At 46.9% G+C, this 118,244-nt stretch overlaps 1 protein-coding gene across 9 annotated transcripts; it reads right to left on the reverse strand.

The window, feature by feature from the left end:
* Positions 1–10,408: 10,408 nt before the first annotated feature.
* MAP3K9 (mitogen-activated protein kinase kinase kinase 9) lies at positions 10,409–101,405 on the reverse strand. Of its 9 annotated transcripts, none has more exons than XR_010381026.1 (14): positions 100,648–101,405; positions 93,780–94,193; positions 56,930–57,110; positions 48,151–48,299; positions 47,025–47,200; positions 42,415–42,655; positions 40,589–40,711; positions 39,127–39,307; positions 36,829–36,897; positions 35,303–35,415; positions 33,537–34,340; positions 27,368–32,419; positions 21,313–21,398; positions 10,409–10,536 (listed from the first exon to the last, which is right to left on the reverse strand). XR_010381026.1 is itself a non-coding variant. In XM_031453958.2 (12 exons), the coding sequence occupies exons 1-12, from the start codon at positions 101,045–101,047 to the stop codon at positions 31,935–31,937; spliced, it is 3,309 nt and encodes a 1,102-aa protein (XP_031309818.1). In that variant the 5' UTR covers positions 101,048–101,405; the 3' UTR covers positions 24,143–31,934. The 9 variants fall into 9 exon arrangements, 5 of the variants coding, with proteins under 5 accessions (XP_031309818.1, XP_064342142.1, XP_064342145.1 ...); XR_010381027.1 differs by lacking the exon at positions 10,409–10,536 and adding an exon at positions 13,477–14,080; XR_010381024.1 differs by lacking the exons at positions 10,409–10,536; positions 21,313–21,398 and having other exon boundaries at positions 24,143–27,456; positions 30,367–32,419.
* Between the last annotated feature and the right edge of the window lie 16,839 nt (positions 101,406–118,244).

Genomic DNA, 118,244 nt, shown 5'->3' on the forward strand with positions numbered 1-118,244 from the left:
AACTCTGCTAGGGCTAGAGATGCCCCACAATGTCTGGTCAATGCATACTCATGGAAAATGTTTAACAAATCCTAGTTAATACTACTATGAGGTGCTGTGGGGACATAGAGTTGCCCAGGAGAGACCCCAGCCCTCCATAGTAAGAATGGGAATGTGAAGAGTGGCCACCTGCCGGTGCTGGGTTAAGTAGTACACAGAGATGTACCCAGCCGGCACTGAACGTTATCCACCAAGAGAGGCAGTTGTCGGCAATGACTGAGAGTAAGGATTCCAATCCTGTAATAGCCTATTATGGAAAAGAGTCTGAAAAAGAACATATAATATATAACATATATATATGTAACTGAATCACTTTGCTATACACCTGAAACTAACACAATATAAATCAACTGTACTACAATTTTAAAAGTTTTTAAATAAAGAGGAAGGATTCTATAGTCAAAGTTTTTATTCTGGCTCATCTACTTTCTGGCTTAAACCTTATCTTAGATTCTCCTTCTGCAAACTCACTAAATAGGGTTGTAATAAAGGATTTAAATTAGTAAATAAGATAATACAGAACAGGTGCTTGGTGCACAGCCGAGCACAGACTGAGCATTCTGCAAATACTGGCTATTATTATTACCTCCCGCAGTGCAACTACCTGACACGAAGCACTATTCTCTGGGCTTTCCCAGCAAGAAAACTGAAGGTTGGAGACACTAATTAACTTGCCCAAAGTCCTACCCAACAGTGGAACCAGGGTCCAAGCCTAAGTTTGATGTCAAAATCTCATTTGCTTTATGATTATAAGCTAGAAAGGAAGAAGACACGCGTAAATAACTGTCCAACAAGCTAAACAAGCAAATGAGACTGTAAAGCACCGAATATTTTCATGATACACAATAGATTCTCAACAAACAATGCCAAGTGATGAGATGATGATACAATTATCAGGGCCATAGTAAAGTTCTAGGAGGAAGTGTGTCAAGGTCAGAGGAAAGAGATCCTTTCCGAACAGGGGTGTAGTTGGAGAGTTTTGTGGAGAAGGTGTCATTTGAGAAGGCCTTAGCAGTTGGGTATAAGTTGGACTCAAGGACAAAAGCGAAAATGGTCCCCATGGAGAGGAAGTTGCTCGAGCAAAGGCAAGAAGATAGGGAAGTTTAGGATGTGTTTGGAAAAAAAAATAGCAAGAAGTTCCATTTATTATTATTATTTTTAATTAATTAATTAATTCATTAATTATATTACTGAATTATTTTATTGTGGTGGGGGGTAGGTTATTAGGTTTATTTATTTTTAGAGGAGGTGCTGGGGATTGAACCTAGGACCTCATGCATGCTAAGCATGCACTCTACCACTTGAGCTATACCCTCCCCCCAAGAAGTTCCATTTAGATACTATGGGATATATGAAAGGAAATAGCTGGGAATCAGCTAGAAAGAAAACAGAAAACACATCGGTGTTCAATAAATGAGGTCTTGACCAAAAAACTGGCCAAAGCAGCGAGATTCTCACACTCCAAGAGTCTCCTGGAACTCGCACTGGGAAAGGAACTACAGTAAGGATTTAGGGATGATGAATGTGATTTCTTTAATATACAGGCAAGAGTAGTTTTCAGAACTCCTGCACAACAAGGCTCAAGTTTGGTGGGGGCTGGGCAGGGCTGACATTCAGCCAACACATGTGTGTAAACACAGGGTATTAAAATATTCATGCACTTTGAAACTTGAGGACATCATGCTAAGTCATAAAAGGACAAATACTGTCCAGATCCACTCTTACGAAGTATCGAACGTTATCAAAATCAAGTATGTAGAGAAGTAACAAGGTGGCTGCCAAGGGCGGGGGCTGGGGAAGAGGGAGAATTTGTGTTTAGTGGGTATAGAGTTTCAGTTTCACAAGATGAAAATGACCTAGAGATCTGCTGCACAATATAAATATACTTAACACTGCTGAACTATAATTTTTAAATGGTTAAGATGGTAAACTTAATATTATGTGTTTTTTACAATAAAGAACAAAAAGCATGACTATCCCCATCAAAATACATTAAAGTGCTCTTCTTGCAGGTGGTAACTGGCACTGCCCCAAGCCACCCAAAGCCCCTTCCCCGGAAGCCGTGGACCTCCCTGACTTCCGGCTGTAAAAGGATTCATGTCTGGCGCTATTTTGAAAATCACCCCTGGGGCTAGAGGACTTGGCTTAAAGATGCTTTTGCACTGCATTTTTCTTAAGATGGGAAAACACAACAATTATGTCAACGAATGGGGGAGGAGGGAAGGGTCATGGCTGAACAGTGTGTGAAAAGCTAACAGACCCAACCACTACACTCTGGCCTCAGATATTCCCCAGGCGAGATCCCTGCAAAAGAGAGGACACATTCATTGCCTGGAACTCTCTTCCGGCTGAGTCACTGGGGTGGCAGCCCTGTCCAGCCATGTGCTGTGTTGTTTGGGGGTCTGAGGTACAGACTCTGAGAAGGTTCCTTCCTGAGCCCAGGATGACCACAAGGGACCATATCAGGGCAGCAGGCACTGCCACCCCGCTGGGCACACACCTGACTGTTCACCTTTGGGTGCCTGGCTTTCCTGTTGCTCTCAGAATCAGATATCCAGGATCCCTCCATCAGCTTGGTGATGAAGGTGCCAGAAAAAACAATCCTAAAGAGCTGGTTCTGGCAGCTTTGGCTCTGTCATTTCTCTTCCTAAAGAACCAGTGGAGAGCAGGATCTGTTGGCTGGCCATTGCTCCTTGCCTAGCTGCTGGTGCATCCTCTACAAGGCAGACAGGAGGAGAGGCGAGGGGAGGTGGACGCTTGAGGCCTGCTTTCCCCTCTGCTGCAACTTCCCTCCTCCTGCCCCAAGCAACAGCCTCTCCCCATCCTGCGTTTCAGTCTGATTCCTCCTCCTTCCCACAGTCTCCTCCCACCAAGCCCAGCCCTTCACAAAAGAGAACCAAGATCTGGGAGGAAGGGATCCCGAGACAGAGTCCCTGGCCAGGCCAGGGGCCAGGGGCAAGTCCAGAGGCCAGATGTGAGTGGTGCTCCAGGATGAATGCACCCCCACGCCCTGAATTCCCGAGGCCCTGCCTGCCACGTGCTGCCCCTCACTTGGGAAGACAGTCCCGCCCCTGAGCCAGGGAGTGTCAGGAAGGAGCCTAGCCCTCCAATATCTGCCCTCTTGCTGGGTGAAAATATTGTTTCTTTAATAAAAGTCAGAGCCTTCCATCCCTCCCATAGAGAAAACTTAGAAGACCTTATATTCACCCTCAGTTATGGCTGCTGCCAGGGGCTTTTCTAAGGGGTCTCCCTTGGTGGGGGGGAGGAGAGCCCATGAATGGCATCGAGGACCTGAATAAGGGAGAAGGGGAGCAGGAAATGGAGGGGAGAGGGGTTGCAACAATTAAAATGGTCTTTGTTGGCACATTGGCCCTCAGCATGCAGTGCCTCCCGCCTGCCCATCCCCACAGGTTCCTAGGGAAATGTGTGAGTTTTCCACATTGGCCATCTCTCCCCCTCCCGCAGTGGCGCGTGGTCTCTGCTCCCTTCCCCACTGCCGGCCTGATGCTCCGTGAGTGCTGGAATGATGTCACCTCTGCCCTGTGAAACCCACTTTCCTTTCCCTGCCTCAGTTCTTCTTCTCATCTGCGGATCCCACGTCTCCAGCCAACTGTGCTGATTTGGGGATTTGGCTCAGCCTTCCCTGGGCATCACCGAGGTTGGCCTGGCCACTCCAATGGCAGGAGTCACTGATCTGGCCACCCTCATAGCCTGGTCACCCCGTCACGGTCCTTGATTCATCTTGCCGTGGCTGGGAGGCGGCCTCTCCCACATGCAAATGATCTCTTAGTGAGCTATAGCACATCGATTCATATTCATATAGATAACACCCAATTTTTATAAAACTTCCCAGATGCCAGACACTGTATTTACATGCATTACTCATTCAAGCATCACAACTCCATGAGTGCTAGACTATCAATGCCCCCAGTTTATGGACTGAGAAAACTGGAGCATCAAACTTTGCTAACACACCCAAAGCTGCAGGTGAGGAACAGAGCCTGGATCCCACCCCAAGATATTCAACTCCAGGTTGCAGGAATTTTCCTAAACATCAAGCCATGAGGCCACTGAAGGTACGGAGGACTGGCACCCAATTCTTTCCTCAAAATGGTGGTGCTGTGGTGGATGGAGAAGCGTATGAGGAGGCAGATACCTGAAAGAGGGAGGGGAAAGAACGCAGGGAGGGGCCTGGAGCCAAAGAGGAACTGGGACCTGCTCTTCTGTTCCCCAAGACCTGGCCCCATGGCGGATGGTATGGAGAGGGATGGGAGTGAGAAGAGGAGGAAGGAACTGGAAAGAGAGTAAGTGAGCAGAGGGGCCCTCGAGGCGAGGAAGGCGGGCGGGCGGGCTGAGACCCGTGGTGGGATGGATACAGCACATCCCAGAAGCAGGGTGGGAGGAGGAGCTGGGGAACCAGTGTTCCCCCTCCATTGGCCCCTGGATCGCTGATTCAGGGCCCAGCCAGGCAGTCGCAGACTTTAGCCATAAAGCATGGAAGCAGTCAGTCCATCATGGTAGCCTTCTTATTAACCACATTTTTCCAAAGGCATAAGAAACACCAGTGACCTTTCAACAGGGCTGCCCAGGTCTTGGGGAAGAGAGGACCAGGGGAGCAGAGATGGAGACTGAACACTAATCCTTCTGCCAGCAGGGCTCGGGCCATGCCCCGCGGTGCCAGTTCCCTGGCCCTGAAGCAGGCTGCAGGCTGCCAGGCCAGGCAAAGCCGGTGCCAAGGAAAGGAGGACGGCTGCCCCCAAGGCCCTTGGGATACCTTGTCGCCAGGCTAGCATCCCTTGGAAAACACTGCAGAGAAAACAGCAAAAATGAGACAGAGGATTTCCTTCCTCCTCTGGCATGTCAGAAATTCCCTCAGCATCTTTCCAGGAACCATGGGTCTGTCTGTATAACAATCCTAGATGCCGGTCAAAGTTTTTCAGCCACCCCACAAACAGGAAAGGGGAAGGAAGCAAGATGGAAAGGAAGCGTCTGGGTCTGTCGCTGTGGCTGGGTCTTGTCACAGGGGATAGAGCAGAGGAAACCCAGATACTTCCTAGTTGATGGGGGTGGAAGCTGAGCGCCCCAGCCTAGAACTGGGGGCCAGGTGACAACAGAGCAGACCTTTAGAGAAAGGAGTTAGTAGGAAAGAAGATAGAGCAGCAGAACAGATGGGGGCGCGGGCTGGAGGGAAAAGGATGGGTGGGAAAGGAGAGATGGGGAAGAAGGAGAGCAAGGAGGATGTGGGGACGGAGGGGGAAGAGGAGGGGAATGAAGGGGGAGGAGTGGGAGGAGAGTTGGAATCTGCGTTAACTAGCCGGTCTTCAATTCTCTTGTCTCATCGTCAATATGCTCTCCGTCAGCGAGTTCTTGCCACTGACACTTCTCTTCATTGGCCCCACCGCCCACCCCTCCAGATCCTTCCTGCCTCTTACCTGGACCTTAGCTCCGTTAGTCTCTGTACTTCTCCCATCTCCACCATGTGTCTGCACTTCTTTCTTTTCTCCACTCTAGGATTAACCTTCCTAAACGAACGTTTTCAAGACTTTTTTATCCTACTACATCATTTTTTTCATAACCCCCTTTTCAACTCCCACCATCCAATTTGGTGTCATGGAAAGAGCATGGGCTTTCTGTAGACTAGACCTCAGGGTTTGTCAGTCTCAGCACTGTTGACTTTTGGGGCCAGACATTTCTTTACTGTGGAGGGGCTATCTTGTGCATTTCTGCATGTTTAGCAGCATTCCTATTATCCAGTGGCACATTCTCACCCCCCCACCCCCAACTTGCGACAAACAAAAGTTTCTTCAGGCTTGCCAAGTGTCTCCCTGGGAGCGGGGAGAGGAGGACAAAATTGCCTCCAGTTAAGACCCAGTGACCTAGATTCAAATCCTGACTCTGTCACCTACTAACTGGCTTCCCTTGGTGATGTGATGTTTGGAGAAGCATATGAAGAGACATAACTTATCTGAACCTTTAGTTTCCTTGATATTAACACAGGGTTTATAATATTTACCTTACAGAGCCATTGTGAGAATTAAATAATAATGCTAACACGTAACACGTATCTAAACCTAAGACCTAGTGCACGGTAAGCACTCAGCAAATATTTGTTTCTTTTCCCAATCTCCATCCTCTCATCCAAGAGACTTTAGTAGTTACCACTGTATACAGTACAGTGCCATTCTGCCCCGTCCTGTGTTAGTTAGCTATCCATTTGTCTGTTACTATAAGAGACAAAATAATGGATTAAACAACATAGGCATTTCTCTCTCAAATAACAGCCCAAGTAAGAGCAGTCCAGGCCTGATACAGTGGCCACGTGTCATCAGCATCCAGGCTCTGTCTATCTTGTTACTCCTGCCACTCTCAGCACAAGGCTTCCATCTTGTGGTTTTAGATGGCTGTTCCAACTCCCACCACCACGTGTCTGCACATCCAGCCAGGGATAAGGAAAGAAGGGTGAAAGGGGAGGATACATTTCTTTCCTTATTTTAGACAATTATACAATTGGGAGGTTGGCCACTTCACTTCCACTCACATTCTACAGCCAGAACCTAGTCACATGGTGACACTTAAAGGCAAAGGAAGTGTCTGGCCAGGCAGCCATGTGCTCGGCTAAACCTTCTATTAGCGTGGATGAAAGAACAGATCTTAGGAGGACCTATTGCCATGCTAGTCTCTGTCTAGAGCCCCATCCTCCACAATTCTACTAGAAAAGTTGCCCCTTCAGCCAGCCTGAACTACTCACTATCTCCCTCCCACTTCCTCCTCTCCACCCATTTGTGAGCTCCATCCTCCCACAGGGGCTTCCCTTCCCCTTTTTCCTGCCAACCTCAGTCCTGCACGCACTTCAAGGCTGAGCTCAATCCCACCTCCTCCTTAAAACCACCCCAGATTTCCCTGCCCAGAGCAAGTGCTGGCTTCTCTAAACTCCAACAGGTTTGATTCACAACCTGATTACCCACACCTGAGTCATACTGGCTGGAAGGGCCAGTTACCAGTCCATGTGCTTCTTCTCTTCCTCAGAGAGTTGTAAGTTCTTTGAGAGCCCTAGTCCATGCTGTTTCCTTTTTCTAACCCCTACATAAAACATCACATTAATTTTCTAGGGCTGCCATAACCAAGGACCACAGACTGGATGCCTTCAACAACAGAAATCGGTTTTCTTATAGTTCTGGAGGTTAGATATTGGCCAGGAAGGCATAGGCATGGTTGGTTTCTTCTGGAGGCCTTGGCCATCTTCTCATCCTCACATGGTCTTCTCTCTGTGCCTGTCTGTGTCTTAATCTCCTCTTCTTGTAAGGACATCAGTCCTATTGAATTAGGGCCCACCCATATGATCTCATTCTACCTGAATTACCTCTTAAAAGGCCCTATCTCCAAACACAGTCCTGTTCTCAGGTACTAGGGGTTAGGGCCCTAACATATCTTTGGGGAGGGACACAATTCAGCCATAACGACTATACCGTAGATGCTCAGGAAATATTTCTTATCTATCTGATTGAAAGACATTGGTGGAGAAAGCACAACCATACTGTTAACTATCTCCTGTGCCCAGGACCTCTCAGTGATGGTCGACATACTTACTTCTCCACTTGCCTCCTCTTAGAACTCAATATTCTCTTTGACTTCCATGATCCCACTCTCCCCTAGTTCTCCTTCTTCATCTCCTTTGTGAGTTCCTCCACCTCTATTACCCTCTGTTCATTGGTGTTTTTTCCTCCTAACGCTAAGCTCTGTCCATGGTGATCTCATGAACTCCACTGCTGCAATCATCCTTTGCATCCTGAAGTTCCTCAGATCCATAGCTTCCACCAAGATCTCTTCTGAACAACTCATTCAAAGCTCCAAGTTCTATTTGGCCATCCTACTGGTGCCATCACCTCGAATGCCCCAAACTGTATTATTACCTCGAATGCCCCAAACTGTATTATTTATCAATCCCTCCATCTTCTCCACCATGATATACTATCTTCCCCAACACACACACACAAACACACACACACACACATGTCCTTCCTTCTCTAAAGATCTTTATCTGGGTGAACTATATCACCATCTCCCCAGGACTAAACTCTCCCCCTCTTACATACAATCCACAAATCCCACCAAGTTTTACCTTTTTTTTAGTTGTTTATTTGTCAGGGAGGGAGGTAACTGGGTTTGTTTAATTAATTGGAGGTACTGGGGATTGAACCCAGCACTTCGTGCATGCTAAGCATGCACTCTACCACTGAGCTATACCCTCCCCCCCTAAGTTTTACCTTCTTAATACTTCTTATCTCATCTTCTACTTTGGGCCACAGTCATCTCTCACTTAAATTACAAAAACAACCTTCTTTCCAATCTCTCTGCCTTTAATCCACTCTCTCCTCTTCAACCAAAGCAATTTTCTAAAACATAAATATAATGTATCACTCCCCTGATTAAGAACTGTTAGGGACTTAACACTGGCCTTAGACAAAATCCCAAATTCCTTAGTCTGGCAAAAGAATCTTCATGCTCTGGGCACTTCTCTATTCAGCTTCATCACTCAACCATCCCCCTGGATACTCTGTTACATGACTTTATCACATTACATTATCATATTACATTACTTACAGTTTCCCAAAGAGCACTTCACTCTCCTTCTGCCTCCAGCTTTTATGCATATTTTTCATGCTGCCTGGACTCCTTTTCTTTCTCTCCTTCTCCTGGCTAATTCTTATTCATATTTCAGGTCTCCGTTCAGACCTTACTTCCTCCAAGAAGCTTGCTCATCACTTGAGAAGCAACTCCTCTGCATCCCCTTTCCAGGAACCAGCCTCCTCCTACAACCTTCACACACATTAACACCCTCCCTGGCGGATTTCATTTCCTAACCCTGGGCTCCTCTTGTCCTTTGTTCATGTCTTTACTAAAGCATTTATCACACTGTAAATTACTTTGGCACTTCTGTTTCCTCTTCTCATATGCAAGCTCCTTGAGGACAGAGGCTGTGTCTGATTTCTGTGCAGGGTGTCTTTTTGCTTTCAAATCCCCACTCTGCTCTTCTCTGCCCTGCTGGGAGCCCCAAGAGGCTGACTCATCCCAACTCCATCAACAGGGATCAGCCAACAGACGGAAGTGAGGGAGGTCAAGGTTTTCATTGCACCAGCTAGATGAGTCCTTCAACCGAAGGTCACAGATAGCTCCTGCCAGGGAGCCCTCTCCACGTGGCTCCCTCCTTCTGGGAATTTTCTCTCCTTTTATGCCTTCAGCCTAGGGTTGATAATATCTTCCTGATGGTACTAGCTCCAGGGTACTACACCATCCTTTGTTTTCCTACACTCTGTCCTCTTTTGAAAAGTCTCTTTACTTAGCTGTCCTCAAATTACCAGTTGCCAAACTGAAGTTTGCCAGGGCCTGACTAATTTCCTCTTTGAACCCCTAAATATTGAATGAATGAATGAATTAATGAATGAATGAGTGGATGAAGTGAGGAAAGCATCCCAAGCCACTGGCTAGCTCAGCTTTATCAACCTCCGTCTCACCTCCATTTCACAAGGAGAGGAAAGAAATCCCAGTTTAGAACCTGGAACTAAAGTGAGACATTTTAGGGCTGGCAGAGACAGGGATCCTGGGGCTTCTTTTGGCAGGAGGTGCGGTGGGAAACCAGAAAGGAGTTGTTGGGTGGATGCAGTCTTGCGTGAGCAGTCTGCAGGCCCTTCTGCGGGGCCTGCAGGGGGCTGGGCATATCCCGCCATCAGCCCCCAGAGGGAAGGCCATGTCCCGCAGTGACTCGGTCCCAGGCAGTGACTGTGGGTGGGACAGGCTTTCAAACCTTCCTTTTCTTTCCCTTGGTCTCACCCACAGAGAAGTGCTTAGAAAATCACTGGATATGTCACGTCCTCCTTCCTCCCACTCAAATCCAGGAGCCAGAAATTCAAGCTCAAGAGGTGTGAGGGGGAAAGGCCAGCAGTTGTCAAAACAGGACAGACCATATTGTTGAAGAGAATGGGGTGAAGGCCACGCCTGCGGGCAGGATCCTCCGTGAAGAGTCACACACCACACACCCTGTGATGTCCTCCCATGCTCCTGAGGGCTGTTAGAGCTTAGAGAGACCTCATCAAACCAGTAGAATCCAGGGACTTGGGAGGGGATGCGATTGCCCAAGGTCACACAGGAAGTTAGTGGCAAAGGAGGGGCCAGAACCAAGGTCTCCCAATGAACAAACCTACCATCTCATGGCTACATACACTCTGCTGCCTCCCAAGGACAGGGGAGGCTTCCGAGATGCCGGGTCCCGGTGGGAGGGACGGGCTCCCAACAGAAGTGGGGCAGGCAGGCCACAAGGGTCACACGCTGGGTGACTCGTGATCGGAGAAGGAGATTAGCACCGGCTGAGCCACGGCCACATACCTGTGCAGGATGTTGTCATGGTGAAGAGTGCTGGTGCTGAGTCCAAACAAATATGGACTTGAATTGTGCGTGACCCTGGAGAGGTGACTCAGCTTCTCTAAGCCTCAGGTTCTTCTTCTGTAAGATGAAGATAAAAAGAATATCCCATAGGATTTGGGGGAGGAGCAAACTAAACAATCCACATTGGGCACTTAGCACATTTGAAAATGGGCACTGAGTAAGCAAGCACACGAAGCGACAGTTGCCTGAATTCTCACTCCATCCTTTAAGAGAGGGTGTCAGAGGCTAATATAACCAGTTATATTGGTTAAATTCCTACTGAGAGCCAGACACTGTTCTAGACCCCGGGGATCTAGCTGTAAGCAATGCTGATGAAAATCCCTGCCCTGGTGGAGCTCACACTGTAATGGGGGATGACAGACAATAAACAAAAAATGTAAGTGAATTGTAGGATGTGATGGGGGTGATGAGTCCTATGGAGAAACAAAGCAAGGAAGGAGATAGAGCCAGGGCGTGGGGGGGGGGTGGGGTTGCAGTTTGAGAGAGTGCCCACGAAAGGCCGCCACCTGATCACACTGAACAAAGGCTTGAAGAAGGCAGGAGTGTGGGCATGTGGTTCTCTGGGGGAAGAGCATTCCAGAGAAAGCGAAGCACAAGTGCAAAGGCCCTGAGGCAGGCACCAAAGATCAGAGGGACAACTTGGAGGCTGATGCTCTGAAACAGAGGAGTGCAGAGAGGAGAAGTAGGAGATGAACCTAGAAAATGTTGGAAATGATGATGCTGAAAGCTGGGGTTTGAACCCAGAACTGATTTCCAAACCCAGACTCATACTCCTCACTCCTCCACTCCACTCAGTCCCATCACAGGCTCCCTTGACGATTAGCTGGTGTGATTGGGGGCCATTGGTTCTGTTCTTTGTGTGGTTCAAAGTCAGATACCAGGAAGAGGGTGAAGAAATCCATTTTCATGTAAGAATAACGTCTCTGTCCTCAGAACCAAAAATGAGAATATCCATTTTGGTACTTACATGAACTCATCAAGAGGCTAGGACAGAATACATGAAATCAGGCCATCCAAGACCTCCAGGACATGGTCACTTTTAATGAGTACAAATGCTTTTCAATCCCCAAAAGCCTTAGCTGTTTCTCCTTTATTCACCTGCAACAAGGAGCACACACAAAACTCCTCCCCTGGCCAGGCCCCAGAAGGGGAAACTGGGACTCTTTCAAATCCTCTCTCTGCTGCACTAGCAGCAAGGTCCCAGTAGGTAGCATGCAGGAGGGGTGGCCTGGAGGTCCGGAGGCCCGGTCCTGACTTCTGGTCACTCTCAGGACCCTCTGTGTGCCTTCCTTTTCATCCCTCTGGAAGAGGACCTCTGTCTGTCCCCACCCTCCGCACATCTGAGGGTATTGCTAGGAAGGATCAAAGAAGATCTCATGAAAGGCCTGGCTCCCACTCCAGGTAATTGCCAGGTAAACACACAGTGTCTTTATGATGTAATGGGCCTGTGCCGGCAGAGCTGAAGGGAGGAAATTGCTCACTTTGGGGAGGGGCAGGCACTCTTCCAGGCCATTATGGTCCACTAGGTAAGTCGCCTTTGCCAAGGTGAAATGGTTCCCTTGTGACTTGAAAAGTGAACTATCTCCTACTATTTCACAAAGCATTTCAGAACCTGGGCTATGAACTTCCTCTTCTCTCTCCATGAAGCATCCGTGGCAGGGCCGCCATACTTCAGGCAGAAAGGCTTGAGAGAATAACGGCGTTTCAAGAGGGTGGGAATTCACACTGGAGAAGGTTGGGGCAGGCACAGGGTTTGGGGAAGAAGAGACAGCTAAGAACTACAGGAGGGGGGTCAGGGTTGCGCCAGAGAGGACCCTGGGGCCAGGTTTTCAGTCCTGGGCATTTCCTGAGACCACCCATCAGCTGAGCCATCTTGAGGATGTCCTTGCACGACCTTGGCCCTCAGATTTCTCATATACAAAATGAGAAGACCATTGCCAAGTTCGCATTCAGCTCGAAAACTCTGTGATGTTAAGCAGCAGAAGAAATTGCACGGGGGCATTTTTAATGGCTGGGATGGCCCATGATTGGGCTAAAATGATCCATCTTTGTGTCTGATCCAGAAACCCCTTCATTATTTGCCGCAGGACAGACTGAGACCTAGATGGGGTCTTCACCCAGGTGCTTAAACAGAACACATGAGGTGGGACTGGTCATTTTCACGTGGAGCTTGGAGGCCCAGGGGAAAAGCATACAAGCATACTATACAAGGAGGGGAGGGACACACACACACTCAGCCCCTGCGTTTTAGTATCAGAAGATCATAAGCGGCATCAACAACTTGGCATTCCCGCTGGTGCCAACCAAGCCCTCTCGCTTAATTACATACCTAAAGCACGGCAATTTGAAATCCTGGCAACCATGTTCCATGCAATTAAAAACAAACTAACAAACAGGCCTTCGTTGCCCCCTAGTATTTTGTTAGAATTTGGTCCTGCTATTCCCCCACTACCTTGGTAACACTTAAGGCTTTTCGCACAAACAGCCTCAGTGCCCTGTTGCCCTAATGCCTGTCCGTCACTCTCCGACTTCAGACAAGAGGCCCACAGTCAGGTGCCGTTCAAACAACAGCCTTGCTGACTCCCAGCCTGAGCTCCCAGGTCACTGTGCTTCCATTTTTCCCAATTAAGGAAAACAAGATTCCTGGACTGAGTTGGGGATGCTGACTGCATCATCACTGGCTTTGGGAGTTGAAAGTGAGACTTGAGCATCCAGCCTCAATGAGCCTCCATGCATTAATCAGCTCTGCTTTTTCTGACTTTCCAGGTTTAGGAGTGGAAATCAGTGCCTAAGAGACGCTCACCATTAGCCAGAATCACAGGGGACAGAGAACCCTGAACCTGGCACACTCACCTCCAGACATCGTCCCAACCAAATGTTAGCCCCAAATACATATTCTCACGAGAGCTCCTAACCAGCAGTGACTTGGTCAGGCTTGAAGTTTAACACACCCCCACCCTCCCACCCCACTCCTGCCCCAGTAAATGCTGCCACTTCACCAGGGAGCAAAGGAGGCCCCATGGGGTACACTTGGGGATGGCATCTCTGCATCAAATCCATCAGCAAGACCTGGGGGTTCTAATTCAAAAATGGCAGCCATTCCTGTCCTTTCCTTCACCTCCAGGGCCGGCTGCCATCACTGCCTGGGCAATGGCCTCTGTTGACAGCTGTGACTTTGTTTCTCCAACTGATTCACCCTCTGCTCCACAGCCTGAAGGGTCTTTGACAAATTCATAGATGTTGGCAACCATGATTGAAAGCATTGATTTCGTTCTACTTAGACTACAGTCCAAATTCCTTTCTGCAGCCTAGAAGACCCCCAGTGCAATCCTCTCTTGATGGGCTCCTCATCTTTCTCAGCTTAAAATCAGTGGTTCTCAGTCCGGAGTAATTTTGGTCCCAAGGGACACTTGACATTGTCTGGAGTCATTCTTTGGTTGTCACAAATGGGGGCAGAGGGTGCTACTGGCATCTAGCGGGCAGAGACCAGGGACGCTGCCAAACATTCCACAACGTGCAGGACAGTCACCATCATTAAGAAGTGTCTGAGCAAGTTTATTCTGCATAGCACAGGGAACTATATTCAATATTCTGTAGTAACCTATAATAAAAAGAATATGAAAACAAACATACAAATGTATACGTATGACCGAAACATCATGCTATACATCCGAAATTGATACAACATTGTAAACTGACTATAGTTCAATTTAAAAAATTTAAAAACAAAAACAAAAACAAAAACAAAAAACAAAGATATGTCTGGCCTAAAATATCAATGACGCCGAGGTTGAGACATCTTGGCTTAAATCCATTTCCTCAGAGAGGCCTTCCCTGACCATCTGTATCTAAAGTTGGTTCCCACCCCCATTGTCCTTCACATCACTGACCACAGTCTGTCAATATGTTTTTGTTTTTGTTTTCATATGTGTATGCGCCACCAGGTTAGAGACCAAGAATGTCCTGTTCAGCTTTGTTGCCTCAGCACCTATCACTTAGAAGATGCTCAATAAATATCTGTGGAAAGAAGGACAGAAAGGGAGGGAGGAAGGGGGGGAGGAAGGGCAGTCATGACCACACAGCCTCCTACTGTTTCTGAGCCCCCTGCAGTATCCTGCCCACCCGCATCTTCATGTGGAAAATCTTCCATTCAACTCGGCCAGTTGTACTGATGATTTTACTAGAGAATAAGCTTAGTGGATATGAAATATTTTTAAAAGCCTGTGGTGGATGGTAGCATGAAGATGTCCAGATTTCTTCAGTATTAACTTTTTGTTTTTCAAACAAGTCCCGGAGGGTAGGAGCCATGTCCATTTCAGGCTCGACTGTAGCCCCAGCACCCTGCACAGGGCCTAGTGCATGGATGGTAGGTCCCTAATGATGTTTCTGAACAAGTGAATGAATGAATAAATATCAGAGGAGGCCTCCCAGAAACCCCCAGCCTAGAGGGGAGGGAGGGGTGATACACATTACACCCACTTCTCTGGCAACTCATAAACCCGTTCAGAGAGCCAGCCCCCAGTTCACACTCTAGTTCCTTTCATTGGTGACCTTTAAAAGAACATTGCCGATAAGCATTTAACCTCTGGAAGAGAATTCTGTCCTTTGTCAGCTATCTGAGGCTGCTCTTGAAGGAAAAATAAATTTGGCTTCAAATTTTCCAAACGCCCATTTACAGTTCCTCACACAAAGCCCAGACATTTGTACTATGTTGTCATCCAGAGGCCAGCTAACTCTCTCAAAGGTGACCTTCTCTCCATTACCCCCCCCACCCCGCTCCCAGTAACTCCCAACCTAATTACCTCCTCCCCCACTCAGGGCTTCCTGTGGGAAGGAGCTGCAGGCTGTGAGGACTACAATGCAATCCTTACTGGAATGGATCTGCCTAAATTTCACTCCTAAACCCCAGAGATTAATGTTATTTTATTAGCAACACAAAATGGAAAAGACTGAGCTCTTTCAGTTTAATCTGCTTAGTTTCCGAGGCTGCAGGGAGCTTCTCCAAGGAATGTGCTTGGCTTTTGTTAGAGGAAGTTAAAAAAAAAAAGTCCAACATATTACTTGGCATAAATCTGCCTAACTAATTTAGATTGTGAAAACCCACTGATTAAGTCCTGGGTCTGTCACTTTCTTCCTATGGAGTCCACAAATACACTGCTATTAGGAAATCTCATACCATAAAACGCACTGTTGCAAATCCCACTTTGATTTTCTGACAAAATTTGCTTTTTATTCTCACCAGCGCCATCTGGTGGTCACTCAAATTCTCTAGTACTTTTAGAAATTATTGAAGCCTCCAGAGTGCCTGTGTACATATGTGCATTCTATCTATAGTTTTGGGGGAAAAAAAAACTCAAAAATTTCAATTTATTAACTCCTTTAAAAATAACAATAATAAACTTTAAAATTTAAACATAAATAATATATTTTAATGAAAAATAACCATATTTTCAAAAAATTCTATGAAAAGGGAGTCATTATTTTACATTTCTGCACGTCTCTTTAACGTCTGGCTTAATAAAAGGCAACCAAGTTCTCACATCTGCTTCTGTGTTCAGTCTGTTTCAGCATCTTGTTTTGGTTGAAAAATACAAAGAAAATCTGGCCTCACACAGATATGTTGTTGGAAGAGAGAGGCTTATTTTAATAGGTTTTCAGATAATTGTGGGTATTCTTCTTTGATACTATACCGAAACTCAACAAGTTATAGTTCCTTAAAGGTTAGTTGGAATGTGGAATCTGAAACCACATCCATGAACTTTATATACTAGGCTGTATTAGAATCCATTGTCTACATCTAGGCTGTATAGAATTCATTGGTCTATCTTGGGCTTGGAGTGGATTTTTAAATGCTTGATTTTTTGGAACAGAATAGAGAGCCCAGAAATGAACCCACAAACTTTTGGTCAACTCATCTTTGACAAAGGAGGCAAGAATATACATTGGAATAAAGACAGTCTCTTCAGCAAATGGTGTTGGGAAAACTGGACAGCAGCATGTAAAACAATGAAGCTAGAACACTCCCTTACACCATATACAAAAATCAACTCAAAATGGATTAAAGACTTAAACATAAGACAAGATACAATAAACCTCCTAGAGGAAAACATAGGCAAAACATTATCTGACATACATCTCAAAAATTTTCTCCTAGAAGAAATAAAAGCAAGAATAAACAAATGGGACCTAATGAAACTTACAAGCTTCTGCACAGCAAAGGAAACCAGAAATAAAACAAGAAGAAAACCTACGGAATGGGAGAAAATTTTTGCAAGTGAAACCGACAAAGGCTTGATCTCCAGAATATAAAAGCAGCTCATATGACTCAATAAGAAAAAAATAAACAACCCAATTCAAAAATGGGCAGAAGACCTAAATAAGCAATTCTCCAAGGAAGAAATACAAATGATCAAAAAGCACATGAAAAAATGCTCAATATCACTAATTATCAGAGAAATGCAAATCAAAACTACAATGAGGTATCACCTCACACCAGTCAGAATGGCCGTCATTCAAAAATCCACAAATGACAAATGCTGGAGAGGCTGTGGAGAAAGGGGAACCCTCCTACACTGCTGGTGGGAATGTAGTTTGGTGCAGCCACTATGGAAAACAGTGTGGAGATTCCTCAAAAGACTAGGAATAGACTTAACATATGACCCAGGAATCCCACTCCTGGGCTTGTATCCAGAAGGAAATCTACTTCAGGATGACACCTGCACCCCAATGTTCATAGCAGCACTATTTACAATAGCCAAAACATGGAAACAGCCTAAATGTCCATCAACAGGTGACTGGATAAAGAAGATGTGGTCTATTTATACAGTGGAATACTACTCAGCCATAAAAACCGACAACATAATGCCATTTGCAGGAACATGGATGCTCCTGGAGAATGTCATTCTAAGTGAAGTAAGCCAGAAAGAGAAAGAAAAATACCATATGAGATCGCTCATATGTGGAATCTAAAAAACAAAAACAAAAACAAACAAACAAAAACAAAGCGTAAATAAAGGACAGAAATAGACTCACAGACAGAGAATACAGACTTGTGGTTACCAGGGGGGTGGAGGGTGGGAAGGGATAGACTGGGATTTCAAAATTGTAGAATAGACTACACTGTATAGCACAGGGAAATATACACAAAATGTTATGATAACTCACAGAGAAAAAAATGTGACAATGAGTGTGTATATGTCCATGAATAACAGAAAAATTGTGCTGAACACTGGAATTTGACACAACATTGTAAAATGATTATAAATCAATAAATGCTTGATTTTTGTTACTTCATTCATTGTTATATGGAAAATATTAGTCCACTGAATTATGCAGAACTTCTAAATGTTGACACATTTCACTATAGGATATAAAATAGTCACACTCAATATTCCTACCAAATTCATCAGAAAAATCTTTTAAGTATTGGCAGACTGTCAAGCTCATGACAGACTCAAGTTTTCCAAAGCCCTACTTTCTCCTTCAAAGTTTGAATTTTATCATTCAGAACAAATACCGTCAGTTGTTTTCCTTGAACTAACAGTCTCACTTTTATTTTCGAGAATGTATCTGCCAAATACTCAAGGCCAAATAGCCATAGTTTGCTGGACAAAGATTCTCTTGAGTAAAAATGGTGTCCTATAAAAACAAAAAGCAGCTGGTGGTGGGGGGATACCTCAGTGGTAGAGCACATAGTTCAATCCCCAGTACCTCCGTTAAGGTGTGTGGGGTGGGGGTTGATGGGGGAGAAGATAAAAAAAAAAAAAAAAAAAAAAACAACGCAGCTAGTTTGCTAGGAACACAATTACATATGTGCTTTCCCTCCAGACAACCCTTGTACTTCCGTGGGCATCAGATGTGATTTATGTGAACTTCGCATTTCACCATGCAGAATGTAAAAAGGTGACCTCATGGGTCAAAATGTCATTAAGTTAGTAATGTTTACCATTTTATGAAGGATGTTCTTAGGTGAAACTGGCCCCTCTGTTACTGTAAGTGCATGGTGGTGAAGAATACAGAGAGTTCAGTCCAGTTTGGGATCGCTACCATGGCATGTGCTAAAGTGCCAGGAATTTTACCCGTTATTGTTTTGAGCCCCTGGTGCAGATAGCAACACAGCAAAAAGGCAAACAACAGTTTAATATTATTGGAAAAATAGTTTTGATCTCACAGACCCTCAGGGACCTATGGACCACACCATTACCCTATGGGCTGCAGGAGGAAGGAGAGAGGGGCCGTTATAATTGGTCATTAATACCATTTGCTCAGAAATATGGTCAAGAAAAAGACCTCCATGCCCAGAGCCCATCTCCTTAACCCCTCACCCCATATGTTATTCCCATTGCCTGCACCCTTTTCGGATTCCTCATAGAGAGTCTCCTTAGAGACAGACTCTTTCCCCACCCTGGGGTGGGGTGGGGGGGGCACAGACTGAAGAGCCAGGTGGGAACCCAGCTGGAAGCACCCACTCCACCTCCCCCTAGTCTAAAATGTGTCTTTTCTTTTTCTCTCCCAGTTATCACCTAACCTTAACACTATGATAAAGAAAGATACAAGAACAAAGTACCCCTGAGACGAGGAATGCAAGATAAGCAACCTGGCAGAGGACAAGAATCCCCTTTATCTCTTACCTTCACCATCCAAATCACTATTTCAGCCGTACTCATCTTTCAGGTCTCAATTTAGACATCAGTTCCCATCTCTCATTCTCTCTCCCTGCCTCCCTCTCCCTCCCTGCGACCCCATTTCTCCCTCTCCCTCTCCATATATATATAGAGAGAGAAACAGTATACATATTCCCATAGTGCCTCGACTGTCTGTTGCCTCACCTGATTTTCCCACTAGATGGTAAACTCCAAAAACGGGAGCAGCCACTCTGTCTCATGCACTCTCAGGGGTTTAAAACAGAGGGGACGTGTTAACATTTACATGTTTTTTTTTTTTTTAATGGATGCCTTTAGATGGGCAGCAGCTCTCATTTGTCAGAGCCCCTCCTCTACTGCATCTTTTTGTCATAAAAATGCATCACTCATTGACCTGCCTGGCTCCAAACAGAACTGGAATTTGCCAGTTCTCCTGCATCCCAGACCAGAGTAGGTCCTCAGTATGTATTTATCACAGGGACGATTATTCTCTTTTCAGGTTGGGTACAGCACAGAACAAGGTGGGAGTCAGCATTTCTTTAACTGGCCTCCCCTCGCTTGCCATGGTCCTCAGGACAGACTGCCTTTGTCTGTAGGAGTCACTTTGTAAGCCCCATCAGTGTATCCTGGCATATTTGGTCTCACCAAGGAGACTGTGACCATCTGGGGGCAGAATCTGGTCTATATTCCTTTCTCCTCTTTCCCTCTTTCTCTCGCCCAATTCTCCCTTGCCTTCCTCCGACCCCCAACCCAAATTTGACCAATTAATTTGTCAACTGCTTAATTAGGTGACAGCTTCGACACCTGGGTACGAAGCAGAGCGTCTGCTCATGACAAAGATAATTGTCTTCAAGCAGGAGGGCTCTGTTCCTGGAAGATCAAGCCTTACAGGAAACAGGGAGGGGTACAGTCTTAGGTGTGGGGAAGGGCTGGGGGAGAAGGGTAGGAAACAAACTAACTCCCTGATGTTAAAACTGTTTCTGATTCATTCTGACTAAGACATCCTGCAACTAGCTCTTTTCCTCCCTTGTTTTCTGTGCTAAACAGCCCCCAAACTTTCCCCCTTTACCCTCTCCCTTCCCTATACATTCTTATATACCAAGAATAGCTTTAACCCAGAGGCTATGCTCCAGGAAGGAGGTCGTGGGCTGAAAAATCTCAGAAGAATGGACAGACCTATCCGGAGTTCCTCCGGGATGCCAGGAAGATTCATTGAGGTTAAGAGGAACGCAGCACCCTGTAAAACCCTGATTGTATCACCTTCTCTGTTCCATCCAGTTTTTCTATAACCTCAAGATCCCAACCCCAAGACGGATTCAAAGTCTCTAAGGCACTAGCCTGCTGTGACTCCCCTTTGCCTGGCAAAGGAATAAAGTGATTCCTTTCTGATTCTCCCAAAACTCTGCCTCCGAGTCTCAATCTGGCTTTTGTGGATACAGAGGCTGGTTTTGCAGCAACAGGGGCAGGGAAATTGTGGTAAGAGATTGGGAAGATAGATTAGGGACCAATCATGAAGGGCCCTTAAGGCCATGTTAAGGAATGTGGATCTTTTCCTGCAGACGTTGGGGTGTAACATGATCAGACCTGTGTTCCACAAGCATATTTTCCAGGGCTGATCTTCCTTCCCAACCTTTCCCTTTCCCCCCTTATCACAAAGAGGTCTCCAGTGTCCACCACTGAGATGGCACAGGAGGCCCTCCTGATTGAGTGGCTGCAGTGTGACCAGCATCTGAGAGGAGGGGCAGGGCCCAGCAGCAGACACCCACCCTCTCTGCCAAAACAGTTCTCCAACTGGAGCTGGTCGGACCAGATCGGGTGGGGACGGGAGGGCTCAGAGGATTAGCACATCCATCCCAGCCTCAAATGAAGCACATTCCATAGTCAAGTGAACAGGGTGTGGTGAACCTAGGCCCAGCCCAGCCTCTTACAGGGAGGGGTGTTTGCATGTGTTGTAGTGCATTGCATGCCTGCCCAGGACCTGACATTCCCAACCAGCTCTGCCCTCTAGGAGCCCTCCATGTACCTCTTCTCTTAGAATTTTCTACGTACATGTATCCTCACCAGGTTCTGCGTGCATCATACAGGGGGCTCACCATTCCAACAGCATCTCTCAATGCAAGGAAGAGATGAGGAAAGGGGTAAGGAAGAGATTCCAGTAGGACCAGGAAGCTGGCTCTGGCCCCCAACCTACCTTCCAAGAGCAGGGCTTCTGGAGTCCCCTTGCTGTATTGCTTGGGACAAAGGGGGCAGCCTTGAAGCAAGTGGCCTCTGGAACATCTGCAGAGAGACCTGGTATGAGAAAGGACCCCCAAACTACTGTATTCACCATTGTTTGGCTGACTGTAAAAGTAACACATATTCATTGTTTAAAAAAAAAAGTCTTAAAAGAGTAAAGAACATTTTTAGATCACCCATAATACCTATCCATAAAGAAATCAGTAACTGTCTTTCCATCTTTTTTATGCCTATCAGGTGTGTAATTCTTAAAAAGATGGAAAGGAAAGGAAATATATTTTCTGTATATAATTGGAATCAAGTTATTCTTGAAATTTTTTGTATCCCACCTTTTAACTTTTGAATAGTTTCCTATTTCCTTACTTATTCTTGAACGATCTAATTTTAATGGCTACATAGCATCACATATGGTTGTATCATAAAACCAGAGAGAGGAAGCAACAGTGAAGCATCACCAGGGGTCACTTTCACACAAGGAAGAGACAGACATGTGCTGCTTGGTGTGAGAGGAAGTCATCTCATGTCTTTGAGCCTTTGTGCTCCTCCGTCCCCTAGGACTCAACTCACATGTTGAGTCATGAAGTCTCTGAAGCCCCAGCTCAGGCTAACATCAATCCACCATCACAGCACTGACCACATTAAACAGAGTTCTATATATCTCAATCTCTCCCAGCAGACCATAAACTCTTGGAGAATAGGGCTCTCCCTGAACAAGCTGTAAATCTCGTGTCCAGCTGGCACCTGGCACATAGAAGAAATTTGATAAATGTGTGTGGGGTGGTGGGTGGTAATAGCTCAGAGGTAGAGTACATGTTTAACACGCATGAGGTCCTGGGTTCAATCCCCAGTACCTCCATTAGAAAAAAAGGTGGGGTGCTAAATAAATAGACAAATGCCTTGCAAAGAAAGATGCAAAGTTTAAGTAACTCCCTGTTGCCAAGCATTTAGACTGTTTCTAATCTGTAAAGAGAGGCTTCATGCTCTCATGTTGACTGAGGAGGGTAGAGGTTGTCGACTGAAATAAATGCACAACCTACAAGTTGAGAGTTATGTTTTATTTGGTGGACAATTCTGAGGAGTCAGCCCAGGATGACAGCCTCTAAGAGATCCCTCTGAGGGACTGCTCTGAAGAGGTAGGGGAGGAGCTAGGATATATAGGAGCTTTACAATAAAGATCAGGTAGTTGGAACATTAAAAGATTACTTGTTAACTAAAGAAAACCAGATATCTCAAGTTGAAGAATTTAGTGCTTTTCTGTGCATGGGAAGAAGCAAACATTTGGGCTCGTTGAATTCATTCCTTTGACAAGCACCTAGCTATCTAGTATCCTGTCCTTTTCTTATTCTGAGTCCCCTCAGAGTGCACCATTGTGAGTGGCTGCAGAGGCTGGGCTGCAGGCTTGTCTTCACTGGGGTTGGGGGCTGATGGCAGCCATTGATGACTTGATGGCTTCAGCATTCTTTGTTTACTGATATGGTTTGCAGTATTTTTCGTTCACAGGTAGACCTCCTAAAATCTTGTTTGTAGTCAAGAGAACCCTCCTGCAAATAGTGTCGGGGTGAATGGTAAACAAGTCTTTGCATCTGACTCATTCTTAGGATGTGAGTGCAGATGCTGGAATCGGAGAAGTCCCAGCTGCACTTTGATAGTTCTGTGGCCTTGCTCCTGCTAGTTGACTCTGATCTTCACTCTTCTCGGTGTAAAATGGAGAGAATGGGCTCTACTCTTAAGGATGTTGAGATGTTGTCAATGAGATAATGCAGGTCAAGTCTCAGAGAGAGGCTTGGCACGTTACAGCCAGTTATTACTGGATGAACTTTCCGGGCCCTTGTTACAAAATTAATGCCATATGGCCAAACTGCTTTGCAGAAACACGGAGCAGTTTATATATATACATATATGCCTCTCATGGCATCTTCTCCAGTCAGCCTTACAAAGGTTAGGTGGCCCTGGTCAGTGCTACTCTGAAGTTCAGTACAAGGTCATCTCTCTCCTCACTGTCTAAGCATTCAGCCACCCCCCCCCCCTTCTCCCTGGTTTGCAGAGGAAGAGGCTAAGGGGAATGGAGGGAGTGAAAGGTCACGGCATTAAAGCTTGAGGGGGTCAATACAGAAGTTGCAGAAGCCACTTTTCCACATGCAGCTGACTGATGACATAGTGGACGAAAGTAATAAAGAATGGCGCCAAACAAGATTCCTCTGTCCGCTTTCACCGTCATCCCTATCCAACACACTCATGGAAAGTGAGAGCACAAAGGCTGCTTTGTGATCAGCTCGCTCCAGAAGAGACCCAGAGAGATTAAGTGGCTGGCCCACGGTCACACAGCTGGCAAGCGCCATTTAGAGTATCAAGACCACGAGGAACCCAGGGCTCACGGCTGGCAAATCTTGTCCACAAGTGTACAACTCCATGTGCCTTTGTCCTCTTAGCGGCATTCACAGCTTCACCAGGAATGTCATGGTGGATATGGACAGGGAGTGAGAGACAGCACACACCTGCTGGGCGCTCTGAAAGCCAGAATCCATGACCTGAGGGAAAGTCAGTTGTGAGAAGAGACTGACCCTCCTGCCGGTCAGAGCTATGCTTCACAAAGGCCCCTGTGGTCCAGGCTCTAGGACCTTCAGGGAGGCGCCCCACCACCTTTTCTTTCCTGCATCATATCCAACCCTCTCTCCAGTTATCTTATCCCTACATATGGAAACTCCCTAGAAACCGTTACTTGACATCTTGTATAATTACAAAGAGGGGAAAGGACAAGTCTACAAAGCACCGCAGCAAACCAGAAATCATTGTTATAACAGTTTTATTCAAGTCTGTATGTGCTCTGGTGGTGAGACCAGGCTGAGATCAGCATTACACTGTAATACGATAAGAGGTTTAGCCATTGAACCAAGCCTGCTTGGCGTCCCTAGTGAACAATTTACAGTACCTTGAAAAAAAAAAAAAAAAGCCAAAGACCCTGATAAGTTTCCTTCAGGACTTTCCTATTTTTAAATATTGTTGACAAATTACAATAACTTAAATCCCAAAGCAAAATGGGAATTCAAGGACATGAGGTCAGCACACGTGGACAAGACACGGGAGCAGGGAAGGCCTAGGGAGGGAAACTCGTGGCTAATTACTGAGGAACAAAACCAGCATGTGTGTGAACTTCACTTTACCTAGACTCAAAGGCTCTAAAGGGGAGGAAAATCCCAAAGAAATCTTTTCTGCGAATTAAGTAAAACCCACCTCCGGCTCCTTTCCTTAACCTTCTAGAAGATACTGATACAGTCTCAGACTAAATCTGTGTGAGTGTGTGTGCATGCGTCTGTGAGTATAAGCATGAGTGCGCGTGTGCATGCACGTGTGTGTGTTTAGGGTGGGTAGTGAGAAAGATTAGAGGAGAAAGTTGACAAGATCATCACCTCCCTTCTTTGCTACAACTGGATACCAAGGGCATATGGCTCGATACAATAAAAAGACAAAAGCCCAATTTCAAGTTCCCACAGAGAAGCTACAACCGAGGCTTCCTAACTCGAGACTGGGAGGGACATGGGTTGAAGCTGTGGCAAAGAGCAGTAATGGGGCAGCTGTGGGCTGGAAACAGAGTGGAGAGACCCACAGGTCTTCGGTGGTCCTGGGAGAAGAGCTACAGAATTGACATGTTCAGCTCTCACGTGGGACAGGTCCCTGAACAATCATGGGGGAAATGGTGGCACAGGAAGCAGCCAGGCAGAGAGGCAGCTGGCTGAGCCCTGGGGCAGCTGCCAGTCCCGCTGGGAGCCTCCAGTCACAAAGGCAGATGATGGGTTAGCCGTAGGACAACTCATCCTTGGACAAAGAGCCACCTCAAAGCCTCAGTGGACCAAAGCTAGGCTGATTTTATCCCAAAGCTTCTAAACAGTGGCCTAAAATACACTCAGAGGAAAACGAGAGGCAGCTCTGGAGCTCAGCAGATCAGCAACGCCACCTCCTAGCCGCATCACCTTGGGCGTGTCACGTAACCATCTGAGACCGTTTCCACATCCTCAGATGAAGGTAATACCCCTCACCCCCACCCCACCCCCTAGGATGACGGAGAGTCTAAAAAAAGATGAGAAAAGAATGTAAATGTCTAGGATGGCACCTCCCCCGTAGGAGAAATGGAACGCTTTCATATAATTTATTGTCAGCCCCCATTCCCAGGGCAGGATAAACCCACACCCCATTCTGAGAGTGATGAAGAAAAGAACCCTAGCCAGTGAAGCTTCTGGGACTGGAGGTAAAGAGAAAAGATGAAAGTAAAATAAAGACGACAGAGCATCATAATGATAGCGAAAAGGATACAAAGGGTACTGATGGAGGTGATGTGACCGGTATTATGAAGGTCACTGAGGGCCAGGCACAGCGCTAGCGAAGCTGCCCTGGGCATGCAAGGGAGTCAGAATGCTTCCGTCCTCTTCAGTCCTTCCTGAAACTGGGAGGCAGAATGATTGGAGGCAGAATGATTTATTTGCTTCTCTGGAAATTCAGAGATGTCCCAAGGAGGTTTCAGATGAGACTCTAAAGCATCCTCTCCACTGTAATCACTTCCCTTTCCCTTACAGCACATACACCCCTCCAAGTGGTTACAGGGTTTCAGAGGCAGAAAGAAAGCTAGAGGACACCAAGAAAAAGTCACCCCAGTCACAGGTCCAAGGCCAAAAACTGTCCTAGGTGTCCCACTACTGTCGGGTCAACACATTCCTATTTAAATGCAAACACTTCCAGAGAGCTACCTACCACCTGACTCAGGACCTATGGGAAGGGCAACCAGAAAAAAACCCCTAAATCCACCTCACAACTCTGCCTGCACTTGCTCACAGATCAGGGTGGGGGGCAGGCCGGGCTGAGGCGAGGATAAAGTGAGTGAGGCACTCACCTTCCATATAAAATTCAAGGCAGGGGCGAGGGGCACCCAAAAAACTCAGTTATCAAGATAAATCACATTTCAATACAATATATTTAAAAATTTAAATTAATGAAAAATCCATGATGAATACAATATCCAAACTTTAAATAAAGTCAGGATCTGTCAAAGCAGATGCAAAGGGGTGAAGGATTTTAGGAACGTGGGCAACATACTCCTTCTGAAACTTGGTCTTGGACTTCAGGAAGTGTACAGCAAGACTGCCATACCCACAGGGGCCAGCATCTGCCAGGACTGCTGTGGTTAAACCAGTCTGACCTCTGGGTTCAGATTTCCTGGATGTCCACCCCACTCATCCCAACAGCAAAGGCTTGTCTCTGAACCTCAGGAACTGTACTCCACGTGTCGTCCTGATACATTTATCCAGTTGTCAGATCCATGCCTGCCAATCAGTGTAGTAAGACTGGGCTGTGGGTGTTTGTAGGGAGGGTGGGTCAGACCCATCAGGAGGGAGACTGGGTCAGGGGAAAGGCAAGTCTGTTTCCAAGAGAAACAAAGAGAGGCGTGGAAAAGCTCTCGGCTCTGGAAACCATCTGGGCCCCGAGGCTCTTCTCTATTTCTAGCTGCAGTTAGGAACAAAAGACCCAAAACAAGGCCAAAGGCAGGGGATGCAGGGAATCACAGCCAGAAAGAATCAGGAAGGACCAGTCTTACTGGCTCCAGACCAAGGAGCAGCCTAACCTTCGGAAGAACAAATCAGGCGGGGCTCGCCCAGCAGCCTAGGGAGGCCAGGTGCTTCCAGACCCAAGACCAGAAATGGACGAAGCAGGGGGTGGGGCCTGTCAATAGCACATCAGGACAAATGGAAAATACTCAGTCTGAGAAGTGGGTGAGAGGCTCACGTTGCCTGCACAGCCAAGCAGAAGCCCAGGGCTGGGTCAGCCTAAGTAGGCCCCCAAGCCTCGTTAATTGCCTTAATCAGCCAGGACTCCAGTTTCCACCGCCTGCCTTCAAAGCCAATGCCTAAGGTGGTGAGCACCCAGGCGGCTGGGCCGGGGAAAAGCCCAGGACTGAGGACTCCCCGGAAGTAGCAGTGGGTTTCCCCTTCCCATGTGGATTTTTACTAATCTGAATTCCTTACCTAAGATAACAACCACCTGTTCAACAGGAGAGATGTGGGACTGTGCTCCTCACAGTAACTGCAGCTTGACGTCATCTCAGGCCTGAACCCTAGGAGAGAGGCAGGGGATCCAGCAGGTCAAACCATATGAAACCACCAACATTCGACTGTTTCTGACCCCCAACCACACGCACACATTTATCCACAGACAGAAGCAATCTAGCAAAGGGAGGCTTATCAGTGCGGGACCTGGGGCCCCAGGACCACACGTTTCAAGCTAGAAAGTCTTCATGTTTCCAGTGGGGAAAGTTGCATCATCCTCAGTTCACGGTTGTTGGGCTCAGAGGTCCAGACAGGGGGAGCGATGCCTGCAACCTCACACAGCTAGTAGGTGGGCAGCTCAGATCACCAGATTCCAGCCACTCAGGCTGCCACGGTCACGTACAAGGTGCTGTGGGCTGCTCTCTCCTTGACCCTGTTCCAGTGTCTGGCACAGCCCTCAGGAAAAGCCTGGCACTACAGAAGTGGCAGCACCTGCTTCTCCCCCCAAATCCTTCAAGAGGCAATGGTGCGTCTGACCTGCCCAATGGGGCCCTCACACACCTGAGTCAAAGGCACAGGCTTCATGAAACACATGCGGGAAAGTCAAGGTTCTGTATTCAGGAGGAGCCTGTGGATGGATCTTTCAACCCTGAAGTGTACCATTCACAGCCACCCAATCTTCAGGATCAGTTGCCCTGTGATTTGAAGAGTTAGGAGTATGTCTCCCTCCTCATGGGGGAGGGTGGGGGGAAGGAGCCTCTAATGGGGGGGGGAGGGCTGTGGACAAGAGTGTTAACACAAAGTCAGGCCTAGGTGCTCTTGGGGTATTTGTTGTGTCCCTGAGCAACTGCAGTCTGAGGGAAAGGGGGCCTTGTGAGGAACCCCACACCATGACATGTCTCAAGGGCCAGCAGACCCCCTTCCAAAGACTCTTCCAGGCACTGGTGTGATTCCAGTCTCTAAACAAATCAGACTCTGGGAATGACTCCAAGAAATGACAGACCCCCAGACTGTCACTGTGATGCTGCTTCCAGCTCCCCACCTCCCATTCCCTCCTTTGTAAGACATTAACGGTAGGGATGTTCAGCCTGACTAGTTAAGTGGGGGAGTTAGGAAGGATGCTTGTAAACACCAGGTGCTACATAAATGCAGCAGAAGAGCATGTGCCTGCCCGTAGCCCCCATTAGTCATGCTAAGCCAACTGCACAGCACCCCTCTTCCACAAGCCTAAGGAAGAAATAGTAGGCAAACCGCCCAGAGGCAAAGGTGGTGAGAACCACACTGTTAACTTCAGCAGTTCATCCTAGTCGCTGGCAGGGAGCCACAGGCTTCACAGACCTGCTCTGATACACACTCTCTTGCCCTTGTGAGGGAAGCAGGTGATGGTCGCTTTTACAAGGAGGAAATCTGAGAGGGGCTAAGAGACTAGCCTGAGGTCAAACACCAAAAGCAGAGTGGAGAATAGAGCCAATCTGTTCAGCTCTCAGAGCCTGGTACCAACTCAGCAATCAGTCCAGGCAGCTTTTCCATTTCTCTTCACTCGAATCTTCAACTTTAAGCATATCCCTTGTCTACCAGCAAGTATATCAAATGCAGGAGGAAGACGATGTAATTTTGTAAAGGTCAGGAGGAGAGGTGAGCACTATTCTGAGCCATCCAAATGTGAGGTACCACCACCACCACCACCATCATCATCATCAGACTTTCGGGATACTGAAGGATATGATGCTAAGAGCATCCGTCAAAACCTCCTAGATGTAACATACGAAGATAACTGGGACATCTACTCAGCCCCTGGCAGTGTCCTGGATCCCCAAGGACAGAGGATCGCCCTATGTAGAATCAGTGGGAGGAGCTGAGGGAGCCAAGGAGAAGGGGCAGAGGGCAGTCTCTGTTTCCTACCACCATCTTCCATGTAGGGAGCACCGGCCAAGGGCGGTGGGAAAGCGTCTGAGGAAAGGGGAGGGAATACCAGCTCACATCGCTGCAGAGGCTGGACCCTCGCTCCAAGGTCTGACCCTGCCCACGATCCTGGAGGTGAGGGAAGATGAATGTATGGAAAGCAACCCAAACCTGTCACTATGTAGGATCCTCACCCCACCCTAGCCTTGCCCGACAGGGAGAGAGTGTGGCAGGCAGGGGCCCCTTGGAGACTTGGTCTGAAGGAGCTGAGAGATGGTAACTCCTCCATCTTCATGGAAGCCCACAGAAGAATCTTCAGAATAACTCTGCTTCTGCCTCTTGCAGGTAAATTCCATCCTTAGCAGAGTCCCAGCATTTCCATCTCTTCCGCAAATATGGATGAGGAAGAACTGGGTGTGACCTCTCACTCAACAGCAAGTAGCCATTACTCAGGTTACACCACATCAGCGACACTACCACTTCCAAGACAGCTGGCTGCAATCTAACAAAATGACCAAAAGGAGAAAGTGAGCAGAGGAAGAACCCTTGCCTCACACCACAGAGCACAGAGCCAGTGTGGTCTGGATCACACTGTAGGCTGCGTCCACCAGAGGGCCGTTCAGTGGGGCCCAGGGTCTACAGACACGTCGGTGGCTTAGGCCCTGGGGCTAAGGAGAGTCCCAGGGAAGGGCACAGAACAGATCATGTCCCTCTCCCCTTCAGAAATGAAGAAGCCCCTTGATTGGCCAGGACTGCTGACTGGATTCAGACTTCCTATCCTTCCAGCCGAAGAATGGGGGATGGGGGGAAACACCTCTTACCTACTGTCTTTGCTGAACAGCGAGACAGAGAGAGATGAGATTCAATAACAAAACCCTGGGCAACAAAACCAACAGTGCCTCCCTTCCCGAGACGAGGTGGGGCCCTCGAGCCAAAGTGCCTGCCAGTGGGCTCGTAAAACCAGGAACAACTTGAAAACCACGGTCACTCCTTGGGTCATCCTCAGGGCAGGGCATCTATCAGAGTCACAGAGAGAAGAGGGACCAAATCCACCCCACCCCCCACACCAGTGTCACCTCTCCTGTCCTGGCATCCAGGCAGCAAACGCAAGGAACCTGAAGGGGGGCCTCCAGCGCCTCCAGAGAAATATTCCAGGATGAAGGACAGTGCAGCGACAGGGCGAGCGGCTTTGGGAGAGGGGCTCGACTCCCAGGCAAGTTGTTACTCCCACATGAAGACAACTGGTCACACTCGACACAGGCGGCTCCAGGTAAGAGGAACAGCAAAGACACACGTGAGAATGCTCCAGAAGAAGCTTAACCTTCTAGTTAAGGAAACAAATTTCAGAAAAGTCGGGGTGGGTCTCTGTTGTCCTTTCTACCCCAGCTCATGGTCCAGAGCCCAGCACAGGGGGCTGTCCGTGCACAGAGACAAGAGGCCTTGGTCGGTCTCCAGTGCTTGGGACTTGAAGGTCACTGCACATCGGGCTCACTGGGCCTCTTACACACATCATCACCTCACCATGCCCATTTACGGAAGGTTCTACTGATGGCTCCATTTTACTTCAAAGGCATCACAGAATGGATGACTGGATGAGGATTTGCCACAGGCCCAGCTCCCAGTGCCCAGGACCCACGCCCACATGCTGTCCTGGTGCAGTACAGAGATGTCTCCCAACCACACACACAACCCCGCGTCCACTCATTCCAGGGACAGAAGGAAAGCTCAAGGGAAAGGAAAAACACACACAGATTAGACGACAAAAGGGACAAACAAAGGAACTATCTCGGGCTTCAGAACTGGCACCAGAGTCTCCCTAGGAACTCTTCCTGGGATGAGCGTGTGTTTGTATCAGAACCTGGTCTGACCATGTCCGGGGCCCAGGTAGAAGGGTGCTGTCAACATGTGCTGGTTTCTGCCCTTATTTGAATGTTTACAAAAGGAATGAGGACAGACAGACTCTGTTACCCTCTTTACTGCAACTCGACTGTATTTCCTAACTCCCTCCCTTCCCCCAGCTCTCACGGAGGCAGGTCCATGACCCCTGACCACTGAACGTAGGCTCAAATAATTAAGTGGGGCTCCTGGAAGTGCAGGCAGGTGGTCCCACCTCCATCAATTCCTGTGCCCGACACTGGGCAGCTTGCCTTCAGTCCCCAGCTGGCACCAAAGGGCTCAGGACGTGGAGGAGCGCGCATCTCACGCCAACGAGATTCTGAGTCGTGAGTGTCAGGGAGGAATGCGGAAGAGGAGCAAAGTCAACCACAGAGCATCCAACACTGGTGTTTGGGAAGGCTGAACTCAGGGCTAACAGAGGGACCCCGGGGGGCAGAGGAGGAGCAGCAGACAGATTCGGCTGAGTGACTCTGCAGGGTCACCCTGAAGGCAAGGAAGACTGAGGAGGGGTGGGGGGACATGCACGCACCCCTCCCTCCCCTACACAGCCAGAGCTGACGGCCACAGCCCCTCTGGTGGACACGGGAAGAAGGGCCCTGCTTCCACCCCTTCCATCTTCAAAGTGCATTCTCAGTGCAAGAAGTAGGGCTGGAGCTCAGGGGGTCCCATTCTGAGGGAGGGCTGTGCCAGCCAGCTCCCCCTTCTCCTCCTGTTTCCCCCACTCCACCCACCCCCAAACCTTTTCATGCTAAGACCAGAACTCTTGCTGGATCTCATAAGGGGCCGGCCTGTGTGTGTTCAGTTCTGCCCTGCACAGCGGCACGGTGCTGTCCTGGCTCTGGCCCTCTGCATCCAGGTCCAGGAGCGTCCGCTCGGCGGGGGGCAGCGGCCCCGCCTGGAATGGGACCAGGGCTGGCAGCCCAGGTCGTTCCTCCACGGTGCTGCTGCTGCTGGCAAAGCAAGAGTCCAGGTTGCTGGGCGTCTCCGTGCTGGAGCTGTTGGCCGGGGAGGCGCTACGGGCATGGCTGGGGGACACAAACCACCATGGGTCCAGCCGTTGCCGGTTGGCAGAAGGGCGTGGCCGAGGCAGAAACTCCAGGGTCTTGGGTCTCTCCAAGGTAGAGTCCTGCTGTGTGTTCCAGCGCCTTGGGGTTGGTGGGAAGACCACGTTGGGGTCAGGGAGGCGGGGAAATTCACCTGGGTCTCGGCTGGGGCTGGGGGTTTTCAACATTCCTGATCAAAGAGACAAAGGGAGAGGCATCAGGTGATGGCCCACATTTCTGGGCCAGATATACACTGCATTCTTCCCGCCTTGCCACAGCCCTATTCACTTGGGGTAACATGGACAACCACCATTCAAGGAGCACCCACTATGTGCATGCAGTGTGTTGGGAAGCACTAGGGCTAAAATGGTCAACAAGGCCACGATCCCTGATTCTGGTAATAATGGGACACATGGGGGTCGTATTGGTGATGAAACAATGAAGGAAATGTCTGTTCACTCACAGTTCATCCATTTAATAAATGCATGACAAGAGCAAAGCTAGGTATCAGGAATCTAAAGACCAGTACTCTAGGGGTCTCTTTTTCCCAAAGAGGTCACCTACCTGGTTGCAACCAAAAGTCTACAGAGTGGAGGGGTGAGCTGACTGGTAAAATACAACTGTCATACGCACTCAACTCTCTCTGAAAGGCTACTGCCATGCTCTCTCCTACCGGAATTGAGGCGGTTTCTAAGTCAGACTGAGGTCTTCTAGGGGACAAGGGAAGGTGGTGGGGAAGACCCAGGATGCGCTTATGCCAGTGACTCCGACGGCGGACGGAGAAGGCACGCATGCGCAGAGGCGCACAGGCGCTGGTTGTCTGGACACATCTCCAGGTCTGAGTCACGAGGGAGTAAGGGATGAGTGATGGAGGGCGTGCTGCCCGGGCGGAAGCTTGCTTGTGAGTGTGTCTGCACTCAAGCTGTAATGAGAGGTGAGAGCCGGGCTACGTGGCAGGAAATACCCTCCCATGTGCAGGTAACTGTGGTCCCCTCTTCAGGGAACAAACGGCGGCACTCCTGCCCTTGCTGCAACCTGAAAACACTGCTCCATGCACTCCCTGACCCAGGGCCTGGGATCCCACCAGAGTTCTGGTGTGGATTCTTCCCAGAACCTGCCTGTCTTCTTTCCCTCCTCCTGGAAGAACCCCTGGGCAGGGGGCCCCGACGCAGAGGAGTTGGCCACCTCCCACAGGCCAGAGCAGTCTGCCTTGATTGGCTGAGTCGGAGGAGAAGTGGAGTTTACTTCCCACTCCCGGGGAAGGCTCGAAGCAGAGAAAGAGGGAGGAGGTGGAGGACAGGTCTCACCTGCTCCGGGACTGGGGCTCAGCCCATTGCTGGAGGGGCTCCTGCTGGCTGGAGGGGCCGCGGGCTTGAGGGCCCCATCGGAAGGAGTCCGCCGGTGAGCGCTGGGCTGTGCGGGGGCCGTGAGGGTGAAGTGGGTGGGGGTCAGGGACTGGTTAGGGTCTCGCTTGAAGCGCTCCACTCGCACGTTGACCAGAGGGTTGCGGGTGCAGGGGCTCGGGGGCAGGGCCTCCAGCGGGCTGACGGGCATCTCGTACACCACAATCTCATCGCTGTCGGATCGCAGCAGGGAGCGGGTCGAGTTGCACTCGGAGATGGAGGAGAGAGAGAGCAGCGTGAGGGAGGCAGAGGGGTCTCCTAGCAACAGCATGGGCTCTTCCTTCTTGAAGAGCTTCCGGGATGGGGGGCTGGTGCTCCGACGAGGACGGCTGGCTCTCTGGAATAGACCCTCGCGCCTCTTCTTCTCCTCCCGGGCCGGAGGCTCCGTCTCCTCCGGCGGCAGCAGCTGGCACTTGCCAGCTTCCAGCAGGTCAAAGCCGAGGCCTGTGGCTGCGAGGACTGCCCCACAGCCAAGCAGAGCCACCTCACAGCGGCGGTGATGGGGGCTGCCCCTCTTGAGGCTGTTGGTTGGCGTCAGCTGAGGGGTACTGGAGGCTGAGTTGACTGGGGTGGGCTCCTCGTGGACGCCATCGCTGGAGGGGCCATCCCCATCCTCCCCGCGAGGGAATGGGATACAGAGGTAGGACTGGTTGGGTGACTGCTGCAGACGACTCTCCCCACACCGTGGGCCTTCACTGTCCTCGTCCTCTGTGAGGGTAAGAGGAGTGGAGGGGAAACAGGAAGTGGGAATGATGAGTAAGAGTAAGAATCTGGCTGTTCTCCCCAACCCTAGGCCCCCTGGCTTAGGGTCAGGGATGCAGAGGTTGAATGGTCTAAGGCACAAGAAAAGGAACAGGGCATTGAACCAACAGGACTTCACTCTTCCATACTCGACCGTGACCAACATGGGAAAATCACACTCCATCCCAGAGCCCGTTCTCCTAACTGCAGAAAAGGGGATCTGCTAATTTGCTACTTGTCACAGGGACCCTCAACTGGAGAGGTATGGTATGAGTGTCCTAGAACAGAAAGATCCCTAATTATTTTACAACTTGAATTTGGAAGGGACCTTGGATTTCTAGAGTGATGGCCTACAGACTTGTCTTAAGGCTGGTCTCCTGCAAAGGATTAGAATCCCCTGCATGGGTGAAGGCCAATCTCCTCTACGGACTGACCGATTATGACCTTGGAATTCTAAAGAGAAGAGTACTATACGAGGGGGAGGAGCCTGGAGAAAGCCTGCCCCATTTAGTAATCACCGGGCAACCCTGGAAAAGCTTCCCTGAAGGAAGACTGAGTGATGTGACGTTGTCTTCTATCACCATCTCCAATTTTGCAGATTCCCTACATTAAAATACTTGGAAAACAGACCCAGGAAAGGGAAGTGCCTGTTTCCAGGCCTCCCTTTTCTGCACTGCCCTAAGGAGGCTACATCCAGCCCCTTGGGACAGGAGGCCAAGGACAGCTTCCGTGGCAGGAGTTGTGATCTGGGAAGACTTAATGGAATGTGAGTAGAGTAAACTGAGAGGGAACAGGGTGGGGGACCAGGGCTCGAGGGAAAGAGGAAACAACCTCCCTGAAGTAGTACTAGGGGTCCTTAAAGAGTCCTAGAAGCTTAGTCAAGAATTTCTAGGGAACAGGGAGAGAGTCAAGACAAAGGCAATGCTTACCCATCTCCATAAGGCTGGTGAACCCTGGTAGGGCTGGACTACTCCTAGGGCCCTTCCCCAGGTTGGGGGCACTGGACGACCACTGTTTGTATCCATCTACCAGGGACTTGAGGCTGAATGAGAGGAAATGAGGAAACTGTCAGAACTGGTTACTACCTCGACTCCACCCTCAGCTCCATGGACCCCTGGATATGCCTCTCCCTGACTGCTTAATTACGCCAAAGCCCAAGAACCCTGGGGTACAGGCAACAAGCCTCACCCAGGCTACCTGCGTCATTAAAAAAAAGTGCACATGCTCTAGGGAGAGAAAAGCGATGACATGACCCACCCTTCACATGCTGCTACGGAGCTGTGGACAGACCTGCTGGGAGGCTGGCAAGAGGACTGCCAGCACCGGCCAGGGTCTTGCCTAAGCCCAACTCAAGGGACAAGCAATCAATCCACAGACGCTGAATACAACACACTGGTGACATCAGAAACACTACAATGCTGAGATCTGCAATGCAGGGCAAGCACCGGGCAATGAGCTAGCGGAGAGGGGCTGGGCACGCTGCTCACACCACTTCTCAATTTCTCCTTCCCAGCTTACGGCATGCTTAGGCCACTTTCAAAGCCATCAGCTTTTCAAAAACAAACAAAAAAAATCAACCAACAAAGCTGCACCAACCCAGTGCACTCTGGGACAGACCTATGTGGGCAGTACACAATGCTGGACTTGGACCCTCGGTCTGTCTGGGAATGGAGAGGAAAAGGACAGGAGCTCGCTTTCAGATCCCTGTAATCAGCTCACAACAGCAAGCCAAGGACACAGACTGGGCACCCTACCAACTCTCTTATAGGAGAGGGGAATCAGAGGCCCAGAAGCACTGGTCTTTTCCCTGAAGAACAATAAAGAGGGAGGAATGAGGAATCTGTGGGCTTTGACTGCCTTGGAGACACCAGGATTAGAACCGGCGGTGGCACTCATTTTAGGGCTAGAGAGAGCCATCCAACGAAAGCCCATTCACTCTCCACAGCCCATCTTAAGGGAGGGAGAAGGACCAACTTTCTCCCTGACTTCAGATCTGTTTCAAGTGCCATCAGAAATACCAACAAATTAAAGTGCATTCCAGCCACCAGTGTTTTCAACCAAAATACACAGCCAGAGATAAGCGTGCTGCCAAACCCCACTGCCTGAGACTTCAGACTGAAAATCTTATAACATCATGTCCAGCTCTGGGTTTGAGGAATCCAGATTAACAAAGTCAAAGCCAGTGCTGAAGACCAAAGGATAATTGTCTCCCTAAAACTAAGGGCACCGCGAGAACCCCGACAATAGGAGTGGTCAGGGAAGCAAAGAAATGGAAAGTCAGATCAACACAGGAATTTTCCCAAGGTGCACAATGGTACTGCTCCAAAAAAAACAAATCAGCATGGCCCTGGCAATAATGAGGCTTGGCTCTACAGGATGTGCTGTGAAAAAGAGGAAATGAAAGGAGGACTATCACCAGTACACGTGACAAAGGGGTGAAGATGATTAGACTCACCCCAAGTGGAAATGTGGCGATTCTGATGGGGTACTTAAACCATTAGCTTTCTCACGTCTCTGAGGGGATCTTCAATGAATAAAAAGAATCAGTAGCAGGCAACAGTGGGTACATGCAACTCAGCCTCTCCCACGCGAGAATCCTTGAGGCTGGGCTCCAACTACGTCGCCAGCCACCCCTCCCCTCCGCCTTGGTCCCCTTGGCAAAGCCCACACCATGAAGGAATCTTAACAAGATGGCCCTGCTACGGGCCCAGGACCTCCCAACCTGTGGGACAAACATCCCTGGGCAGCCACAGCTTAATTACAGGGGATCCAAGCTGTCTACAGACAGTGCATGTGTTTCCTACGGATATGTACTATTTTTTAAAAGGATGGAGATGCAAATTCACTTAACATTCCTGAATTTAATATAGCTTTTTGTCGTTACATAGTTTCTTCAGTCAACAGGGACTAAAATTAGAAATATGATCATAGAGAGGTTCTCAAAAATTTCCAACATTCAAGAAGTCTTTTCTGAAGACTGGGTGGATTTTCCTTATTTCTTCAATAGGAGTTAAGAATCATGAAAAATTAAGTCACACATTTTGAACTGCTTCAAAAGTTTTGAGGACAAATCTACATAAGGAGGAAGAAAACTCCAAAGTTAATGTTTTGTTTAATACAAAATAAAGTTGATTTACTAGCAAGACAAAAAGAAACATTTAAAAAGACATTTAAATGAAGCAAAGCCATAGAAACTACTGGGATCCAGAGCCAACCTGGTAAAACCCATCTGGAATCACCCTAATGTCAGAAATACCAAAGGACTCAGGCTGACTGAGGTCCTCGGCCTCAGCTCAACCCTACTCCAGTCTAAGGCTCAAAGGACAAACTGAGGAGAGCCTGCTCCCACTGAACTTAGTACAGCAGAGCAATCGGCCGTCCCTGAGGATTCAGTCACTGAATCCTTGCAGAGCTTAGGCAGTTTGCCCTACATATCTAAATCATCTATTCCAAGATAGCTAGTGATTTCCAAAGCCCGGCTTCAAAGAGTCCATCCTTCATGAACCGAACTGTTATTTTCACCTTCAGGTCAGATCTGACAAGGGCAAACAGATTTTGGACATGAGATCTTAGTATTTGGAGAAATACCAAGGCCAGTTACAGGTTCAGGGCACTTCTAAGTCTAATGGTCAACCTTAGAAGCTCTTTAGAAAGCCACTGAAAAGGATGAAGGGGGCTGCTGCTCACCCTCACACTTGGAAAAGTCAAGAAACATAGTTCTAGATTCTGACCCCAAGAATAAGAACTACCAACCCCTTACGTGCATTCCTGGGGTCTGAACTAGAATGTATGAGAGGCACGGAAGTCATAGCGAGTATTTACACATGCTTACTACGAGCCAGCCCATCTTCTACGGACTTCCCAAAGACCACCTTAACACCCATATCAACTTCACGAGGTGGGTACAGAGATAATCCCCATTTTATAGATGAGAAAACAAGGTCGACAGCTAGGCACAGTGGAGCCAGGATGCACCCACGCTCTCCACCACTACACTACAAGGAACTGGTCTGTGAAGGATCGAGACCCCCAGGCCACAAGCCCACGGCGAGGACACAAGCCACATCCCAGGCACCAAGGTGCGCTGTATGCTTTGCCCAGAGGAGGAACTCACGTTCGTAAGCTTGGTTAAGGGGTGGGGTCAGGGCCGCCTGCACCGCCAGGGCTGGGTTATTCTGCCTGCCTCTGCTTCAGAGTCAGCCTCTAGTCAAGAAGCCTGCCATCTCTGCTCTTCCTTCTCTTTCCCCGGGCAGATATTTTAAGGGGAAGAGCCAGGTACACGTAGGACGCTCAAGCAGAACTGCTCACATCTGGCGAATGCTTGGGCTACTTGCTACTGTGCATAGGACGCCTCCAGGGGTCGGCCAACTCTAAAACTCAGGGGCTAAACCCTGCCATGACTTGTTTTTGTACAGTTCTACAGGAACACAGCCACGCTCATGCATCTCGTACTGTCCACGGCTGCTTCTGCACTACCACAGTGGGCTTGCAGTTATTTACTACAGACAGCATGTGGCCCACCAAGCCTAAAATATTTATTATCTGCTCCTTTATGGAGAAAGTATGCTGACCCTGTCCTAGGAGGTTCCAGGGAACAAGGAGATTGGAAAACCCTATAATAAAGATCAAGAAGCTTGCAATTTCTTAGAAGGCAGTGAAACACACAACAGAGGAAAAGGTACTTCACATCCTATTTTTTAAAGGGTGCACCCATCTTTCCATGGGAAAGAGTTTCCCATCCTCTGGCACTTACCCTTCGTCTCCCGAGGCAAACTCCTTCTGACCGAGCGAACTCGGCCCCCACGTCCGTCCCTTCTTCTTCGGGGCCCTCTTCTCCTCCTCCTCCCCCTCCTCCTTCGGGATGACAGAGCTCCGGCCCCAGGTTTTGCTGCTTTCGCCTGGTGTCACTGTGAATAACAAAGGTCGGATGCAATCTGGAAAACAGACAGAGAGGCCCCCCAAAACTAGCCTCTCCCCGACCAGACACACACATGCATACATCTGGAGCTGCAGGGAGGAAGTTGGATCCTGTTAAAAATTCTGGGCCCGAGTGGAGCCAGCCAGGCAAGTAAGGGACTTCTCAGCCACCCTTCACTCAGCCCTCAAAGTACCCAGTGTGGGGAGACCTCCCAGACTGGCCCAAATCCCACACACAGCAGGAGCTCAGGCCAGCCAGTCATTGGAGCTTCAAGCAGATCCAATGTAGGGAACGTGTTGCTGGGTGCAACTGGCTTGGGGGGGCAGGGGCGGGAGGAGGAGGTGAGGAAGTAGGTAGGAGAGAAAAAAGGTAAGGGGCAAGGAAGATGAGGAAGTACAGAAATATCGGTAAGAAAGTGCCAGAAAGGAAGAAAATCAGGATTTCAAGACTATGGAGAAGGAAGTCAGGGGTAGGAGGACAGGGTGAAGAACAGGCCTGGGGAAACATAACAGACAGGAGAGGAAGAACCTTTTTCTGACCCTGATACTTCAGAGCAAGAGTTGAAACCCAGTGCTTCAGAGACCGGGCTTATACCATAAATGAGTGGAGTGAGTCAGTCACCAAAAAACAGGGAGTTGAGGAGACTTGGGCAAAACAGAGCACACGAAAAAGGGAATCCACTGATTTGATTTTTCAAAGAAAGCCAGAAATCCACATTCTGGCTAATTTTTTTGAATAAAATCTCTCTATTGTTAAATTAGGACACACACACACACACGCAATATACATATGTACACATGTGTGTTTATGTATGTATAAATTCTTTTAAATAAACACTGCCAAAAAATAAAATCGGTTCAGATTCGGCCTATCATAAAGTATCTGGCCAGTTTCATTAGGATCTGCATTCTGACCAAGCCCTTTCCTGGGAAGCAGGGGCAAAAGAAAAACCACGATGCCCTAAACATGGCAGAGATCACACAGGGTCCTCCGGCAAGGGTACCTACGTCACAGGCCAAACTGCTCTGTGAGTCACTAAAGGTCCTGCCGATCCCCCAAACCTCTCTGCTGGTACTTGACTAAGAGTGAGAGGTAGAGGAGGCAGCGTCAAGTTCATGGAGAGAGACGAGGCGGGGCTAAGGGTCTGCGTACACATGTGCACGTATAGACACATCGTGGAGGAGAGGTGGCAGAAGCTGTGGGTGGAGCAAGCCTGGACCAGCCGGTGGCGGGACCGAGCAGGGGACGGGCGCCCCTGGAGTGTGCTGGCCCCAGCTAACGTGGGAAGCAGTCTCACACTGGATGGCACGGAGGCGCGGGATGATGGTGGGGCTTGCCGGAGGGCTGGAGCGGCTGCTGCTGAGACTTTTCCTTTTATCCATGGTGGGGGAGGCCTGCACCGTGAACTTGTGCTGGAAGTCTGCATGAGGAAAGGCAAACATGTGTGTGTGTGGTAGAATCTCCCCACATCCAGATTCCTACGAGCAAGGGTATCTAGCACAACACCAGGAACACAGCCAATGTTTTAGAACTATATGTGGAATATAACCTTTAAAAATCGTGAGTCCCTTTTGTACACCTGAAGCTTATATAACATTGTACATCAACTATGCCTCTATCGAAAAAAAGTCCCTATGAGAAAACCGACTCTTCCTGGCAGGCTCAAGGGACAGGCCCCATTTCCTGAGAAGCTCCTTTTCACCTGGGAAATGGTCTCTTTCAGAATCATTCCTTTTTCCCACAGGGAAGTGGCAAGATGGACGTATGAAGAGAAGAAAAATTCATTTCATAAAGCAGTCTATATGATGTACACAGGTGTAGCAAGCACATATTCAGAAGAGTTTCTTTTTTTTTTTATAATATCACGAGACTGTGTCGATTATTCTAGGAAATTTAACTTCAAATTCTCCATCTCATTCAATCTATTAGTATGTGCCTTCTTTTCTCAGGGGCCAAAGCAGGGAGGCTCATGGTCCTCACTGAGTGCAGGGTAAAAGGACTAACCCACGGAAACTAGGAAGTGAGGGAGATGCAGTTAATGGTCCAAATCCTGACTTGTCCCAAAGGCACTTCCAGGGTAGTATGAGGAATGTAAAACGCCCAGCTCTGAGTTTCTGAGTTTCATTCTCCTTGTCTGTCAAAGGAGTATGATAAACAGCTGCATGTTTGCACCTAGGTCCCCCTACTAGACTGCGATCTCCCTGAAGGTGGGTATTCCGGCTTTTCTGTCTGCTTCCCCCACATACAGCAAGGTGCTGGCACGTCCTAGGTGCTCAAGGGGCACTTACAGACTGTGTTGTCTGAAAAGAAAAAACTGTGCACCAATAGGAACACATTCACTGAATTACACTAAATGAATTCCACCATCTGTACCTAATCCACCATTCTAGTGCTTAAAACCATCCACTACTGCTCCTACTAAGCCGCTTTCCCTTGGTTCCCCACACTTCTAATAAGCTTGCTTCCTGGGGCCTTACAAACTCAGAACACAATGAACTTTTTTATCTTCATAAACACACACTTGAGTACTCCCCTCCCTCCACGGGTACATTACACCCCACAGAGATTCTAACTCGTGAATTCCCATTCTTTGCATTTTCCCAAGGCTGTCCAGACCACAAATGTACCTCTGTTTAGCTATCTTTTGGAAAGGTTATGTGTAAATCAAGTTCTTAAACATTAATCTTAATCTCAACTGCACACAGAAAACTAATTATTTAAAGAAACCCTGAGATGAATTATTTTGCGGAGCCAAGAGCTCTCTTGTCACACACACCCACAATACACCCTGGAATTTCTTCCCTCCCAAATACATGCTTCCTTCTCCAGGTTTGCCTAAAGTGAGATGTGCCTGTGTGATGACCGTGCTTCCAGCATCCTGGACCGCGCCTGCCTGTTGGGTCCATCACAGTCACTGTCTTCCCTTCACAGTGTGTACAGTCTCGCTCCAAAATGCCCCTGGAATGGGGGAGCTTTTCAGCAGGCCAGTCTTCCCATGGCCCGCTTCCAACAAGCTCCACGTTGAGACCCAGCGTCTCATGTTCCCAAGCTCAGGCCCTGGTTCCCACAAATCACTGCCCAGCAGCCCCGCGTCCCGCTCCCAGCAGCTCCCTGGCCACCAACCGGAAGGGAGGCTGATGCGGTTTCCGTCCTTGAGCTTCAGCCGGCTCTTCCTGAACTTGCCCTTGCGTTTCTTCACCCGGGGCTTCTCCTGGCACAGCTGGTGGATGATGATGTTGAGCTCACGTTCCAGGATGTCGATCTCCCGCTCGGCCAGCTCCTGCTCCCGGCGCCGCAGCAGCTCCTCCTGGTTCTTCTGCTGGAGCGCGGCCCGTGTCAGCTCCTCCTCCCAGGTGCGGAGCTCCTGCCGGCACGGGGAACATCAGAGAGGAGTGGGGCGCTCCGTGCAAAGGGGGCTAGCCTCCGGGGAGGCGGGGCAGTGCCCCGGCAACCTGGAGAGCTCTCCTCCAATGCCCCACACTTCAAGTCCCCGGCAGAGACGGGGGAGCTCAACAGTTAGTTGGCAATTGAACACCTGACCACCCTGACCGGTAAGGAAAGGGAGGCTCAGAAGAGCCATCCTGAGGATATAGCTGGAGTAGCCACAGGGGCTGACAGTCCCCAGTGCCCCTTGATTTACTGATTAAAATTTATTGATATATTGATTACCTATGACCAGGAAAAAGATGGGGGTCTGGGTTGAAAACAGAATCGTGTACTTATATTTTACTGTCTTGGTTCTATTTTGATTTTTTTCCCCTGTTACATAAAGGAGATTAAAAAAAAGAAAAAGAAAAAGAAAAAAGAAACCCAGGGCCAACTTAATGTGATCTAGCTTAAATTGGGCCTGCTGTAAATGAATCACCCTCCAGGCATCATCTAACATTCAAATAAAAATAAACATATTTCCGGGGTAGTTGTTCAGAAGGTTCGTGAGGCACGTCGTCTAATTCTCTGTTCACTTGGTGAGTGAATCCACTGAGGCGTGTGGTTTAAACTTTCTTCTTAAAGGACAACCATTTGCTCTGGAAGGATTGAGAAAGCACAGCAAAGAGAAGAGAGAACGTTTCCTGAAGTCTTTGCCAGGCACCTGCTCTAGAAGCAGCACCACACGAGGTGGGCAGAACCTCTTCCCTGCTGCCCTTGGTCCTTCCGCATGAATCTGCAAGTGAGCTCAGCATGAAGGTCCTGGGAAGGGGCGGGGGTTATGGCATCAGGAAACGAGAGAGAACCCAGGAAAGAGAACAAAGCATGTGCATAAGAATTAAGAACCTGGACTCTAGATCTGGAGAGCATCACTCTAAGTAAAGTAAGCCAGAGAGAGAGAGAAAAATACCATATGATATCACTCATATGTGGAATCTAAAAAAAGGACACAAATGAACTTGTTTAGAAAACAGAAACAGCCTCACAGACGTAGAAAACACACTTATGGTTACCGGGAGGGAAGGGGGTGGGAAGGGATAAATTAGGATTTTGTGATTTGCAGATAATAATGACTATATATAAAATACAGAAACAAGAAGTTTCTACTGTACAGCACAGGGAACTATATTCAATATCTTGTAGTAATGAATATGAAAAGGAACATATGTATGTATATATATGATGGAAACATTATGCTGTACACCAGAAATTGACACAACATTGTAAACTGACTATACTCCAATTAAACAAAACAAAACAAAACAAAAACCAAACCTGGACTCTAAAACATTACCCCTGGTTCCCCGAGGCCTCGGACTGAAGTCGGGTGGGAGAGGAGGACCAGAACTTTTGACGCTTTCACGTCAGTAACCGGAGAGAACCACGTCTAAAAAGTGGGAAGTTTTTTCAATAAAGCAACCTGAGCAACACGTCTGTGGTCAAAACTTAAAACTCTCAGTGAAACGCTCGGCTCTAGGAAGTCATTCTGGAGTAAAACAAAATATCATAGAAATGGAACCTCGAGTTAGAAAAAAAGTAAGTAAACACATACGGGGAAGCAGAACAGCAGGGAGAGAGCCCAAGACAGACAAAATGGAAATAAAATATCATTAAAAAAAATTTTTTTTTAATTTATTTTTTTAATGGAGGTGCTGCGGCCCAGGACCTCGTGCACGCTAGGCATGCACTTTACCACTGAGCTATACCCCCCACTTCAGAATAAAATATTCTGACGAAAGCAGTTTTTCATTTGACTCGCTTGTCATTCTCAAGAGAATATCAAAATAACTACAAAAGTGATAGAAAGAAGTGAAATGAGAAAAGGATTAGCACCGTGAAAGCTGTCTGGTACACAGTAGGTGCTCAGTAGTTGCTTAATAACTGCTGAGTCAATGAATGAAAGGAAGAAGGAGAAAGAAGACAATTTGATAAATGCAATCCTTCTTTAAGGGAACACAGATTCATCACAAGTGCCTGAGAAATGAGCTTGAACTTTTGAACTTTTCCTTCTTTGATGAAATAAGCCCCAAAGAGATTCATTCCTGTGTGCCCTTTAAGTACTTGGCCTCCCTGGCCTACTGCTTTGTTTTCACCAGCAGGAGAATAAAACCACACAGAAGATTTAGAAAAACCATGCCTGGCTGGTTAATTCTGCTGCTAAATGGGAAAGTGGGAAAGTTCAAGCTAATCTCAGCCTTCCTACGTCCTCGCTCCTGCCTGCTCGTGTCTAAGGAATGGCTTGGGTCTAAGCTCCTTCCTCTAAGTTAACTCGAACCCCAGCCCAGAGGCCAATCCATCATCACATACGTAGAAGCAGTAGGCTGAGCCAACCTGAAGGATGAGCTGTGTCACACAGGGAACCAGGACATTTATGGAGTACTCGCCTATGACACCATACACCTCGAAGACCCTCCAACATGCTAAATCCCCCTCTTGTGAAACACCCAGTTAGGGATCAATTTCATAGTATGCAACTCCTATCTTCCACATACAGTGATTTATGAGGACACTCTCCAGAGAGAAAGCTCATTATTCATCTTACCCTCATTGCCCAACTCCAAACCTTATAATGGAGGGGCATTATAGCATTGGGGTTAAGGGCAAGGACTCTGGAACAAACTGTCTGATCTGCGGCCTTGGGCCAGTTAACATGGGTATCATACGTAATATGGAGTTAACAGCGCCAAAATCACAGGGATGTATTATGTAAGATATTATTATCTTATTATGTAAGGTTTATATAAGAATAAAGAATTATATAAGAATTCATACAAATTACTTATAACAGAGCATGGCACATGGTACATGCTCTACAACGTTAGCTATTATGAGCATGGGTTTGACTTTTCCTAGTAACTACTTACTGACAAAATCCAATCTTCATTTTTCTTATTCGCTGGTACCTTTATAATTTCTTCAATCAAAAGAAATAACCAAGAGTCAGTGATTTAGCAATCTTAAAAAAAAAAAAAAAAAGGCCAGGAACTCTGGGATTTTTCTAGTTGGACTAGAATTAGTAATAGCAATAGTCTCTTTTAATCATTCTACCCAATGATCAGTGCAGATCTACCTCCTCTCCTGCTGGGTCCCTGAAGAACTGTCATAAGCGCATTCCACTCCCCTGCAGAAGTGATCCTTGACTTGCCAAACAGAACCAGGTTTAGGATTGCTGCGTTGCATCAAAAGACTTTCATTTTCCAATCAGCTCCAGATATGATTTTTAAGTCATTTGTTTAGGGACACAACAATGATACTGGAAATAAGATGGTCTGGGAATCAGAAGACCCTGATTCCAGATTCTGCTTTCTCATTTACTAGCTGTGTGACTTTAGACAAGTCACTGACCCTCACCTCTGAGATGAAAAAGACAATAGCACCTGCCAAACAAGCTGGTAGCAGGGACCATAAGACTTCCAGAATAAAAAGGACGAAAACGTCTCACCAGAATCTCCAAGTGTAAGAACTGGGAAGCCATAAAGACAGTCTTAGCTACTACTATTATCATTTATATTATTTGTGGGAGGTCATAAAGATAATTTTAGATGCCAATATTATCATGTTGCTTCCCAAATTCCCACAGTAGGGAGTGAGAAGGAAAGGGAAAAATGAACCAGGTCTATATCCATGGACATCCCTCACGCCTCTAGCTACAGGCCCTGCAGTTTAAGCGATGTAGCTGCTTTGATGCACTTCATCTGCGTGGACACTGACTGTTAGCTGGACAGTCTGGGTGTAGAGAGGAGCCATCTGGGGGCTGGTCACCCAACCACAAGGCAGGTCTCTTGTGGGCTACGAGTCTCTGACCTCCTCAGCTGGTTTAGACTTTGAGCCCTTTTCATAAAAACATGAAAAATGCCAAACAATTTCAGGCCCATGGTATTTTTAGCCTATATGCTGTTTCTGATTCTGATACCAAAAGACACTGCCAGGATATTCTGACAACTGCTCTCAAGGCTGAAGTATCCCCGTATCAGGTTAACCCCCATCCAGAAGTCCACTGCACAACCAAGACCCCTTTCTAGCACCCTCTAGTCTTTTCAGGGTACTTGCCCAGCAGACGCTCTGTGAGGAGAGCTCTGGACTCATGACTCACCCTACGTAGTCCTGCCACCTCCCAAAAAGAAAGAATTCTGTATCATCTCAGGTCACACCTGAGGCCTGGAGAACTCTCCATGTAAAGCCAGGAAGGAAAGAGCTACCCTGTTATCGCAAACCAAACAGAAAGGCGGTCGTGTCGGAATCTGCCCAGAGGCCCCAGTGGAGAAGTTCCCCTGATTCAATGCGTGCCTTCTGCTTCTCCTTCTTACCTTTTCTTTGGCCCTGAGTTGGTCAAACATCTCCTGAATCTCATGTTTCCAGTCATCCTGCAGGCAGTGGAAGGAGTCCTTGGGCATTTCAAAGAAACCAGACTCCTCTATGGTAGTCAGCTGGTCCAGGATATTGGTGAAAGATGGTCGTGAATGGGGGTCGGTATTCCAGCAATCTGCACGGAACACACGAGTCAAGAGAAAGCGCGAACAGACAGAGGCAAACGTAAGACTCAGGAGATGACGTGACCTCGTTTGTCAGAAAACCACCTCTCATTTCTCCTTCTAGAAACACAGACTGGGATTTAGGGAACCCCAAACGGGGCTCAGGACATAAAGCAAGCTGCCCAACATCACAACCATCCAGAGTGAAACTGGAAGCAAAACACAACAGTTCTGCACCCGTCCCATTCTGACCATTCAGTTAGCACAAGAAAAGCAAGTCCCGAGAGTTTTCTCGCATGAAGTACAACTACCACAGTTTATCAAGTTGCTAAGTGATTCCAGCCCTTACAATGGGGAACTACACCTTGGGTCGCAGTTTCCCATAAATAAGTGAGCTACCCTTTCCCACCTCAACGGGCTGATGAGAAGGTGAGGATGGAAAGCCCTGGTGTAGGAGTCAAGAAAAGTGAATTCTATCTGCTGTCAGCTCAGCCACTAACTAAAGGAACAGCCACCTATCCATTCAGCTACTCACAGCTTAGGATTCCTCACTTAGAAAATGACAGGGTTTGACTAGATGACTTTTAGAACTCCTTTCTTCTCAAATGTTCTTCGTTTCCACAAGGAAGACACTCAGAGGTCCCAAAATAAAAGCTGCTATACCTTCTTACTTTGTATTAAGCAATAATATTTTGAAGTTCTGGACAGCAGGCTTTAGTCACTAGGGTAAGTTCTACAGTCACTACAGATGAACAGAAGTGACATCCGGGATATCAGTGCTGCAGGGGCTGACACTGTCTCAAAGCAGCTCTTTCCAGCCACCCATGGGCTTCCTCCCGGAGTGAGTAATACTTCATCTCCTCTTCCATTTACTGATCCTGCAGAACTGGCCAAAAACCTATCAACTGCTGGCAGAAAGGTAAATGGTCTCCAGTCCTGTTCCAGCCAGGGTGTCACTTACCTTCCATGAGTTTGGCAAAAGGTTCCGGGCACGTGGAAGGAATAGGAAGGGAGAGCTTGTTCATGGCCACCCCATAAGCAACTGCTAAGCCATCGATTCCTCGGAAGGGCACCTCACCGGTCAGCAGCTCCCAGAGCAGCACCCCGTAGCTAAGGAAAGAAGACAGAAGCCACGTGACAAACCACGGATGCAACTTCAGGCAAACAGCTCGTCAGGCTCTGACGAGCATCCCACCTCCTCTCCAACACGGAGGGAGACTAACAAACCGGATGCACTGAGGTAACACAAAAGGGAGATCATAAGGGCTACTGGCTGTAAGCAAAAACCCCAGAGTCAAGCACACTGGGTTTCAGTCTTGTTCCACAAATTCCTCACCTGCAAAGCTCAAGTAACTCGAGCCATCTCACCAGGTTGTAGTGAGAAATTAAATGCGCTACTCTAGCATTTAAATTAGTGCTTGACGGACACAGCGATTTCGCTGTTGCTGCTGTGAATGTAATGAGCTGGGAGAAGAGGCAGCCTCCCAGGGACATGCTTTTCCTGCTTCAAGAAAACTTCAGCTGCAGCTACAGACACATTCTTTTAGCTTTAGGAGAGCAGAGAGATGTCCACCTAGGACAAACAGATTTTGCTCCTGTGAAAGATCTCTTTCAACACCTGTTCGGTTCAGCAGATTCCTGCCCCCGATCAGCATGAGTGCATCCTTCATGGTGACCTCTGTCTAATTCAAAAGGGAAAATTTCACAAGGGTGTATTGATGGACAGAACAGCCCATCAGCTGGCTGTGAGGGCTTCAGAGTCATCGCCCGATCTTTCAAGTCCACATGAAGAAGTTCTCACGTGTCCTGAGGCATAGAATGGGGAGTACAAAGCTTAGTGGAATAACTATTCTACGAATTCAAAACTAGAACCAGGCAAACTCATGTAGCGCTGACTCCTAGGAATAAGTCAGGACCAGAAATCATAAGGCCATGAACTGATGGAAGAGTGGCTCTCCTTACATTTTCAACACAAACCTCAACATTTTGGTAATACTCATCTGTAGTTTACAACCAACAAGAAGACGTATTAGTTTTAACACTCAGTAATTATTTTATTACGGCACCTTGAATGTGCAGCATGCTAAGATACTCGCAAACATCATCTTGAATCCCCACAAAAAACCTACAAGACAAGTATTATCATCATTTTGCAGATGAGGAAAGCAAGTTTTAAATAGGTTCAGCAACATGTATTAAGGGCATATACAGAGTAAATCATCATGGACCTGGACCAGTTCTCAATTCTTTCCCTCTAGAATGCCCTTCTATCATTTCTCTGCTGGCAAACTATAATCCTCTTTCAAGATCTGATTCAAATGCACCACTATTTATTCATTCATTTTAAACAACTACCAAATATTTACTATGCGTCAGACTCAATGCCAACCACTGGGATACAGGATAAAAGACACAGATCTTATCCAAAAAGAGATGAGTGGGAGGAATAGAAAAAGCATCAATTAGAATTTGGAGAGAGGAGTCACAACGGAGACACTACGGGGCACAGAGGAGGGGCACATAGACCAGACCAGGATGGGGGCAGGGGGCAGCTAAACGCTGAGCAAAACGGTGACTGCTGAGTGAGAGAAGGGCCAGCGCTCCAGAGACAGGGCTGAACAGACACAAAGGAGAGGAATGTGCCCACCGACATGACAGGGCATCCCAGGAGTCTCTACACATAGACCCTCAGTGTGGACTCGCCTGTCTCCTTGGACAATCGCCTTCCCCCAGTGAGCCCTCCAAATACTACCATTTTCTTTATGTATTTTGACAGGAAAAAAAAAAAAACCCAGCGTGGTAGACTGGCAGTTGCAGGTCTGGTCATGACAAGAAGCTGGATGTTAGTCTGAGGCTGACGGGAACAACTGGACACTTTAGGAAGCCTTCCCTGACACCCCCACATGTTACTAAGCCCTCGTTTGGGCTGCTGTGTATCCTAGTTGTTTGTTTACTGGCCTATGGGCTCCCAAAGGGCAGGAGCTTTTAATCTGCATTCTCAGGCCTTGCCCAGGCTCTGGTGGTGTAGGTCCTCATCCAGTGAATGAGACGGTGGGTGGGCAGAGGAGTGAGTGCACAGTTAAACGGTCGTGCGAGCTGCACTGGGTACCCAAGAGTAAGCCCCAGATAACTGCGCCAGGACACCTCCTGCCAAACCTTTAACGTCACTTGTCCAGACAGCGGTCGTGCTGGGTACCTTCCACCCAGTGAGCTAGAGCTCTCAGCGCTGCTGACTCAACTCCAGGTTAGAGCAACTCCCATCTTCAGTCACCTGCTCCTGGCATTAGCACCCACCCCCACCCTGAGGGACAAAACCCCAAGGTTCCCCAAACCCGTTTCTTCCAGCCAGAAAAAGACAGCCAGTGTCCCAAGCCTAACTGCCTGGTAAGACAAGGTGTTTTCAAAGATGCAGACACGTGACCTGTTTGTGTCCTCGTGTCCCCTCCATGACGGTTTTCTCTTTTTTCTTATTTTTATTGAAGTGCAGTTGATTTACAACATTGTGTTAGTTTCTGGTGTACTGCACAGTGATTTAGTTATACATAAGTATACATTCTTTTCCAAATTCTCTTTCATTATAGGTTCTTACAAGGTATTGGATGTACTTCCCTGTACAAGGCAGCCGTCTGTGATGGTTTTCACGAGGAGCCCCAGGCAGTGGAGGCCACTTGGAAGGAGGAGGAGCCAGGGGACCTTCTGCTCCCAGCTCCGCTCTCCCCTGGCGTGTTCTTTTGCTCAGGGCATTCCACTCTGTTTGAAGGGCTCAACAGCAAAGGGCAGTGGGAGGACTGCTGCTCAAGAAAGACTTAGATTTGAGTCAAATGCCTGCTTTACCACTTACAGCTGCGTGACCCCAGGAAAGCAAGTTTGCCTCTCCAAACCTCAGTTTCCTCATCTGTGCAGCAGAGACCGCAACCCCTACCTCACGGAACAGTTAGTTGCAGGAATGAACAACAGCAACTACTCTTCATCCTGAAACTGCCACCTCTGGCTGATAAACACTGTGAGCTTCCCCTTGGAAAGGGCTGAAACGAGAATGTGCGTGGTGAGGGCCCCGTGGAGGGCTGGCACTCAGGGAAGAAGCCTTTCTCGGGATGACTAAACAGCCAAGGTGTTCCTTTGCCAACGTTCCTCTGGATTTTTATAACGCAAGGTGGGTGATGTAAATGGAGGCTTGCTGTCCCTTTGGCAGAACAGAGTCCAAAAACAGGCTGGAGAAATACACGTTAGATGGGTCTGAGCCCCAGGGAGAGGGGGACAGTCGAAGTCCGCATGATTTACCTTGGGTTTAGCCTACTTTCTTGCCCTCCTGGTTCAAGACTGTTTACAAGCAGCTCCAAAGTACCAGCTCAGCTAAAACTGCCTCAGAGTCCCTACCACGTGGCCACCCTGCCTGGGAGGGGACCAGAGGCTCCCACAGTGCTGCCAGTGATTTCCCAAGTCCGCACGGCCTAACCCCAAACCCTGTGTCAGTAATTAACCACCCCCAGAGGTGCACTGATCCTCTCCACCGGCTGGTAATGTCAGAGGTGGGGGAGGGGGAGTTTTTAATTTTCAAAGTCAAGAAAAACATGAGAATGAACAGCAACTCTTTCCAACTGAAGGTGCAGCAATTCTGCGCCTGTGCTGGACCAGGATGGCTTTTCTGATGATGATATATTTGTTAACTTTTTATGTAATACGTACATTAATGTATTTACTGACATAATAAATACCTATTCACATGGCAATACGTTCATGCTGTACTACATTCAAAATGCAAATGCCTCCACCTCAACCCACACACAACAGGCAGGAAGCCACTACAGCACGACAGCCTCTGGCTGTGGCCACGGCTCTCCCTGCACACGCACAACACAGCACAACCCAAGGGAAAGGAAGCTCCCTCTGAGGCGGTCTGAAATCCAAGCAGACTGGGAAGCTCTGTCGTTGAGGATCTGGGCCATTCCCACCCTGCCTCTATCACAGCATGGATGGAGGAGGCCCAGAGAAGAATAGTGAGTCAGACTCAGCAGCCCCTGGGCACCCTGCAAGAGCAGAGGCCCAGAGGCCCAAGGCCCTGGATGAGTTCCGGGGGGTGGGGAGGGGAGGGGATGGGGGTGGGACTCGGGCTTAGCCCAGTACCTGACACTGAAACCACCTCTGTGCTTTACACACTCAGGTCCCATAAGGTAGAAGGAAGATAGAAATGAAATGATCCGTGGAGAACACCAAGCTTGTTTTGCAGAACACCAGGGAACCGACAGATATGGAAACAACCTGCTGACGGCCCCTGTAAGGCGCATGAAGTGGCATGATGAACAGCCGGGCCTACACAGAGCACTCCGGAAACTTAAAACTTACTTTCCACCAAACGTTTCCCAGCCCACTCCCCCTCTTATTCCATACTTCCACAATAAATATCCCACTCAACAGCGATAGACTGAGGAGACAGATCTAAGCATCGCTTCCTGTCCCCTTATTTGGCTGCCCTACAATGAATCCTTTTTCTTTCTGCAAAAGACTGTTGCCTTGGTGTCTGGTCTTTCTGTTATGCAGTGGAAAATGAGCCCACAACACAGAGTAAGTAAGTATTCAACAAACATTTCTTGCAGGAGTAAATGAATTAACAAGTCAATTTGGGAACCAGCTTTGCTGCAAGTTCCTAGGCATGTTTTGGTCCTTTCTGGGATGTCCAGCTGGGTCCCCAACATGATGGGCCAATCACTCTGGAAGAGGGTGCCCAAAGTACAGGAATAAGAGTATACAGATGATCTGGAGGAAACCCTTAATTCAAAAAGACACATGACCCCAATGTCCACAGCAGCACCATGTACAGTAGCCAAGACATGAAAGCAACCTAAATGTCCATCAACAGATGAATGATAAAGAAGATGTGGTACAGACACACACACACACTGGAATATTATTCAGCCACCAGAAAGAATGAAATAATGCCATTTGCAGCAACATAGATGGACCTAGAGATTATCATACTAAGTGAAGTAAGTCAGAGAAATACAAACACCATATGATATTGCTTATATGAAGAACCTAAAAAAATGGCACACACAAGTGACCTTATTTACAAAACAGAAACAGACTCTCAGACATAGAAAACAAACTTATGGTTACCAGGGGGGCAAAGGCAGAGTAAGGGGATAAATTAGGCATCTGGGATTTGAGGATACTAACTACTACATATAAAATAAACAACAAGATCCTACTGTTTAGCACAAGGAACTATATTCAATCTTATAATAACCTATAATGAAAAGAATACAAAGAATATTTGTATATATATGTGTAACTGAATCAATATGCTGTAAACCAGAAACTGACACAACGTTGTAAATCAACTAAACTTCGATTTAAAAAAAAGTATATAGATGGTGACACGGCTACAAAGCACAGTTTCAAGGGATACATATTTAGTTCAAGTCACAGCTTTACCTCTAACACCTGGGTGAACCGAAACAACTGACTTAAATCATCTAAGCCTCAGTTACCTCATCTGTAAAATGCAAATAATAATATCTACTTTCATAGTCATCTCCAAATTAAAGACAAGCTGCTTGCCATGGATAAGCTATCTTTCCCCCATTTTCTGTAGAGTATAATTATAATACTTCTGCAGAAGTAACTGTCACTCAGATGTAGCCATCTGGACAGAACCATATGCTGAGGAGCCCTGTAAGAATCTGAGTTCTTGAATGATCTCACGGTGCAGAGCTGCCCCACCAGCCTGCACAGGCTGGACTGCTCCTTGAAAAAGAGATACACTTCTACCATCTGTAGGTCTCTTTGTAACAGCAGCTTAGCTTAATTACTATATTAACTAATCTCATTAGCCTACAGTCAAGCAATGATAGTGTTATGTTGAGGTGTATGAAATTACTGTTTTTGTGGGTCAAAAGCAGTCAGATGCAAGTATACAGCTCAACCTAATGAGAGTGGGTCAGATATCTTAAGGAAGGGAAACCCTTTTCTTGACAATAGCTACTTCACCCTGTAATTAATGTGTGGTGAAATAAGATTCAATATACAGAAGTAACAAAACATCACTGAAAGAAATTAAAGGAGGTCTAAATAAATAGAAAGATATCCCACGTTCATGGATTGGAAGATTTATTATTTAGATAGCAGTATTTCCCAAAGTGACTGATAGATTTAACACAATCCCTATCAAAATCCAAGCTGCCTATTTTTCAGAAATTGACAAAATGACCTTAAAATTCATATGGAAATTCGAGACACCCAGAATAGCCAAAATCATCTTGAAAAAGAATAAAATTGGAAGATTCACACGTCCTAATTTCAAACTTAACACAAAGCTAAGGTTCTTAAAACAGATGGTGCTGGCATTAGAGTAGACACATGGATCAATGGAGTAGAATTGAGAGTCCAGAAATAAACCCTCACATTTGAGGTAATCTGCTTTCTGACAAGGGTGCTGAGACAATTCAATGAGGAAAAAAATAGCCTTTTAAACAAATGGTACAGGGGCAATTAGAGAGCCACATGCAAAAGAATGAAGTTGGACCCCTACCTCCGACCACAAAGATTAAATCAAAATGGAACAAAGACCTATATATAAGAGCTAAAATTACAAAACTCTTAGAAGAAAACACAGGTATAAAACTTTACAACCTTGGTTTCTTGGATATGGCAACCAAAGCACAAGCAATCAAAGAAAAAGCAGATAAACTGGACTTCAACAAAATTAAAGATGCTTGTGTTTCAAAGCTTACCATCAAGAAAGTAAAAAGAAAACCCACAGAATGGGAGAAAATATTTGCAAATCATACAGCTGATAAGGGACCTGTATCCAGAATATATAAAGAACTCTTCCAGTGTACAAATGGAAGGATATACAACCCAATGTTTAAAATGGCAAAAGATTCGAATAAACATTTGTTCAGAGAAGATATACAAATGGCCAATAAGCACAATGCTCAACATCATTAGTCATTAGGGAAATACAAATCAAAACCACAATGAGATACCACTTCACATCCACTAGGATGGCTATAGTCAAAAATAACAAGCGTTGAGAAGATGTGGAGAAACTGGAACCCTCATGCATTGCAAATGGTAATGTAAAATGGCATGGCTGTGGTAAAAGACTGTTTGGCAGTTCCTCAAAAGGTTAAATACAGAACTACTATATGACTCAGAATTTTCACTCCTAGGTATATACCCAAGAGAACTGAAAACATCTGTTCACAAAAATACTGGTCCATAGCAGCATTATTCACATTAGACAAAAAGGGAAACAACCTAAACTTCCATCACCTAATGAATGGATAGACAAATTGTGGTACATCCATACAATCGAATATTATTCAGCTATTTAAAAAAACGAAGTTCTGGCATATGCCACAACATACATGAGCCTTGAAATCATTATGCTGAATGAAAGAAGCCAGTCACACAAGACCATATACTGTATGTATAATTCCGTTTACATGAAATGTCCAGAATAGGCAAATCTATAGAGACAGAAAGTAAATCAGTGGTTTCCAGGGGGAAGCAGTAAGGGTAGAGGGTACTGGGGAATGACTGCTGATAGGTATTGGGAGTTTGTTGGGTGATAAAAATATTCTGGAAATTGCTAGTGGTTGTCATGGGTTGAATGGTGGCCCTGAAGAGGTATGTCCATCTCCTAATACCCTGACTCCTTATTTGGACGAGAACCTGCCCTTGAGTCTCTGGAGGGAACGCGGCCCTGCTGACACCTGTTTCAGACTTCTGGCCTCTGGACTGCACATCTCCATTGTTTTAAGCCACCAGGTTTATGGTAATTCGTTACAGCTGCCTTAAGAAACTAGTAACAATGATGATTAGTGTAAAACATTGTAAATTTACTACAAACCGTTGGCTTTTACATTTTAAAAGGTGACCTTTATGGTATACGAATAATATCTCAATAAAGCTGTTATTTAAAATACACACACACACACAAGCTCACTTTACGACACATGGAGAAGCAACCACTTCATAGATGAAATACAACAATAATCTCCAGGTCTGTCTTTTGTATACCAAGGCGATGCTACTGCCTCACAGCCATGGGATGCGTCCTCTGTAGATGCCCATCCTCTCACCAGTGGAAACAGGATTTTCAGATGCATGTCCTCGGGACCTCTTGGGCTGACGTTTACTAGGGGGATGGTTGGTATAATCTTTGACTCTGCAGTTCTGGGTGCGTGCTTGAGCCCTATCTTTCCCATTTCTATATCAATGTTCAACAGATAAGATGGAGTCTTGACTAAAGGCTTACCTGGATAACTGGAAAGGGTAATTTCCAGCCCATCAAGAAAAAAAGAGACAGCACAAAGAATAATCATCAGTTGAAGCGCTTATAGGGAGAACAAGTTCAGCGGTAACAGCTACTGTTGCTAAGGAAGCCGGGGTGACCTTGGGGAAGGTCTCCAGGAGTGACTGGGTACCCTCCCTACCCTACAGGTCAGTACACGTTGCCCTTAGAACCCACTGGTCTCTCCTAGGGAGCAATCACTAACACAAAGGGGCCCACACAGAGGTGGTGTCTGCCACAGCACTGGAGGAACTTGTGGTAGTTGAAGACATTAGAAACTGTCCTTTGGCAATGTGGGAAAGAGTGTAGATTGCTCTGAAGGGTCACGAAGACCTACTTGGGGTGCCTGGGATTCTATGCAAACTCTGTACTCCAAGTCTTGAAGCATTTGTGCAGCCAAAATAGGGTTGAGGGATGCTGACCCTGCGCCTTTGGACCTTACCTCCACACATCGCTGCCTTTGGAAAACATGGAGGCACGAATGACTTCGGGTGCCATCCAAGCATACGTCCCTGCCGCGCTCATCTTGGTGGTTCGGTGCCATTCCCGAGCCAGCCCAAAGTCGGTGATCTTGAGAATCTTGTTGCTGAGGTCTCCGTTCTCCACCTTCTGGAGGATCAATACTGGGCAAGGAAAGGAATACAGAAGAAACCAGAGTCCGCGTTAATCACAGGGAGACCACCAGACACAGAGCCCTCCTGCCATCCTCTCGTCCTCTCCTGCGGGCTCCACCCCATGGCAACCATGCGTGGACAGAGGGAGCCATCATTCTCCAACACCCATGATGCACCCATCTCTGTGCCGAGTATTTTACAGGCATTATCTTGAACCCTCACAACCACTTTACAAGGTGGGTACCATTGCCATCCCTGTTTACAGATGAGGAAACGGAGATACAGTATCATGAAATACATCTTCCAAGGACACTCAACTAAGAAGCTGGACCCAAACCCAGGCAGTCTGACTCAGGAGTCTTCTGTTACCATGACGCCACGTGGCCCACTCGCACCCTGCGCAGGAAGAGCTGTGGCATCACAGCTGACTCTTCTGAGGAGCGGCTGCTGGGGCTTCCTGTCTTCCAGGCACCCCTGGGCTCTAACCGCTCAGACCGCAGAGAATGGAGGTGCATGCTGGACTTGCACCAACTATGCCTGTGTCTGTTGGCAGTGTCTGGACAGTTTCCATGAACCTCTCCAAGTTACTTTATTTAAAGTTCCAAGAAAGCATGTCTTTGGGGCACAGAGATTTCCCCTTAATCCAGGAACTCGCTGCCACCTGTTGAGAATGGCTGACAGGCTGGGAGGTCACAGGGCACATGCACGTAGGTGCTCACACCATGTTCTGTGAACATGACCCGGGAAGGAGGAAGCAGCACACCAAACTCTTCTCACTCTGGGCCCTGAACCCTACGTTCCAGCGCCGAAGCTCTGCAGTGTGGGAGCCATCCTGGCTCTCCCAGGACAGCAGGTGAGGCAGCCACCTCGCCCACATGACGGTTCCAGCAATAAGGGTGCCCTGGTGGGAGCCAGTCTCCCTCAAAAGCGCAGAAATGCTCACTGACTACAGTGCTGTAAGCTAAGCCCAGGAACTCTGCCAGAGTGGGCAGCAAGCAAGCTCCCAGGACACATGGGAACCAAGCCTCCGTGCTCACAAGTCAGACGGTTCCAAAGGCCCTGTGCCGGCACATCCGCTCGTGGGCCAGACACTGAGCCACCTGAGATTCACAGCTATGGACACAGGATTTCAGGGAAGGGAGGAAGGTTCTCTCCGCTGTGTAGGTCTAAATGGGGAGAGCGGGAGTGGGGAGGCGGATTTTAGGGCAAGAGCCTAAGGCAGGTCCCTCAAGTCACACAACTGTACTCTCCTCCTGCCCCCAGACCCCGCCCCAGCAAATATCCCCTAAACTGTTACATAACGAAAGGACCTGGGCCACAGACCTCTCTGTCCTACGTGCTTCCCAAAAAGCCAGCATAAAGAGGGACTGCAAGCAACTACAGGGCTGGAAGCAGAAAAGTGCCAGCTGCTCCCCAGATCCAGTGGACTAAGCCTGCTTCCTCCACACCCTCTCCCCACTCCGCCAACACCCCTCTGAATGGGCCCAGGCCTCTGAATGTTTGGGCAGATTAAAAACCAAAAAACCAAAAAACCCAACTTTCTACATCTCATCTAATAACAAAAATCTTTCCAGATACTTCTGCGTCTCTCTCCCCTCCACTGCGGGCAGAGAACAGACTAAGACGCACTCAGACTGCCGGGGAAGTGGCGCCACAGGAACCCCCCATTCCCTCTGCAGCCGCGGCAACCATGCCGCCCTTAAACGGGAGATTCAGAGGGAGCCCTTCCCCTTACACCTCCAGTGGGGTTCAGCCCCGTCACCCCAGACCTGCAGGTGGCTGGGACAGGGTGCAGCAGGAAGAGGACAGCACTCTCACGTTGCTGTATGCATCCAGCCGAGCCTTCTCAGAGTCTCTGCTGGGAAGGGAAGGCAGAGAAGTTTCTCTTAGAGGAAACTGGTATTTAGAAGTAGAATGGCAGGATGAAGATGATCTTTAAAATACATTAGTCTGTCAGGGCTTAAGAGGGATGGCAGAAAGATGGAGGTGGGGCAAGAATCAGCCCAGGGCAGTCTGTCTAAATTGGAATGCCTTTAGACAGGGCAGGTCCAGCCCAGTTCTACCCAATCTCCACTACTCCCTGCTGCCTGGCAACCAGCTGATCTTATTCCAACAGGCTGGGCCCCTGAGGGTTTCTGAGTTAGAAATCCCTGGCCTAGGGGTCCTGCCCTGAGCAAAGAGGAGAGGGTGTAATCCTGGCAGCTAGTCATCCTGGCAGACGGCTACAGGCAATGAGTCTCAAGAACAGTGTCCTGAAATACTGGTACCCTGGGTATCTCCCAAGGATGTATTACTATTAACAAGTGAAGCAACAAATTTTTTCAGAATTTTTCAATTGAGATGAAATTCACATAACACAGAATGAACCATTTTGAAGTGAACAAATCAACAGCACATAGCACTCACAGTGTTGTACAACCACCACCTCTATCTAGTGCCAAAACATCTTCATCACCCCTCAAAAGGAAACGCCACATCCATTAAGCAATTATTCCCCGTCCTCCCCCTCTTTCCAGCCTCTGGCAACCACCAGTTGGCTTTCTATCTCTACCGATTTACCTGTTCTGGGTATTTCATGTAAATGGAATCATACAGTATGTGTCACATCTGGTTATTTCACTCCGCACAGTGATTCCAAGGTTCATCCACACTGTCGCTCATACCAGTACTCTATTCCTTTTTGAGACTGAATGATAGTCCATGGTATGTATATACCACAATGTATTTTCCCCTCTATCCACTGACAGACATTTGAGTTGTTTCCACCCGTTGGTTATCGTGCATCTGCTGCTGTGAACACGTGTGCACATACATCTGTTTGAGTACCTGTTTTCAGTTCCCTAGGATGTACAACCTGGGAGTGGAATTACTAGGTTATACGGTAATTCTACGTTGAAATTTTTGAGGAATCACCAAACTATTTTCCACAGCAGCTGAACAGCTTTACATTCCAATTTCTCCATAACCTCACCATACTTATTTTCCTTTTTCTTCTTTTTTTCTTCTTCTTATAGACATTTTAGTAGATGTGAAGTGGTATCTTCCTGTAGACTTGATTTGCATTTCCCTAAAGACTATAGAGTTGAGCATCTTTTCACTTGTTTGTTGGTCTTTGTATGAATCTCTGGAGTATGTCTGTCATCATTTTGCTGCCGAGTTATGAGTTCTTTCAAATATGTGATTTGCAAATATTTTCCCCTTTCTGTAGACTGTCTTTTTACTTACTCAATAATGGCCTTTGATGCACAAAAGTTTCTAATTTAGATGAAGTCCACTTTATTTTTCCTTTTGTTGCTCACACTTTTGATGTAATTTCAAAGAACTGCCAAATCCAAGTTCATGATGATTTGCCTCTGTTTTCTTCTAAGAGTATTATGGTTTCAGCTCTTATATTTAAGTCATTTTCCATTCTTAAATTTTGTATATCAAAATACGAGACAGGGGCCCAACATTATTCTTTTGCATGTGGATATCCAATTTGCCCTGTTTGTTAAAGGGGAAGGCTTTACTTTTTAAAACAGAATGGAGCACAGTTCTTTCCAGACATGTTCTCCAAGGTAGGAGAGAAAGGTTATATTCACAGTAGCTTGCTTATCTGTACCCACTGCCGTGAACCCATTCTAAGCTTCTACCACTAACAAAGAACTGCAGTGATAACAAACTATGATGATTTCCTTCTTAGAAAACTTAAGGATGTTGTATCAAAATCTGGGGAAGTCTATGAAAGTGTACTGTGTAGACCTCCCCTCTCATGTGGGGGTGAGGAGTGGAACAAATGCTGAAAAATAACAAACCCAAGTCAAGGGGGGCCTTGACAGGATAAGAAGAACAGAGAGGAAAAGATGCATTTGAACTAAAAAGCTAATGATTAACCAGATATAGGGGCTTCAGTGGAGAAGGAAGATATCTCCTGCCTTTCAGACATGGGTGACAAGTAGAATGGTGGTGCCCCTGATGGAGAAGTTAAGAGACAAAGCCCATTCAAGGAAGCCAAGTTCAGTCTGGGATATAACAAAAGTCAGTAAGGAACAGGGAAAAAAAAGGGCAGACTATCTATAAATCCCAGGCAGGACATTTTCCATGTGAGCCTGGGCAAGTTTCATAAACTCTGCATCTCTATTCCCGTTTCTATAAAATGGGGATAAAATTGAAAGGTGATCCAATAATGAAGCACCCAGCACAGTGCCTGACACACAGACGGGCACTCAGGACATTACAGCTGTCATTACTACTATTATGATTAAGTATCTTGTACGTAAATGGAAACCATGGGGCTCTTGAGAACCCTGGCAGTCCCTGACATATAATAACCATGTAGTAAATTTTTACTGTGTAAATAAATAGAATGGTTGATTAATTAATAATGAAAGCTGCCCATTACTGATCACTCACTACATGCAGGCATACCTCGTTTCATCACACTTCACTTTATTATGTTTTGCATATATTGCTTTTTTTTTTTAATACAAATTGAAGGTTTGTGGCAACCTCGTATTGAGCAAGTCTATTGGTGCTATTTTTCTAACAGCGTTTGCTCACTTCCTGTCTCTGTGTCACATCTGGTAATTCTCTTTTTCATTATTATTATGTTTGTTATGGTGATCTGTGATCAGCGATCCTTGATGTTACTGTCATAGTTGTTTTGGGGGGCCACAAACCATGCCCATGTAAGACGGTGAACTCAACTGGTAAACGTGTGTGTTCTGACTGCTCTGCTGACCTGTTCTCTCTCCTTCTCCTTGGGCTTCCCTATCCCGAGACACAGCAATATTGGAATTAGGCCAATTAATAACCTTAAAATGGCCTCTAAGTGTTCGAGCGAAATTCTCTCACTTTAAATCAAAAGCTAGAAATGATCCATCTTAGTGAGGAAGGCATGTCAAAAGCAGAGACAGGCCAAAAGCTAGGCCTTTTGTACCAGTTAGCCAAGTTGTGAACGCAAAGGAAAAGTTCTTGAAGGAAATTAAAAGTGCTCCTCCAGTGAACACACAAACAATAAGGCAAAACAGCCTTACTGCTGATATGGAGAGTTTCAGTGCTCTGGATAGAAGATCAAACAGCCACAACATTCCCTTAAGCCAAAGCCTAATCCAGAGCGAGGCCCTACTCTTCAAATCTATGAAGGCTGAGAGAGGTGAGGGAGCTGCAGAAAAACACTCTGAAGCAAGCAGTGGTTGGTTCATGAGGTTTAAGGAAAGAAGTCATCTCCATCACATAAAAGTGCAAGGTGAGCTAGCAAGTTTTGATGTAGAAGCTGCAAGTTATCCAGAAGGTCTGGCTAAGATCATTCATGAAAGGGCTACAGTAAACAGATTTTCAGTATAGATGAAACAGCCTTCTATTGGAAGAAGATGCCTTCTATTGGAAGAAGATGCCACCTAGGACTTTCGTAGCTAGAGAGAAGTCAATGCCTCATTTTAAAGCTTCAAAAGGCAGGCTAATTCCTTCGTTACGGGCTAATGCAGCTGGTGACTTGAAGTTGAAGCCAGTGCTCATTTACCACCACCAAAATCCTAGGGCCCTTAGGAATAATGCTAAAGCTACTCTGCCTGTGCTCTCTAAACAGAATATATATATTATATATATATATATAAATATATATATATATATTATATATAATATATAATATATACATATATAGAAAGCCTGGATGACAACACATCTGTTTATAACATGGTTTACTGAATATTTAAAACCCACTGTTGAGATCTACTGCTCAGAAAAAAGATTGCTTTCAAAATATTACTGCTCATTGACAATGTACCTGGTCACCCAAGAGCTCTGATGGAGATGTGCAATGAGATGAATGTTGTTTTCATGTTTATAACATAACATCCATTCTGCAGACCAAGGAGCAGCTTCAACTTTCAAGTCTTACTATTTAAGAAATACATTTCTTAAGGCTGTAGCTACCATAGATAGTGATTTCTCTGATGAATCTGAGCAGAGTCAATTAAAAACCTTCTGGAAAGGCTTCACCATTCCAGATGCCATTAAGAACATCCACAATGTTCAAAATATCAATGTTAACAGGAGTCTAAAAGAAGTTGGCTCCGATCCTCATGGATGACTTTAGACAGTTCAAGACTTGAATGGAGGAGGCAACTACAGATGTGGTGGAAACAGCAACTAGAATTAGAAGTGGAGCCTAAGGACATGGGTAGACTGCTGTGGTCTCATGACACGACTTTAGCAAATGAAGAGTTGCTTCTTAATGGATGAGCAAAGAAAGTGGTTTCTGGAGACGGAATCTACTCCTGGCAAAGACTGTTGAAATGACAAAAGATTCAGAATGTTACATAAACTCAGTTGATAAAGCAGCTGGAGGGTTTGATAGGACTGATTCCAATTTCAAAGGAGTTCTACTGTGGGTAAAATGCTACCAAAAAGCACTGCATGCTACAGACAAATCGTCTGTGAAAAGAAACATCAATTGATGTGGCAAACTTCATGGTTGTCTTATTCTGAGAAATTGCCACAGTCACCCCAACTTTCAGCAACCGCCACCCTGATCAGTCAGCAACCATCAACACTGACGCAAAACCCTCCACCAGCAAAAATATTACAATTCACTGAAGGCTCAGATGATGGTTAGCTTTTTTTTTAATCCATAAAGAATATTTAAATTAAGATACATTGTTTTTTAAAATGCAACGCTATGGCACACTCAGTAGACTACGATGTAGTGAATACATAACTTTTATATGTACTAGGAAACAAACAAACTCATGTGACTTGCTTTCCTGGGATACTCACTTGATTGCAGTGGTCTGGAACCAAACCCGCAATATCTCTAAGGTACCTGCCTCAAGTGGCGTGATGCTCTTTACATGATGTAGATAAAGGGCTTCACATATATCACCTTAGTTAATTAATCTTTAAATCAACCCTATGAAGCAGGCATAATTATTTTCCCATTTCACCCAGGCTGAAGCAGACACAGAAAGGTTAAGTCCATCGCTCAGTTAGTGAGGGATGGAGATGAGCTCCAAAGCCAGCCCTCTCTTGGCACACTGTGCCACCCAGAAGACAGAAAGGAACCCAGAAAGGAATCCTATACGTCTGTAAGGCTCAGCACCGGATCCCTAAAACTGTCAATAATTAACTAGTCTTCACTGCTCTCCATTCTTGTGACGAATTCCTTCAGCACCCAAAACTGGTACCACACAGTCTAACGTGATGTGTTTCTTTAAATCATTCTCAAGTGCTGCATGTATGTGTCTCATCATTTTCCTCCAGGATTCGAGCAGAGGACCAGGCTCTCTGAAAGAACTGACCCGTCACCGGTCACTTATTTCACTGAAGGCATATCTGTGCATCTTCTCAGACTATCCACTTCCCCATCCTATTGTTGCCGGGGGTCAGGGGGCATCCCTCCAACGTTATGCACTCTTGAGGCACTAAGGGGAGCTGGGTGGGTACCAGACAAGACAATGAGACTGGACAAAGAGGAAAACTTTAGCCAGGATTACTAGTGACCAACATAGCCTGCTGGTGTCAGGAGGGGCAGGGGGAACACAAGCTAGAGATTCTGCCCTTAAGGGCCCTCTACATGCTACATGGAAAGATACACAACAAAACTGAGTGTCAGGTCAGTTAAGGGCCCATGTTTTACGCCAACAGTAAGATAATCATTTTTCCAAACCCCAGTAACCCCATCACACTATTTCTAGATCAGGACACCACCTATATATCATTTACTTAATTTTTTCTTTATTTATTTTGGGGGAAGGTAATTAGGTTTATTTATTTTAATGGAGGGACTGGGGATTGAACTCAGGACCCTGTGTATGCCTAAGCACACACTCTCCCACTGAGCTATACCCTCCCCCTTCATATTTTTCTTTAAATTGACTTTTAAAAAATTACAAGAAGAAATTTTATGTCATTCTTATAAATGGAAAAAACAAATATTCTCCTAATATTAGGTCACCTACACAAATAAATGGAACAAAAACAAAAATAAAGGTGTATTCAACTTCAGGAGATCCTGCTACTAGTCAAAGTTCTGAGTCTAAGGCTTGCCGCCTCTGCTGGAAAGAAAAGACTGGAAGTGCTAGGGAGGAAGACAGGCAGAGTAGCACCAAAGTGAATCTTGGTGCTCCATGAGTGCAGGGGGGTTGAATGACTTCCTGTGGGATTCAGTGTTATTTAACATGGACCACCTAAAAGGACCTCACGGCCATCCACTGCAAGGTCAGCAGAGGGAGAAATGAGTCAGGCCAGGATGGCCACAAAGGGCTTCGTGAGTCTGACTGAGTGTCATTCTGCTGGAGGCCAGGCTTGGCATAACCAAGGAGGCTCTGCCAGGTGTCCTAGTGGTAAATTTAGCTTTGCTTGATGATTTATCATCTTGAGATTTCTTATTTACTATTCATCTCCATTAGCACAAGGGGCTCTGATTTGCCAAATCACGTTGGTGCCCAGGCTTCCACATCCCCAGGCCTTCATTTGGTCCAAATGATTCCACATCATCTCTCCCAGATCAAGCAACAGGTCTAATTCTGTTCTGAGGGCTGTGTTTTGTGGGCTGTGTTTTGCTAGATTTAGTCTTTTTTTTTAAAGTTTACTGTCAAGTATATATACACACACAAGAGTGTTTAAAACGCATGTCTGATTAAAAACAAAAAAAAAGATGAAACCCATGTGACCCCCCTCAGTCCCTTAGAAGCTCTATGCGCCCCTCCCCATCACATCCCTTGCCCTCTCCCCAGGCGTCTCACAATCTTGACTGCTGTTATTCATCCCTTTACTTCACTTTGTAACTTTACCACCTGTGTAGACATCCCTAAAGCAAGATATCGTTTAGTTTTGAAAAAGTGGGTGACAAGCACAAGTGTAGCTGTGTAACAAATTAACACAAATGTGGTGGCTTAAAACAACAGATACTTACTGTTTCCCAGATCTGAAGGCAAGAATTTGAGCCCAAAATCAAGCTGTCGGCCATGGTCATGCTACCTCCAAAGGCTGTAAGGAAGAGTCCTCCCTTGCCTCTTCCAGCTCCTGATGGTTGTTCCCTGGCTCAGGGCAGCATAACTCTAGTCTCTTCACTGGTCATCTGCCCTGTGTGTCTGTCTCTCGTCTTCCCATGGCATTCCCACCACTGTGTGTCTGTACCCAAATTTCCCTCTTCTAATAAAGACACCTGTCATTGAATGAGGATCAGTCCTCATCCCACAGGACCTCATCTTCACTTGAATACAAAGACCCTATTTCCAAATAAGGTCACAGTCACACGTTAGAACTTCAACGTATCATTTTTAGAGGACATAATTCTGCCCATAATACTGTGTAACAGTAAAAAAAAATGCCTTTTCTAGGTGAAGCCTTTCAAGGAAATGAGCTAAACACAGTGTCTGGTCATAGCCCCAGAGGGCTGACAAGGGGCCTTTCTAGGAAAGTCAGTAAGCAAGATCATATAGGAGTGCTTGAAAAACTGGACAGGTGACACAGCGGAGACATCTGGCAGCGGGGAACTGGGGGGAGAGGCGCAGATACTGGACATCCGTCAGGATATTGGTTGGGGGGTGGGCTCCCTATATTTTCTGTTTCTAAATTCACCTTGACCTACCTCTGGTCCTCAGGGTTGGCAAAAAAAAAAAAAAAAACCAATTCTGTCTATCTGGTCAACAGCACAAGGAGCTGCAACAGCATATGAGCAAGACAGCCGAGTACAGATAAGAATCCTGACCAGGCTCCCCCTGCTAGTCATTCACCAGGTTAAACAGATGGAACCCCGGGGCAGTAGGTGAGCTGGTGATGACAGCGCTGAGGTACACTACTGGATCTAAACTGCCTACCCTCGATGTCCGATGCTTGGCTGCTCTCCTGGGGGCTCCTCTCACACTCCTCCGGGGCCTCCCCTCACCCACCTCCTGTGTCCTGTACCCCACTTTCTCTCTTTGCGGCTTTCTCCTCTTACTTCGGTGATACACGTTTTCCAGCAGCTCCTTAGAAAGAATGCATGGAAGGTACTTTTTGTGTTGTTAGAAAATGTCTACTTTCCATCCCCATACTTGGCATAAAAATGACTGGAGATTTTCCTTCATCATTTTGACGGTATCATCTGTAAATTTCCTGCTTCCAGCATTGTCGTTAAGAAGCCCCAAACCATCTTGCTTCCGGATGCTCTGTGTGTGGGGTGTCTTTTTCTTTCGGGAAATTTTTAGTCTCTTCTTAATCCCGTGTTCTGAAATATCAGAGGGATGTGCCTTGGGTGGAAACTTAGTGAGGATTTTCAAATCTGAACACTCATGTTCTTCAGTCGTAGGGAATTTTCTTGAAGTATGTTACTGTTAATTTCCTCCCCCATGCTTCTCTGTTTTCTCTCTCTCCAGAACCTCTATCATTCAGGTATTAGGCTGTCTTTACTGGTCCTCCAATTGTATCTTTTCTCCTCTCCTTTTTCATCTTTGTTTCATTTTTATCTTCTTTCTGAGATGTCGTCACTTTGTCTTCTAACCCTTCTACTGGGCTTCTCATTTCCCTAACACCATTTTAATTTCTAAGAGAGCTCTTTATCATTCAATGAATTTTTTTTAATTGAATGGCAGGCGCAAACATAGTGGTGGAACAGCTGTTTTTGTAATACAGGTACAATATCCTTTCTTTTACCTGAGTGTATTACTAATGGTTCTTCTTAAATTTCTTTGTTGCCCCAGCTGCTTTTTTTATTTGTGCTTTGGTCTCTAATGCACTTTTGCTCCAAGTTAAAGTAATGCTTGACTTCATGATTAAGAACCAAATTGTGCTTATTTTTTAAAAAGGAAGTCCTATCTTTTAAAGGAACATACTAAAATATTTACCAAAAAAAAAAAAAAATTGCAAATTTCCTTCAAGAGAGCCAAGGGTGGGAAATGAGTGGGGTGACAGAAGCAACAAGATGAACCATGAGCTGGTCACTGTGGAAACTGGGTGAGTACTGGGGGTTCATTAGGCCATCCCTCCTTCCTGGTGTGTATGTTTTCCATAATAATAAGTCCGGGGCTGGGGTTAGGAGTGAGGGATCAAAAGCTGACAAGAACCTCTAAACACATAAGAGGGAGAGCCAGGTAAGCCTAGACAAGAATGTCTGAGGTCATCCTCTTGAGCTGGTCAATCCCAGGGAACAGGACTCTTCAAAACTGTAGGAGCACAAAGGTCTGGCTGCCCGTGTGCTGGGAATCAAGTAGGGGAAGGGCTGCCGTGGTCTCAGAGTACAGGTTTCAGCATGTGAACAGATCTTTCATGCCTCCGTTTTAAAAATAAAGTCCCCATACCCATTCCCTGTTCTTGGTGTCCCCCAGTCCAGGAACTGTTTTCCCTTCCAAAAGGAAAGGCAGTTATTTCCTCTGGAGTGGAGGAGGAATGCATTTCACATAACTGCTCCTTGACCTTTTCATTTTACCCGCCCTTCATTCACTCCAGTCCCAGAGGTACCTGGTGCTGCCAGTTCCTAGACTTTAAAGGAATCTGTGATATAAATTGATTGGTTCTTTGCTTTCCCCACTGTCAGCTTAAAATCATCTTTCTCAAATGTCCAAAGTCAGTTAATGGCTCATCCACCTGTCTTCTAGCTTCCCAAACTCTGCTGCTGTCTCCTGTTCTGCTGGCTGTGTGAGTTCCTGTTGTTTTAGCTGGGTTTGCAGGGAGAGCACAAGCAGGTGTAGTCATTGTATGTGTTCAATCTGCCATCCTAGCCCAGATCCTGCCTTTGGTTTTGTTTGTTTCTTGGGGGAGGAAGAAGGCAACTGGTATAGTCTGCAACCACAGGTATCCTGCAGGGGCTTCCAGCTTTCCCTGGCTTGGTTCTTCCATCTCTCCCAACATGCAAAACCTGTTCTCCTGCTTGCCCCTGAAAACTCAGAGTTCAACCACTGGATGTGTGCCACAGCATCCTCTCCCACCTGAACAGGAACAGTCTCTGAGCTGCAGCAAGGCAGAAAGGGAAAAGCTACCGACGAAGACCCAGAATGTCTGGGTGCTGGCTTCAGCGCTCGCTGTGTGATGTTCATCAGGCCCCCGGCTCGCACCTCTGACATTCTCAGAATCCGTAATTCCCTGAAAGCAGTGTTGGTCTTTCCTGGGGCCAGCCAAGCTCCACCACCCATCTGAACTGAAGAACAGCTACACTCAAGGGCAAAGAGGAGTTAGGCCAGATAATTCTACCCCAGAGAAAAGCTCCATTCATCAGACACAGCCAGACCTTGGGGCGCCTGAGTCAGCACTGGAGACATTTGCTTCCTGCAGCGCATTGTCTCCAGTGGAGGAAGGAAGCCCATCTCAGGCCCCAGCCCCACCCAGCAGCCCAGAGCACCAACGGGCCAACCACGACCACACAGCAGGCCCCCACGGTGCTGAATCAGCACGAGTCACGCAGAAAAGCATCGCTCATGGACCACTACCACGCAGTGAGGGCACAGCCCGCATCAAAACCCCAGCTTCTCCTGTCCCCTGGCCCTCAGCCCACTCTGTCCCTCCCAGGGTGGCCAAGAGAGGCCAGACAGACTTGCTTATTGAGGCAAATGATTCACCACCTAGACTGCTTGACTCTCCACCTCAGTAGAGGTGTGGTGCTGCCTGGAGACGGCAGAGAGGTGCTGGCAGCAGCGACGGCCCCAGCCGGGTTCAGCACTGTCAGCAGAGCTGCAGCAAGTTCACTGGCACAACTAGCAAACAAAACCGTGCTTCCTGACAAACATTCGGGCACAGGCAGCCAGAAATCCCTGTCGGAAGAACTACAGAAAGGGAGAGAGAACTGGGTCCTGGAGGACTTAGGATCCACCCCCTCTTGGTACAGGAGAGGAAACCAAAGTGAACGGATGTGTGTGATGCACTCCTGGCAGAGCCAGAGAACGCTCAGCACGATGAGTGACCTTTCCCTGTGACCCTGAGCCAGCGCAAAGCTGAGCTGTAATGGCCTCCCTTTCCATGCCTGCACCCTGAAGAGGTCCAGTAGGTGCTCAGTAAATGTTTGTCTTGGATAAATGAATGAATATAAACCATTTGTAAGGGTTTCTGATTAAGTCAGTCAAGGCAGTGGTCCCCAAACACCTGTTTGAGGGCTGGCTATATTGGATTCACCAAAGAATCTAAAGCAATGATTCCTAATCTTTTCAAACATGTCTTTCAGCTTAAAAAAAAATTGTGATGATGGTAGATGTGCTTTTAGTGTGTGCTGATTAAGAAGAAAACAGTAACCAGAGCTAATGTGTAACGGGGGCCTTAGGTTAGAGTGGGCTGTGCGCCGAGCTAAGTGATTTACGTCCATAATCTTATTTCATTCTCTCAGAGTTCTGGAAGGCACATCAGATGCAGAGAGTGAAATTCAGAGAGGCTGGCCCACAGGCAAAAAGAAGCAGAGTCAGGACATAACCCAGGTCTGAATAAAGTCACAATGAGGGCTCCAAACCACCCTGCTGCATTAAACACCCCCAACGAAAGATGCTTTTAAATGAATTTGTATTTTATTAACACAATGGCACCTACGCACATGTGAAAAACCAAGATATGAATATTTACACTTTCTTCAATGCATTTAGATTCAAAGACATCTAGCAGTAGCCCCCTCCCCAGGGGTCTGCGGCCCACCCCTGGGAACTGCTGAGCTCAGTGCCACCACGGGAAGCCCGTTGTGCAGAAGGCAGCAGGTTACTGCCCCGGAGGAAAGGACTGACCTGTCTGCCATCATCTCACATCCAAGCAGGTGTCCCAAGGCCTCCAACCCCAGAGGAGCAGATGGGAGAGCATCTCCAAGGAAGGGTTAACAGAGAAGGACAGAGCCAGCAGCATTTGTGAGAACCAGAAAACAAACTGAAAACACAGCAGAAACGAATCGCTGCATTAGCAATCCTGGCAACGTGTCACAAAAGGACTAACAAGGGATTAATGAGGGGAAAAGAGCCTAAAATCTGTGACCCAGACTGCCGAGTCACCCTTCAGTGGTCGCTCTCCCCTCCTCCCACAGTAACAGTACCTTCCCTTTCAAATGGGCACCTGGCCACGGACAACATTAACCACATTTCTCAGGCTCATTGTCCCAAGGAACAGCCAGGTGACAAGAAAACATCATGGGGCTGCCTTCTGTAACCTGCCTTAAAAGATGTCAGCTCAGGGTCTTTGGCCCTTCTTCATCCCTTCCTACACTGTGCTGCCTAGAACATGAATGTGATGGCTGGAGATCTAGCTACCATCTTGGGCCAAGAGGAGAAGATCACACCCAAAAGCTGGCAGAGCTGTGCACGGGAAGCAGGGCAGGGCTCATGGAGCAGAGATGCCATGCCAACCTTGGACTGTCTCCCATCAGGCTTTTACATACAAAAGAAACAGACTTCTTTCAGCCAGTTATTCTGGGTGTCTGTTTCTCATTGTTAATCTAACTAATACAAAGTTCAGTTCCACTACTACAAAATCTCTTTATAGTGAAACAGAAATAGACACATTAAAATTGAAAATTTAAACCAAAAGCCACATTTCAGGCAATAAAATCTCCATTTGATATAACCAAAGACTTGGACGGTCTCTCCAAGCTGCTATAAAATGAATCAACTTGAAATGTGTTTCTTTCAGCTGCATGATTTTGTTTTGTTTTTTTTTTAAGTAGAATGTCATGTTCTATAATAAGTGTTGACTTAAATCCATCCCCCCAAAAGCCCACATGTATAGAGCGCCCATATGCATTGTGCTAAGTACAGGGTGTTCAAATATAAATTAAACCAGTACCTCCCCTCAAGAAGATCACTAGCCAGGAGGAAGATTCGGGAGTAAGAAAGGATAGAGCAGGGGAGCTTTGTTTTTTTATATGATTTTTTATATAATTTGGCTTCTTAAACTAGATTCTGTACATGTGTTACTTTAAAATTATATATTGAAAAGATGTGGTAGGCAATTTAATAATACACGTGACTATATTATAATAAAATATTAGTCTACAAAAATACATAGTTTGATCATATTTCTTTTTGTTAAGAACATGTTGTCTATCTATCTATCACATAGAAAATCTCCTGAGGGATGCTTTGCTAAAGGTAAATGCTAACAGTAGTTGTCTCTGGGTTGAGGGGAAGGTGTTGACAGGCAGAACCCTCCTGCACCAGGTCTGACACCACTTGAGAAGTTGTGAGTTTTGCTTTGGGCCATGCAGGCTGAACCCTGCAAATTCAATACCACAATCTTCTTTACGTCGCAGCCCCCTAGATGGTGTATCTAGGCAAACCGTCGGTGAGGTCAGTGGGAGAGCTGGGAAGAGAACGCTTAAATGTTCAAAAGTGTGAAAATAAGAACTAACAAAGCAGAGAAATCCTAAGATTTTGAAGTTCTGCTATCACCACTGGACCTTCATCCTCAAGACTGTGTGTATCTTGTGCTGAGCAGTAGCAGGCAGGCCCAATAGGTTGTTTAGCAGAGCCCAAAACAAAACGTTCTCAGCAAGGAGGGTATAGCTCAAGTGGTAGAGCGCATGCTTAGCATGCATGAGGTCCTGGGTTCAATCCCCAGTGCCTCCTCTAAGAATAAATTAGACCTAACTACCTCCCCTCACCAAAAAAGTTAATAAAATAAATAAAGTTTATTTAAACAAACAAACGAAAAAAGTTCTTGCTCCAGGATCTCCACTTGGACTTACAGAATCCTCTCTGGTCAGCCTTTGAGTGACTAGGCTGTAAGAACTATGAAACACACCTGGCTGACCCACCTCTACCTTCCCACCCCTCTCCAGGCCCTCTCCAGGGGTGCTGGCCTGGTGCCTATCTCACCATTCCTTTCACAGGGGAATGTTCAGTTCCTGTCCCCACCCACCAAGTCACCATCCACGTCTCTTTCTCCTTTTCTATAATGTGTGCCCTACCCAGTGATTCATCTCCAGACCAGCAGAAAGGCCCTCCAGAGAGTGGTAAGAAAGGCCAAGGCTCATGTCTCAGAAACACAAAGAATAAGTACCAACTCTGAAACTCTGGACCCGAGCTGCACCATCCACCAACCACTGTCCACCAACACTGAAGCATTACTCACTGCTCATTCACCCCAGGAAGGACCATTTTTCACATTAAAAAATGGACAGAAAGGTTATTTCAGAGAGGAAGATTCTCCTTGTTCCTTCACAGTCTAGGGGTCAGAAAGTCTCCCCCTATATGACCAACCTGGTGCTATTCAAAGTAGTCAGGGGACACCGGGTAGAGTTCTGACGTCCATGGAGCAGCCCCTCACTGGAGGGTCAGAGGCCCCAGCAAGTCGACTCTTGAGATGCTGGGCTTGACTTCAGACCATAGGGTCCGACCCTGACTAACTGCAGTGTCCACGCTCCTCTCCGGGAAGGAGGCACCAACCAGCACGGGCGGAAAGGGAAGAGAGGTCAGCTAAGGCCGCTCAAACACTAGCAACATCCAGGGTCACAGCTACAACCAGGAGCTCATCCAGGCTGTCACTCTAAGACATCAAGACTCCTCCCCACTCACACCTGCCTGAGAACCCCACTTACTTGGGCCAGAAAAAGATACCTGGTCAACTAATCTTCGACAAAGGAGGCAAGAATATACAATGGAATAGAGACCGTCTCTTCAGCAAATGGTGTTGGGAAAACTGGACAGCAGCATGTAAATCAATGAAGCTAGAACACTCCCTTACACCATACACAAAAATAAACTCCAAATGGATCAAAGACAAACATAAGACAAGATACGATAAACCTCTTAGAAGAAAATATAGGCAAAACATTACCTGACGTACATCTCAAAAACGTTCTCCTAGGGCAGTCTACGCAAGCAATAGAAATAAAAGCAAGAATAAACAAATGGGACCTAATTAAACTTACAAGCTTCTGCACAGCAAAGGAAACCATAAGTAAAACAAAACGACAACCTACAGAATAGGAGGAAATTTTTGCAAATGAAACCGACAAAGGCTTGACCTCCAGGGTATATAAGCAGCTCATACGACTTAATCAGAAAAAGATACCAACTGCTTTGGTTATTGGAAAAAGTCAGCAGACATCTAGACAGGTAAAGGGGAGAGGAAGAGAGGGATGGAGGGGTGATCCCATCAAGGAAAACAGGATGGCATTCCCCCTCATTCTCATCTCTGTGCCATTCATCACACAGGTGCTATCTCATTTTAAAACCTCATGAAACAACAAGGTCCTGCTGCATAGCACAGGGGACTATATTCAGTATCTTGTAATAGCCTATAATGAATAAGAATGTGTGTGTGTGTGTGTGTGTGTGTGTGTGTGTGTGTGACTGAATCACCGTGCTATATACAAGAAACGAACACAACACTGTGAATCAACTATACTTTAATAAAATAAACAAACAAACCAACCCTCATGAACGGGTCGTGTTTTCATCTGTTTATGGATGAAGCAGTGATGGCTGAGTCAAGTGAGGATCTGCCTGGATGTTACACAGCCAGGAAGTGGCAAAGCCAGGAGGACTGGCTTCAGCTGCCATGCCCTTCCTGACAATCTGATTCTACCCCACCTCATTTGAGCACATGCTGTGGTCCTCCACACTGGAAATAAGAGGTGTAGAAAGGAGGAAACTCCTCGGAGGAAGATCATGAAATAGATGTCTGCTCCTGGAGCTGTAAAGAAGGGACAGGGCTTAGTCTAAGGGAAAGAATCAGAAGGCCACTGTCAGCAGGGGGAGTAATGTGATTCCAGGACAAAAGGGGAGAAAACCCTGGGGCATCCAAGAAATAGGAACCTTCATGAGGGGAAAAAGGAAAAGCCAGAGCACTGGGCAGGGCAGGACTGCACGACTGCAGGCCCCACAGTGGAGCTTGGAAGCTACCCTGGGGTCATAGGCAGTTTTTAAGGAGGGAAGTGATGTGACCAGATGTGTATTTTGGCAAAACCACCATGGTTACAGTGAGACACACTGAGCTGAAGAAGCAAGAGACTGGCAGGAAGGACCCAAGAAGTAACCTATTACAGCTGTCCAGGGAAGGTGGTGAGAAAGGCCTAAGGTACTGGGGATGCGGGTGGGGATGGTGGGAGGTGAGACGGAGTGATTAATTACATGGGGAGAAGGAGTGGCCGCTGAGTCCTAGGAAACCTCTCTGGCTTTGCATCACTCACTTGCTCGCGCTGGGAACCTGTATGTCATCGATCCTACGGATAGGTACAAGCATTCAGGGAGTACAGGGGGCTTTTCTTTTAGAGGTCCCCTTCCTCCACCTCTGCACCAGTATCCACCCACCCACTCTTCCCTTCCAACAAGGACTGAAGCTTCCCGTGCCCCTCCAGGCTCTCCGCCACCATCTAGGAACACGGTTCCTTTGTTTCCAGTTACGGCCACCAGCTCACATGTTACAAACTGCTGCTGTGTGGACCATGTGTAGTTCCACTGCCCTGATGTGCTGAGACCAGACACTATTTGCCAGAGCAGCTCAGGCCTGCACTGATCTGGCACAAAAGACAGGCCCCAGATGCCAGTGCCCGTGCTTCAGGGTGTCAGCCCAGGACGTGCAGCCGAGAGTTCAGGGAACAGCCCAGGCTAAGAAAGAGGCCAGAGGGGACAGATCTGAGATATGAGCATCCCAGGGCTGGCCAGCGTGTTGCTCTGGAGAGGCAGTCCTCAGGCAGGCACCCGGGCCTCAACCACAGTAGAGACAGGCTGGAGAGTCAACAGCACTGCGATACAGAGGCTGTGGCTCAAACCCCAAGAGTGTCCAGGGCTCCAGGCTGTTCCCAACTCTGGCTGGCCGTGTCATGACTATGTGCCATGGGGAATAAGGAAAAATCAGATGTATGCGTCTGGACTAGCACTTGAGAAACAGCTCAAAGCACCAGCCTTCCCCGTAATGTGCCCATGTCTGCGCCGGCCACATGATTCAACAGCAAGGGGGTGGGTTTCTGCTGGCTCTGGGGGCTGGAGGGTAGAAGGGCACGTGGTAGGGAACTACTCTACTTAGAGACTAACAATGGCTGATCTCAGGTAGGCACTGCAATGCATCAGCCTATTCCAAGCTATTTTTCAATGACCCCTTGAGCAGCCCCTGCTTTCCACAAGATCTTCCCTTTCAGCTCTTCTTTGGATGCTGTAGCCCCTTCCCACCTCTGTCACACTGCTGAGGAAAAGTTTTGTTACAGCCATGCTTCCTGTGGTTAAAACAGCAAAGCCGGTGCCACCTCCCCAGTTAAACCCCACAGTGTGTATTTGCAGGACACCTCGCTCTTGCTGACATCCTAAAATATGGCCACTTCAAAAGACGTCTACCTGAGCACCTATGGCCATTGCCATCTTGCACAAATTAAGCCTGGATAACACAGCTGGGACTCCAGCCCTGAGCTCGGCCAGACACAGATGGCACCAGCGGGAGACAGAAAGCTAGTGGCAGGGCTCCTGTGAGGCCACTTGCCCTATTAAAGAACATCTTCAACCCCCGCCTGCCCTGAATAGCCCCACCATCCTGGCTCAGAGTGACTGAGAACAGCTGCCTCGGAAGCATCCAGCTCCAAACTAGATAAAAATCATCAAGAAAGAGTCCGCCTTGAGGCCACTGATGATTTTTGTCAACAAAGGGTCATTCTTCTTTGCTGGCATGTAGACATGGGAGCCGCTGCACCATAGGCTCCCCGGAACCTCGTGTCCCCCACCTCTGCATCAGAGTTCCCATGGCAGGTACGACAAACTGCATTTTCAAAATGGCACAACCTCTCCCACCTTGTGTGCTTCCCTCAATGGGACCCTGATGCTCCCCCCACTGGAAGGTGGGTCTCCATCCCCTGCCCTGAATCCAGGCAGGCCTGAGACTCACTTCTCTGCTAGGAGGCAGTGGAGGTGACACTGCATGACTTCGAAGGCAGAACAGAAGTGATGATGCAGCTTGCTCACGGGAACACCTGTGCCTGAAGCCTTGAGCCCCCACGTATGAAGGCCAAGAGCCCTGATGCAGCCTCGCCCACGGAGGAGTTACACACGGGCAACCCTGCCAGCCACCCCAGCCCTCACAACCTCCCAGCCCAGGCACCGGACGTGCACACGAACAAGCCTTTCAGGTGATTCCTGCCTTCACCTGCGGCCTTACCCAGAGCCTCAAATCTTTCCCCTTGAGGCTCCAGACACTGAGAAGCAGGAGCAAGCCATTCTTCCAGGGCCCTTTCCAACTCCTGATCCCAGATCTCCACAAACACAACGAAACGGTCCCTGTTTGGGGTAGTTTGTTCAGAAACAACAGGAATGGAAGCAGTTGGTGACATATCATGAGTCTGCTCTCATATCTGCTGCTACCAAAGCAGCAGCTGCTCTTGGAAAGAGTATTTTAAGAAAAGGAAAAGCTCCCTTTTACTGAGTGTTTACTTTGTGCCAGGCACTGTGCTAAGGGCTTACCTGCATAATTTCACTTAGTGTGAATTTCAGTGCTACGCGTCACTGCTAGGATCACCCCCACTTCACAGGAGAGGAAACGGGTTCACAGGGTGAGGACTTTGCCGAAGCCAGATCTGCCTGATTCAGAGGCCCTAACACTCGACCCTACTCTGCTCTCTGGCCACGCAGACGCAGGAGCTGTTTCTACAGGGAAGACTCAGCTACTTGGGAGTGCGGCTTTCCTGTTCAACAGCCCAGGTCTGGGAATTTCCTAAAGAACCCAGGCAACAGGGGCACAGCATGGACAAACACTTGGCCTTGTCTGAGCCGGGGCAGGCCCTCTCCTTGGAAAGTCATGACTGCCACCCGCCACCCTATTACCAACTCCCCCTGAATCCCACTCCCTCTTTAAGGCCCAACTCCTCTCTCAAGCCCTTCCATAGAATTCTGTCTCCTCCAGGCACCGCCTCATGTGCCCTTTGCACACTTTTCCATACCATGCCCCACTGTTCTGGCTGTTTGGGGGTGTTTACGTACAATGGCTCCTGAGGGTGGGGAGGACGTGGTGGAAGAGACGTATTGTATACACATACGATAAAGCAACCTGTCCTCTTTCCTACAGCATCTTTACAAAAGCAGCACCTCAGTTTCTCACAAGGACCTCATATAACCCAGGCAGGATGCAGACACTCCAGACCCTGTGACCTGCACTTCACCCAGGACCTCAAAGGGGAGAAAGGATTTGTGGGTGGAGGAGGAAGCAGCATAACCCAGCACGGATACCCAGTACCATCGCCCTGTAAACGAGAAAGCCCCAACCACAAAGGCTCAAAATGATGGGAGTTGCCAGGCTGAACCACAAGTCCTTAATCATCCCGGAAAGCTAAGAAACACAGATTAAGGTTTCCTGTGACTCACTCCTCAACCTCTCTGCCTAAGAGTAGGGAGGGACCAACCTCCAGGATCTCTTCAGGTGAGATGAGCTTTGCTCTGACTCACAGCCATTCTGTCCATGCTGTGGGCGCCTCTCCTAGTCCCTTCCTTCCACCTCCGTGCCCACTGGGGTGGGTGAGACAAGGTTTGGGCCTGCACTTTCCAGCCTACCTCTGAAGAAGACTCTACAAATCCTATTCTCCGTGTGATAGAGTTGAGGACCTTACCATGGCTGGGCAAACTCCAAGGCCACACAGATCCTCAAGGTGGTGAACCTCAGTTTGCAGAGGAAAGCCAGTCTGTTCCCTCCTTCCCTGCTACCTGGGAAGGTAAGCATATTGGGCATGCCCAGAAACTCCTGGGAAAACCCTCAAATGCATTATTTCCTGTTCTCAGAGAACCTCCCTGTGAAGACAGGTCTTTAGAACATCTTTCTGAGCAGGGACATTATTACTCTTTCTGGAAGTCATTATCAGTGACCCATTCTCAGCCTCTCCCCCTACATGCTACACATCAAATCAAGCACCAAAAAAGCTTATGAAGAGCCTAAAATTGGACAGATTCATGGTCCATCCAACCTAGAGCCATGCATATAAAGCCAGACTCACATCTTAGAATCACAGGGCAGAGATGCTTTCCATGGGGGGCATTGGGCTGGGGTGGGGGGAGATTCTGACATAAATCAAACTTAAGTGGACCTACCTTATTTTGTCAGGCACCAGAGGGTTCACATGGCCCACAGCAACTCTTCTGAAATCCTTTTTTCTCCCACTCATTGCCCTTACACAAAGAGTTTCATAAATTTCCTGCTTAAAATTCTTTTGGAAAAAATGTCTGTCAGGCTAAAGGTGCAGGATTCTAGTCCTTGTCCCCTCCCCTTTCCTCCCATCAAAAAGCTCAAGAGTACTGGGAGCAACAGAGTCCAGATTGTCACTGTGAGTCAGGAGAAGGGAACAGCTGGGAAGCTTCACTCCTAATAGCGTCAATCCCCGCAACCAATCCCAACCAGAGCATTAAGGGATGAATGGTGAAAAGACGAATTTCTCTGTCATAGTAGTAATCTAAAAATACAAGTCAAATTTCTCTTTCATAGTATTAATCTAAAAATATTTGCAGGTACCACAAAGCACGCCTAGCGGTCTGTCCTCCATGGCACACGGAATTGTCACACTGGTTTGACATGGTCCACCCAGTTACAAACCCAGCTGCAAAGGAAGCCGGCTCACCTCCCAGATGACACAAGCTAAGAGCCATGACATCTGAACATCCATGCAGGGCTCTGCCACTAACCACTGTGTCCAAGCCCTTTTTGAATGTTTACATTACTCTTCTGGTTAGAAATATTAAAATTCTGTAAACCAGCGCCTGTGAATTTATCTGAAATCTATATATATGTCCTTTGTTTAACCAAAAACAAGACCACAACACAAACACAGGCAAAAACAAGAATCCGAGAAAGTGGAAACTTCTGTTATGGCCTGACTTTTGGCACAGCTGTGTGTAAGCACAGTTTGGGTTCAGGACCAACAAGAAGCAAAGCTTAGGCTACAGAAGGAGGGCTGAGGCTCCTGCTGCACTTCTGGAGGGGGCCTCGGGGAAAGGGGGAATGAGAGACCAGCTCTCAGCTCCTGTGCATCCTAGAACCTCAGGTCTGGAGGTGTCAGACACTCCTGAGTGGGAGCAGTGAAGGATCCCCTCCCTGCAACTCCAGATGTGGGGACGCTCTGCCCACAAAGGCCCAGAATTCAGGTTCAGGGGCCTCCTTCTCTAGCTCTATTCTTGGGCCAGGCATTAAACCTCTGAGCCTCAGTTTTCCTCTACTGGAAATGGGTCACCACCACCTCTGCCTGGAGTCCCTTAGATACCTTAGTTCCAAGCAAAATTCTACAGCAGCAAATATGAAATATGATTCTTCTTCATCCCATCTCTAGGAATACTGGTGGGGAGAGGGCAAATAAGGGCCATTTAATGCTTCAACATGAATAAGCTGATGAAAAAAAATCTGATAATGTCACATTACACTAATAATCTTACATCACCTGAGAGAAGCTTTCATGGAAAAAATTTAAGTCGATTTTCCATTACCATCCATGGGGCTTGATGGGTTATCTCTCCTTGTCACCAGCTGCTTTGCACTTGGGACAGACAAATAATTTAATCCAAATAATTAGAACGGGTAGGTGTCCTATGGCAAGGAGAGAGGAGAACTGCCAATGGCAGAAAGATCATTACTGATCCACCCCTGGGATCCCCACCCCTAAACTCAGGTAGCCAGGAATTGACCGCTTAACATGCAATGAAATGTTTTTCAGTATGATGACAAAATGGGCAGAGGACTCGAACAGAAATTTTTGTTAAGACATACAGATGGCCAACAGGTACGTGAAAAAGCATTTAACATCACAAATGATGAGGGAACTGCAGATCAAAACCACAATGAGCTATGACCTCACCTGTCAGAATGGCTGTCATCAAGAAGACAAGAAACAAGGGTCAGAGAGGACATGGAGCAAAGGGAACCCTCAGGTACTGTTGGTGGGAATGCAAACTGGTGCTGCCACTGTGGAAAACAGTATTGAGGTTCCTCAAGAAATTAAAACACAGAACTACCATATGACCCAGCAATCCCACTTCCGGGTGTACAACCAAAGGAAATGAGATCACTACCTGGGAGAGACAGCCACACTCTCACGTTCATTGTAGCATTATTCACAAGAGCCAAGATGCCTAAAAAAGATCTAAGTGTCCATCTATGGATGAATGGATAAGGAAGATCTCACACACACACACACACACACACGGAAACACTCTTCAACCATTAAAAAAGAAGAAAACCCTGCCATTTGGGACAACATGGATGAACCTTGAAGGCATTACACTAAGTGAAATAAGTCAGAGAAACACAAACACTGTATGATCTCACTTATATGTGGGAATCTTCAAAAGCCAAAGTTACAGAAAGAGAGAGCAGAATGGTGGCTGCCAGGGGCTGGGAGGCGGGAGGAATGGGGAGATGTTGGTCAAAGGGTACAAACTTCCAGTTCTAAGACGAGTAAGTTCTGGGAATCTAATGTACAGCACGGTGATCACAGTTAATAACACGGTATTATAGGCCTGAAAGTGGCTAAGAGAGTAAATCTTAAGTGTTCTCACCACATAAAAACATGGTAATTATGTGAGGTGAATGATGTGTTAACTACCCCTACGGTGGTAATCATTTCACAATATGTAAGTGTGCCAAATCATCACGTTGTACATCTTAAACTTACACAATGTTGTATGTCAATTATAGCTCAATAAAGCTGAGGAAAAAAAGATGAAACAAAAATGTTTTTACTGTCTTTTCTTCCTGAAAATTAAAGCACCTGGAAGAGCAGTGAATACTGTTATCTTTCTACACAACAGTGAAGAACGTGACCAAGTTCTGGTGAGTGGGAAACAGACTTCCCTCCTCAGCTCTGACCCCCGGGCCCTATAAGTCAGTCATCCCTGATTCCTCAGACGGTGTCTAGATCCTTGTGCCAATGCTGCCCGTCATACTGGGGACGGGCTGGCAGGCCGGGCAGAGTAACAGGCCTGCTGTCAGGGTCTGGGGGTGGCTGAGAGCAAGAATATGGTCATGAGACCCCAGAACCCCAAAAGCATGGCTTTAGGCAAGCCGCTCAACTTCTCCAGGTCACAACTTAAGGTTCCTTTAAACTCTACTCTCATCAGTAAACACAAGGGAAACTTAAGGATGACTAGAGAGGGGAGGGTATAGCTCAGGGGCAGAGCACATGCTTAGCATGGACGAGGTCCTGGGTTCAATTCCCAGTACCTCCATCAAAAACAAACAAACAAACAAACAAACCTAGTGACCTGTTTCCCCTGAAAAAAAGAATGACTGGAAACCGAAGATTAGCTCCCTTTTCCCCAACCATGGATAATCCCTCTTGGATTCTAAAGATGAACAGACTGCAGAAACAAAAAAATAGCGTCCAGACAGCATGTACACTGTGACTAAAATGAGAAGATGAGGAACCAGACAAGAATGAGCGAATCTCATATAACAATTACAGCAGCCACATCTGCACAGTGGAATCGGGGTAACTTTTTTCCTTTTTTCAATCATACCTCTTCCTGTTACATTGCCTCATCAGGCACATTAGGCTGCAAACAAGTCCCAAGGATTTGCATTGAAAGGTCTTGGTCACAAGATCCCTCACTGCCAGGGCCCTGCGGCCCCACGGGTGCAGGGACAGGCCTCATCCCTTTCCCACCCCCAACTCTGCTCCCAGGGATGAGCAGACAGACGGAGTCTTCAGAGGAGAGGCTTGACTTCCTGAGCCACTTCAAGGAACCCTTCCTCTAGGGTCCCAAGCTCCTCAAAAGTTTATGAAACGAACTTATAAAAGCAAGGGCTGGACAAGAACTAATGCAGCTCACTCAGTAAAGGAGTTTGAGTCCATCCAGAAAGAAACTAGGGGCAGAAAAGGCAAGATTTCACAGCAAAACTGGAATTGTTAGTGAACATCTGGACTGCCACGTGCCAGTCCTGTGTGAGACATGACTGATGAGGCGGGGGAGGAAGGGAGCAGGGGAAGGTGGAAGACGGAAAACACCACCACCTCTGCTGTCAAGAATCCTACTGGGATTATTATTCTCATGGGAAAAAAAGTATTAAAGGAGACCAAAAAAAAAAAAAAAAAAACCCACAACACCCTTAATTTCATTGGCTTCTAAAAAGTAAATTAAGGGTTTAGGATAAATAAAAGACTGACTTTTCTTGCATTTCAATTTTGTACTGTTTTGACCCTGTGTGTATGCACTGCATGCTGAATTGTAAAAAGCTATAGTGCAACTGGAGAGAATATGACTAAACATGAAAATGCAAATATAAGACAAATTACACTCAAAAGCACGAGATCACAGATTGCGGATCTAAATACTGAGGAATAAAATAGTTGCTGGAATTACAGGGATGATGACCGACGGATGTACGGACCACTTACTATGGTCCAGACACTGCTAAGAGCTTCACGCAGATGATTTTATTTAATCCTCATCTGCACCCTGAAAAATGAGATAGGTAGGATTCTAATTATTCCCATTTTACATTCTCGGGAACTAAGGCACAGAGAGCATATCCTTTGCTGAAGGTCCCAGCTAGCAAGAGCGCCAGGACTCAAACCCAGTCTCACCCAGGGCTCGTCTCCAGTGGAAAAAGGGGTTTACATCCCAAATGTGGGCTCCAAAGGAGGAGCGTCTGGGCATTGTTTGGAGAATGTCTTGGGGGGCAGGGGGGTTCATGCTTGGGAACAGGCACAGGGCTGGAATCTGTGATGATCAAAACCACAAACATTTCTTGAGGACCCTCTAAGTGCTTGACACAATCAGATTTGGAAATAAAGCCACTATACAGAGACAGAAAAGAGGTCCATTCTCCTTCCAAAAGAAGACAATAATACTCAAAATCTCTTTAGCTAACTTAAATATTCCAGAGTCCTAAAAGAGACTGTGCAACAAGAATGCTAAGTTGATTTGGGGAAGCTGGGAGGGGGATGTGAGCAAGGTCATTCCCTTTGACCTTGGCAGCAGACAAGGAAGTGAGAGAAATATATTGCCTTCCTCCTGGGGCAAAGCCATTTTCATTATCAGCTGAGAGGCCAGCAGAGCCATAAAACTGGCCAGCTGTCCCTTTCAATCAGGCCAAAGGCCATAACAAGACGAGGCAGCGTTTCTCAGCAGGCCAAGCACTGCGAGTTAAAGTTGCATCCAGAGAGAGTGAGGCACAGACAGGTTTTTCCCACAAGAGGTCCATGCACAGTAGGAAGGTGCAGGGAGGGGACAGATGCCTTTCCATGGCTTTGGCTGAAACAAATCTGCCCGTTTCAGGGGGACCAATAAAAACACCCCTGGCTGACTCTGGAGAAGGCAGCTCAGGGCTGTCTAAAATCCTCATACTACTTTAATTTTGTGTATTTTTAAAATTGATGTATAGTTGACTTACAACGTTGTGTTAGTTTCTGGTGAAACTAGCACAGTGACTCAGTTATACATTTATATACATGTTTTTTCATATTCAATGCTCATAGTAGCACTGTTTACAATAGCCAAGACATGGAAGCAACCTAAAAGTCCATAGCAGATGACTGGATAAAGAAGATGTGATATATATATGTATCACATACATACACACATATATATATATACATACATACATACACACAATGGAATATTAGTCAGCCACCAAAAAGAATGAAATGCCATTTGCAGCAACACGGACGGACCTAGAGATTATCATAACCAAGTGAAGTTCAGTCAGAGAAAGGCAAATATATGATATCACTTATATGTGGAATCTAAAAAAAAGGATACAAATGAATTTATTTACAAAACAGAAACAGACTCACAGACCTAGAAAACAAACTCATACTGCTTTAATAAAAAAGGAAACCCAACTACACCCTGGGTACACCTAAAGTACCAAGGGATAGAAAGACGTTTCTCCTATTCCTCAGTAAGAGGGGAAGGGGGCAGCCTCTGCACTGACTGTGGTTCCTGTGTGATGTTTGGCACATACATACCATCTCATGCCACCTTAAAACATCACTGCTCTCTTCTTTATTGTCTACATTTTACAGGTGAGCATCCTGGCACTCCAAGAGGCATGCCCAATGCCAGGGGCTCAAGAACTAGCTTAAATTCAAGTCTCTCTGACTCCCAAGCCCTGTTCCTTCCATTAGACCACAGTGGCTCATAATGCCATGCCATGCTTAAGGGGGAAATTCTTTCTTCTCAAATCAAAACCTCCAAGTTTCCTACAGAGAGCAAAACTCCCGGGGAAGTTAGGAGGGAAAGGGACGCGCGACCCACACTTTAATGTGTCTCCTTTCTGTGTCTCACGGTCCGTCTAGTGCGCTGCACAGGAACTGTCTCCAGCAGTTCTGTTGGTGAGTGGGCACAGGGCCACACAATTAAAGCCACACAAGTGGTCTTCAGCCCTATGTGAGAAAGCCTTTTGTTGAATCAGAGAAGTGAGCGGGGAGCCAGTAGAAAAACTCTGAGACACCAGGATGCCCCCTGCTCAGCTCCAAGGACAGAAGTGGCCTTTGACTAACAGCGACCTGCTCCCAGGATGAAGGCTGCCCTTGGTGTACTGTGAGTCCCTGTCAAGATTCATGTGACCGGAGCATCTTGTCTCAGCAAGGCCATCTGTCATGCCCTGGGCAGCAAAGGGGGAAGGGAGCACCTGTGGGCTCCTGGCAGCTGTCTTCTCACTAAAGGGCTTGAGGAAGACTCCCCACCAGGAGCCTCGGCCCCTGCAACGAAGTCAGAGGCACGGAGCCTGGGGGCGCCATAGCCCAACACACAGATTAAGGCAGACTGAGCTGTTAGCATCCACCCTCAAAACACACACATTCACGCTTCAAGTCACATAAGGTCAGGCCTGGGAGGGACCTCAGGGACCAACTCCTCCAAACCTCTCATTTTATAGACAAGGAATCTGAGGCCCAGGGAGATCACGAGATGTGCGCGGTGCCACCCAGCCAGGCAGTGCCAAGGGGGTACCAGGCTGTTGTTCTGTCCACTGCGCCTGTCTGCCTCTTCCCAGATGCCCAATTTAAGAAGTTCTCCACAATGATGTTTCATAGCCTTCTCTGACTCTTGGATTAGTAAAAGCTGTAACCCTCTCTCCTCAAAACAAATCTACACGTATTCTGCATAGACTCCAAGAAGTTCAAGCACTCCATGAACAACCCCTTCTTAGTAAGAGGAGCGAGTGTGGCTCACAGGGAGCTGATGGGGGTCCTGGCGGGGACTCCAAGGTAAATAGACGGGTGACCTGGGGAAGAAGTCACATGTTTCTCTTGACTCAACTGGACCACTGTCACTGCCTTGTGTCCCGGTTTCCCTATCTGCAAGTGACCTGAGCTACCTCGTGAGAATGAGGGGAAGTACCAAGTCAGGAATGGAAAATTTTCCCAAAGACACGGAGCAAAAGAGACACAGGCAGACTCTTATCCTGTCTCCTTCAAGATCCAGAACTCAAATCTCGACCCTGAGCGATGACAGTGCCACAGGCCACCTGCCAAAGGGGGAGATGGCAACTCTGCTGTTACCAGGCTTGCCCGGGGAGTGGTGTGGAGAAGAGAAGACACAATAATTTACCTGACTTTCAAGGTGATCGTGGCTTGAATCAGAGGAAATGTAGGTAAAGGGGAAGAGACTGAAGAATTGTGTGGAAATCAGAGCCCATATACCCTTCAAAGCCTTTCTTCCCCTGAACCCGACCCCTTACTCCAACCTAAGGGCTCAGTCATAGCCCAGAAATAGCGACCAAGAGCCTTCACACAACATCTTCTGCTCTAACTCCAACACTCGCTTGGTAGGGGCCTAAATGTTGCCCAGGGTCCCCAGCTACTCCCTGCCCCTGGGGAAGCTGCAGAGAAGACCCCAGAGTCACCAGGCAAAGGAAAGGCAGGCGGCTCCCCGAGCAAGCTGGGGGATATGAGGGCAAATGTTCCACAGACGGGGCAGTTTCCCTCATGAATCCTTACAAGGCGCTCTCAGCCCCTCCAACTTCAGGAAAGAGCTGAGGTGAGAGAATCCTCAGGGACCGGCAGGGGCACCAGGCCTCCTGGGGGAACGTGCTCCCACTGGGCGTCAGTGTGCTGGCTTTAGGCCCTTCTCCCTGGCCCCACAGGGAGCTCCTTGAGGGCAGGGCCTGTTTTTGCTGTTTTTAATTCCTGTTAGAGTCTCAGCACTGAGTGTTCAAAATGACACACAAATGAGAACCACCTTTGTGCAGGAGACGGCCGCGCCCAGGTGAGAGGGGAAAGCATGGTTCCCAGAAAAGCCAAAAAACTGAGAGGCCCAGCGCGGCCTGCAGGTCCAATTTCCTGGCCTCGTCGGGCTCTCCTGCTGGGTCACGGTCACCTGGCTGGCTATCTGCCTCATTTCAGCTTTGCTCACTGGTATGTTTATTCTGACATGCAGAATGTGTCTCTGTATCCATGGAAAATGCTACCCATCAACTGAACACAATACTCTGGGACATGCCTGGTGGCTGCTAGCTAACCTTGGGTATGGTCTCCTGCAACCAAAGGAGAAATCTAATTCACTGAGTGCTTGCACACTTTTGCCAGGAAAACCCTCAAAATGTGTCCATCACCCTTCACCTCTCTATAAGAGGGAACTTGTAGCAAAGAACCACAAAGACCAGAAATGGGGAGAATAATGCGGAGACTCAGCAGCACCTAAACCAGGTATTGTTGGGAGTATCTCATTTGAGGATGAGTTCAGAAGGCACAGAAAAGGTCATTTACACACCTCTCCAAAGGGACAGGGAGTTGGAGGGGGGAGGGTTTAGCTCAGTGGTAGAGCACATGCTTAGCATACACAGGGTCTTGGGTTCAATCCTCAATATTTCCATTAAAAGAAAAAAAAAAAGACTGGGAACTGGGTTCTCTAGCTGATATTTCACTGCCTGCAGATCCATCCTGGGAATGAGGTACCGTTCCTCTTACTCTCCTACAGAATAATGGCTACTCCTCACCCTCTACTAGGCAAGCCCTCTCTGCCACACGGCCCCTGGCCAGGATGCCTGTGCCTTAGTTGCCACGTCCCTCAGGTGGGAGCATGCTCTGCCTTCATGTACAGGAACATGGACACAAGACGGTGGAATCAGGGGGTCAAAAAGTTCCACACACCTCGCAGCAAGCAGACTCGGCCTGGAGAAATTCTGCACAGGAAATGCAGTCTGGGGCTGTGGCTCAGAATATGACAGCCAGCCTGAGGCCAAGGGCACAATGGACACTCTGAACTCCTCATACTTCAAGAAAGCAGGTCTCCCACTTCCTTACCTTGTGAACTCTGAGAGAAGGCTGGAGAAAAGCCTGAAGCACATGTGAGCATGGAATTGGGGGCAGGGGGGTTGGGGGGAGCTCTGGGCCTCCAGTTGCAAGAAGAACAGCCAATCCAAACACACAATTTAACAAAACCAGGACGGACCCTGGGAGGAGCCTGACAGGGGGTTCACAGCTGGGAACAGAAGAAGCTGAGGCTGGAGAGGACAGATTGGTGGGAGATCCAGGCAACATCAGGGAGTGGCCGGCTCCAACAGGCCGCAGTAGAGACAAGGGTCAGGCCAGCAGGAGTTACTTAGGGCTGGCACCCGGGAAGGGTGCGGGAAGGAAGAAGGTGGGGGCATCAGAGGTGGGTCACAAATGCACCATAAAGATGCCGCGCTCGGCACCCGGAACAGGTTGGCATTAGGCAAGATCCAGGGCCTGGAGGTTATGCTGAGGATGGACAGCAGCCTCCAAGCGAGTGAGGCCTTAGGAACGTCCTCAGACAAGAGATGGGGAATTCTTACATCTGGAGACCCTTCAAGTAGACCAGAAAGTGATACTTTCTTCACTTATTCACTCATTCATTTGCCTGGAAGCTAAAGACACAACGTCTACTTGGAGACGTAGGGAATGCTCCTGAAATCAGAGCCAACGAAGAGAGGAGACCGGGGGACGGAACTGGGCAGTGCGGCGTATGGCCGTGTCCTTCGGCGGCCTGTGCTGTGCTGGGCAGAGCGCGCACTCCCTCAGCAGCAGGCCCACCGGGCCCTCCGGCGTCACAGAAGGCATCTGTGCTTGCAATCACTGGACCAGCAGCTCTGGTCCCTTGTCACCCTAATATTCTTCTGCATACTAGCCAGGCAATCTATGTTAGGCACCAAATGACTACTTAACACTGACTACAGTGACGGGCTAGCAGGAAGGAAAAGTAGCCAGGCTTGAGATGAGCACAGGAAAACGGGTAGGGTTTGGAGAGGCAGAGGGATGAGGCGAGCGTAGCCCCCAAAGTAAGGTTATTCCCATGGCAAGGGTACGCGGCTGGGAGGGCCAGAGGGTATTCCGGGGGGAAGAGGAAACCAGCTTGGCTTGAGGGGAAAATGCTTTCAGAAGAAGAAGAGGGAGCTAAGGCAGCAAAGACGTCCTGTTTAAGGGGACATCTGAAAGGAGGAAGGCAGGCATGGCTAGTCCCAGACCAGATACAGTTCTCACTCACCTCCGCTCCTACGAAATGAAGACTGAGTTGATCATACATTAATGAACTGTGGATGCTAAGGCTCTGTGAGCAGAGGAGTATTATTCCTAATCATATGAAACTAAGGCACTATAGGGCACACGAAATGAATAGTGGGGCAGTGAAACACCCCAGCCGCCCCACAGCAGAGTGCCAGCAGCGGGGCAGCAAACAGGAACACGACCCGAGGAGCCATACCCGGGCCGACGGCTGCTCTCAGGACTGGCAGTGAGCTCCCAGAGAAACGGCCGCCCCTTTGAGCCTCAGCCTCCTCGTAAAAACAAAGGCACTGGGTTGCCGTGAGAACTAGGTGAGAATCCACGTAAAATGCCTAGACAGTGGCTGACCTAGAGCAGGCACTCAATAAGCATTAGCTGCCTGTTTCATCGTCATCATTATTATTATTATTAGGGGGTTTGGTGATGATGCTGATGTAGGAGTTTGCTTTAGTTAATACACTACATCTACACCTAAAGAGTGGAATACTGTACAACCTTTTCTGCAGCAGAAGAATACTTACTTACATCAGAACGTGGTCACAATACACTGACAAGAGGGGGAGGGAGAAGGCACACTACAGCAATGCACTTACTTGGATTTCCCTTAGGGGTGAAAACAAATATCCATAAATGCAAAAACTGGAAAAACACGCACCATATTTAGTTCTATATTTTTCTGTTTTCTAAGGAGAGGAAAAAAGTTATTTAATACTAACATAAAAGTAATAACACTACCTTCACTCTGAGTAAGGCTTTTCATCTTCCAAAGCTTTTTCACATGATCTCATTTTTACACTGATTTGACTTTTAATGGCCCCTATTAAACTGCTATTCTGCCAAATGCCTTTAAGCCAAAATCCTGAAATCCACTTACCTGCCCCCAAAAGGACAATCTTTCCACTAAAAGATGATCTCTCACTAATACCTTTGCTAACAAATCAAGAAGCTGGTTTTCCCCAATCTGAGGGGCAGAGACACATAACTCCACTTTTATAGCCAGGGCTTTTAACGAGCAGTTTGAAGAAGAGATTTTTAAGTTAATGATGCAATGCAGTAAAGCAGTAGAAACCATCTGTTAAGTCAGGGGTCTGAGCCATGTGTCCCAGGGCCTGGCTAACCTTGTTTGACTGTGTGATGCTAAACAGCTAATAGTTCTTCCCCACGTGAGTCCCAAGGTTCCATGGTAAGACTGCCCGTTGATTTCCCACTAGCCATGCCCCCTCTCTTCCTTGGTAACAGACCCTGATCATTAGCCAGACTCAACACCACTCAGAATGAAAGCCTCCATCTCCCAGACTCCCCAGCACCAGCCATGGCTATGTGACTCCTTTCTGGCCACTGAATGCAAGCAGACGTGTTGTGCTGGGCTTCTGGGAAGTTAACAGGAGGCAACTCAGCCACGGGAGCAGTTTTTCTCTGCTTCTGCTTTTCCTGCTCCTTTGGGCCTGTGACTTGGACCAAATAACTGGCATTTCAGCAAACATCTTAGACCGTAAGGTGACCCCAAGATGCAAGCCATGTGCTGGGATGATGGAATGAAAACAGGAGCTTGGGTCCCTGATGACATGTGGAGATGCACTAAAACCCTACAGACCTGTTTTCAGACAAACGAACGTATACTTTGTCTTAGCCACTGCTATTTTGTTTTGTTTCTTAGGTTAGGTGCAATCAAACCCAAATTTATTGCAGATGATATATGAACACAGGATGTTATATGCTGTACACATCTACTGACAGTAAACAGCACGTGACTTTTTTAAGTGGGTCATCAGGATAATAAAGCATTTAATAAATCACTTTTTTACTGAACCTTCTGTAGATGTTTATCACCAACTACTTTCTTTTTCCACAAAGACAGCCCCCTTATACACTTACTCTTTTCTCTAATGGTTCAAAGTCAACTAACACATAGACTTCATAGAATTCTGCCCTCATGTAACCGTGACCAAAATTCAACTCTCTGGAATCCCTAAGAAAAATCAAGAGAGACAGGCCAGTATCCCCAAGTCTGCAAAATACAAAGAAGTTATGACTCTCAAACTGGAGGCAAAGGAGTGGCATAACATTTCTAAAGTGATTTCAAGTTATGCACACAGAGCAATGGAATGAGAATAATGGTGTCATCAAGGTTCATGTTGGATAAATTCAAACCCAGGCAAACAGCCACCTACAGACAAATGTCAAGGAGCTACCCATCTCAACACGTGAGATTTACAGCAGGCACCAGCGTCAGCACCAACCATGCAGCCCAATGGACTATGCACATTTCAGGGCATCAACTGTCTTGATGAGGTCCTTTATAATACTGCCCTATGTGTAAGTCCCACTCCTGCCATCATACACTGTATCTGAGGGCCCCCCTCGGCAATCCTAAACTCCACTTAAGGACAAAGAAGGACCAGTGCTTTGTCTCCTGAGTGACAGATGACAGTCAGATCTCTTGCCATCTCCTGCGAACAGCAGAACCTTGGCAAGTTAGCTTTTCCTTTACAAGAGCCTAGACTTCCAAACGTAAATCATAAAAACGTAAAATCTTGTATTTACAGCTTGAAATTACACCCAGATTTAAAACTTCATAGAGGAAATTATTAACTTTTACAATTCCATCTTCCTAGCCCAAGTTTCTAAATGGGCTCAATTATATAAGGTTAATACACTTTGCCCAGCTCTCCCAGCATAATAAGGCTATAAGAAAAAATTTCTTAAATCCCGCTTCTATATCACATTTTCTACCAACACATCTTATTCTTACCCCATCAACCAAAGCAGTCCCTAGGTAGAAATTACTTCGAAAAGGGGGGGTCACCAAAAGTTTTAATTTACTTCATACATTTAAAGAACAGAATTTTGGAGGAGGGATGATAATAATCATACAGTAAAGAGAATAATGTCAGAAGGAAAAGAGAAACCAGATTTTATTTTATGAAACTTAAATCCTTCACATGCATTATACCTAAAATATGTATTTAATGTTCCATACTCACACAAGGATGAATTTTGCTTTTATTAAGAAGTAAGGTGGTGTGGGTAGAAGAGGTAAAGGTAGTAACAGCTATTTTAAAGTAAATTGAAGGTGGGAGGGTATCGCTCAGGGGTAGAGCACGTGCTTAGCATGCATGAGGTCCTGGGTTCAATCCCCAGTACTTCCATTAAATAAATAAACAAATAAAACTGATTACCTACCCCCACCAAAAAAAAAAAAAAAAGCTTAAAAAAATAACATAAATTGGAAAGTGTGCTGTGTATATATAAGCCATATATACTCCAAAAATTTCTGGGAAAATATGCCAAATTTAAGACTTACACTCTCTGAAGGAAAACATTATGGGTGATTTTTCTCTTCTTTTTGTTTATCTCTACTTTCTAATTTTTATACAACAAAAACACTTACTACCTAAGTAATTTAAAATGTATCTTTTGAATTAACAGATTCACAATAGCATCAACAGAAAAATAAGCCACATCTGGAACAGCTGGGAGCAAAACAAAGTCTGAAAGGTTTCTGGGCTCAAAGCTGAAGGATTCGGAGAGTGGAGTTTCTGGGGCCCCAAGTCCTAATGCCTTCCTCTCTGGACAGGATGCTCAGAGTGACTTTAAGCATATACCACTTAGCAAATTGCATCCTCTCTGCCATGCAGTTTAGGTAAGGGGAAGTCCAAGTTTCCAAGGCAAAGAAGCGTACTCCCAGCACCTGCTGATTCAGCCAAGGAAAGAGACTGAAGTTTCTACCAATTCATCATTTAATTATGTCTAACACTTGCTTTACAGTCTAGTTTATAGATTCCAGATGTTTAATAAACAGTTACTTCTCAGTTTCCTGCTATTAAACACTAAGCAGTTATGACAATTGATTATTGCTACCCCGAGGCCATCAGGAGGGCTGGAGTCCTACCCACCAGGTCAAGCTCTCCAAGCTGACATAGTCACCTGAGTGGGCCTCACAGCTTAAACAGCACACCTCCTCTTTCTTACACGGCGCCTTCTCTGGTGGGGACCTCAGGTTGGGGTGTTTAGGTAGAAATGCAAACAGGTAGGATGGGTTTGCTTTACCTGCTGTTCCACCAAAGAGGAAAATCCTTTTCGCAATCACAGGCACCCTTCCTTCAAGCGGAAAAATAAATCTGTATGTTCTGTTTTGTGCAGTAGATCAGAATTACACACTGCCAACCTTGCCTGCTAGTAAGAGCTCAGAATTATTGCCTCTGGTGCCTCATTCTTCTCTTCTTAAACCAATTTCACTGGCACTCATTCTACCTCCTCTATCTCAACTGAAAGATGGACTGATTTTATACAAGGAGTTTCCCTGGCCACTAAGATTCCTTGGGAATCCACTCTGATGGAAGCCAGGGACTGAGTGTGACAGTGCTCTCAGCCCTCCAGCCCCATGGCTCGGTACTCACTGTTGCTGGATTTAAGGTCGCGGTGGATGATGGGGACAATTGCCTCATCATGTAAGTAGTTCATCCCTCTGGCAATCTGCACGGCCCAGTTCACCAGGATGTCTGGGGGAATCCTTTTTCCAGATAACACTCTATTCAAAGGCCCTCCACGAGCAAACTCCATGACCAAGCAGAGGTTGGGTTCCTTCAGACACACCCCCCGGAGGGCAATGATGTTGGGGTGCTTCAGCATGGCGAAGAGCTTGGCCTCCTGGCGAACATTCTCTATGGTCTGGCTGATGTCCTCATCGGGATCGTGGCGAGCTGCTTTCACGGCGACCTCATCCCCTATCCAGAAAGCACGATAGACCTTCCCAAAGCCCCCGATGCCAATAATCTCTTCCAGGGTTAGCTCCGCAAAATCAATCTCTAACACTGAGAAAGAGAGGAGAAAGAGAAGCAAGTCAGAAACATCCTGCAGGCACCATTTAATCGCCCATTTACCTGGATGGGTACACACAACAAGCTGTCTGTTCACTTGGCTTTTCTGTCTCTCTGCTATAAACTCCCTAAAAACAGGAAATGGGATGAACTTTTTTCTGTTGCAGTATTGTCAGGGACTAGCACACAGTAGGCATTCAATAAATGTTCATGAAATAAGTTCCACTTGGAACGTCCTGTAGACTATTGTACCAAGACCAGCCATTTTAACTAGAGGGAGAGTTGAGGGAGATTGTTTTTATGTGACTCCTTCAGAGTTCACTGTGCACATACTGGGTGGTGAGAAGCATACAATCCAGTGCCAAGGCAGACAGACAACAACCAAACTGCAGTGTGACAAGAGTTCTGTAGCTTTGTATGATCTGAAGATTAGGAAATCACTAACTCCCACCCCGGGACAGGGGTGGTGGGGAAAGGACTTAACAAGGTGAGTGGGGAAAGGACTCTCAGGGAAGGCAACATTTGAAATGGGGCCTAAAGAATGAGTGGGAGGGATCTCATCAGGCAATGAGAATCAGGGCAGAGAAGGACAGTCCAGGCAGAGGGAAGGTCACGAGCAAGAGCATGGGGCATGAGAGTGCATGGCACATCAGGAACTTCAGGGAGTCCAGGGTGGCTGCATTATATGCCTCAGGGCAGATGAGGCTCCAAGCCAGGTCATGAAATGTTTTTAAAGCCATTCTGAGGGACTTAAACTCCACACTGTAAATGACAGGAGTCGTGTATCTTTAAGAAAGGGAGTACTGTCTGAATTGTGACTCAGACAAGAAACCAATTCTGGCAGCCGTGCGGACTATAACCTGGTGGACAGTCTCCTGCAGCAAATGGATCCACTAAGGAGGCCACTGGAATGACCCAGGCGCATGAGCACAAGGGTCTGAACCTTGGAGGAAACTGGGAGCCTTTCACAACTTCGTTCCACCAGGACCCGGTGACAAAGAAGTGCGGGGAAGGAGTCTCCGAGGAAACATCTCCCTCCAGCAGTCACCTGGGCCACAGCTTTACCCGGAGGCTCCCAGCACCACATCCAAGCACTCATCCTCTTTCCCAAATACAGAGTCTGAACCTATGGGACTTGATTCTGTCTTTGGTTCTGGAGAGGCTTCCGTGCATAGGTAATAAGGACTACGAGTGATTAAAAATCTCAGGCTAGATATGGTGCCGCTTATGAGCAAAGTGCTAGCTCTCCTTTTACTCATGAAAACCCTGTCCTCCGTCTTCTCAGTCTCTTTGTCTTTACCTGGCTGACTCACACTTATCCCCCAGGTCTCAGCTTAACTATCAATTTCCTAGAGGAACTTTTCCCAAACCCGCAACCAAATGAGGTCAGGCCCCCATCAAGCACTGTCACAGGAGTCTCTATTTGGCAAGACTCAACAAGGTTATAATTACTTGTTCAACGCCTATCGTCCTGCTAGACTGCAAGAACCACAAGGGTGGATTCTGCCTGCCTTCCTCACCAGTGTCCTTGCCATGCCAAACATTCAGTAGGTGGCCAACAGACAGTGCAGTAAAATGGGGGGAAAAATCTACCTCGGTATGAAATAAACCAAACTCAGATCCAGGGGAAAAAACTGAATTGGCCCTCCTGAAACAAATACAGAGAATAGTCACACTTTGTTAAAAAAAAAAAAAAATTAAGAATACAAATTTCTGGCAAGACCAAAAGAGGAACTGCCCACCGCTGCCTGTTCCCATCCTTTCTCAGCCAGCTCCACGCCACATCCATCCTCTATTCAGATGCTGGTGGTGCTCAAAATTCAGCTCTTGCTTGGTTATAGCACTTCTATCTTACCTAGGGCTAATATTCATTTATATTTTGTAATGCACTTGGCAGTCTGCACAAAGGAAACTCTTAGGAAAAGTTGGCTGGACTGCCTTTAGGTATATGAAATATATAGCCCATCTTCATCCTAAAGTTTCCAACTGTTCAAGATTATCTCCTCATCTAGCAATCTTCTTGAAGAATAAATGGTATGGCAGGTCCTGCAGACTAGCAATCAACATCCATTCTACAATCCTCCAGCATACCTTTCAGTCCTACAGAGACCAGAAAGCTAAAAACTACATTTCCCAGATTCCCTGACAGAGTTCTGGTTCAGCCAATGAGATGCAGAAGATTTGGAAGACAGAAGTGAGATGGGGACCATCTCCCTGCTGCTTCTCCTGGCTTCACTCTTCTGTGGAGGAGTGGGGTTTTTCTGCAATAGCATGTCAGTGTCCAATCATTAGCTCTGTGGATGCGGAAAGGGATGACGCAAGACCAAGTGGTCACCTAATGATCTCTGAACGGCAACCATGACAGGGTGTTCTTGAAGTCAGGAGCTTCAATGGCAACTCCTGATTCTATGCCTTTTCAGTCAGAGAAGCAACAGCCTGCCTGGTGGGCCAGGTCTGCAGCGTTCTGGGAGACAGTCCCCTATGTCCATCTGAGAACCCCTTCTCCCTGTCCTTCCAACAAACCCATAAGCACCTCATTTCCTGCGCTAAATCACTTTCTGCTTAAAATAGCTTGAGTGTTTCCTGGTCCTAAAGTGAATTCTGACTGATTACTAATTCTTGCCTTATCCATCTTCATGAAAGAGAAAAATATGCCTATGTCAAGGAGATTAGAAACGCCCTTGGAGGAGAATGTAAGTTATGTTAGGAGTCCCTTTGCTCATGAAGGGAAGTAACACTCATTTTTTTCTACCAGATTTTTCACTGATGAAGATATGTGCCTATTTAATAAATCTGTATTTACACACCTTATTTCCTCAACTGAATATGTGAATTCTCCTTAAGGAAATTAACTTTTATTTTCTCTTGCACTCTGTCTTCTTTCCTCTGGTCTGAAGCATAGTTGTGAACACCAGGGAAGTGTTAAATATTTATTTAAACATAAGAGAATTTAAAAGATGAGATTCTCAACTAGGGTGCTGAAGGGACAGCTCCTCTGATGGAATTTCACAGAAGACAGAAAACCTCTGTGGAGAAGGCAAAGCAATAATCTCTCTCTGAGTAGAACATAAACTCAGATTCTTGCTATTAAGTCAAGGAAATATTATGACCAGCCTTCAAGAAAAGTATAGAACACAGCTTACAAGCAGACAGAAGACGCAACAGTGGGGAATGCAGGGAGAAGGGAGGGTACTTTCTTCCTTCCCTGCTCAGAAGTCCCTCTGGATAGAAACTAGACCTTCAGCTGCAGCTCAGAGGATGTGGGGCTCTCCTTCCCTTCCCCATTCCAGTCAAGACCTGGTTTTAAGTAAGAATCAGGTCAAGTCTCATACAGCACATTTTTCAGTTTCTGTAGAAGAAAATTTCCAGGAATATCAGGAACAAGACCTTATTTCTTTCATTTTTGGAGTCAAGATGTTATTCCCTCTTGATTGAATCCTTGGAAACTAAATATATAGGTATATTCTGGTGGGTTTGGGGCAAGTGAATGGTACATATCTCATTCATTTAAAAACCTTAATTACATCTGAAAATACATCCTTATATTTCTAATGAATGCAAGAAAAAAATGCAAAATTAGAAATAACCTTAATTTATGCTTGCTTGAAAATATACACAACTCTCCTATAAGAAAAAAAAAATGTAATACCTAGGGTTATATATCTCCCAAGATGATAAGTTCAGGACGGTACATTTTCCACCTTTCACTAAAACAAAGAAGACAACCAAGCTCCTGGGCTGTTTATATTTGTCTGCCCCATGGAGAGCTAAACTCGAATACCTACACTGGAGGGAATAAAAGCACTCTATAAATATTAGATGATTTGTAATAACCCTCTTATATGCTTTCTTTGTCACAAGATTTAGTAAGTTCCCCCTCTTCTGTTTTGATTAAAGTTTGAAACAAAATTTTCACTTTGGAAAGCAACATTTGAAACTAAAACTGAACTTTATTACTTGACTTTGTGTCTTCTATTCATAATCTAATGTCAAATCCATGCCCCAGAGGGGAAGTTCAAAAAAGTTGGGAAAAGTTGTCAGCAGATCAATTTCACTCCAAGTCTTTGGAGACAAGGTGGTCGATCACCTTTATTTTTTAAGTGACACTAACTCAACTGGTGGACACAGCATACAGATCAGAGGCACATCTGTCAGCAAATTTGTGTCCATCTTTATCAAAGCACTGCACTGAAATGATAAGTTTACAGCACCAATTTCCGTGCATGTGTGACTTACAAGCACCTCCTTATCTTATCATTTATCTCCTTGTATTTAATACAGTATCTCTCTTTCACTGTGCACTTTAATTGGTTTTTGACAAGAGTTAAAACAAGAATGAATTCCTGAATTATCTGAATTGAGAATTATCAAGAATTTCATTCAAGATCAGAACTCCCAGTGTGGTTAAATAAAATAACCCACCAAGACTTTCAAATGTTGTGCTTTCCAAGTCAATTCTTTCAATAACACGGATTCTTTCTACTTCCTCATCATCTGAGTTTTAGATCTAGGAATCTACTCCACCCAAGGTAAATTTTGTTACAATAAAGGTTAAGTCCTGGGTGCCCAAAGGAGAAGGAACTTCTCCTGTAACACACTGTGGGCCTGTCTGGCTTTCTGCAGATGCATTCTTTCAGTCTAAGTCATGTTCACTCCTGACTCTGACAGCAGGAAGCACAAGATACTAAAGAAACTCAGTTCCTCCTCGTGAACCTCATACAGCTCTTCTAGTCTGACATTAGCTGTCCCTGAAAAAAAATCACAAAACCTCACCCACAAAGAGCCTTGAAATCTGACATGCTTATTATTACAGTTTTCTAACATGCTTATTATTACAGGCCAACATCTCTTCCAATATGTGACCAAGTTCATCTTCAACACTATTTGAGACACTACATGCTAGAACCCTTAGCCTTCATCTTTGCAGCAAAAAGCCAAAAAGCTGTAACACCTAGAAAAAAATTTAAAGTAATTTGTCACCTCTAAGTATTATAAAGATCAAAATGTAGAAGCAGGAAGTTTTTAACTGAATGAGAGGGAGAGAGAAACAAAGGAAACTAAAGATTTGAACATCAATTTGACAGTCAAAACACCAATAAAAAAACAAAGGAGAGTAGAAAAAAAGGAGAGGGGTTATGATTTTGATATTAATAGATGGTATTTAATAAACATCTTAAGATAATAACACAATTGTTTCCGTGAAAATAAGTCACAGGAATAGAAAGATAACTGTTACAAATAAAATTTTAGAACTATAAAATACAACAAAAAATTTTTAAAAATTAAAAAATAAAACTAAATGTTTAAAGTTGGCCCTTGGTAATGATTTTTTTAAATCAACTAAGATGCAAAATATCCATAATATGGAATAAATAATGATACATCTGTACTAACAGTACTTTTTTAACAGGAAAGAAATTATGTAAACACTCAAAAGCAAAGTAGTATAAACTGCACTGGGAGATATTTATATCTTTCTTCTAAAACCACCTAGCACCACCGATTAAAGGATTCTAATGGCAATTTAAGTCCTTTGAAAAAACAAAGAAAATTTCATTACTGTGTGTAGAACAGGGGGCTCCTGGGAAATTGGTGAAAACCAGGACACTGGAAGAAAGGCCTTGGGAGGGACCCCTGGGCATGGTCCCCCTGTGATTTGGCAAATACCAAATATAGGCAAGGATCTGGGGTGAAAAGAAAGGAGAAAATATACTGTCTGGGTGTCAAGGGGCTGGGATTTAGCCACTGTGCCTTGTGCTCCTGGTCTCCCACGGGGGAACGACATACTTTTCCCTCTCTAATCATTTCTCCACTCAACACCTGCCTCTCCACAAACCCTTCTTAGCACATTATTCATTGAGACTCCATAAGGTACAACTTCTGAGCTACAAGATTAGGATCCAAGAAATCAACACGGTATTTCAAAGACACTTTAGCCTTGAGTTCTCACAGGCTTCCGGGACTAGCCAGCCAGCCCAGCCCTGCGGTGACACCCCCATCTCCTTGAAAGCAAATGCCTTTAAGGGGCGGGGACAGGCGATAGAAGAGGTCAGGAAGGTCCTTGATTTGGGGACTAGGGTTATAACAGAAACCGCCAGCTTGCCTAAAATCCTTCCAGACTGGGGGTGGGGGAAGTGGGGAGATTCTCATGCTGGAGCTTGAGGATGTGGAATCAGGAGCTGCTGCTAAGATGGTCAGATGAAGGTGAAGAAGCCCAAGGGCCTGAGGTTCCAAGGCAAGGCCTGCGGCGTGTCTATCTCGCCCATCGCACGGCCCAAAGACCCTGCAGCGTGAGCGCGCGCGCACACATCCACTCCCAGGTTAATCACTGCCCACCCTAACGTAACCCTGGAGGAGGGATCTGCTCCCTTCTCGACCAGCCCCAGGCCTACACCATTCCCCCCACCCCTCCTCCCTGCCGGGCTCCCGGGCCCCGCCTTCGCCTTACACTGAATGGGCGGGTAGCAACTGGGGTCTTCGCCGCCGGGCTGGCAGCGGCTGGAGAAGGCGGTGCGTGGGGTCACGTAGTTGCTGGGGAAGATGCCCACCCGCTGGTTCAGCTGCCCGGTCCACCAGCCCTCGTCGCCGGACACCTGCGAGTCCTTGGACAGCACCTCCACCACGTCGCCCAGTCGCAGGGTCAGCTCGTCCTCGCCCGCCGCCTCGTACTCGAACACGGCTGTCCAGTAGGGCAGCGGCGTGTCGGAACCCAGCTCCCCGGGGGCCGCCAACGCCTCCTCCTCCTCTTCCTCCTCCTCCTCGGCCCCAGCCCCCGCTCCATCCTCCCCCGGCGGGGCGGCAGCAGCGGCGCTCGCCAGGCAGCCGAGAAGCGCTCTGGAGGTCTCCATGGAGCGGCCGATCCATAGGGTGCGGGGCTGCCGCCGCCCGCAGGAGCCGCCGCCACCTATTGTTCATGCGGCTCCGCAGAGCTGGGGGCACCCCCCTCCCCCGACGGCGGCCGCAGGTAGGGCCCGGGCTGACTGGGCGGGGAGAGCGGGCTCGCTGGCGCTGGCGCGGCGCGGCGACCAGTGCGCCGAGCGCGAGTGCTCACCGCAGCATGAGGGCGCGGCGGGCCGGAGCCCCTGCCTTCGCGCTCGCCCCCTGGGGCGGCCTGGCCACCTCCGCCGCGGGTACCTGCTCAAGCTGCCGGTGCCCGCCGCCGCCCGCTGGCCGCCGCCCGCTGGCCGCCGCTCCCGACTCCGCGCCGTGCCCCGCCCCCAGCGCCGCTCGCACGCCCGGGACCACCTGACGCGGACCTGGCTCCGCCCCAGCCCTGCGGACCCGAGAGGGCGGGGCTTGCGGGGCCCGGGTCCTCCCCCGAGCCAACCTGTCTTCCCATTGGCCGCCGCTGACCCGTCTGCAGGTTGCTCCCGCCACGGTTGGGGCTGCCCCTCTAGCCACCCGGCCCGCCCTTCTCCACCCCTTGCGCCTACGTCGCTCGCTCTCTGCGTCCCCGCCCTCTGTGCGGGCTCTCTCATTCTCAAACCCCAGGTTGACCCATTTCTCTCTCCCATTGGCCCGCCGCAGCTCCAGCCATTGGTCGGAGGTACCTGTCTGTTTCCTGGGAGAGTTCAGCACCGCCCGGCTGGAAGAGGCTGCTGCCTCATTGGGCGCCTGAGGAGGGATGGGTGGATCCTAAAAGGTAAAGCCGAGCCCTCATTCAAACCCGAAGGGCTGAAAGAGACCGCTCCCTTTGTTTGCCGCGGAGTGGTAGGGACTCCGTTGGGCCGCACCTGTGTTCTTGATCCCACAGTGAGTTTTGAGAGTACGCAGAGAAGGAGCTAGCTGAGCTGCACCCTCCCAGGAGAGCTCTTTCTTCGCCTGCTCCCTCTCAGAGTTGAATTCTCCCTTCTCTTAGGTCTGCCTCTGTCCTGGTCACCAGGTGGATCAGCTTCCGCTCCCGTCCGGCCAAATTGCACCCCCACTCCTACTTCCGTAACCTTTCAGCTATTAAGGCCTTCAGGCCCACTGGAATGTTCTCTGGAACTCTTCAAGCTACAGTTCTCTCTTGTATGAAGACTGCATACAGCTCACCCTTCCTTGGGTTCCTGTGGGAAGAGATTACAATACCGTCGATCTTTAGAATTCAGACGAGACACCACCTTACTGGGGCTCAGACTGAGGCTGGGAAAGCTGTCGGTGAAGTGGGCTTGGTCTCTCTGAAAAGACTCAATTTTCTACAAGTGTTGGGTGTCTTTTGCCTGCGGAAATTGCACCTTGGATCATGGTGACCTCTTTACAAATAAGATGAAAAACCAAAGAAGAATATACATACAAGAGGATACTGCAGTTCATGAGCAAGGCCGACCTTTTCCTACATCCTTTTGTTATCCTCCATTTCTCAAGCATTAAGAAAGAAAGAGCTTGGTGGCCCCTAATATTTTTTCTGTGCTTTAATCCTTTTACATCAGTATAGATTTCCAGTGAGAAGGTTCTCTGACATTTCAAAACAAGTCCATGCTCAAAGATCTAGCCTGATCTCTACAAAGCTGCATTATCTTTTCCCCTTCCATGGTAGGGACAGATAAGATTTATTTGGCAAGAGTTAGTGTGTCCCTGAATATTTTTTGTTTGATTTTAGTTTGGGGTTAATTGTTAGACAAACTGAAGACAGTGGGGGCAATTTTGAAAAATAACCAGGGCTGGCATCTCTGGCTCGGCTGCCACCAGCTGCAAGATCTTGAATGAGTACTCAAACAGTCTGCTCATCTTTAAAGTAAGGGGAGTGGACTGGAAGATCTCCTATGATCTTGTAGGCCAGACATTCGGTGGTTTGCACATGAATGTGGCTACACTGTATACCTAGTGTACAGAAATACCAAGACATTTTGGGTTTTGAAGAAGGAAGGATAGAGTGTGGTACTGAAGAGCTTCTGAGTATCTGATATCTGAGTAAATGCCCTAAAACAATGTTCAGGCTATTCTTATTGCACATAGGATGAGTGAACTGGAAACAATATGCATGCATCTTTCAGTAAATTCTCTAAATTTTGTTCAAAATAAAACCATTCCACTCCCAAGCAGAAGAGAACAAGTAAAGGGTAGATGTATTTCATGTTTAAAAAAATAAAAACCATGAGAAAAGAATTTTCTTGATAAAAATTTAATTTGGAGGAAAAAGGAATTTTACAAAATAGTATAGATACAGAGAAACAAACAGGAGGGGGGGGGGAACCCACAAAAAAGATACAGAGAAAATTGCCAGTGGTGGATCTCTTCCAAGTGGTAGGATTATGAGTAATTGGGCAATTTTTATTGTCATTTTCCTTATTAACAATTGTGTTTGAGGATCTATACAGTTTTGAGGATCTCCACTCCTCCCCCACCCAGAAGAGAATAGGAAAAACATCCTTGATCTTTCTCAGTAGGAAGTCTAACTCCCCATAGAACCTAAATCTTTAATACCATAGTGTTTAGAACCTCATGAAGAGTCATTCTTCAAACATTTCAAGAAGTCATTCAGTAAATGTTTATTGAATGGATGAGTGCTAGGAATTCAAATGAGGGAAGATCCTCCAGGCTAAAGCTGTCTGGCAGAAGTTGTCTCGAAGGGTTCATGGAAGAGGCAGAACAAAGCCAGTCCTGGAGGCGGATGTGGTGGATAGGGAGGAACCTGCATTCAGGATTGGAGGGTGAGCGTGGGCACAGCCCCAGAGGTGGGGAAGCTTGGGGAAGCCCACGGTTGGAATAAAAGGATGACAAAGAACTCTGACAAGATAGGTTGAAACCCAATTGTTGAGGGCATTCTAATTACTTGACTCAAACAAGTAATTACTTAATTTAATATTTGTAATTATTTAATGTCTAGCTTATTCACCATGAGGGCAGCAACCATCTGTCTGGTTCATGACAGTTCTCCCAGCACTGTCTAGAGTGCCTAGCACACTACTGGTTCTCAGTACATATTTGTGACTGAATGGCCGACTTGAATTTCAGACTGAGAAAAGAGCCTGGGTTTTGTTTAGCAGATAAAGGTTATCCCTGAAAGCTTTTCAGCAGGGTTGTGAGGTCATCAGATGTTACCTGCACCAAGGACTAAAATAGATGGGAAGGTGCTTATGAGACAGGAGGGAAGAGGGCAGGGCACAACCACTCAAGTAATGACAGTAATTTAACACTAAAATGGTGAAAGATTCACCTCCTAGTTAGCCTTAAGGATTAAGAGGTTTAACTTCTAATAGACCTTGAGCTTCATCATATGCTTATTGTAACAGCATGATCAAATAACATGCTCTCAGGTGCCATGACAGCCCCAAGGCTAACTGCAAAAGGCCAAAGAATGGGTGGTGGCCCAATTCCTGGGAATCCCAGCCCCTTCTCCAGGGCAGTTGAAATGATCCCACCTGTAGGCATGTGAAGCTACCGAGCCCATAAAACATGGCAACACCACGCCTAGTGGCGCCCTTTCACTCTCTCCCCTTTGGAGACGGCCCACACTCTGTCTATGGAGTGTGTACCTACTTTTACTGTAACCTGAGCACCCAGTTCCCACAACTCTTTCCTTGCCTTTCTCTTGCCTTACACTCTATGCAGTGTGTATCTCTCTAAATAAATCTACCTTTACTCAACGGTGGCTCGCACTTCAGTTCTTTCCTGCATGAAGCCAAGGACCCACACTTGGCGGGGCACATCTCAGGGGCTCAACTGAGACCTGGGACTCGGCCCTCCTCACTCCCCACATCTGTTTTCCTGCATCACTTACGCTGGGCATCGAAGGATGGATACAGCTTGATTAGTGGAGAATAAGAAATGTGGAAATGGAAATTACTGCAATGGATAGAAATAACAGAAATACCAGCCTGAGAAGAGTTAAGAGAAGAAAAAGGGTGTGATGGGATATAAAGTTTACTGAACTAAAAAAGAGCAGATTGCCAAAGACTTTGAGAGCCAAGTGGAATTACCAAGATTTCAGCACTATTAAGCAGAGGGGTGACAAATGTCACCCCAAAAGGGACCATTTTCTCTACCACACTGGAAGGTACACATAACATAAAGCAGGGAGAAAACCATAGCGATCAGTAATGCAACTTGGCAATGGACTTGTATCAGAAGATTGAGATTTATCCCTGCTCTGTCCTTTGAAATCTGTGTGACTTTGGGCAAGGTACCTATCTGAACCTCAGTTTCCTCATTTTTAAATAGATATAAAAATAGAACCTGATTTTTATAGAGGTTTATAAGGTTAAATGAAGCAAGTCGTACAAAAGCTGTTAGCAAGCTGCTTAGCACCCACTGGATTTTCAACATGTTTATTTCCTTCTTTCCTCTGTCCGTCACCCTCAGAAACACTCTAGGGAATTCATGAATTAATTGCCCCTAGAAAACTGCAGAGGCTTCTGGAATGGGAGTAGAATCAGGGTTTTTCCTTTAAAAAAGAAAGAAAGGAGGGAGGAAGGAAGGAAGGGAAGGAGGGAGGGAGGGAAGGAAGAAGGAAGGAAGGGAGGGGGGAAAGGAAATAAAAAGGAGAAAGAAGGAGGAAGGAAGGGAGAAAAAACCAAACAGGCATCATAGACTGAAAATTAAACTTTGGGGCATTGGATTTTGACTGAATTGGAATCCACACTCAGTCTGCTGTTAGGCAAGTTAACCCCCTGGTGCCCCAGATTCCCCTCATCTGGAAATTGGGGATAATCCCAATCACTCTGGGCTCCTGGAATGGTTAAATGACAGGGTGTATATTATGTGCTTAGCACAGCATCTGTCATGTAGTAGCTGTTATTATTATTATTTGAGCCTAAAACATGATTTAGTAAGTGATTATCACCCTCTGCTCAGGTCTTCTGGGAACTAGTTTAAATCAATACATTGGTGCTAAAATCCCTCAGGCTGAGGTTAAGCTTTTCCAAAAATCAGCCCATCCCTCTCACCTCTCACGTTATATTATTTCAGGAAAGGAACTCCCATCGCTGATTCATAAACTCCATCTGCAGTAAAATAACTTTCAGTAAATGTTTTGGGAGGGTGTGTGGTAGGGCTGAGAGAACAGAAGTTGGAGCCGAACTCTCGGGTTCAAATCTCTGATCCATGTGTCACTATGGACAAGGCACTTCACTCGTTCATTTGTTGTCAAATGAAGTTGTTGTGAGGATTAGACCGAGTAGACCGAGTAAGGAGTGGTCTTCACGGTACCTAATACACAAGAGGTTCAATCAATTGTAAATGTTCCTACTGCAATTGACAGAACTTTAATTCTTGTCTTCTGAGGGTTAATGGAGCCTGAAACATCAAAATGGTAAGAAATCTCCCTCCTATCTCCTGTGACCACCTCAGTTCAGAAAACAGCTGTACTATGGCAGCTGTTTAGAATGTCTCATCTCTGGAGACCGAGCTGCATTTCAACAATGATCAGAGCCTTTTCATCAAGGAGTGAAGGTCAAACAGTTTCTGCTCCTTTCAGCCTGGTTGCAAAGCTAGGCCCATGGGACGGCTCTCTATGAAATTACACCTCTTACGACCATGCTGGGTCTGCAAGGACTTCCTTTAAGCCTTTTTGTCAGGGACCCCAAATAGGTCCAATCAAAAGAGAATTAAAGGGAAAATTATCTGTGCAATTGGGGTTTTTGAAGAACATGTAATGACTGGGAAAATGATCTCATAAAGTGGGGGAAAAAAAACTATCTGTTGTAATCTTAAAATAATTCTAAAATAAATTTGATAAATCAAGAGAATGAACCGTATATATAACACATTTCTAATTTTATGGCATGTGTGTTTGCATTAATGTTACTCAAAGAGATATATCAAGATGTGAACAGTTGTCTTAAGTCTAAACAGTGGAATTAGGAGTGATTTTTTTCTTTGTCCGGTATTTTCTATCATTAAAATGTACTGATTTGCTAATCAGAAAAGCATGTTGTTATTAACGATGATTATTAAAAAAATTTAAGCATGTGGAAATATGTGTAATATAACAATAAATGAAAAAGTAGTGAAAAAATGCTTCATACAGTATGGTCACAAATGCGTGTGTGTGTGCACATAAATGCAGTATCAAAATCTTATTGGGGGGAGGGTATGGCTCAGTGGTTGAAGGCCTGCTTAGCATGCACGAGGTCCTGGGTTCAATCCCTAGTATCTCCATTTAAAAAAATCTTATTATCAGTTGTTCCTGAGCTAAGTAGTAGAGTATGAGCAATTTGTATTGCCTTCATTTTACTGTTCTTTATTTTCCATACAGCGAAAATAACTATGTAAGACTCTTGTAATTAGAATAAAGAAGCACAAAGCATTTTTATTTTCTGTAGAAGAGAAATAGATTTCAAGCTGAAAGCATTATTGTTAGTTGAAGAGATGGTAGAGAAGGGAAAAAAATAGAACCCAAAGATGACAACAACAATAATATTAACAACAATAATGATAATGGCTACTATGAATTGAGGTTATAATGTGTATGCCATGCACTCTTCACAATCTTCACTTATCAGAGTCTTTAAGGGCTCTTCCAAGCAAACAAAAAGTTCCTGGAATGTGAACAGTCCATTCCTTGCCTGTCTTCCTCACCTCTTGGTTATGTGCAGACAGATAAGTGGCTAGGTGCTTTTAGAACTAATTTAGCATAGCTGTGGCCTCGCTCACCTAACACTGGCATAGACTTCTTTTATTCCTCAGCTTTTCCAATCTCCGTCTTTAAATCATGTTGGTGACAGACATTTAGCTGAAACTCTAGCTCACGGTTTTGCTTTTGAGACGAATGCCTTCTTATCAGAAAACAATATCAATTTAAAGACTTTTGTTATTTAAACAAGCCAGTAAGATGTGATGAATGAACACTCACAGTTGTCTGTAATATTTTTTACAAGACCCAGATCCATGAAAAATAGATTTTAGGAGAGCAGGAGCTGTTTAGTTACGGACTTGACACAGCACAACTCTCTTAGTGCCAACAGTGGACAACTTCGCCACCTTGTGGTATTGAAGAGTATGACAGCCGGCTCTCATTTTTTTAATGACTTTTTCCTATTTTACATTTTAAGTGCTGAAAGTAACCTTAGTGATCACTAGGTGGAGTCCTTTCCATTTGTCGCTGTGGAAACCAAAGCCTAGACAAGTGATGATCTCACTGGGGCTTGAGCCCAAATCTTCAGACCCTTTTCAGGCCCTTTCTTGACACATAACTGCCTCTAGTTCTCCAGTTCAATCAGGGACACCTGCACGTCAGCGGCAGGGAAACTTCGCGCACCACCTACTGCAACAACTCAATGTGACATCCAAAGAATCCCAAGCCTAGAGTGGATAACTTGCTAATAGGTCCACAGTTAACTTTGCACCCCCCTTTTTTTATTCCATTCATTCATTTACTCATCAAATACTTCCACGTGTCTCCCATGTTGCAGGCGCGGTTCAAGGCACAGGAGATACAATGATGAACAAAATAGACAAAAATCCCTTCATAAATCTCGTCTTCTAATAGGAGAGACAGACAAAGATGAGCAGGTAAAACAGGAATAAAATTTTATAGAGGGATTGATGTTACAAAGGAAAAACAGGCAAGGAAGGGAGAGAGTGGGAGATGAAAGCTTAGAAGAGGTTACATTTCAGCGTGGCCAGAGAAGGCCTCCTTAACAAGGTAACTTTCAAAATAAAGATTGAAGGTGGGGGTATAGCTTAGTGGTAGAGTGTGTGCTGAGCATGCATGATGTCCTGAGTTCAATGTCCAGTAACTCCATTTTAAAAAAAAAAGTAAAATAAATAAACATAATTAACTCCCTCTCAAGCTAATTTTTAAAAGCTTAAAAAAAAAAAGAGAGAGAGAGAGAAAGAAAGAGATCTGAAGTGACTGAGGAATCCAGCCGTACAGATATGGGGAAGAGCATTCAGGCAGAGAGAACAGTGCAAATGTGCCTGTGTACTGAAAAAAAGAGCAAGGAGGCCAGTCTAGCTAGTGTGAGAGATCCACGGTAGTAAGAGGTAGGAGAGGTGGCGGTGGAAGGGGGCCAGGTCATGTGGGACTTCCAGTCAAAAGAGGACTTTGGCTTTTACTTTTGTGAACAAAGAAGAACAGAGTGCGTTACTCATTGCCCAGTGCTACGTGGGTTAAGTCACAACCCACAGCAGTTGCCCACTCACAGTGCACCCTGAGAGGAATCCAGGGTGAAAAACAGGATGAGGCCCCCTGTGCTTTGGTTTAATGGCCCCTAGACAGTTTGATGCATATCTCAGGGAAAATTTCAATGACCTCATATTCTTACATCTTCCATCCAAAGAAAAGCACTAAAATCATTAGCCAAAGCTATCTGTTCTTCATGACCAGCAGTAATCTTTTACCAAGATAAATGCTTGACCACATGTGTTCCCCAGCCAAAAAAAAAATTGTGTATAAAGGGGTTCCTTCCCTACCTCTTTGGAGCAGTTTCTCAGCGCTGAGTGGCTTCCTCCCGGTCTAACTTCTCAGTAAGTCTCTGAATAAAACTTAACTCACATCTCCTGTTTTTTTTTTTTGTTTTTGTTTTTGTTTTTTCTGTAAGTCAACACTTTGAATGAGATGGGAGCCGTTTAAGAGTTTTCTGCAGAGGAGTAGTGTGGTCTGACATCGGAGCGGGGACACTTGGGCTGCTGGGTTCACGTGGACTTACAGAAACCAGGGCGGGGCATGAGAAGAGGAGGCGCTTCAATAATCCTGGCAACAGAAAACAGCAGGTTCAGCAAGAGAGGTGACAAGGGATATGGTGAAGGGTGGTCAAATTGTAAAATGTATTTTGAGACTAGAGCAGCTAGCTTTGTGGCTGAAGTGGAAGAGGGAGGAGAGAAAGAGAGACGTCGAGGACAGCGCCAAGGGTTTTGCCTGAGCACCTGACGGTGTAGCGCCGCCCTTCATGGAGAACGCAGAGCAGCTCAGCAGCTGGCTGTTGGACACGCTCAGTGTGAGATCAGCGCCCCACATCCACGTGGAGATGGCAGGTGGGCGGCCGATGATGTAGGTCAGACTCCAGCCAAGAACTGTTAAGTAGTAACAGTACGATTGGCGGGAGGGATGGAGCCCTGAGTGGGGTCAGTGGGAGCCCCAGAGGGCAGCTCCTCAGGCCAGGGGAACATCAGGGAAACGATCTTGTGCTTCCTGCTATGCTAAAGGTGGTGCGAGGCCAACTTGAGGACCTACCTTCTTTGCTTCCTTGAATGGTGCTGATGCCCAGGTCAGGGGCAATTGCTTGCAGCAGTGTGATCGGATGCTTTATTATTTTGCTACTTAACCCACCCCCACCCCGCCCCCTCACAGCTCTGTACATGAAGGAATTGACACTCTTTCTTTTGCATCTTGTCCTCTTTTGGGGACAATGGCAAGGGATGGCAGAGTGACTGAGAGCTTACGAGTACCAGGCAGTGGTTAGGAGCGGATCCACATGTCCTCATGTAGTGTACGAAGACGGTGCCACTGATTCTAATAACAACCGATATTTAAACAGCGTTTTACAGTTCCGAAAACACTTTTACACGTAGGTGCTGGTGCAGTGATTAGGAGTATAGACTCTGAAACCAGACTGCCTGGATTTGAACCCCAGTGCTGCTATGACTTGGTATGTGGCCTAAGACAACTTACATAACTTCTCTGTGAAGCCTCAGTTTCTTCCACTGCAAAATGGGGGTTTAAAAAAATCATACCTACCTCCCAAAGTGTTTTCTTTATAGCTTTATTGAGGCGTAATTGATATACAAAGAACTGCACATATTTAATGTGTGCAATTTGATTAATTTGGACATATGCAAACACCCATAACCTAAGGTGGTTTTAAGCGGGGAGGGTATAGCTCAGTAGTAGAGTGCGTGCTTAGCACACACTAGGTCCTGGGTTCGATCCCCAGTGCCTCCATTAAAAATAAACAAATAATAAAATAAATAAAATAAAATGAGTAAAAGTTTAAAAAATTATTTAAGAATACCACATTTTTAAAAAATAAAAAATAAAGTGGTCTTAAGGATTGAGGTGATCAATGAGCAGCACTAAGAAGAGTGCCTGACGTTCTTACTGAGCCCAGTGTGTCACTGAGCCCTCAACTGAGGCACAAGTGATATCATTACCTCTCTGGCCCTCAAAAAAGTCCTATGAGGCAGGTATTCTGTTTAACCAACTTGGCTAAAAAGGAAACCAAGGCTCAAAGAGGCTATTCAATGCGTTAACGCCGCGCATGTAGCCCAAGCCCTAGACCCAGTCACGAGGAACAGCCCCAGATTCCCAAGCTTTTCCCGCTTGGAATCCACTTCCTACAAGAGGGTTGGTTTGTGTTAAACCAAACTTTCTCACCAGCTCCCCTGGCGTCCGCTGGCCGGTCTTTGTGAAAGGACACGTTGGGATTACAGGATAACAGCAAAAACCACATTTCTTGGGCGTCAGGCCTGTGCCAAGGACTTCTTATGCTTTTCCTGATTCATCTTCACCAAAAATTTACACACTGGGTACTTTTAATAACCCCTTTGTATATAAACTGAGGCCTAGAGCCACTAAGTTCCAGGAGTAATGTGAGTTGGAGCAGAATCCAAGGTTCCCCAGTTTATCCACAGGGAGACTTTCAACCGATAGCAGTTTATCTTTGTGCAAAACTCACTGCACTGTAGAGGTTCCCTTTCCGGACTCGATATGGATCTAGAGAGGCAGAGTGCCTCACACCCCTTTATGATAATCTGACCCCAGGCCATGCCATGACTGCCAAACAGTGATACCTGGGGTGGCCCCACCCACCCTTCAAGCTCAGCAGCTCTGCGGGCTGTCCGTCTTCCCAGCCTGGGGCCAGCCGAACCCCTGCAGCCTGCTTCAGACGCAGTGCAGCCTCCAGCTCAGAGAATCCCTGGTCTAGAGATTCTCTCCAGGTGCAGAGCACAGACTGAGGACGTCTGTTTGCGCCCAAAGAGAGCGCAGAGAAGTCTGGGGTTTGGACTGAATCGCATGCCCCAATCACCATCCCTGACCAGGAACTCACACATCTCCATCCACTCTCCTGGGTCAGGGTTGGGAGTCTGCCTTTATTCCTTGACTCTTTTTTTTTTCCAATTGAAGTATAGTTGGTTAACAATGTTGTGTTAATTTCTGGTGTACATAGTGATTTAGTTATACATATATATTCCTTTTTGTATTCTTTTTCGTTATAGGCTATTACAAGATATTGAACTTAGTTCCCTGTGCTAGACAGTAGAACCCTGTTTATCTACGTTATATACAGTAGTGTGTATCTGCAAATCCAAAACTCCTCATTTATCCCTCCCCACACCCTCTCCTTGCCCCTTGACATTTAGAATCCCGTGTTGCACTTCTGGGCCTCCGGCATGTCAGAAGTAGAATTTCTCTCTCACGGTTAAATGGGACAGTTTCCCCACTCAGGCATGAGGCTGGGTGTGGGAGAAGAGAAAATTTCTGGGGGCTTGGCCTGAGCTTGGGTATCGACGTGAGCAACCTGGTGTTTCTCTCTCTCTCAATCCATTCTTCCTCCCTCCCTCCTTGCTCCTTCCCTCCCTCCTTCTTTTAACCAAAAGGGCAGAACCACAGCTTACAGCTTGAGCAAGCACCAAGGCTCTCGCTAGTCCCACCTGAGGCAGCCTGCTTCCCAACCTGGGTGCGCCGGGCTCAGAACCTGCACTCTGCATCCGTCACGTGTCTTTGGTGCGGGGTGTGGATTTGGCTGGGTATGACTCTCTGCCCCTGAGTTAAGCCACTGGTTGTAAATATATGTCCTAGTGCCTATTAATAACCCACTGACAGCACACTTGTCCCCTGTCACTCCAACAACTCCAACTGTGACCCCGATCTCCTCCCCACAGCACCACGTGCACAGGCTGAGCCATCTGTGCACCTCGTGAGCTACAGCTGGGTCTGCGGATGCTGTCTGCCCCACGTTCCCCTCCCTCACTCGCCTGACCCTCTATCTCTGGGTTACTCTCTTCTGGGGCTGTGACACCAGGTCACTAATAGGGGTAGTTGAGAAGGAAAGGAAAGAGAAAAATAAAATAATAGCAATTTATTCTGATAAACCCTCAAACCCTTAACGTTATGTACCAGGGTGGTTCTGGTTCTCAGAGCTCCCAAGGTCTGTGTTTGGGAGTCCTTTCACTGCATAGAATTGCTATAGATCCTGAATCCATGAACAGCCAAGGAAGTTTATCCGCTTCTTAGTGAAGCCTTTAGCCCTCCCACTCTGTTTGCTTCTTCCCTGTCTCAGCTTCTCTCCTTTCTTGTAATCTACTGCCAAGAAAGGACTTGAAATTTGAAATGTAAATAAAAAATACCTTAAGTATGATCTGAAAGGAGAGTTGGAAACTTGAAAGGGACCCAAGAGAAGCATCTTGACAAAGAACAGGAGCTCTTGAAAAGTCACTTCTGGGTTCTGTGTCCTCAGTTACTAACTGGAGCGTCTTTCACCCACACTCACCTCATTAATAAAATGGGGATCCCAACCCATGCCTGCCTGCGAACTTGTTTGTCCACCTCGTCTGGCAAAGATTCATCTTGGAGAGCTGGGACTGTTCTCCTGAAGGCCTCCAGACTTCAGTCCATTAATATCACAGCCTGGACCCTCCACCTTAAAGCATGATCTTTCTAAGTTGTTGTAGACCCCCCTCTCAGCTGGCAACTGCGTGTAAGCCACGATATAATTGGGGGCTCTTGAGAGCTTATCTGTGATGGCTAAGATTCATCCACTGGATATAGAGAGGAATGAGAACACTGTATTTCTCACCAAAATTCATCAGATTCTCTTCCCTCTAGCTGTGTGTCCTGTAACAAGTCATTCAATACGATGGACCTCACTCTTCTCATCTGTGAAAATAGAAATTCGGTTTAATCACCATCAATTAGACGCCTCTGTGTATAGAGCCCAGAGCCTGATAGTGGGGCTATAGATGCAAAGCTAAACAGAATATGGTCTCTACCCTCAATAAACATAAAGTCAAATGGGAGAGAGAAGAATTAAAATCAGACCCCATGGCAGAGTGAAATTGAGGCAGGAAGCCCCATAAAAAGACTGGCAGGACCCCCAGGCAGGGCTACTACTCTCCTGCCAGCACCATCCAGTTCCCTGGCCCAGAGGCGCTATCTCGCTTCTTGCCTCTGAAATGGTTTACTTACCCCTAAAATTCTATTGGTTCCCTGAGCTCACTCCTGATTGGTTGTTTCCTTCACTCCTGATTGGTTCATTTCCCTAACTTCTGATTGGTCCATTTGTAGTACTTCATTTGCATGGAGGTCACTCCTGATTGGTCATTTCTCTCACTCCTGATTGGTCCATTTTCCTCACTCCTGATTGGTTATTTCTGTCCCTGCTGATTGGTCCATTTCTACAAAGCTTGTTCCTAATTAGTCAACTTTCGTTATACCTCATTTGCATATGATGTTGCAAAGTGTAAACTGGCAGCCTATAAAAGCCTATGTAAACCTACAGATGGGGTCCAAAGCCTGGAATGTCAACTTCCCTGGGCCTGCTGGCATAATAAACCTGAGTTCTCGAACTCTCCAAGTGCTACTTGGTCTCTCACCCAGATCGAGGTTGCTGTCACAGCTGAGCTGTAACACCAAACTGTAACACTGAGCTGTAACACATTTTTTTCTGCAACATTTCTGAAGGCCCCAGCGAGATTCCAACCACCCCGTCCCTCGAGCTGCCTGGGTGGCCAAGCAACCGCCTGGAGGTCGGGAGCTCCAAAAGCGAATGAGGAGGCGCACCACCCGACAGTATTCCGGGTCCTCCTTGGCGGAGGTGATTCAGTCCTCTGGGTGGCTGTGCCCCTACCAGACTCAGTGGAGGAACCAAGCAACCCGGCCGAACAAGGTAGGAGCCCTGGGAAGCATCCATATTTAGGTTGGGGTATTCAGGTTCTGTCCAAGTGGACAGAAGAGGAGACTGATCACTTCCTCCAGGCTCCCTGTCTGATGGTAGTCCAGACGGGGAGATCAGGTTAGATTAGGTTAGTTTAGGGAAGCCCCAGTGATAGGGAGGGGAATGTGCAAATAACCTGTGTGTGTGTGTGTGTGTGTGTGTGTGTGTGTGTGTGTGGCCTGAAAATCATGCAGTCAGGTTCGAGTTTGTAGCTCCATGGCATTCTGCTACAGAGTTCGAGTGAGTCCCAACCTGTGGTTCTGTGGTGACCTCATACGGCTCATGGCGGTATCGGCCCCTCAGGGTCTTGATCAGAGTCAGTGGTTTATACTGACCCACCAAAGCTAAGAGACACCTTTGTCCCCGCGAGGGGAGTGGCCAGGCAGACTCAGCGAAAATCCTCCCTTTGACTCGTTTGCGACACCGGCACAGGGTGGCTACACAGGGAGGGAAAGGGACATAGAACAGCCTATGAGTAAAGGACCCCTGTGTCCTTGGGGACTAAGACGAGACTATTTTAAAAAGTTTCAGACGCGACCTCGTCACCAGTCCCCCGGAATATCCTGTCGCAATTAATAAACCAGCCACAATATACCCCTCTGTCTAAAATTAAGACCACAAGACCTGAGCCAGAAGGAGCCAATCCAAGACTGGCTCAAACTCTCTTTTGAGGTCCACCTTATTTTGGTCCATTTATTCTGCCACTGGCCAACCATCCTGGCCTCATATTTTGTCAATTCAGGCTATAGAAAAGACTTTATACAGAGACCCCTGGAGCTCATCCAGGCCTGGGGGAGTCTCAGGGTTACCTGCCTAACGGGGAACCCCAACTTATTGGCAGCACTTGCAGCCAAGCAGATAGATGTTAGGCCCAGTGAGGCAGCCAGATTTTTGAGAACTCCACTGTTTTGAGGAGTGGGAAAAAGATACTGGGGTCACAGTCCTCAGTGCCAGAAGCAGACCCACACCTATAGGCCATAAAACCTGTCAACTAATAGTAATGGAATCCTCAAAATCAAAGCTGACAGTTCTGGACTGCATGATTAACAATTTCAAAAAGGGTTTCTCAGGAAACTATGGAATTAAGTTGACACCAGAACAATTGCACACCTTGTGCGAGTCAGAGTGGCCCACCTTTGGAGTAGGATGGCCCCTGGAAGGTACACTTGACCTGTCAGCTGTCGGGGCCATACACTGGATAATCACCAAGCCCCCAGGGAACCGTGACAAATTCCCATATATTGATTCTTGGCTAACGATCGCCCAAACCTTGCCTCCAGGGGAACCCTGAAGAACTGCCAATGCTACCCCTCCCATATGTTCCTCCTGCTTCTGCAGTTCCACCACAGCTGCCTCTACTGGATGGCCCACCGCTGCCTGCACCACCCCTGTGGCCCCGGGCTCTGAGTTGGAAGTCCAACAGGAGGAAACTCTATTCGGCCCTGCAGGCCACCCAGCCAGCGGCTACCCTCCGGGTGCCCCTCCAGGAGACCCAAGAGCCCCAACTACTTAACAATGATGGCTCCGTACAGCCCGGTCACTCCATCCTGTACTACCAGCCTTTCAAGTACAATGGATCTCCTGAACTGGCGACACCAAACTCTGCTGTATTCAGAAAAACCCCAGGCCATGATTGACCTCCTAGAGTCCATCTTCCAGACCCACCAGCCGACTTGGGATGACATTCAACAGCTGCTCCTGACACTCTTCAATACTAAAGAAAGAAAACAGATCATAACAGAAACTAAAAAATGGCTACAAGAGCAGGCCCCAGAGGGAACCATGTATGCGGAGGAATGGGCCCAGAATGCAGCCCCAGACACAAGACCAGAATGAAACTCTAACTCCCAAGCCAAACGGGAGGCTCTGCGGACCTATCAGAGAGCCCTCCTACATGGGTTGTGAGCCAGGGCAAAAAAAACCAACGTCTCTATGATCACCATGATCCAAAAGCCAGACAAGTCCCCCATGTACTACGGTGAGAGGCAATTTGGGAGCCCACAGACATGTCATTTCTGCAACAAAATAAGGTAGATATGGAAGAAAGACTGTTCGTACCTGATATGCCTACCTCACAAAGTCGGAACAAGAATCACCTGAGGTCATGAATATCGAGTGTTGTTAAAGCACTGTAAATGTAGGCAAATATGTTGTTCAGATTCTGCAGGAGACACCAACTGTATGTCTGCTTAAATCTCTCTTCTTTTCCAAGAGCTGTTCCTATACCCCAATCCGCATCATGATGGTGACCTCCCTGCTCCAAGCTCCATTTTGGCCATTTTGGCTGATTGGGCCAGGGGCAAACCCCTGCTTCATGCTTGGCTACATAGAGTCCCTGCTCTGGGTTTGGACTGGGAAGGAAGGAAACTCAGTCTCACTCACCCTGGGCTCTTAATTAGAGGAGATACCAATCCTGGAGGCATGGAAAGCTATTTTCTGATAAGATGGACTGAAAATTGAAGAATGCCAGATGGCTGCATTTGAATGGGAATATGGAGCGGATTCAGAGAGGAGGTAAGACAAGAGGCAGAGGCTCCCAGGCATTCAGGCCTTGGTTCATGTCTGTCCCTGCTTGCCAGAAGTGGCATTCCAGCAAGGACCATCTCTTGCTAAAGATAGCTCTGATGGCGTTCAATCCCTTGCAACGAAGCAGTTTCTAAATTAATTCAACTCAGGCTAATGTAGACCAGAAGTCCTCCCTTCGCCCAAGTAAGAGCTATGTGGTTCGTTCATTCAGTCAGTCAATGAGCATTGTTGAATGTCAGCTATTTGCAAGGCTCATAAAAGAAGAAAAGTTGGCTGCACCCTCTATGATGTACACTCGCCACTGGGTGTCAGCCTTCAGGCCAGTCTGTCAGAGATCCTGAAACCCTCCAAGCATGCCCTGGGGGCACTGCGGAGGCACCTGATGCTGCGGTCACTTGCAGTGACCCCTGAGAGGCTCTGGAGCTTTGGACACTGTGACATCTGTCTGCCCATCCCCACCCCTCACTTCTGGTAGCTGCCAGCAGACTTCACTCTTTTTTTTCTTTCTTTTTTTCATTAAAAAAAAAATTGAAGTATAGTTTTTACAATGTTTCAGGTGTACAGCTAAGTGATTCAGTTATACATATATATAATATATATATAAATCTATCCTTTTTCAGATTCTTTTCCATTATAGGTTAATACAAGATATTGAATATAGTTCCCTGTGCTATACAGCAGGGCCTTGTTGGTTATCTATTTTATATCTGCTAATCCCAAACTC

This window comes from Camelus dromedarius, chromosome 5, assembly GCF_036321535.1.
Source record: "Camelus dromedarius isolate mCamDro1 chromosome 5, mCamDro1.pat, whole genome shotgun sequence".
In the NCBI taxonomy this organism is placed as follows: Eukaryota; Metazoa; Chordata; class Mammalia; order Artiodactyla; family Camelidae; genus Camelus; species Camelus dromedarius.

Coding starts and splice junctions, on each gene's coding strand:
- MAP3K9 (XM_064486072.1), bottom strand. CDS start 101,047: ATGGAGACCTCCAGAGCGCTTCTCGGCTGCCTGGCGAGCGCCGCTGCT. Junction 42,656..47,024: donor AACTCAGGGCCAAAGAAAAG/GTAAGAAGGAGA, acceptor CCGTGCCGGCAG/GAGCTCCGCACCTGGGAGGA. Junction 35,416..36,828: donor TCGCCACATTTCCACTTGGG/GTGAGTCTAATC, acceptor CCTCTCATTCAG/CCTCAAGTCCCTGGTAGATG.